The following is a 144,179-nucleotide window of genomic DNA, read 5'->3' on the forward strand; positions in this document are numbered from 1 at the left end:
ACACCAAGTAACAAAGACATACACTGACACCAAGTAACAAAGACAGACCCTGATACCCAGTAACACAGACATACACTTACACCAAGTATCAAAGACATACACTTACACCAAGTAACAAAGACATACACTGACACCAACTAACAAAGACATACACTTACACCAAGTGACACAGACATACATTGACACCAAGTAACAAAGACACACACTTACACCAACTAACAAAGACACACACTTACACCAACTAACAAAGACACACACTTACACCAAGTAACACAGACATACACTGACACCAAGTAACAAAGACATACACTTACACCAAGTAACAAAGACACACATTTACACAAAGTAACACAGACATACACTGACACCAAGTATCAAAGACATAGACTGACACCCAGTAACAAAGACATACACTGACACCAAGTCACAAAGACATGCACTGACTCCCAGTAACAAAGACATAGACTGACACCCAGTAACAAAGACATACACTGACACCAAGTAACAAAGACATCCACTGACACAAACTAACAAAGACATACACTGATACCCAGTAACACAGACACACACTGACACCAAGTAACAAAGACATACACTGATACCCAATAACACAGACACACACTTACACCAAGTAACAAAGACATACACTGACACCAATTAACAAAGACATACACTGATACCCAGTAACACAGACATACACTTACACCAAGTAACAAAGACATACACTGACACCAAGTAACAAAGACATACACTTACACGAAGTAAAAAAGACAGACACTGACACCAAGTAACAAAGACATACAGTGATACCCAGTTACACAGACACACACTTACACCAAGTAACGCAGACACACACAGACACCAAGTAACAAAGACATACACTGATACCCAGTAACACAGACACACACTTACACCAAGTAACAAAGACATACACTGACACCAAGTAACAAAGACATACACTGACACCAAATAAAAAAGACATACACTGACACCGAGTATCAAAGGCATACACTTACACCAAGTAACACAGACATGCACTGACACCAAGTAACGAAGACATACGCTTACACCAAGTAACAAAGATATACACTGACACCAAGTAACAAAGACATACACTGATACCCAGTAACACAGACACACACTTACACCAAGTAACACATGCATACACTGACACCAAGTAACAAAGACACACACTCATACCCAGTAACACAGACATACACTGACACCAAGTAACAAAGACATACGCTTACACCAAGTAACAAAGACATGCACTGACACCAAGTAACAAAGACGTACACTTACACCAAGTAACAAAGACATACACTGATACCCAGTAACACAGACACACACTTACACCAAGTAACAAGACATACACTGACACCAAGTAACAAAGACATACACTGATACCAAGTAACAAAGACATGCACTTACACCAAGTAAAAAAGACATACACTGACACCAAGTAACAAAGACATACACTGATACCCAGTAACATAGACACACACTTACAGCAAGTAACAAAGACATACACTGACACCCAGTTACACAGACACACACTTACACCAAGTAACACAGACACACACAGACACCAAGTAACAAAGACATACACTGATACCCAGTAACACAGACACACACTTACACCAAGTAACAAAGACATACACTGACACCAAGTAACAAAGACAGACCCTGATACCCGGTAACACAGACATACACTTACACCAGGTATCAAAGACATACACTTACACCAAGTAACAAAGACATACACTGACACCAACTAACAAAGACATACACTTACACCAAGTGATACAGACATACATTGACACCAAGTAACAAAGACACACACTTACACCAACTAACAAAGACACACACTTACACCAAGTAACACAGACATACACTGACACCAAGTAACAAAGACATACACTTACACCAAGTAACAAAGACACTCATTTACACCAAGTAACACAGACATACACTGACACCAAGTATCAAAGACATACACTTACACCAAGTAACAAAGACATACACTGATACCCAGTAACACAGACACACACTTACACCAAGTAACAAAGACAGACAATGATACCCAGTAACAGAGACACACACTTACATCAAGTCACAAAGACATGCACTGACTCCCAGTAACAGAGACATAGACTGACACCCAGTAACAAAGACATACACTGACACCAAGTAACAAAGACATCCACTGACACAAACTAACAAAGACATACACTGATACCCAGTAACACAGACACACACTTACACCAAGTAACAAAGACATACCCTGACACCAATTAACAAAGACATACACTGATACCCAGTAACACAGACATACACTTACACCAAGTAACAAAGACATACACTGACACCAAGTAACAAAGACATACACTTACAGCAAGTAAAAAAGACATACACTGACACCAAGTAACAAAGACATACACTGATACCCAGTAACACAGACAGACACTTACACCAAGTATCAAAGAGATACAATGATACCCAGTTACACAGACACACACTTACACCAAGTAACACAGACACACACAGACACCAAGTAACAAAGACATACACTGATACCCAGTAACACAGACACACACTTACACCAAGTAACAAAGACATACACTGACACCAAGTAACAAAGACATACACTTACACCAAGTAAAAAAGACATACATTGACACCGAGTATCAAAGACATGCACTTACACCAAGTAACACAGACATACACTGACACCAAGTAACAAAGACATACGCTTGCACCAAGTAACAAAGATATACACTGACACCAAGTAACAAAGACATACACTGATACCCAGTAACACAGACACACACTTACACCAAGTAACAAAGACATGCACTTACACCAAGTAAGAAAGACACACACTTACACCAAGTAACACATACCTACACTGACACCAAGTAACAAAGACATGCACGGACACCCAGTAACAAAGACACACACTGACACCAAGTAACAAAGACATACACTGATACCCAGTAACACAGACACTCACTTACACCAAGTAACAAAGACATACACTGATACCCAGTTACACAGACACACACTTACACCAAGTAACACAGACACACACAGACACCAAGTAACAAAGACATACACTGATACCCAGTAACACAGACACACACTGACACCAAGTAACAAAGACATACACTTACACCAAATATAAAAGACATACACTGACACCGAGTATCAAAGGCATACACTTACACCAAGTAACACAGACATACACTGACACCAAGTAACAAAGACATACGCTTACACCAAGTAACAAAGATATACACTGACACCAAGTAACAAAGACCTACACTGATACCCAGTAGCACAGACACACACTTACACCAAGTAACACATGCATACACTGACACCAAGTAACAAAGGCATACACTTACACCAAGTAACAAAGACATACACTTACACCAAATAAAAAAGACATACACTGACACCGAGTATCAAAGGCATACACTTACACCAAGTAACACAGACATACACTGACACCAAGTAACAAAGACATACGCTTACACCAAGTAACAAAGATATACACTGACTCCAAGTAACAAAGACCTGCACTCAGACCCAGTAACACAGACACACACTTACACCAAGTAACAGAGGCATACACTTACACCAAGTAACAAAGGCATACACTTACACCAAGTAACAAAGACATGCACTGACACCAAGTAACAAAGACGTACACTTACACCAAGTAACAAAGACATACACTGATACCCAGTAACACAGACACACACTTAAACCAAGTAACAAAGACATACACTGACACCAATTCACAAAGACATACACTGATACCCAGTAACACAGACACACACTTACACCAAGTAACAAAGACATACACTGACACCAAGTAACAAAGACATGCACTTACACCAATTAAAAAAGACATACACTGACACCAAGTAACAAAGACATACACTGATACCCAGTAACATAGACACACACTTACAGCAAGTAACAAAGACATACACTGACACCCAGTTACACAGACACACACTTACACCAAGTAACACAGACACACACAGACACCAAGTAACAAAGACATACACTGATACCCAGTAACACAGACACACACTTACACCAAGTAACAAAGACATACACTGACACCAATTAACAAAGACATACACTGATACCCAGTAACACAGACATACACTTACACCAAGTAACAAAGACATACACTGACAGCAAGTAACAAAGACATACACTTACACGAAGTAAAAAAGACAGACACTGACACCAAGTAACAAAGACATACAGTGATACCCAGTTACACAGACACACACTTACACCAAGTAACGCAGACACACACAGACACCAAGTAACAAAGACATACACTGATACCCAGTAACACAGACACACACTTACACCAAGTAACAAAGACATACACTGACACCAAGTAACAAAGACATACACTGACACCAAATAAAAAAGACATACACTGACACCGAGTATCAAAGGCATACACTTACACCAAGTAACACAGACATGCACTGACACCAAGTAACGAAGACATACGCTTACACCAAGTAACAAAGATATACACTGACACCAAGTAACAAAGACATACACTGATACCCAGTAACACAGATACACACTTTCACCAAGTAACAGATGCATACACTGACACCAAGTAACAAAGACACACACTCATACCCAGTAACACAGACATACACTGACCAAGTAACAAAGACATACGCTTACACCAAGTAACAAAGACATGCACTGACACCAAGTAACAAAGACGTACACTTACACCAAGTAACAAAGACATACACTGATACCCAGTAACACAGACACACACTTACACCAAGTAACAAGACATACACTGACACCAAGTAACAAAGACATACACTGATACCAAGTAACAAAGACATGCACTTACACCAAGTAAAAAAGACATACACTGACACCAAGTAACAAAGACATACACTGATACCCAGTAACATAGACACACACTTACAGCAAGTAACAAAGACATACACTGACACCCAGTTACACAGACACACACTTACACCAAGTAACACAGACACACACAGACACCAAGTAACAAAGACATACACTGATACCCAGTAACACAGACACACACTTACACCAAGTAACAAAGACATACACTGACACCAAGTAACAAAGACAGACCCTGATACCCGGTAACACAGACATACACTTACACCAAGTATCAAAGACATACACTTACACCAAGTAACAAAGACATACACTGACACCAACTAACAAAGACATACACTTACACCAAGTGATACAGACATACATTGACACCAAGTAACAAAGACACACACTTACACCAACTAACAAAGACACACACTTACACCAAGTAACACAGACATACACTGACACCAAGTAACAAAGACATACACTTACACCAAGTAACAAAGACACACATTTACACCAAGTAACACAGACATACACTGACACCAAGTATCAAAGACATACACTTACACCAAGTAACAAAGACATACACTGATACCCAGTAACACAGACACACACTTACACCAAGTAACAAAGACAGACAATGATACCCAGTAACAGAGACACACACTTACATCAAGTCACAAAGACATGCACTGACTCCCAGTAACAAAGACATAGACTGACACCCAGTAACAAAGACATACACTGACACCAAGTAACAAAGACATCCACTGACACAAACTAACAAAGACATACACTGATACCCAGTAACACAGACACACACTTACACCAAGTAACAAAGACATACCCTGACACCAATTAACAAAGACATACACTGATACCCAGTAACACAGACATACACTTACACCAAGTAACAAAGACATACACTGACACCAAGTAACAAAGACATACACTTACAGCAAGTAAAAAAGACATACACTGACACCAAGTAACAAAGACATACACTGATACCCAGTAACACAGACAGACACTTACACCAAGTAACAAAGAGATACAATGATACCCAGTTACACAGACACACACTTACACCAAGTAACACAGACACACACAGACACCAAGTAACAAAGACATACACTGATACCCAGTAACACAGACACACACTTACACCAAGTAACAAAGACATACACTGACACCAAGTAACAAAGACATACACTTACACCAAGTAAAAAAGACATACATTGACACCGAGTATCAAAGACATGCAGTTACACCAAGTAACACAGACATACACTGACACCAAGTAACAAAGACATACGCTTGCACCAAGTAACAAAGATATACACTGACACCAAGTATCAAAGACATACACTGATACCCAGTAACACAGACACACACTTACACCAAGTAACAAAGACATGCACTTACACCAAGTAAGAAAGACACACACTTACACCAAGTAACACATACCTACACTGACACCAAGTAACAAAGACATGCACGGACACCCAGTAACAAAGACACACACTGACACCAAGTAACAAAGACATACACTGATACCCAGTAACACAGACACTCACTTACACCAAGTAACAAAGACATACACTGATACCCAGTTACACAGACACACACTTACACCAAGTAACACAGACACACACAGACACCAAGTAACAAAGACATACACTGATACCCAGTAACACAGACACACACTGACACCAAGTAACAAAGACATACACTTACACCAAATAAAAAAGACATACACTGACACCGAGTATCAAAGGCATACACTTACACCAAGTAACACAGACATACACTGACACCAAGTAACAAAGACATACGCTTACACCAAGTAACAAAGATATACACTGACACCAAGTAACAAAGACATACACTGATACCCAGTAGCACAGACACACACTTACACCAAGTAACACATGCATACACTGACACCAAGTAACAAAGGCATACACTTACACCAAGTAACAAAGACATACACTTACACCAAATAAAAAAGACATACACTGACACCGAGTATCAAAGGCATACACTTACACCAAGTAACACAGACATACACTGACACCAAGTAACAAAGACATACGCTTACACCAAGTAACAAAGATATACACTGACTCCAATAACAAAGACCTGCACTCAGACCCAGTAACACAGACACACACTTACACCAAGTAACAGAGGCATACACTTACACCAAGTAACAAAGGCATACACTTACACCAAGTAACAAAGACATGCACTGACACCAAGTAACAAAGACGTACACTTACACCAAGTAACAAAGACATACACTGATACCCAGTAACACAGACACACACTTAAACCAAGTAACAAAGACATACACTGACATCAATTCACAAAGACATACACTGATACCCAGTAACACAGACACACACTTACACCAAGTAACAAAGACATACACTGACACCAAGTAACAAAGACATGCACTTACACCAATTAAAAAAGACATACACTGACACCAAGTAACAAAGACATACACTGATACCCAGTAACATAGACACACACTTACAGCAAGTAACAAAGACATACACTGACACCCAGTTACACAGACACACACTTACACCAAGTAACACAGACACACACAGACACCAAGTAACAAAGACATACACTGATACCCAGTAACACAGACACACACTTACACCAAGTAACAAAGACATACACTGACACCAATTAACAAAGACATACACTGATACCCAGTAACACAGACATACACTTACACCAAGTAACAAAGACATACACTGACACCAAGTAACAAAGACATACACTTACACGAAGTAAAAAAGACAGACACTGACACCAAGTAACAAAGACATACAGTGATACCCAGTTACACAGACACACACTTACACCAAGTAACGCAGACACACACAGACACCAAGTAACAAAGACATACACTGATACCCAGTAACACAGACACACACTTACACCAAGTAACAAAGACATACACTGACACCAAGTAACAAAGACATACACTGACACCAAATAAAAAAGACATACACTGACACCGAGTATCAAAGGCATACACTTACACCAAGTAACACAGACATGCACTGACACCAAGTAACGAAGACATACGCTTACACCAAGTAACAAAGATATACACTGACACCAAGTAACAAAGACATACACTGATACCCAGTAACACAGATACACACTTTCACCAAGTAACAGATGCATACACTGACACCAAGTAACAAAGACACACACTCATACCCAGTAACACAGACATACACTGACCAAGTAACAAAGACATACGCTTACACCAAGTAACAAAGACATGCACTGACACCAAGTAACAAAGACGTACACTTACACCAAGTAACAAAGACATACACTGATACCCAGTAACACAGACACACACTTACACCAAGTAACAAGACATACACTGACACCAAGTAACAAAGACATACACTGATACCAAGTAACAAAGACATGCACTTACACCAAGTAAAAAAGACATACACTGACACCAAGTAACAAAGACATACACTGATACCCAGTAACATAGACACACACTTACAGCAAGTAACAAAGACATACACTGACACCCAGTTACACAGACACACACTTACACCAAGTAACACAGACACACACAGACACCAAGTAACAAAGACATACACTGATACCCAGTAACACAGACACACACTTACACCAAGTAACAAAGACATACACTGACACCAAGTAACAAAGACAGACCCTGATACCCGGTAACACAGACATACACTTACACCAAGTATCAAAGACATACACTTACACCAAGTAACAAAGACATACACTGACACCAACTAACAAAGACATACACTTACACCAAGTGATACAGACATACATTGACACCAAGTAACAAAGACACACACTTACACCAACTAACAAAGACACACACTTACACCAAGTAACACAGACATACACTGACACCAAGTAACAAAGACATACACTTACACCAAGTAACAAAGACACACATTTACACCAAGTAACACAGACATACACTGACACCAAGTATCAAAGACATACACTTACACCAAGTAACAAAGACATACACTGATACCCAGTAACACAGACACACACTTACACCAAGTAACAAAGACAGACAATGATACCCAGTAACAGAGACACACACTTACATCAAGTCACAAAGACATGCACTGACTCCCAGTAACAAAGACATAGACTGACACCCAGTAACAAAGACATACACTGACACCAAGTAACAAAGACATCCACTGACACAAACTAACAAAGACATACACTGATACCCAGTAACACAGACACACACTTACACCAAGTAACAAAGACATACCCTGACACCAATTAACAAAGACATACACTGATACCCAGTAACACAGACATACACTTACACCAAGTAACAAAGACATACACTGACACCAAGTAACAAAGACATACACTTACAGCAAGTAAAAAAGACATACACTGACACCAAGTAACAAAGACATACACTGATACCCAGTAACACAGACAGACACTTACACCAAGTAACAAAGAGATACAATGATACCCAGTTACACAGACACACACTTACACCAAGTAACACAGACACACACAGACACCAAGTAACAAAGACATACACTGATACCCAGTAACACAGACACACACTTACACCAAGTAACAAAGACATACACTGACACCAAGTAACAAAGACATACACTTACACCAAGTAAAAAAGACATACATTGACACCGAGTATCAAAGACATGCACTTACACCAAGTAACACAGACATACACTGACACCAAGTAACAAAGACATACGCTTGCACCAAGTAACAAAGATATACACTGACACCAAGTATCAAAGACATACACTGATACCCAGTAACACAGACACACACTTACACCAAGTAACAAAGACATGCACTTACACCAAGTAAGAAAGACACACACTTACACCAAGTAACACATACCTACACTGACACCAAGTAACAAAGACATGCACGGACACCCAGTAACAAAGACACACACTGACACCAAGTAACAAAGACATACACTGATACCCAGTAACACAGACACTCACTTACACCAAGTAACAAAGACATACACTGATACCCAGTTACACAGACACACACTTACACCAAGTAACACAGACACACACAGACACCAAGTAACAAAGACATACACTGATACCCAGTAACACAGACACACACTGACACCAAGTAACAAAGACATACACTTACACCAAATAAAAAAGACATACACTGACACCGAGTATCAAAGGCATACACTTACACCAAGTAACACAGACATACACTGACACCAAGTAACAAAGACATACGCTTACACCAAGTAACAAAGATATACACTGACACCAAGTAACAAAGACCTACACTGATACCCAGTAGCACAGACACACACTTACACCAAGTAACACATGCATACACTGACACCAAGTAACAAAGGCATACACTTACACCAAGTAACAAAGACATACACTTACACCAAATAAAAAAGACATACACTGACACCGAGTATCAAAGGCATACACTTACACCAAGTAACACAGACATACACTGACACCAAGTAACAAAGACATACGCTTACACCAAGTAACAAAGATATACACTGACTCCAATAACAAAGACCTGCACTCAGACCCAGTAACACAGACACACACTTACACCAAGTAACAGAGGCATACACTTACACCAAGTAACAAAGGCATACACTTACACCAAGTAACAAAGACATGCACTGACACCAAGTAACAAAGACGTACACTTACACCAAGTAACAAAGACATACACTGATACCCAGTAACACAGACACACACTTAAACCAAGTAACAAAGACATACACTGACACCAATTCACAAAGACATACACTGATACCCAGTAACACAGACACACACTTACACCAAGTAACAAAGACATACACTGACACCAAGTAACAAAGACATGCACTTACACCAATTAAAAAAGACATACACTGACACCAAGTAACAAAGACATACACTGATACCCAGTAACATAGACACACACTTACAGCAAGTAACAAAGACATACACTGACACCCAGTTACACAGACACACACTTACACCAAGTAACACAGACACACACAGACACCAAGTAACAAAGACATACACTGATACCCAGTAACACAGACACACACTTACACCAAGTAACAAAGACATACACTGACACCAAGTAACAAAGACATACACTGATACCCAGTAACACAGACGCACACTTACACCAAGTAACAAAGACAGACACTGATACCCAGTAACACAGACATACACTTACACCAAGTATCAAGGACATACACTGACACCAAGTAGCAAAGACATACACTTACACCAAGTAAAAAAGACATACACTGACACCAAGTAACAAAGACACACACTTACACCAAGTAACAAAGACATACACTTGCACAAAGTAACACAGACATACACTGACACCAAGTAACAAAGACATACACTTACACCAATTAGCAAAGACATAAACTGACACCAAGTAACAAAGACATACACTGATACCCAGTAACACAGACACACACTTACACCAAGTAACACAGACACACACTTACATCAAGTAACAAAGACAGCCAATGACACCAAGTAACAAAGACATACACTTACACCAAGTAACAAAGATATACACTGACACCAAGTACCAAAGACATACACTTACACCAAGTAACACAGACATACACTGACACCAAGTAACAAAGACATACACTTACACCAAGTAACAAAGACATACACTGACACCAAGTAACAAAGGCATACACTGATACCCAGTAACACAGAGACACACTTACACCAAGTAACACAGACATACACTGACACCAAGTAACAAAGACATACACTGATACCCAGTAACACAGACACACACTTACACCAAGTAACAGAGACATACACTGACACCAAGTAACAAAGGCATACACTTACACCAAGTAACAAAGACATGCACTGACACCAAGTAACAAAGACGTACACTTACACCAAGTAACAAAGACATACACTGATACCCAGTAACACAGACACACACTTACACCAAGTAACAAAGACATACACTGACACCAATTAACAAAGACATACATTGATACCCAGTAACACAGACATACACTTACACCAAGTAACAAAGACATACACTGACACCAAGTAACAAAGACATACACTTACACGAAGTAAAAAAGACAGACACTGACACCAAGTAACAAAGACATACACTGATACTCAGTAACACAGACAGACACTTACACCAAGTAACAAAGACATACAGTGATACCCAGTTACACAGACACACACTTACACCAAGTAACACAGACACACACAGACACCAAGTAACAAAGACATACACTGATACCCAGTAACACAGACACACACTTACACCAAGTAACAAAGACATACACTGACACCAAATAAAAAAGACATACACTGACACCGAGTATCAAAGGCATACACTTACACCAAGTAACACAGACATGCACTGACACCAAGTAACGAAGACATACGCTTACACCAAGTAACAAAGATATACACTGACACCAAGTAACAAAGACATACACTGATACCCAGTAACACAGACACACACTTACACCAAGTAACACATGCATACACTGACACCAAGTAACAAAGACACACACTCATACCCAGTAACACAGACATACACTGACACCAAGTAACAAAGACATACGCTTACACCAAGTAACAAAGACATGCACTGACACCAAGTAACAAAGACGTACACTTACACCAAGTAACAAAGACATACACTGATACCCAGTAACACAGACACACAATTACACCAAGTAACAAGACGTACACTGACACCAAGTAACAAAGACATACACTGATACCCAGTAACACAGACACACACTTACACCAGGTAACAAAGACATACACTGACACCAAGTAACAAAGACATGCACTTACACCAAGTAAAAAAGACATACACTGACACCAAGTAACAAAGACATACACTGATACCCAGTAACATAGACACACACTTACAGCAAGTAACAAAGACATACACTGACACCCAGTTACACAGACACACACTTACACCAAGTAACACAGACACACACAGACACCAAGTAACAAAGACATACACTGATACCCAGTAACACAGACACACACTTACACCAAGTAACAAAGACATACACTGACACCAAGTAACAAAGACAGACCCTGATACCCAGTAACACAGACATACACTTACACCAAGTATCAAAGACATACACTTACACCAAGTAACAAAGACATACACTGACACCAACTAACAAAGACATACACTTACACCAAGTGATACAGACATACATTGACACCAAGTAACAAAGACACACACTTACACCAACTAACAAAGACACACACTTACACCAAGTAACACAGACATACACTGACACCAAGTAACAAAGACATACACTTACACCAAGTAACAAAGACACACATTTACACCAAGTAACACAGACATACACTGACACCAAGTATCAAAGACATACACTGACACCAAGTAACAAAGACATACACTTACACCAAGTAACAAAGACATACACTGATACCCAGTAACACAGACACACACTTACACCAAGTAACAAAGACAGACAATGATACCCAGTAACAGAGACACACACTTACATCAGGTCACAAAGACATGCACTGACTCCCAGTAACAAAGACATAGACTGACACCCAATAACAAAGACATACACTGACACCAAGTAACAAAGACATCCACTGACACAAACTAACAAAGACATACACTGATACCCAGTAACACAGACACACACTTACACCAAGTAACAAAGACATACCCTGACACCAATTAACAAAGACATACACTGATACCCAGTAACACAGACATACACTTACACCAAGTAACAAAGACATACACTGACACCAAGTAACAAAGACATACACTTACAGCAAGTAAAAAAGACATACACTGACACCAAGTAACAAAGACATACACTGATACCCAGTAACACAGACAGACACTTACACCAAGTAACAAAGAGATACAATGATACCCAGTTACACAGACACACACTTACACCAAGTAACACAGACACACACAGACACCAAGTAACAAAGACATACACTGATACCCAGTAACGCAGACACACACTTACACCAAGTAACAAAGACATACACTGACACCAAGTAACAAAGACATACACTTACACCAAGTAAAAAAGACATACACTGACACCGAGTATCAAAGACATACACTTACACCAAGTAACACAGACATACACTGACACCAAGTAACAAAGACATACGCTTGCACCAAGTAACAAAGATATACACTGACACCAAGTAACAAAGACATACACTGATACCCAGTAACACAACACACACTTCCACCAAGTAACACATGCATACAATGACACCAAGTAACAAAGACACACACTGATACACAGTAACACAGACACACACTTACACCAAGTAACAAAGACATACACTGATACCCAGTAACACAGACACACACTTACACCAAGTAACAAAGACATACACTGACACCAAGTAACAAAGACAAGCACTTACACCAAGTAAAAAAGACATACACTGACACCAAGTAACAAAGACATGCACTGATACCCAGTAACATAGACAAACACTTACAGCAAGTAACAAAGACATACACTGACACCCAGTTACACAGACATACACTTACACCAAGTTACACAGACACACACAGACACCAAGTAACAAAGACATACACTGATACCCAGTAACACAGACACACACTTACACCAAGTAACAAAGACATACACTGACACCAAGTAACAAAGACATAAACTGATACCCAGTAACACAGAAACACAGTTACACCAAGTAACAAAGACAGACCCTGATACCCAGTAACACAGACATACACTTACACCAAGTATCAAAGACATACACTTACACCAAGTAACAAAGACATACACTTACACCTAGTGACACAGACATACATTGACACCAAGTAACAAAGACTCACACTTACACCAACTTCAAAGACACACACTTACACCAAGTAACACAGACATACACTGACACCAAGTAACAAAGACATACACTTACACCAAGTAACAAAGACACACATTTACACCAAGTAACAAAGACATACACTGACACCAAGTAACAAAGACACAAACTTACACCAAGTAACACAGACATACACTGACACCAAGTATCAAAGACATACACTGACACCAAGTAACAAAGACATACACTTACACCAAGTAACAAAGACATACACTGATACGCAGTAACACAGACACACACTTACACCAAGTAACAAAGACAGACAATGATACCCAGTAACAGAGACACACACTTACACCAAGTCACAAAGACATGCACTGACTCCCAGTAACAAAGACATAGACTGACACCCAGTAACAAAGACATACACTGACACCAAGTAACAAAGACATCCACTGACACAAACTAACAAAGACATACACTGATACCCAGTAACACAGACACACACTTACACCAAGTAACAAAGACGAACACTGACACCAATTAACAAAGACATACACTGATACCCAGTAACACAGACATACACTTACACCAAGTAACAAAGACATACACTGACACCAAGTAACAAAGACATACACTTACTCCAAGTAATAAAGACATACACTGACACCAAGTAACAAAGACATATACTGATACCCAGTAACACAGACAGGCACTTACACCAAGTAACAAAAACATACAGTGATACCCAGTTACACAGAGAAACACTTACACCAAGTAACACAGACACACACAGACACCAAGTAACAAAGACATACACTGATACCCAGTAACACAGACAGACACTTACACCAAGTAACAAAGACATACACTTTCACCAAGTAACAAAGACATACACTTACACCAAGTAATAAAGACATACACTGACACCAAGTAACAAAGACATACACTGATACCCAGTAACACAGACAGGCACTTACACCAAGTAACAAAAACATACAGTGATACCCAGTTACACAGAGAAACACTTACACCAAGTAACACAGACACACACAGACACCAAGTAACAAAGACATACACTGATACCCAGTAACACAGACACACACTTACACCAAGTAACAGAGGCATACACTTACACCAAGTAACAAAGGCATACACTTACACCAAGTAGCAAAGACATGCACTGACACCAAGTAACAAAGACGTACACTTACACCAAGTAACAAAGACATACACAGATACCCAGGAACACAGACACACACTTACACCAAGTAAAAAAGACATACACTGACACCAATTAACAAAAACATACACTGATACCCAGTAACACAGACACACACTTACACCAAGTAACAAAGACATACACTGACACCAAGTAACAAAGACATGCACTTACACCAAGTAAAAAAGACATACACTGACACCAAGTAACAAAGACATACACTGATACCCAGTAACATAGACACACACTTACACCAAGTAACAAAGACATACACTGACACCCAGTTACACAGACACACACTTACACCAAGTAACACAGACACACACAGACACCAAGTAACAAAGACATACACTGATACCCAGTAACATAGACACACACTTACAGCAAGTAACAAAGACATACACTGACACCAAGTAACAAAGACATACACTGATACCCAGTAACACAGAAACACAGTTGCACCAAGTAACAAAGACAGACCCTGATACCCAGTAACACAGACTTACACTTACACCAAGTATCAAAGACATATACTTACACCAAGTAACAAAGACATACACTGACACCAACTAACAAAGACATACACTTACACCAAGTGACACAGACATACATTGACACCAAGTAACAAAGACACACACTTACACCAACTAACAAAGACACACACTTCCACCAAGTAACACAGACATACACTGACACCAAGTAACAAAGACATACACTTACACCAAGTAACAAAGACACACATTTACACCAAGTAACACAGACATACACTGACACCAAGTATCAAAGACATACACTGACACCAAGTAACAAAGACATACACTTACACCAAGTAACAAAGACATACACTGATACCCAGTAACACAGACACACACTTACACCAAGTAACAAAGACAGACAATGATACCCAGTAACAGAGACACACACTTACATCAAGTCACAAAGACATGCACTGACTCCCAGTAACAAAGACATAGACTGACACCCAGTAACAAAGTCATACACTGACACCAAGTAACAAAGACATCCACTGACACAAACTAACAAAGACATACACTGATACCCAGTAACACAGACACACACTTACACCAAGTAACAAAGACATACCCTGACACCAATTAACAAAGACATACACTGATACCCAGTAACACAGACATACACTTACACCAAGTAACAAAGACATACACTGACACCAAGTAACAAAGACATACACTTACACCAAGTAATAAAGACATACACTGACACCAAGTAACAAAGACATACACTGATACCCAGTAACACAGACAGACACTTACACCAAGTAACAAAGACATACAATGATACCCAGTTACACAGACACACACTTACACCAAGTAACACAGACACACACAGACACCAAGTAACAAAGACATACACTGATACCCAGTAACACAGACACACACTTACACCAAGTAACAAAGACATACACTGACACCAAGTAACAAAGACATACACTTACACCAAGTAAAAAATACATACACTGACACCGAGTATCACAGACTTACGCTTACACCAAGAAACACAGACATACACTGACACCAAGTAACAAAGACATACGCTTGCACCAAGTAACAAAGATATACACTGACACCAAGTAACAAAGACATACACTGATACCCAGTAACACAGACACACACTTACACCACGTAACAGAGGCATACACTTACACCAAGTAACAAAGACACACACTGATACCCAGTAACACAGACACACACTTACACCACGTAACAGAGGCATACACTTACACCAAGTAACAAAGACATGCACAGACACCAAGTAACAAAGACGTACACTTACACCAAGTAACAAAGACATACACTGATACCCAGTAACACAGACACACACTTACACCAAGTAACAAAGACATACACTGACACCAATTAACAAAGACATACATTGATACCCAGTAACACAGACACACACTTCCACCAAGTAACAAAGACATACACTGACACCAAGTAACAAAGACATGCACTTACACCAAGTAAAAAAGACATACACTGACACCAAGTAACAAAGACATACACTGATACCCAGTAACATAGACAAACACTTACAGCAAGTAACAAAGACATACACTGACACCCAGTTACACAGACATACACTTACACCAAGTAACACAGACACACACAGACACCAAGTAACAAAGACATACACTGATACCCAGTAACACAGACACACACTTACACCAAGTAACAAAGACATACACTGTCACCAAGTGACAAAGACATACACTGATACCCAGTAACACAGAAACACAGTTACACCAAGTAACAAAGACAGACCCTGATACCCAGTAACACAGACATACACTTACACCAAGTATCAAAGACATACACTTACACCAAGTAACAAAGACATACACTGACACCAAGTAACAAAGACATACACTTACACCTAGTGACACAGACATACATTGACACCAAGTAACAAAGACTCACACTTACACCAACTAACAAAGACACACACTTACACCAAGTAAAACAGACATACACTGACACCAAGTAACAAAGACATACACTTACACCAAGTAACAATGACACACATTTACACCAAGTAACAAAGACATACACTGACACCAAGTAACAAAGACACAAACTTACACCAAGTAACACATACATACACTGACACCAAGTATCAAAGACATACACTGACACCAAGTAACAAAGACATACACTTACACCAAGTAACAAAGACATACACTGATACGCAGTAACACAGACACACACTTACACCAAGTAACAAAGACATCCACTGACACAAACTAACAAAGACATACACTGATACCCAGTAACACAGACACACACTTACACCAAGTAACAAAGACGTACACTGACACCAATTAACAAAGACATACACTGATACCCAGTAACACAGACATACACTTACACCAAGTAACAAAGACATACACTGACACCAAGTAACAAAGACATACACTTACACCAAGTAATAAAGACATACACTGACACCAAGTAACAAAGACATACACTGATACCCAGTAACACAGACAGGCACTTACACCAAGTAACAAAAACATACAGTGATACCCAGTTACACAGAGACACACTTACACCAAGTAACACAGACACACACAGACACCAAGTAACAAAGACATACACTGATACCCAGTAACACAGACAGACACTTACACCAAGTAACAAAGACATACACTGACACCAAGTAACAAAGACATACACTTACACCAAGTAAAAAAGACATACACTGACACCGAGTATCAAAGACATACACTTACACCAAGTAACACAGACATACACTGACACCAAGTAACAAAGACATACGCTGACACCTAGTAACAATGATATACACTGACACCAAGTAACAAAGACATACACTGATACCCAGTAACACAGACACACACTTACACCAAGTAACACATGCATACACTGACACCAAGTAACAAAGACACACACTGATACCCAGTAACACAGACACACACTTACACCAAGTAACAGAGGCATACACTTACACCAAGTAACAAAGACATGCACTGACACCAAGTAACAAAGACGTACACTTACACCAAGTAACAAAGACATACACTGATACCCAGTAACACAGACACACACTTACACCAAGTAACAAAGACATACACAGACACCAATTAACAAAGACATACATTGATACCCAGTAACACAGACACACACTTCCACCAAGTAACAAAGACATACACTGACACCAAGTAACAAAGACATGCACTTACACCAAGTAAAAAAGACATACACTGACACCAAGTAACAAAGACATACACTGATACCCAGTAACATAGACAAACACTTACAGCAAGTAACAAAGACATACACTGACACCCAGTTACACAGACATACACTTACACCAAGTAACACAGACACACACAGACACCAAGTAACAAAGACATACACTGATACCCAGTAACACAGACACACACTTACACCAAGTAACAAAGACATACTCTGTCACCAAGTGACAAAGACATACACTGATACCCAGTAACACAGAAACACAGTTACACCAAGTAACAAAGACAGACCCTGATACCCAGTAACACAGACATACACTTACACCAAGTATCAAAGACATACACTTACACCAAGTAACAAAGACATACACTGACACCAAGTAACAAAGACATACACTTACACCTAGTGACACAGACATACATTGACACCAAGTAACAAAGACTCACACTTACACCAACTAACAAAGACACACACTTACACCAAGTAAAACAGACATACACTGACACCAAGTAACAAAGACATACACTTACACCAAGTAACAATGACACACATTTACACCAAGTAACAAAGACATACACTGACACCAAGTAACAAAGACACAAACTTACACCAAGTAACACATACATACACTGACACCAAGTATCAAAGACATACACTGACACCAAGTAACAAAGACATACACTTACACCAAGTAACAAAGACATACACTGATACGCAGTAACACAGACACACACTTACACCAAGTAACAAAGACATCCACTGACACAAACTAACAAAGACATACACTGATACCCAGTAACACAGACACACACTTACACCAAGTAACAAAGACGTACACTGACACCAATTAACAAAGACATACACTGATACCCAGTAACACAGACATACACTTACACCAAGTAACAAAGACATACACTGACACCAAGTAACAAAGACATACACTTACACCAAGTAATAAAGACATACACTGACACCAAGTAACAAAGACATACACTGATACCCAGTAACACAGACAGGCACTTACACCAAGTAACAAAAACATACAGTGATACCCAGTTACACAGAGACACACTTACACCAAGTAACACAGACACACACAGACACCAAGTAACAAAGACATACACTGATACCCAGTAACACAGACAGACACTTACACCAAGTAACAAAGACATACACTGACACCAAGTAACAAAGACATACACTTACACCAAGTAAAAAAGACATACACTGACACCGAGTATCAAAGACATACACTTACACCAAGTAACACAGACATACACTGACACCAAGTAACAAAGACATACGCTGACACCTAGTAACAATGATATACACTGACACCAAGTAACAAAGACATACACTGATACCCAGTAACACAGACACACACTTACACCAAGTAACACATGCATACACTGACACCAAGTAACAAAGACACACACTGATACCCAGTAACACAGACACACACTTACACCAAGTAACAGAGGCATACACTTACACCAAGTAACAAAGACATGCACTGACACCAAGTAACAAAGACGTACACTTACACCAAGTAACAAAGACATACACAGATACCCAGTAACACAGACACACACTTACACCAAGTAACAAAGACATACACTGACACCAATTAACAAAGACATACACTGATACCCAGTAACACAGACACACACTTACACCAAGTAACAAAGACATACACTGACACCAAGTAACAAAGACATGCACTTACACCAAGTAAAAAAGACATACACTGACACCAAGTAACAAAGACATACACTGATACCCAGTAACATAGACACACACTTACACCAAGTAACAAAGACAGACACTGATACCCAGTAACACAGACACACACTTACACCAAGTAACAAAGACACACACTTACACCAAGTAACACAGACACACACTGACACCCAGTAACACAGACACACACTTACACCAAGTAACACAGACATACACTGACACCAAGTAACAAAGACATACACTGATACCCAGTAACACAGACACACACGTACACCAAGTAACACAGACATACACTGACACCAAGTAACAAAGACAGGCACTGATACCCAGGAAAACAGACACACACTAACACCAAGTAACACAGACACACACTTACACCAAGTAACAAAGACATACACTTACACCAAGTAACACAGACATACACTGACACCAAGTCACAAAGACATACACTGATACCCAGTAACACAGACACACACTGACACCCAGTAACAAAGACATACACTGATACCAAGTCAGAAAGACATACACTGATACCCAGTAACACAGACACACACTGACACCCAATTAGAAACACACACTGAACCCCAGTAAGACAGACACACACTGACCCCCAGTAACACAGACATACACTGACACCAAGTCACAAAGACACACAATGACACCCAGTAACAAAGACATACACTGACACCTAGTCACAAAGACATACACTTACACCAAGTAAAAAGACAAACACTGACACCAAGTAACAAAGAAATACACTGATACCCAGTAACACAGTCACACACTTACACCAAGTCACAGAGACACACAATGACACCCAGTAACAAAGACATACACTGACACCAAGTAACAAAGACATACACTTACACCAAGTAAAAAAGACATACACTGACACCAAGTAACAAAGACATACACTGATACCCAGTAACACAGACACACACTTACACCAAGTAACAAAGACATGTACTGATACCCAGTTACACTGACACACATTTACACACTGGAACACAGACACACACAGACACCAAGTGTCAAAGACATACACTGATACCCAGTAAAACAGACACACACTTACACCAAGTAACAAAGAGAAGCACTGACACCAAGTAACAAAGACATACACTTACACCAAGTAACAAAGACATACACTGACACCAAGTAACAAAGGCATACACTGATACCCAGTAACACAGACACACACTTACACCAAGTAGCAAAGACATACAAAGATACCCAGTAACCAAGACATCCACTTACACCAAGTAACAAAGACATACATTGATACCCAGTAACAAAGACAAACAGTGAAACCCAGTAACACAGACACGCACTGACACCCAGTAACAAAGACATACACTGATACCCAGTAACGCAGACACGCACTGACACCCATTAACAAAGACATACACTGACACCAAGTCACAAAGACATACACTGACACCAAGTAACAATGACAGACACTGATACCCAGTAACACAGACACACCCTTAAACCAAGTCACAAAGACATACACTGACACCCAGTAACATAGACATACACTGACACCCAGTAACAAAGACATACACTGACACCAAGTCACAAAGACATACACTGACACTAAGTAACAAAGAAATACAATGACACCAAGTAACAAAGACATACACTGATACCCAGTAACAAAGACAAACACTGACAACAAGTAACAAAGACATACACTTACACCAAGTAACAAAGACATACAAAGATACCCAGTAACCAAGACATACACTTACACCATGTAACACAGATATACGCTGACACCAAGTAACAAAGACATGCACTTACACCAAGTAACAAAGACATACATTGATACACAGTAACAAAGACATACATTGATACCCAATAACACATACACACACTGACACCCAGTAACAAAGACATACACTGACACCAAGTCACCAAGAAAAACACTGACACTAAGTAACAAAGAAATACAATGACACCAAGTAACAAAGACATACACTGATACCCAGTAACAAAGACAAACACTGACACCAAGTAACAAAGACATACACTTACACCAAGTAACAAAGACATACACTGAAACCAAGTTACAAAGGCATACACTGATACCCAGTAACACAGACACACACTTACACCAAGTAACAAAGACATACAAAGATACCCAGTAACCAAGACATACACTTACACCAAGTAACACAGACATACGCTGACACCAAGTAACAAAGACATGCACTTACACCATGTAACAAAGACATACATTGATACCCAGTAACAAAGACATACATTGATACCCAGTAACACAGACACGCACTGACACCCAGTAACAAAGACATACACTGACACGAAGTAAAAAAGACATACACTGACACCAAGTAACAAAGACATACACTGATACCCAGTAACACAGACACACACTTACACCAAGTAACAAAGACATACACTGATACCCAGTTACAATGACACACATTTACACTCAGTAACACAGACACACACAGACACCAAGTATCAAAGACATACACTGATACCCAGTAACACAGACACACACTTAGACCAAGTAACAAAGAAAAACACTGACACCAAGTAACAAAGACATACACTTACACCAAGTAACAAAGACATACACTGACACCAAGTAACAAAGGCATACACTGAAACCCAGTAACACAGACACACACTTACACCAAGTAACAAAGACATACAAAGATACCCAGTAACCAAGACATACACTTACACCAAGTAACACAGAAATACGCTGACACCAAGTAACAAAGACATCCACTTACACCAAGTAACAAAGACATACACTGATACCAAGTCACAAAGACATACACTGATACCCAGTAACACAGACATACACTTACACCAAGTAACACAGACATACACAGACACCAAGTAACAAAGGCATACACTGATACCCAGTAACACAGACACACACTTACACCAAGTAACAAAGACAGACACTGATACCCAGTAACACAGACACACACTTACACCAAGTAACAAAGACACACACTTACACCAAGTAACGCAGACACACACTGACACCCAGTAACACAGACACACACTTACACCAGGTAACACAGACATACACTGACAGCAAGTAACAAAGACATACACTGATACCCAGTAACACAGACACACACGTACACCAAGTAACAAAGACACACACTTACACCAAGTAACGCAGACACACACTGACACCCAGTAACACAGACACACACTTACACCAGGTAACACAGACATACACTGACACCAAGTAACAAAGACAGACACTGATACCCAGGAAAACAGACACATACTAACACCAAGTAACACAGACACACACTTACACCAAGTAACAAAGACATACACTTACACCAAATAACACAGACATACACTGACACCAAGTCACAAAGACATACACTGATACCCAGTAACACAGACACACACTGACACCCAATTAGAAACACACACTGAACCCCAGTAAGACAGACACACACTGACCCCCGGTAACACAGACATACACTGACACCAAGTCACAAAGACACACAATGACACCCAGTAACAAAGACATACACTGACACCTAGTCACAAAGACATACACTTAGACCAAGTAAAAAAGACATACACTGACACCAAGTAACAAAGACATACACTGATACCCAGTAACACAGACACACACTTACACCAAGTCACAAAGACACACAATTACACCCAGTAACAAAGACATACACTGACTCCCAGTAACAAAGACATACACTTACACCAAGTAAAAAAGACATACACTGACACCAAGTAACAAAGACATACACTGACACAAAGTAACAAAGACATACACTGATACCCAGTTACACTGACACACATTTACACACAGTAACACAGACACACACAGACACCAAGTGTCAAAGACATACTCTGATACCCAGTAACACAGACACACACTTACACCAAGTAACAAAGAGAAACACTGACACCAAGTAACAAAGACATACACTTACACCAAGTAACAAAGACATACACTGACACCAAGTAACAAAGGCATACACTGATACCCAGTAACACAGACACACACTTACACCAAGTAGCAAAGACATACAAAGATACCCAGTAACCAAGACATACACTTACACCAAGTAACACAGACATACGCTGACACCAAGTAACAAAGACATCCACTTACACCAAGTAACAAAGACATACATTGATACCCAGTAACAAAGACATACAGTGAAACCAAGTAACACAGACACGCACTGACACCCAGTAACAAAGACATACACTGATACCCAGTATCACAGACACGCACTGACACCCATTAACAAAGACATAGACTGACACCAAGTAACAATGACAGACACTGATACCCAGTAACGCAGACACACCCTTAAACCAAGTCACAAAGACATACACTGATACCCAGTAACATAGACATACACTGATACCCAGTAACACAGACACACACTTACACCAAGTCACAAAGACACACAATGACACCCAGTAACAAAGACATACACTGACACCAAGTAACAAAGACATACACTTACACCAAGTAAAAAAGACATACACTGACACCAAGTAACAAAGACATACACTGATACCCAGTAACACAGACACACACTTACACCAAGTAACAAAGACATACACTGATACCCAGTTACACTGACACACATTTACACACAGTAACACAGACACACACAGACACCAAGTGTCAAAGACATACACTGATACCCAGTAACACAGACACACACTTACACCAAGTAACAAAGAGAAACACTGACACCAAGTAACAAAGACATACACTTACACAAAGTAACAAAGAAATACACTGACACCAAGTAACAAAGGCATACACTGGTACCCAGTAACACAGACACACACTTACACCAAGTAGCAATGACATACAAAGATACCCAGTAACCAAGACATACACTTACACCAAGTAACACAGACATACGCTGACACCAAGTAACAAAGACATCCACTTACACCAAGTAACAAAGACATACATTGATACCCAGTAACAAAGACATACAGTGAATCCCAGTAACACAGGCACGCACTGACACCCAGTAACAAAGACATACACTGATACCCAGTAACACAGACACGCACTGACACCCATTAACAAAGACATACACTGACACCAAGTCACAAAGACATACACTGACACCAAGTAACAATGACAGACACTGATACCCAGTAACACATACACACCCTTAAACCAAGTCACAAAGACATACACTGACACCCAGTAACATAGACATACACTGACACCCAGTAACAAAGACATACACTGACACCAAGTCACAAAGACATACACTGACACTAAGTAACAAAGAAATACAATGACACCAAGTAACAAAGACATACACTGATACCCAGTAACAAAGACAAACACTGACAACAAGTAACAAAGACATACACTTACACCAAGTAACAAAGACATACAAAGATACCCAGTAACACTTACACACACTGACATCCAGTAACAAAGACATACACTGATACCAAGTCAGAAAGACATACACTGATACCCAGTAACACAGACACACACTGACACCCAATTAGAAACACACACTGAACCCCAGTAAGAGAGACACACACTGACCCCCGGTAACACAGACATACACTGACACCAAGTCATAAAGACACACAATGACACCCAGTAACAAAGACATACACTGACACCAAGTAACAAAGACATACACTATCACCAAGTTAGAAAGACATACACTGACACCAAGTAACAAAGACATACACTGATACCCAGTAACACAGACACACACTTACACCAAGTAACAAAGACATAGACTGATACCCAGTTACACTGACACACATTTACACACAGTAACACAGACACACACAGACACCAAGTGTCAAAGACATACACTGATACCCAGTAACACAGACACACACTTACACCAAGTAACAAAGAGAAACACTGACACCAAGTAACAAAGACATACACTTACACCAAGTAACAAAGACATACACTGACACCAACTAACACAGGCATACACTGATACCCAGTAACACAGACACACACTTACACCAAGTAGCAAAGACATACAAAGATACCCAGTAACCAAGACATACACTTACACCAAGTAACACAGACATACGCTGACACCAAGTAACAAAGACATCCACTTACACCAAGTAACAAAGACATACATTGATACCCAGTAACAAAGACATACAGTGAGACCAAGTAACACAGACACGCACTGACAGCCAGTAACAAAGACATACACTGACACCAAGTCACAAAGACATACACTGACACCAAGTAACAATGACAGACACTGATACCCAGTAACACAGACACACCCTTAAACCAAGTCACAAAGACATACACTGACACCCAGTAACATAGACATACACTGATACCCAGTAACACAGACACGCACTGACACCCAGTAGCAAAGACATACACTGACACCAAGTCACAAAGACATACACTGACACTAAGTAACAAAGAAATACAATGACACCAAGTAACAAAGACATACACTGATACCCAGTAACAAAGACAAACCCTGACAACAAGTAACAAAGACATACACTTACACCAAGTAACAAAGACATACAAAGATACCCAGTAACCAAGACATACACTTACACCAAGTAACACAGATATACGCTGACACCAAGTAACAAAGACATGCACTTACACCAAGTAACAAAGACATACATTGATACCCAGTAACAAAGACATACATTGATACCCAGTAACACAGACACACACTGACACCCAGTAACAAAGACATACACTGACACCAAGTCACCAAGAAAAACACTGACACTAAGTAACAAAGAAATACAATGACACCAAGTATCAAAGACATACACTGATACCCAGTAACAAAGACAAACACTGACACCAAGTAACAAAGACATACACTTACACCAAGTAACAAAGACATACACTGAAACCAAGTTACAAAGGCATACACTGATACCCAGTAACACAGACACACACTTACACCAAGTAACAAAGAGAAACACTGACACCAAGTAACAAAGACATACACTTACACCAAGTAACAAAGACATACACTGACACCAAGTAACAAAGGCATACACTGATACCCAGTAACACAGACACACACTTACACCAAGTAGCAAAGACATACATTGATACCCAGTAACAAAGACATACATTGATACCCAGTAACACAGACACACACTGACACCCAGTAACAAAGACATACACTGACACCAAGTCACCAAGAAAAACACTGACACTAAGTAACAAAGAAATACAATGACACCAAGTATCAAAGACATACATTGATACCCAGTAACACAGACACGCACTGACACCCAGTAACAAAGACATACACTGACACCAAGTCAAAAAGACAGACACTGACACCAAGTAACAAAGACATACACTGATACCCAGTAACACAGACACACACCTACACCAAGTAACAAAGACATACACTGATACCCAGTTACACTGACACACATTTACACACAGTAACACAGACACACACAGACACCAAGTAACAAAGAAAAACACTGACACCAAGTAACAAAGACATACACTTACACCAAGTAACAAAGACATACACTGACACCAAGTAACAAAGGCATACACTGATACCCAGTAACACAGACACACACTTACACCAAGTAACAAAGACATACAAAGATACCCAGTAACCAAGACATACACTTACACCAAGTAGCACAGAAATACGCTGACACCAAGTAACAAAGACATACATTGATACCCAGTAACACAGACACGCACTGACACCCTGTAACAAAGACATACACTGACACCAAGTCACAAAGACATACACTGACACCAAGTAACAAAGAAATACAATAACACCAAGTAACAAAGACATACACTGATACCCAGGAACACAGACACAAACTTACACCAAGTAACAAAGACATACACTGATACCCAGTTACACTGACACACATTTACACACAGTAACACAGACACACACAGACACCAAGTGTCAAAGACATACACTGATACCCAGTAACACAGACACACACTTACACCAAGTAACAAAGAGAAACACTGACACCAAGTAACAAAGACATACACTTACACCAAGTAACAAAGACATACACTGACACCAAGTAACAAAGGCATACACTGATACCCAGTAACACAGACACACACTTACACCAAGTAGCAAAGACATACAAGGATACCCAGTAACCAAGACATACACTGACACCAAGTAACAAAGACATACGCTGACACCAAGTAACAAAGACATCCACTTACACCAAGTAACAAAGACATACATTGATACCGAGTAACAAAGACATACAGTGAAACCCAGTAACACAGACACGCACTGACACCCAGTAACAAAGACATACACTGATACCCAGTAACACAGACACGCACTGACACCCATTAACAAAGACATACACTGACACCAAGTCACAAAGACATACACTGACACCAAGTTACAATGACAGACACTGATACGCAGTAACACAGACACACCCTTAAACCAAGTCACAAAGACATACACTGACACCCAGTAACACAGACAGACACTGATACCCAGTAACACAGACACGCACTGACACCCAGTAACAAAGACATACACTGACACCAAGTCACAAAGACATGCACTGACACTAAGTAATAAAGAAATACAATGACACCAAGTAACAAAGACATACACTGATACCCAGTAACAAAGACAAACACTGACAACAAGTAACAAAGACATACATTGATACCCAGTAACAAAGACATACATTGATACCCAGTAACACAGGCACACACTGACACCCAGTAACAAAGACATACACTGACACCAAGTCACCAAGAAAAACACTGACACTAAGTAACAAAGAAATACAATGACACCAAGTAACAAAGACATACACTGATACCCAGTAACAAAGACAAACACTGACACCAAGTAACAAAGACATACACTTACACCAAGTAACAAAGACATACACTGAAACCAAGTTACAAAGGCATACACTGATACCCAGTAACACAGACACACACTTACACCAAGTAACAAAGACATACAAAGATACCCAGTAACCAAGACATACACTTACACCAAGTAGCACAGACATACGCTGACACCAAGTAACAAAGACATACAAAGATACCCAGTAACCAAGACATACACTTACACCAAGTAACACAGATATACGCTGACACCAAGTAACAAAGACATGCACTTACACCAAGTAACAAAGACATACATTGATACCCAGTAACAAAGACATACATTGATACCCAGCAACACAGACACACACTGACACCCAGTAACAAAGACATACACTGACACCAAGTCACCAAGAAAAACACTGACACTAAGTAACAAAGAAATACAATGACACCAAGTAACAAAGACATACACTGATACCCAGTAACAAAGACAAACACTGACACCAAGTAACAAATACATACACTTACACCAAGTAACCAAGACATACACTGAAACCAAGTTACAAAGGCATACACTGATACCCAGTAACACAGACACACACTTACACCAAGTAACAAAGACATACAAAGATACCCAGTAACCAAGACATACACTTACACCAAGTAGCACAGACATGCACTTACACCAAGTAACAAAGACATACATTGATACCCAGTAACAAAGACATACATTGATACCCAGTAACACAGACACGCACTGACACCCAGTAACAAAGTCATACACTGACACCAAGTAAAAAAGACATACACTGACACCAAGTAACAAAGACATACACTGATACCCAGTAACACACACTTACACCAAGTAACAAAGACATACACTGATACCCAGTTACACTGACACACATTTACACACAGTAACACAGACACACACAGACACCAAGTATCAAAGACATACACTGATACCCAGTAACACAGACACACACTTACACCATGTAACAAAGACGGACACTGGCACCAAGTCACAAAGACACACACTGACACCCACTAACAAAGACATACACTGACACTAAGTAACAAAGACATACACTGATACCCAGTAACACAGACACACACTTACACCAAGTAACAAAGACATACACTGATACCCAGTTACAATGACACACATTTACACACAGTAACACAGACACACACAGACACCAAGTATCAAGGACATACACTGATACCCAGTAACACAGACACACACTTACACCAAGTAACAAAGAGAAACACTGAAACCAAGTAACAAAGACATACACTTACACCAAGTAACAAAGACATACACTGACACCAAGTAACAAAGGCATACACTGATACCCAGTAACACAGACACACACTTACACCAAGTAACAAAGACATACAAAGATACCCAGTAACCAAGACATACACTTACACCAAGTAACACAGAAATACGCTGACACCAAGTAACAAAGACATCCACTTACACCAAGTAACAAAGACATACATTGATACCCAGTAACAAAGACATACAGTGAAACCCAGTAACACAGACACGCACTGACACCCAGTAACAAAGACATACACTGATACCCAGTAACACAGACACGCACTGACACCCATTAACAAAGACATCCACTGACACCAATTCACAAAGACATACACTGACACCAAGTAACAATGACAGACACTGATACCCAGTAACACAGACACACCCTTAAACCAAGTCACAAAGACATACACTGACACCCAGTAACATCGACATACACTGATACCCAGTAACACAGACACGCACTGACACCCAGTAACAAAGACATACACTGACACCAAGTCACAAAGACATACACTGACACTAAGTAACAAAGAAATACAATGACACCAAGTAACAAAGACATACACTGATACCCAGTAACAAAGACAAACACTGACAACAAGTAACAAAGACATACACTTACACCAAGTAACAAAGACATACAAAGATACACAGTAACCAAGACATACATTGATATCCAGTAACACAGACACACACTGACACCAAGTCACAAAGACATACACTGACACTAAGTAACAAAGAAATACAATGACACCAAGTAACAAAGACATACACTGATACCCAGTAACAAAGACATAGACTTACACCAAGTAACAAAGACATACACTGAAACCAAGTTACAAAAGCATACCCTGATACCCAGTAACACAGACACACACTTACACCAAGTAACAACGACATACAAAGATACCCAGTAACCAAGACATACACTTGCACCAAGTAACACAGACATACGCTGACACCAAGTCACAAAGACATGCACTTACACCAAGTAACAAAGACATACATTGATACCCAGTAACAAAGACATACATTGATACCCAGTAACACAGACACGCACTGACACCCAGTAACAAAGACATACACTGACACCAAGTCACAAAGACATACACTGACACCAAGCAACAAAGAAATACAATGACACCAAGTAACAAAGACATACACTGATACCCAGTAACACAGACACACACTTACACCAAGTAACAAAGACATACACTGATACCTAGTATCACAGACACACACTTACACTAAGTAATAAAGACACACACTTACCCCAAGTAACAATGACATACACAGACACCCAGTAACACAGACACGCACTGACACCCAGTAACAAAGACATACACTGACACCAAGTCACAAAGACATACACTGACACCAAGTAACAAAGACATACACTGACACCAAGTAACAAAGACATACAATGATACCCAGTAACACAGAAACACTTACACCAAGTAACATTGACATACACAGACACCTAGTAACACAGTCACGCATTGACACCCAGTAACAAAGAAATACACTGACACCAAGTCAAAAGACATACACTGATACCCAGTAACACAGACACACACTTAAACCAAGTAACAAAGACATACACTGATAACAAGTAACACAGACACACACTTACACCAATTAACAAAGACATACACTGACACCAAGTAACAAAGACATACACTGATAACAAGTAACACAGACACACACTTACACCAATTAACAAAGACATACACAGAAACCAAGTAACAAAGGCATACACTGATATCCAGTAACACAGACACACAATTACACCAAGTAACAAAGACATACAAAGATACCCAGTAACCAAGACATACACTTACACCAAGTAACACAGACATACGCTGACACCAAGTAACAAAGACATGCACTTACACCAAGTAACAAAGTCATACATTGATACCCAGTAACAAAGACATACATTGATACCCAGTAACACAGACACACACTGACACCCAGTAACAAAGACATACACTGACACCAAGTCACAAAGACATACACTGACACTAAGTAACAAAGAAATACAATGACCCCAAGTAACGAAGACATACACTGATACCCAGTAACAAAGACAAACACTGACACCAAGTAACATAGACATACACTTACACAAAGTAACAAAGACATACACTGAAACCAAGTAACAAAGGCATACACTGATACCCAATAACACAGACACACACTTACACCAAGTAACAAAGACATACAAAGATACCCAGTAACCAAGACATACACTTACACCAAGTAACACAGACATACGCTGACACCAAGTAACAAAGACATGCAATTACACCAAGTAACAAAGACATACATTAATACCCAGTAACAAAGACATACATTGATACCCAGTAACACAGACACGCACTGACACCCAGTAACAAAGACATACACTGACACCAAGTAACAAAGAAATACAATGACACCAAGTAACAAAGACATACACTGATACCCAGTAACACAGACACACACTTACACCAAGTAACAAAGACATACACTGATACCCAGTAACACAGACACACACTTACACTAAGTAATAAAGACATGCACTGACGCCAAGTAACAAAGACATACACTTACACCAAGTAACAAAGACATACACTGATACCCAGTAACACAGACACACACTTACACCAAGTAACACAGACATACACTGACACCAAGTAACAAAGACATACACTGATACCCAGTAACACAGACACACACTTACAGCAAGTAACACAGACATACACTGATACCCAGTTACACTGACACACACTGACACCAAGTAACAAAGACTAACACATACACACACTGTCACCAAGTAACAAAGACATAGACTGACACCCAGTAACAAAGACAAAAACTGACACCAAGTAACAAAGACATACACTGATACCCAGTAACACAGTCACACACTTACACCAAGTAACAAAGACATACACTGATACCCAGGAACACAGACGCACACTTACACCAATTAACAAAGACAGACAGTGATACCCAGTAACACAGACACACACTTGCACCAAGTAACAAGGACATACACTGATACCAAGTAAAAAAGACATACACTGACACCAAGTAACAAAGACATACACTGATACCAAGTAACACAGACACACACTTACAACAAGTAACAAAGACATACACTGATAACCAGTTACACTGACACACACTCACACAAAGTAACACAGACACACACAGTCACCAAGCAACAAAGACATACACTGATACCCATTAACACAGACACACACTTACACCAAGTAACACAGACATACACTGACACCAAGTAACACAGACACACACTTACAACAAGTAACAAAGACATACACTGATAACCAGTTACACTGACACACACTCACACAAAGTAACACAGACACACACAGTCACCAAGCAACAAAGACATACACTGATACCCAGTAACACAGACACACACTTACACCAAGTAACAAAGACATACAAAGATACCCAGTAACCAAGACATGCACTTACACCAAGTAACACAGACATACGCTGACACCAATTAACAATGACATCCACTTACACCAAGTAACAAAGACATACATTGATACCCAGTAACAAAGACATACATTGATACCCAGTAACACAGACACGCACTGACACCCATTAACAAAGACATGCACTTATACCCAGTAACACAGACACGTACTGATACCCAGTATCAAAGACATACACTGACACCAAGTCACATAGACATACACTGACACCAAGTAACAAAGACATACACTGATACCCAGTAACACAGACACACACTTACACCAAGTAACAAAGACATACACTGATACCCAGTAACACAGACAGACACTGACACCCAGTAACAAAGACATACACTGACAGCAAGTCACAATGACATATCCTGACACCAAGTAACACAGACATACACTGATACCCAGGAACATAGACACACACTTACACCAAGTAACAAAGACAGACACTGATACCCAGTAACACAGACACACCCTTACACCAAGTCACAAAGACATACACTGACACCCAGTAACACAGACATACACTGATACCCAGTAAAACAGACACGCACTGACACCCAGTAACAAAGACATACACTGACACCAAGTCACAAAGACATACACTGACACCAAGTAACAAAGACATACACTGATCCCAGTAACACAGACACACACTTACACCAAGTAACAAAGACATACACTGATACCCAGTAACACAGACACACACTTACACTAAGTAATAAAGACATACACTGATGCAAAGTAACAAAGACATACACTTACACCTAGTAACAAAGACATACACTGACATCAAGTAACAAAGACATACACCGATACCCAGTAACAGAGACACACACTGACACCCAGTAACAAAGACATACACTGACACCAAGTCACAAAGACATACACTGAAACCAAGTAACAAAGGCATACACTGATACCCAGTAACACAGACACACACTTACACCAAGTAACAAAGACATACAAAGATACCCAGTAACCAAGACATACACTTACACCAAGTAACACAGACATACGCTGACACCAAGTCACAAAGACATGCACTTACAACAAGTAACAAAGTCATACATTGATACCCAGTAACAAAGACATACATTGATACCCAGAAACACAGACACGCACTGACACCCAGAAACAAAGACATACACTGACACCAAGTCACAAATACATACACTGACACCAAGTAAGAAAGAAATACAATGACACCAAGTAACAAAGACATACACTGATACCCAGTAACACATACACACTCTTACACTAAGTAATAAAGACATGCACTGACACCAAGTAACAAAGACATACACTTACACCAAGTAACAAAGACATACACTGATACCCAGTAACACAGACACACACTTACACCAAGTAACACAGACATACACTGACACCAAGTAACAAAGACATACACTGATACCCAGTAACACAGACACACACTTACACCAAGTAACACAGACATACACTGATACCCAGTTTCACTGACACACACTGACACCAAGTAACAAAGACTAACACATACACACACTGTCACCAAGTAACAAAGACATACACTGACACCCAGTAACAAAGACATACACTGACACCAAGTCACAAAGACATGCACTGACACCCAGTAACAAAGACACAAACTGACACCAAGTAACAAAGACATACACTGATACCCAGTAACACAGACACACACTTACACCAAGTAACAAAGACATACACTGATACCCAGGAACACAGACACACACTTACAACAATTAACAAAGACAGACAGTGATACCCAGTAACACAGACACACACTTGCACCAAGTAACAAGGACATACACTGATACCAAGTAAAAAAGACATACACTGACACCAAGTAACAAAGACATACACTGATACCCAGTAACACAGACACACACTTACAACAAGTAACAAAGACATACACTAATACTCAGTTACTCTGACACACACTTACACCAAGTAACACAGACACACACAGACACCAAGTAACAAAGACATACACTGATACCCATTAACACAGACACACACTTACACCAAGTAACAAAGACATACACTGACACCAAGTAACAAAGGCATACACTGATACCCAGTAACACAGACACACACTTACACCAAGTAACAAAGACATACAAAGATACCCAGTAACCAAGACATGCACTTACACCCAGTAACAAAGACATACACTGATACCCAGTAACACAGACACGCACTGACACCCAGTATCAAAGACATACACTGACACCAATTCACAAAGACATACACTGACACCAAGTAACAAAGACAAACACTGATACCCAGTAACACAGACACACACTTACACCAAGTAACAAAGACATACACTGATACCCAGTAACACAGACAGACACTGACACCCAGTAACAAAGACATACAGTGACAGCAAGTCACAAAGACATACACTGACACCAAGTAACACAGACATACACTGACACCAAGTCACAAAGACATACACTGACACCCAGTAACACAGACACGCACTGACACCCAGTATCAAAGACATACACTGACACCAAGTCACAAAGACATACACTGACACCCAGTAACACAGACACGCACTGACACCCAGTATCAAAGACATACACTGACACCAAGTCACAAAGACATACACTGACACCCAGTAACACAGACACGCACTGACACCCAGTATCAAAGACATACACTGACACCAAGTCACAAAGACACACACTTACACCAAGTAACACATACCTACACTGACACCAAGTAACAAAGAAATACACTGATACCCAGCAACACAGACACAGTCTTACACCAAGTAACAAAGACATACACTTACACCAGGTAACAAAGACATACACTGACACCCAGTAACAAAGACATGCACGGACACCCAGTAACAAAGACACACACTGACACCAAGTAACAAAGACATACACTGATACCCAGTAACACAGACACTCACTTACACCAAGTAACAAAGACATACACTGACACCAATTAACAAAGACATACACTGATACCCAGTAACACAGACACACACTTACACTAAGTAACAAAGTCATACACTGACACCAAGCAACAAAGACATACACTGACACCAAGTAACAAAGACATACACTGATCCCAGTAACACAGACACACACTTACACCAAGTAACAAAGACATACACTGATACCCAGTAACACAGACACACACTTACACTAAGTAATAAAGACATGCACTGACACCAAGTAACAAAGACATACACTTACACCAAGTAACAAAGACATACACTGATACCCATTAACACAGACACACACTTACACCAAGTAACACAGACATACACTGACACCAAGTAACAAAGACATACACTGATACCCAGTAACACAGACACACACTTACACCAAGTAACACAGACATACACTGATACCCAGTTACACTGACACACACTGACACCAAGTAACAAAGACTAACACATACACACACTGTCACCAAGTAACAAAGACATACACTGACACCCAGTAACAAAGACATACACTGACACCAAGTCACAAAGACATGCACTGAAACCCAGTAACAAAGACACAATCTGACACCAAGTAACAAAGACATACACTGATACCCAGTAACACAGACACACACAGACACCTAGTAACAAAGACATACACTGATACCCAGGAACACAGACACACACTTACACCAATTAACAAAGACAGACAGTGATACCCAGTAACACAGACACACACTTGCACCAAGTAACAAGGACATACACTGATACCAAGTAAAAAAGACATACACTGACACCAAGTAACAAAGACATATACTGATACCCAGTAACACAGACACACACTTACAACAAGTAACAAAGACATACACTAATACCCAGTTACACTGACACACACTTACACCAAGTAACACAGACACACACAGACACCAAGTAACAAAGACATACACTGATACCCATTAACACAGACACACACTTACACCAAGTAACAAAGACATACACTGATAACCAGTAACACAGACACACACTTACACCAAGTAACACAGACATACACTGACACCAAGTAACAAAGACATACACTGACACCAAGTAACAAAGACTAACACATACACACACTGTCACCAAGTAACAAAGACAGACACTGATACCCAGTAACACAGACACACACTTACACCAAGAAACAAAGACATACACTGACACCCAGGAACAAAGACATACACTGACACCAAGTAACAAAGGCATACACTGATACCCAGTAACACAGACACACACTTACACCAAGTAACACAGACATACACTGACACCAAGTAACAAAGACATACACTGACACCCAGTAACAAAGACATACACTGATACACAGTAACACAGACACGCACTGACACACAGTAACAAAGACATACACTGACACCAAGTCACAAAGACATACACTGACACCAAGTAACAAAGACATACACTGACACCAAGTAACAAAGACTAACACATACACACACTGTCACCCAGTAACAAAGACATACACTGACAGCAAGTCACAAAGACATACACTGACACCAAGTAACACAGACATACATTGATACCCAGGAACACAGACACACACTTACACAAGGTAACAAAGACAGACACTGATACCCAGTAACACAGACACACCCTTACACCAAGTCACAAAGACATACACTGACACCCAGTAACAAAGACATACACTGATACACAGTAACACAGACACGCACTGACACACAGTAACAAAGACATACACTGACACCAAGTCACAAAGACATACACTGACACCAAGTAACAAAGACATACACTGACACCAAGTAACAAAGACATACACATACACACACTGTCACCAAGTAACAAAGACAGACACTGATACCCAGTAACACAGACACACACTTACACCAAGTAACACAGACATACACAGACACCAAGGAACAAAGACATACACTGATACCCAGTAACACAGACACAAACTTACACCAAGTAACACAGACATACACTGATACCCAGTTACACTGACACACACTGACACCAAGTAACAAAGACATACACTGATACCCAGTAACACAGACAAACACTTACACTAAGTAATAAAGACATACACTGACACAAAGTAACAAAGACTTACACTTACACCAAGTAACAAAGAAATACACTGACACCAAGTAACAAAGACATACACCGATACCCTGTAACAGAGACACACACTGACACCCAGTAACAAAGACATACACTGACACCAAGTCACAAAGACATACACTGACACCAAGTAACACAGACATCCACTGACACCAAGTAACAAAGACGTCCACTTACACCAAGTAACAAAGACATACTTTGATACCCATTAACAAAGACATACATTGATACCCAGTAACACAGACTCGCACGGACACCCAGTAACAATGACATACACTGACACCCAGTAACACAGACCCGCACTGACACCCAGTAACAAAGACACACACTGACACCAAGTCACAAAGACATACACTGACACCAAGTAACAAAGACATACACTGACAACAAGTAACAAAGACATACACTGATACCCAGTAATACAGACATGCACTGACACCAAGTAACAAAGACAGACACTGATACCCAGTTACACAGACACACACTTACACCAAGTAACACAGACATACACTGACACCAAGTAACAAAGACATACACTGATACCCAGTAACACAGACACACACTTACACCAAGTAACACAGACATACACTGATACCCAGTTACACTGACACACACTGACACCAAGTAACAAAGACTAACACATACACACACTGTCACCAAGTAACAAAGACATACACTGACACCCAGTAACAAAGACATACACTGACGCCAAGTCACAAAGACATGCACTGACACCCAGTAACAAAGACACAAACTGACACCAAGTAACAAAGACATACACTGATACCCAGTAACACAGACACACACTTACACCAAGTAACAAAGACATACACTGATACCCAGGAACACAGACACACACTTACACCAATTAACAAAGACAGACAGTGATACCCAGTAACACAGACACTCACTTGCACCAAGTAACAAGGACATACACTGATACCAAGTAAAAAAGACATACACTGACACCAAGTAACAAAGACATACACTGATACCCAGTAACACAGACACACACTTACAACAAGTAACAAAGACATACACTAATACCCAGTTACACTGACACACACTTACACCAAATAACACAGACACACACAGACACCAAGTAACAAAGACATACACTGATACCCATTAACACAGACACACACTTACACCAAGTAACAAAGACATACACTGACACCAAGTAACAAAGGCATACACTGATACCCAGTAACACAGACACACACTTACATCAAGTAACAAAGACATACAAAGATGCCCAGTAACCAAGACATGCACTTACACCAAGTAACACAGACATACACTGACAACAAGTAACAAAGACATACACTGATACCCAGTAATACAGACATGCACTGACACCAAGTCACAAAGACATACACTGATACCCAGTAACACAGACACGCACTTACACCAAGTAACAAAGACATACACTGATACCCAGTAACACAGACAGACACTGACGCCCAGTAACAAAGACATACACTGACAGCAAGTCACAAAGACATACACTGACACCAAGTAACACAGACATACACTGATACCCAGGAACACAGACACACACTTACACAAAGTAACAAAGACATACACTGACATCCAGTAACAAAGACATACACTGATACACAGTAACACAGACACGCACTGACACAGAGTAACAAAGTCATACACTGACACCAAGTCACAAAGACATACACTGACACCAAGTAACAAAGACATACACTGACACCAAGTAACAAAGACATACACTGATACCCAGTAACACAGACACACACTTACACCAAGTAACAAAGACATACACTTACACCAAGTCACAAAGACATACACTGATACCCAGTAACACAGACACACACTTTCACCAAGTAACACAGATATACACTGACACCAAGTAACAAAGACATACACTGATACCCAGTAACACAGACACACACTTACACCAAGTAACAAAGACATACACTGATACCCAGTAACACAGACGAACACTTACACTAAGTAATAAAGACATACACTGACACAAAGTAACAAAGACATACACTGACACCAAGTAACAAAGACATACACCGATACCCAGTAACAGAGACACACACTTACACCAAGCAACACAGACATACACTGATACCCAGTTACACTGACACACACTGACACCAAGTAACAAAGACTAACACATACACACACTGTCACCAAGTAACACAGACATTCACTGACACCAAGTAACAAAGACATACACTGATACCCAGTCACACAGACACACACTTACACCAAGTAACACAGACACACACTGATACCCAGTTACACTGATACACACTGACACCAAGTGACAAAGACTAACACATACACACACTGTCACCAAGTAACAAAGACATACACTGACACCCAGTAACAAAGACATACACTGACACCAAGTCACAAAGACATGCACTGACACCCAGTAACAAAGACACAAACTGACACCAAGTAACAAAGACATACACTGATACCCAGTAACACAGACACACACTTACACCAAGTAACAAAGACATACACTGATACCCAGAAACACAGACATACGCTGACACCAATTAACAATGACATCCACTTACACCAAGTAACAAAGACATACATTGATACCCAGTAACAAAGACATACATTGTAACCCAGTAACACAGACACGCACTGACACCCAGTAACAAAGACATACACTGATACCCAGTAACACAGACACGCACTTACACCAAGTAACAAAGACATACACTGATACCCAGTAACACAGACAGACACTGACACCCAGTAACAAAGACATACACTGACAGCAAGTCACAAAGACATACACTGACACCAAGTAACACAGACATACACTGATACCCAGGAACACAGACACACACTTACACAAAGTAACAAAGACAGACACTGATACCCAGTAACACAGACACACCCTTACACCAAGTCACAAAGACATACACTGACACCCAGTAACAAAGACATACACTGATACACAGTAACACAGACACGCACTGACACACAGTAACAAAGACATACACTGACACCAAGTCACAAAGACATACACTGACACCAAGTAACAAAGACTAACACATACACACACTGTCACCAAGTAACAAAGACAGACACTGATACCCAGTAACACAGACACACACTTACACCAAGTAACACAGACATACACTGACACCAAGTAACAAAGACATACACTGATACCCAGTAACACAGACACACACTTACACCAAGTAACACAGACATACACTGATAACCAGTTACACTGACACACACTGACACCAAGTAACAAAGACTAACACATACACACACTGTCACCAAGTAACAAAGACATACACTGACACCCAGTAACAAAGACATATACTGACACCAAGTAACAAAGACATGCACTGACACCCAGTAACAAAGACACAGACTGACACCAAGTAACAAAGACATACACTGATACCCAGTTACACAGACACACACTTACACCAAGTAACAAAGACATACACTGATACCCAGGAACACAGACACACACTTACACCAATTAACAAAGACAGACAGTGATACCCAGTAACACAGACACACACTTGCACCAAGTAACAAGGACATACACTGATACCAATTAAAAAAGACATACACTGACACCAAGTAACAAAGACATACACTGATACCCAGTAACACAGACACACACTTACAACATGTAACAAAGACATACACTAATACCCAGTTACACTGACACACACTTACACCAAGTAACACAGACACATACAGACACCAAGTAACAAAGACATACACTGATACCCATTAACACAGACACACACTTACACCAAGTAACAAAGACATACACGGACACCAAGTAACAAAGACATACAAAGATACCCAGTAACCAAGACATGCACTTACACCAAGTAACACAGACATACGCTGACACCAATTAACAATGTCATCCACTTACACCAAGTAACAAAGACATACATTGATACCCAGTAACAAAGACGTACATTGTAACCCAGTAACACAGACACGCACTGACACCCAGTAACAAAGACATACACTGATACCCAGTAACACAGACACGCACTTACACCAAGTAACAAAGACATACACTGATACCCAGTAACACAGACAGACACTGACACCCAGTAACAAAGACATACACTGACAGCAAGTCACAAAGACATACACTGACACCAAGTAACACAGACATACACTGATACCCAGGAACACAGACACACACTTACACAAAGTAACAAAGACAGACACTGATACCCATTAACACAGACACACCCTTACACCAAGTCACAAAGACATACACTGACACCCAGTAACAAAGACATACACTGATACACAGTAACACAGACACGCACTGACACACAGTAACAAAGACATACACTGACACCAAGTCACAAAGACATACACTGACACCAAGTAACAAAGACATACACTGACACCAAGTAACAAAGACATACACTGATCCCAGTAACACAGACACACACTTACACCAAGTATCAAAGACATACACTGATACCCAGTAACACAGACAAACACTTACACTAAGTAATAAAGACATACACTGACACAAAGTAACAAAGACATACACTTACACCAAGTAACAAAGACATACACTGACACCAAGTAACAAAGACATACACCGATACCCAGTAACAGAGACACACACTGACACCCAGTAACAAAGACATACACTGACACCAAGTAACACAGACATACACTGACACCAAGTAACAAAGACGTCCACTTACACCAAGTAACAAAGACATACTTTGATACCCATTAACAAAGACATACATTGATACGCAGTAACACAGACACGCACGGACACCCAGTAACAATGACATACACTGACACCCAGTAACACAGACCCGCACTGACACCCAGTAACAAAGACACACACTGACACCAAGTCACAAAGACATACACTGACAGCAAGTAACAAAGACATACACTGACAACAAGTAACAAAGACATACACTGATACCCAGTAATACAGACATGCACTGACACCAAGTAACAAAGACAGACACTGATACCCAGTAACACAGGCACACACTGGGGGGTTCGATTTTGGGTACTGCCTGTGGGGAGTTTGCATGTTCTCCATGTGTCTGCGTGGGTTTCCTCCGGGTGCTCCGGTTTCCTCCCACATGCCAAAGACTTGCAGGTTGAAAGGATAATTGGCCATCATAAATTGCCCCTAGTATAGGTAGGTGGTAGGGAAATATATAGGGACAGGTGGGGATGTGATAGGATTACGGGATTAGTGTAGGATTAGTATAAATGGGTTGTAGATGGTCGGCAAAGACTCGGTGGGCCGCAGGGCCTGTTTAAGTGCTGAATCTCTAAACTAAATTAAATAATGACACCTGGTGTCACAGACACACACTGACACCCAGTAACACAAACAAACACAAACTGACATCCAGTAACACAGAGAAACACTGATACACAGTAACGAAGACATACACTGACATCAAGTAACACAGACACACACTGACACCCAGTAAAAAGACATACACTGACACCAAGTCACAAAGACATATACTGTTACCAAGTAACAAAGACACACACTTACACCAAGTAACAAAGACATGCACTGACACCAAGTAACAAAGACATACACTTACACCAAGTAACAAAGACACACACTTACACCAAGTAACACAGACATACACTGACACCAAGTAACAAAGACATACACTGACACCAAGTAACAAAGACATACACTTACACCAAGTAACAAAGACAGACAATTACACCAAGTATTTTGACATACACTGACACCAAGTAACAAAGACATACACTGATACCCAGTAACACAGACACACACTTACACAAAGTAACAAAGACATACACTGACACCAAGTCACAAAGACTCACAATGACATCCAGTAACAAAGACATGCACTGACACCAAGTCACAAAGACATACACGGATACCCAGTAACACAGACACACACTTACACCAAGTAACACAGACATACACTGACACCAAGTAACAAAGACATACACTGATACCCAGTAACACAGACACACACTTACACCAAGTAACAAAGGCAGACGCTGATACCCAGTAACACAGACACACACTTACACCAAGTATCAAAGACATACACTGACACCCAGTAACAAAGACATACACTGACACCCAGTAACACAGACACACACGGACACCAAGTAACAAACACTGACACCCAGTAACACAGACACACACTTACACCAAGTAACACAGACGTACACTGACACCAATTAACAAAGACATACACTGATACCCTGTAACACTGACACACACTTACACCAAGTAACACTGACATACACTGACACCAAGTAACAAAGACATACACTGATACCCAGGAACACAGACACACACTTACTCCAAGTAACACAGACACACACTTACACCAAGTAATAAAGACATACACTTACACCAAGTAACACAGACATACACTGACACCAAGTAACAAAGACATACACTGATACCCAGTAACACAGACACACACTTACACCAAGTAACAAAGACATACACTGACACCAAGTATCACAGACACACACTTACACCAAGTAACAAAGACATACACTTACACCAAGTAACACAGACATACACTGACACCAAGTAACAAAGACACAAACTTACACCAAGTAACAAAGACATACTTTGATACCCATTAATAAAGACATACATTGATACCCAGTAACACAGACACACACTTACACCACGTAACACAGACACACACTTACACCAAGTAACACAGACATACACTGACACCAAGTAACAAAGACATACACTGATACCCAGTAACACAGACACACACTTACACCAAGTAACAAAGACATACACTGACACCAAGTAACAAAGACACAAACTTACACCAAGTAACAAAGACATACTTTGATACCCATTAATAAAGACATACATTGATACCCAGTAACACAGACACACACTTACACCACGTAACACAGACACACACTTACACCAAGTAACAAAGACATACACTTACACCAAGTAACACAGACATACACTGACACCAAGTAACAAAGACATACAATTACACCAAGTAACAAAGACACACACTTACACCAAGTAACAAAGACATACTTTGACACCCATTAACAAAGACATACACTGATACCCAGTAACAAAGACACGCACTGACACCCAGTAACAATGACATACACTGACACCCATTAACACAGACCCGCACTGACACCCAGTAACAAAGACATACACTGACACCAAGTCACAAAGACATACACTGACACCAAGTAACAAAGACATACACTTACACCAAGTAACAAAGACAGACAATTACACCAAGTAACAAAGACATACACTTACACCAAGTATTTTGACATACACTGACACCAAGTAAAAAAGACATACAATGATACCCAGGAACACAGACACACACTTACACCAAGTAACACAGTCACACACTTAGACCAAGTAACAAAGACATACACTTACACCAAGTAACACAGACATACACTTACACCAAGTAACAAAGACAGACAATTACACCAAGTAACAAAGACATACACTTACACCAAGTATTTTGACATACAATGACACCAAGTAAAAAAGACATACAATGATACCCAGGAACACAGACACACACTTACACCAAGTAACACAGTCACACACTTAGACCAAGTAACAAAGACATACACTTACACCAAGTAACACAGACACACACTTACACCAAGTAACAAAGACATACATTGATACCCAGTAACACAGACACGCACTGACACCCAGAAACAATGACATACACTAACACCCAGTAACACAGACCCGCACTGACACCCAGTAACAAAGACATACACTGACACCATGTCACAAAGACATACACTGACAACAAGTAACAAAGACATACACTGATACCCAGTAACACAGGCACACACTGGGGGGGGGGGGGGGGGGGGGGGTTGGGGGCGCGCACATTGGCGCAGTGGTTAGCACCGCAGCCTCACAGCTCCAGGGACCCGGGTTAGATTCTGGGTACTGCCTGTGCGAAATTTGCAAGTTCTCCCTGCGTCTGCGTGGGTTTCCTCCGGGTGCTCCGGTTTCCACCCACATGCCAAAGACTTGCAGTTTGATAGGTTAATTGGCCATCATAAATTGCCCCTAGTATAGGTAGGTGGTAGGGAAATATAAAGGGACAGGTGAGGATGTGATAGGAATACGGGATTAGTGTAGGATTAGTATAAATGGGTTGTTAATATTCGGCACAGACTCGGTGGGCCGAAGGGCCTGTTTAAGTGCTCTATCTCTAAACTAAACTAAATACTGACACCTAGTGTCACAGAAATACACTGAACACCAGGAACACAAACAAACACAAACTGACATCCAGTAACACAGAGAATCACTGATACACAGTCACAAAGACATACACTGATACCAAGTCACAAAGACATACACTGATACCCAGTAACACAGACACACACTGACACCAAGTAACAAAGACATACACTTACACCAAGTAACAAAGACAGACAATTACACCAAGTAACACAGACATACACTGACACCAAGTAACAAAGACATACACTTACACCAAGTAACAAAGACAGACAATTACACCAAGTAACAAAGACATACACTGATACCCAGTAACAAAGACACACACTTACACCAAGTAACAAAGACATATACTGGCACCACGTAACAAAGACATACATCGACACCCAGTAACAAAGACATACACTGACACCCAGTAACACAGACACACACGGACACCAAGTAACAAAGACACACACTTACACCAAGTAACACAGACACACACTGACACCCAGTAACACAGACACACACTTACACCAAGTAACACAAACATACACTGACACCAAGTAACAAAGACATACACTGATACCCAGGAACACAGACACACACTTACACCAAGTAACACAGACACACACTTACACCCAGTAATAAAGACATACACTTACACAAAGTAACACAGACATACACTGACATCAAGTAACAAAGACATACACTGATACCCAGGAACACAGACACACACTTACTCCAAGTAACACAGACACACACTTACACCAAGTAATAAAGACATACACTTACACAAAGGAACACAGACATACACTGACACCATGTCATAAAGACATACACTGATACCCAGTAACACAGACACACACTGACACCAAGTAACACAGACATACACTGACACCAAGTAACAAAGACATACAATGATACCGAGGAACACAGACACACACTTACACCAAGTAACACAGACACACACTTACACCAAGTAACAAAGACATACACTTACACCAAGTAACACAGACATACACTGACACCAAGTCACAAAGACATACACTGATACCAAGTCACAAAGACATACACTGACACCCAGTAACACAGACACAGACTGACACCAAGTAACAAAGACATGCACTGACACCAAGTCACAAAGACATACACTTACACCATGTAACAAAGACACACACGTACACCAAGTAACACAGACATACACTGACACCAAGTAACAAAGACATACACTGACACCAAGTAACAAAGACATACACTTACACCAAGTTACAAATACAGACAATTACACCAAGTAACAAAGACATACACTTACACCAAGTATTTTGACATACACTGACACCAAGTAACAAAGACATACACTGATACCCAGTATCACGGACACACACTTACACCAAGTAACAAAGACATACACTGACACCAAGTCACAAAGACACACAATGACACCCAGTAACAAAGACATGCACTGACACCAAGTAACAAAGACATACACTGACACCCAGTAACACAGACACACACTTACACCAAGTAACAAAGACAAACACTTACAACAAGTAACACAGACACACACTGACACCCAGTAACACAGACACACACTTACACCAAGTAACAAAGACATACACTGACACCAAGTAACAAAGACATACACTGATACCCAGTAACACAGACACACACTTACACCAAGTAACACAGACATACACTGACACCAAGTAACAAGGACATACACTGATACCCAGGAACACAGACACACACTTACACCAAGTAACACAGACACACACTTACACCAAGTAATAAAGACATACAATTACACCAAGTAACAAAGACACACACTTACACCAAGTAACACAGATATACACTGACACCAAGTAACAAAGACATGCACTGACACACAGTAACACAGACACACACGGACACCAAGTAACAAAGACACACACTTGCACCAAGTAACCCAGACACACGACTGACACCCAGTAACACAGACACACACTTACACCAAGTATTTTGACATACACTGACACCAAGTAACAAAGACATACACTGATACCCAGTAACACAAACACACACTTACACCAAGTAACAAAGACATACACTGACACCAAGTCACAAAGACACACACTGACACCCAGTAACAAAGACATACACTGACACCAAGTCACAAAGACATACACTGATACCCAGTAACACAGACACACACTTACACCATGTAACACAGACATACACTGACACCAAGTAACAAAGACATACACTGATACCCAGTAACACAGACACACACTTACACCAAGTAACAAAGACAGACACTGATACCCAGTAACACAGACACACACGTACACCAAGTAACACAGACATACACTGACACCAAGTAACAAAGACATACACTGACACCAAGAAACAAAGACATACACTTACACCAAGTAACACAGATATACACTGGCAACAAGTAACAAAGACAGGCACTGATACCAAGTCACAAAGACATACACTTACACCAAGTAACAAATAAAGACAATTACACCAAGTAACAAAGACATACACTTACACCAAGTATTTTGACATACACTGACACCAAGTAACAAAGACATACACTGATACCCAGGAACACAGACACACACTTACACCAAGTAACACAGACACAGACTGACACCAAGTAACAAAGACATGTACTGACACCAAGTAACAAAGACATACACTTACACCATGTAACAAAGACAAACACGTACACCAAGTAACACAGACATACACTGACACCAAGTAACAAAGACATACACTTACACCAAGTAACAAATACAGACAATTACACCAAGTAACAAAGACATACACTTACACCAAGTAACAAAGACATACACTGACACCAAGTAACAAAGACATACACTTACACCAAGTAACAAATACAGACAATTACACCAAGTAACAAAGACATACACTTACACCAAGTATTTTGACATACACTGACACCAAGTAACAAAGACATACACTGACACCAAGTCACAAAGACACACAATGACACCCAGTAACAAAGACATGCACTGACACCAAGTCACAAAGACATACACTGATACCCAGTAACACAGACACACATTTACACCAAGTAACAATGACACACACTGACACCCAGAAACAAAGACATACACTGACACCCAGTAACACAGGCACACACGGACTCCAAGTAACAAAGACACACACTTACACCAAGTAACACAGACACACACTGACACCCAGTAACACAGACACACACTTACACCAAGTAACACAGACATACACTGACACCAAGTAACAAAGACATACACTGATACCCAGTAACACAGACACACACTTACACCAAGTAACACAGACATACACTGACACCAAGTAACAAGGACATACACAGATACCCAGGAACACAGACACACACTTCCACCAGGTAACACAGACACACACTTACACCAAGTAATAAAGACATACAATTACACCAAGTAACAAAGACACACACTTACACCAAGTAACACAGATATACACTGACACCAAGTAACAAAGACATGCACTGACACCCAGTAACACAGACACACACGGACACCAAGTAAAAAAGACACACACTTGCACCAAGTAACACAGACACACGACTGACACCCAGTAACACAGACACACACTTACACCAAGTATTTCGACATACACTGACACCAAGTAACAAAGACATACACTGATACCCAGTAACACAAACAGACACTTACACCAAGTAACAAAGACATACACTGACACCAAGTCACAAAGACACACACTGACACCCAGTAACAAAGACATACACTGATACCCAGTAACACAGACACACACTTACACCAAGTAACACAGACATACACTGACACCAAGTAACAACGACATACACTGATACCCAGTAACACAGACACACACTTACACCAGGTAACACAGACATACACTGACACCAAGTAACAACGACATACACTGATACCCAGTAACACAGACACACACTTACACCAAGTAATAAAGACAGACACTGATACCCAGTAACACAGACACACACTTACACCAAGTAACAAAGACATACACTGACACCCTGTACCAAAGACATGCACTGACACCCAGTAACACAGACACACACGGACACCAAGTAACAAAGACACACACTTACACCAAGTAACACAGACACACACTGACACCCAGTAACACAGACACACACTTACACCAAGTAACAAAGACATACACTGATACCCAGGAACAAAGACACACACTTACACCAAGTAACACAGACACACACTTGCACCAAGTCACAAAGACATACACTGACACCAAGTAGCACAGACATACACTGACACCAAGTAACAAAGACATATAATTACACCAAGTAACAAGGACACACACTTACACCAAGTAACACAGATATACACTGGCAACAAGTAACAAAGACAGTCACTGACACCCAGTAACACAGACACGCATGGACACCAAGTAACAAAGACACGCACTTACACCAATTAACACAGACACACACTGACACCCAGTAACACAGAAAAACACTTGCACCAAGTAACACAGACATGCACTGACACCAAGTAACAAAGACATACACTGATTCCCAGTAACACAGACACACACTTACACCAAGTAACACAGACATACACTGACACCAAGTAACAAAGACATACACTGATACCCAGTAACACGGGCACACACTTACACCAAGTAACAACGACAGACTCTGATACCCAGTAACACAGACACACACTTACACCAAGTAACAAAGTCATACACTGACACCCAGTAACAAAGACATACACTGACACCCAGTAACACAGACACACACTTACACCAAGTAACACAGACACACACTGACACCCAGTAAACAAGACACACACTTACACCAAGTAACACAGACATACACTGACACCAAGTAACAAAGACATACACTGATACCCAGTAACACAGACACACACTTACACCATGTAACACAGACATACACTGACACCAAGTAACAAAGACATACACTGATACCCAGTAACACAGACACACACTTACAACAAGTTACAAAGACATACACTGACACCAAGTAACAATACATACACTGATACCCAGGAACACAGACACACACTTACACCAAGTAACACAGACACACACTTACACCAAGTAATAAAGACATACACTTATACCAAGTAACACAGACATACACTGACACCAAGTAACAAAGACATACAATTACACCAAGTAACAAAGACACACACTTACACCAAGTAACACGGATATACACAGACACCAAGTAACAAAGACATGCACTGACACCCAGTAACACAGACACACACGGACACCAAGTAACAAAGACACACACTTGCACCATGTAAAACAGACACACACTGACACCAAGTAACACAGACACACACTTACACCAAGTAACAAAGACATACACTGACACCAAGTCACAAAGACACACACTGACACCCAGTAACAAAGACATACACTGACACAAAGTCACAAAGACATACACTGAAACCCAGTAACACAGACACACACTTACACCAAGTAACACAGACATACACTGACACCAAGTAACAAAGACATACACTGATACCCAGTAACACAGACACACACTTACACAAAGTAATAAAGACAGACACTGATACCCAGTAACACAGACACACACTTACACCAAGTAACAAAGACATACACTGACACCCTGTAACAAAGACATGCACTGACACCCAGTAACACAGACACACACGGACACCAAGTAACAAAGACACACACTTACACCAAGTAACACAGACACACACTGACACCCAGTAACACAGACACACACTTACACCAAGTAACACAGACATACACTGACACCAAGTAACAAAGACATACACTGATACCCAGCAACACAGGCACACACATACACCAAGTAACACAGACATACACTGACACCAAGTAACAAAGACATACACTGATACCCAGGAACACAGACACAAATTTACACCAAGTAACACAGACACACACTTACACCAAGTGACAAAGACATACACTTTCACCAAGTAACACAGACATACACTGACACCAAGGAAGAAAGACATATAATTACACCAAGTAACAAGGACACACACTTACACCAAGTAACACAGATATACACTGGCAACAAGTAACAAAGACACACACTTACACCCAGTAACAAAGACATACACTGACACCAAGTCACAAAGACATACACTGATACCCAGTAACACAGACACACACTTACACCATGTAACACAGACATACACTGACACCAAGTAACAAAGACATACACTGATACCCAGTAACACAGACACACACTTACACCAAGTAACAAAGACAGACACTGATACCCAGTAACACAGACACACACGTACACCAAGTAACACAGACATACACTGACACCAAGTAACAAAGACATACACTGACACCAAGAAACAAAGACATACACTTACACCAAGTAACACAGATATACACTGGCAACAAGTAACAAAGACAGGCACTGATACCAAGTCACAAAGACATACACTTACACCAAGTAACAAATAAAGACAATTACACCAAGTAACAAAGACATACACTTACACCAAGTATTTTGACATACACTGACACCAAGTAACAAAGACATACACTGATACCCAGGAACACAGACACACACTTACACCAAGTAACACAGACACAGACTGACACCAAGTAACAAAGACATGTACTGACACCAAGTAACAAAGACATACACTTACACCATGTAACAAAGACAAACACGTACACCAAGTAACACAGACATACACTGACACCAAGTAACAAAGACATACACTTACACCAAGTAACAAATACAGACAATTACACCAAGTAACAAAGACATACACTTACACCAAGTAACAAAGACATACACTGACACCAAGTAACAAAGACATACACTTACACCAAGTAACAAATACAGACAATTACACCAAGTAACAAAGACATAAACTTACACCAAGTATTTTGACATACACTGACACCAAGTAACAAAGACATACACTGACACCAAGTCACAAAGACACACAATGACACCCAGTAACAAAGACATGCACTGACACCAAGTCACAAAGACATACACTGATACCCAGTAACACAGACACACATTTACACCAAGTAACAATGACACACACTGACACCCAGAAACAAAGACATACACTGACACCCAGTAACACAGGCACACACGGACTCCAAGTAACAAAGAACAACACTTACACCAAGTAACACAGACACACACTGACACCCAGTAACACAGACACACACTTACACCAAGTAACACAGACATACACTGACACCAAGTAACAAAGACATACACTGATACCCAGTAACACAGACACACACTTACACCAAGTAACACAGACATACACTGACACCAAGTAACAAGGACATACACAGATACCCAGGAACACAGACACACACTTCCACCAGGTAACACAGACACACACTTACACCAAGTAATAAAGACATACAATTACACCAAGTAACAAAGACACACACTTACACCAAGTAACACAGATATACACTGACACCAAGTAACAAAGACATGCACTGACACCCAGTAACACAGACACACACGGACACCAAGTAAAAAAGACACACACTTGCACCAAGTAACACAGACATACGACTGACACCCAGTAACACAGACACACACTTACACCAAGTATTTCGACATACACTGACACCAAGTAACAAAGACATACACTGATACCCAGTAACACAAACAGACACTTACACCAAGTAACAAAGACATACACTGACACCAAGTCACAAAGACACGCACTGACACCCAGTAACAAAGACATACACTGATACCCAGTAACACAGACACACACTTACACCAAGTAACACAGATATACACTGACACCAAGTAACAACGACATACACTGATACCCAGTAACACAGACACACACTTACACCAAGTAACACAGACATACACTGACACCAAGTAACAACGACATACACTGATACCCAGTAACACAGACACAACCTTACACCAAGTAATAAAGACAGACACTGATACCCAGTAACACAGACACACACTTACACCAAGTAACAAAGACATACACTGACACCCTGTACCAAAGACATGCACTGACACCCAGTAACACAGACACACACGGACACCAAGTAACAAAGACACACACTTACACCAAGTAACACAGACACACACTGACACCCAGTAACACAGACACACACTTACACCAAGTAACAAAGACATACACTGATACCCAGGAACACAGACACACACTTACACCAAGTAACACAGACACACACTTGCACCAAATAACAAAGACATACACTGACACCAAGTAGCACAGACATACACTGACACCAAGTAACAAAGACATATAATTACACCAAGTAACAAGGACACACACTTACACCAAGTAACACAGATATACACTGGCAACAAGTAACAAAGACAGTCACTGACACCCAGTAACACAGACACGCATGGACACCAAGTAACAAAGACACGCACTTACACCAATTAACACAGACACACACTGACACCCAGTAACACAGAAAAACACTTACACCAAGTAACACAGACATGCACTGACACCAAGTAACAAAGACATACACTGATTCCCAGTAACACAGACACACACTTACACCAAGTAACACAGACATACACTGACACCAAGTAACAAAGACATACACTGATACCCAGTAACACGGGCACACACTTACACCAAGTAACAACGACAGACTCTGATACCCAGTAACACAGACACACACTTACACCAAGTAACAAAGACATACACTGACACCCAGTAACAAAGACATACACTGACACCCAGTAACACAGACACACACTTACACCAAGTAACACAGACACACACTGACACCCAGTAAACAAGACACACACTTACACCAAGTAACACAGACATACACTGACACCAAGTAACAAAGACATACACTGATACCCAGTAACACAGACACACACTTACACCAAGTAACACAGACATACACTGACACCAAGTAACAAAGACATACACTGATACCCAGTAACACAGACACACACTTACAACAAGTTACACAGACATACACTGACACCAAGTAACAATACATACACTGATACCCAGGAACACAGACACACACTTACACCAAGTAACACAGACACACACTTACACCAAGTAATAAAGACATACACTTATACCAAGTAACACAGACATACACTGACACCAAGTAACAAAGACATACAATTACACCAAGTAACAAAGACACACACTTACACCAAGTAACACGGATATAAACAGACACCAAGTAACAAAGACATGCACTGACACCCAGTAACACAGACACACACGGACACCAAGTAACAAAGACACACACTTGCACCATGTAAAACAGACACACACTGACACCAAGTAACACAGACACACACTTACACCAAGTAACAAAGACATACACTGACACCAAGTCACAAAGACACACACTGACACCCAGTAACAAAGACATACACTGACACAAAGTCACAAAGACATACACTGAAACCCAGTAACACAGACACACACTTACACCAAGTAACACAGACATGCACTGACACCAAGTAACAAAGACATACACTGATACCCAGTAACACAGACACACACTTACCCCAAGTAATAAAGACAGACACTGATACCCAGTAACACAGACACACACTTACACCAAGTAACAAAGACATACACTGACACCCTGTAACAAAGACATGCACTGACACCCAGTAACACAGACACACACGGACACCAAGTAACAAAGACACACACTTACACCAAGTAACACAGACACACACTGACACCCAGTAACACAGACACACACTTACACCAAGTAACACAGACATACACTGACACCAAGTAACAAAGACATACACTGATACCCAGCAACACAGGCACACACATACACCAAGTAACACAGACATACACTGACACCAAGTAACAAAGACATACACTGATACCCAGGAACACAGACACACACTTACACCAAGTAACACAGACACACACTTACACCAAGAGACAAAGACATACACTTTCACCAAGTAACACAGACATACACTGACACCAAGGAAGAAAGACATATAATTACACCAAGTAACAAGGACACACACTTACACCAAGTAACACAGATATACACTGGCAACAAGTAAAAAAGACAGGCACTGACACCCAGCAACACAGACACGCACGGACAACAAGTAACGAAGACATACACTTACACCTATTAACACAGACACACACTGACACCCAGTAACACAGAAAAACACTTACACCAAGTAACACAGACATGCACTGACACCAAGTAACAAAGACATACACTGATTTCCAGTAACACAGACACACACTTACACCAAGTAACAAAGACATACACTGATAGCCAGTAACACAGGCACACACTTACACCAAGTAACAAAGACAGACACTGATACCCACTAACACAGACACACACTTACACCAAGTAACAAAGACATACACTGACACCCAGTAACAAAGACATACACTGACACCCAGTAACACAGACACACACGGACACCAAGTAAAAAAGACACACACTGACACCCAGTAACACAGACACAGACTTACACCAAGTAACACAGACATACACTGACACCAAGTAACAAAGACATACACTGATACCCAGTAACACAGACACACACTTACACCAAGTAACACAGACATACACTGACACCAAGTAACAAAACATACATTGATACCCAGTAACACAGACACAAACTTACACCAAGTAACACAGACATACACTGACACCAAGTAACAAAGACATACACTGATACCCAGTAACACAGACACACACTTACACCAAGTAACACAGACATACACTGACACCAAGTAACAAAACATACACTGATACCCAGGAACACAGACACACACTTACACCAAGTAACACAGACACACACTTACACCAAGTAACACAGACATACCCTTACACCAAGTAACACAGACACACACTGACACCCAGTAACACAGACACACACATACACCAAGTAACACAGACATACACTGACACCTAAGTAACAAAGACATGCACTGATACCCAGTAACACAGACACATACTGACACCCAGTAAAAAAGACATACACTGACACCAAGTCACAAAGACATACACTGATAACAAGTAGCAAAGACATACACTGATACCCAGTTACACAGACACACACTTACACCAAGTAACAAAGACATACACTGACACCAAGTAACACAGACACACACTGACACCAAGTAACAAAGACATACACTGACACCCAGTAACAATGACATACTCTGACTCCCAGTACAACAGACACACACGGACACCAAGTAACAAAGACACACACTTAATCCAAGTAACACAGCCACACACTGACACCCAGTAACACAAACAAACACACTGACACCAAGTAACACAGACATAAACTGACACCAAGTAACAAAGACATACACTTACACCAAGTAACACAGGCACACACTGACACCGAGTAACACTGACACAAACTTACACCAAGTAACACAGACATACACTGACACCAAGTAACACAGACACACACAGACACCCAGTAACACAGACACACACGGACACCCAGCAAAAAAGACATACACTGACACCAAGTAACAAAGACAGACAATTACACCAAGTAACAGACATACACTTACACCAAGTAAATCAGACACACACTGACACCCAGTAACACAGACACACACATACACCAAGTAACACAGACATACACTGACACCAAGTCACAAAGACATACACTGATATCAAGTCACAAAGACATGCCCTGATACCCAGTAACACAGACACACACTTACACCAAGCAACAAAGACATACACTGACACCCAGTAACAAAGACATACTCTGACACCCAGTACCACAGACACACACGGACACCAAGTAACAAAGACACACACTTAAACCAACCAACACAGACACACACTGACACCCAGTAACACAAACAAACACACTGACACCAAGTAACACAGACATAAACTGACACCAAGTAACAAAGACATACACTGACACCCAGTAACACAGACACACACGGACACCCAGCAAAAAAGACATACACTGACACCAAGTAACAAAGACAGACAATTACACCAAGTAAATCAGACACACGCTGACACCCAGTAACACAGACACACACATACACCAAGTAACACAGACATACTCAGACACCAAGTAACAAAGACATGCACTGATACCCAGTAACACAGACACACAGTTACACCAAGTAACAAAGACAGACACTGACACCCAGTAACACAGACACACAATGGGGGGGGGGCACATTGGTGCAGTGGTTAGCACCGCAGCCTCACAGCTCCAGGGACCCGGGTTCGATTCTGGGTAATGCCTGTGCGGAGTTTGCAAGTTCTCCATGTGTCTGCGTGGGTTTCCTCCCGGTGCTCCGGTTTCCTCCCACATGCCAAAGACTTGCAGGTTGATAGGTTAGTTGGCCATCATAAATTGCCCCTAGTATTGGTAGGTGGTAGGGAAATATATAGGGATAGGTGGGGATGTGATAGGAATACGGGATTAGTGTAGGATTAGTATAAATGGGTTGTTGATGGTCGGCACAGACTCGGTGGGTCGAAGGGCCAGTTTAAGTGCTGTATCTCTAAACTAAACTAAATACTGACACCCAGTAACACCAACAAACACACACTGACACCCAGTAACACAGAGAAGCACTGATACACAGTAACAAAGACATGCACTGACACCAAGTAACACAGACAAACACTGACACCCAGTAAAAAAGACATACACTGACAACAAGTCACAAGGACATACACTGATACCAAGTAACACAGACACACACTTAAACCAAGTAACACAGACATACAATGACACCAAGTATCAAAGACATGCACTGATACCCAGTAACACAGACACACACGGACACCAAGTAACAAAGACACACACTTACACCAAGTAACACAGACACACACTGACACCCAGTAACACAAACAAACACACTGAGAGCAAGTGAAACAGACATACACTGACACCAAGTAATAAAGACATACACTGACACGAAGTAATAAAGACATACACTGATACCAAGTAACACAGACACACACTTAAACCAAGTAACACAGACATACAATGACACCAAGTATCAAAGAGATGCACTGATACCCAGTAACACAGACACACACTTACACCAAGTAAAAAAGACAGACACAGATACCCAGTAACACAGACACACACTTACACCAAGTAACAAAGACATACACTGACACCCAGTAACAACGACATACTCTGACACCCAGTAACACAGACACACACGGACACCAAGTAACAAAGACACACACTTACACCAAGTAACACAGACACACACTGACACCCAGTAACACAAACAAACACACTGGCAGCAAGTGACACAGACATACACTGACACCAAGTAATAAAGACATACACTGATACCCAGTAACACAGACACACACTGACACCAAGTAAAAAAGACATACACTGACACCAAGTAACAAAGACAGACAATTACACCAAGTAACAAAGACATGCACTTACACCAAGTATTTTGACATACACTGACACCAAGTAACAAAGACATACACTGATACCCAGTAACACAGACACACACTTACACCAAGTAACAAAGACATACACTGACACCAAGTCACAAAGACACACACTGACACCCAGTAACAAAGTCATACACTGACACCAAGTCACAAAGACATACACTGATACCCAGTAACACAGACACACACTTACACCAAGTAACAAAGACATACACTGACACCAAGTAACACAGACACACACTGACACCCAGTAACAAAGACACACACTGACACCCAGTAACACAGAGAAACACTGATACACAGTAACAATGACATACATTGTTACCAAGTAACACAGACACACACTGACACCAAGTAACAAAGACATACACTGACACCCAGTAACAAAGACATACTCTGACACCCAGTACCACAGACACACACGGACACCAAGTAACAAAGACACACACTTAAACCAAGTAACACAGACACACACTGACACCCAGTAACACAAACAAACACACTGACACCAAGTAACACAGACATAAACTGACACCAAGTAACAAAGACCTACACTGACTCCCAGTAACACAGACACACACGGACACCAAGTAACACAGACATACACTGACACCAAGTAACAGGGACATACACTGATACCCAGGAACACAGACACACACTTACACCAGGTAACACAGACACACACTTACACCAAGTAATAAAGACATACAATTACACCAAGTAACAAAGACACACACTTACACCAAGTAACACAGATATACACTGACACCAAGTAACAAAGACATGCACTGACACCCAGTAACACAGACACACACGGACACCAAGTAAAAAAGACACACACTTGCACCAAGTAACACAGACACACGACTGACACCCAGTAACACAGACACACACTTACACCAAGTATTTCGACATACACTGACACCAAGTAACAAAGACATACACTGATACCCAGTAACACAAACAGACACTTACACCAAGTAACAAAGATATACACTGACACCAAGTCACAAAGACACACACTGACACCCAGTAACAAAGACATACACTGATACCCAGTAACACAGACACACACTTACACCAAGTAACACAGACATACACTGACACCAAGTAACAACGACATACACTGATACCCAGTAACACAGACACACACTTACACCAAGTAACACAGACATACACTGACACCAAGTAACAACGACATACACTGATACCCAGTAACACAGACACACACTTACACCAAGTAACAAAGACATACACTGACACCCTGTACCAAAGACATGCACTGACACCCAGTAACACAGACACACACGGACACCAAGTAACAAAGACACACACTTACACCAAGTAACACAGACACACACTGACACCCAGTAACACAGACACACACTTACACCAAGTAACACAGACATACACTGACACCAAGTAACAAAGACATACACTGATACCCAGTAACACAGGCACACACATACACCAAGTAACACAGACATACACTGACACCAAGTAACAAAGACATACACTGATACCCAGGAACACAGACACACACTTACACCAAGTAACACAGACACACACTTACACCAAATAACAAAGACATACACTTACACCAAGTAACACAGACATACACTGACACCAAGTAACAAAGACATATAATTACACCAAGTAACAAGGACACACACTTACACCAAGTAACACAGATATACACTGGCAACAAGTAACAAAGACAGGCACTGACACCCAGTAACACAGACACGCACGGACACCAAGTAACAAAGACACACACTTACACCAATTAACACAGACACACACTGACACCCAGTAACACAGAAAAACACTTACACCAAGTAACACAGACATGCAATGACACCAAGTAACAAAGACATACACTGATTCCCAGTAACACAGACACACACTTACACCAAGTAACACAGACATACACTGACACCAAGTAACAAAGACATACACTGATACCCAGTAACACGGGCACACACTTACACCAAGAAACAAAGACAGACTCTGATACCCAGTAACACAGACACACACTTACACCAAGTAACAAAGACATACACTGACACCCAGTAACAAAGACATACACTGACACCCAGTAACACAGACACACACTTACACCAAGTAACACAGACACACACTGACACCCAGTAAACAAGACACACACTTACACCAAGTAACACAGACACACACTTACACCAAGTAACACAGACATACACTGACACCAAGTAACAAAGACATACACTGATACCCAGTAACACAGACACACACTTACAACAAGTTACACAGACATACACTGACACCAAGTAACAATACATACACTGATACCCAGGAACACAGACACACACTTACAACAAGTAACACAGACACACACTTACACCAAGTAATAAAGACATACACTTATACCAAGTAACACAGACATACACTGACACCAAGTAACAAAGACATACAATTACACCAAGTAACAAAGACACACACCTACACCAAGTAACACAGATATACACTGACACCAAGTAACAAAGACATGCACTGACACCCAGTAACACAGACACACACGGACACCAAGTAACCAAGACACACACTTGCACCATGTAAAACAGACACACACTGACACCCAGTAACACAGACACACACTTACACCAAGTAACACAGACATACACTGACACCAAGTAACAAAGACATACACTGATACCCAGTAACACAGACAGACACTTACACCAAGTAATAAAGACAGACACTGATACCCAGTAACACAGACACACACTTACACCAAGTAACAAAGACATACACTGACACCCTGTAACAAAGACATGCACTGACACCCAGTAACACAGACACACACGGACACCAAGTAACAAAGACACACACTTACACCAAGTAACACAGACACACACTGACACCCAGTAACACAGACACACACTTACACCAAGTAACACAGACATACACTGACACCAAGTAACAAAGACATACACTGATACCCAGCAACAAAGGCACACACATACACCAAGTAACACAGACATACACTGACACCAAGTAACAAAGACATACACTGATACCCAGGAACACAGACACACACTTACACCAAGTGACAAAGACATACACTTTCACCAAGTAACACAGACATACACTGACACCAAGGAAGAAAGACATATAATTACACCAAGTAACAAGGACACACACTTACACCAAGTAACACAGATATACACTGGCAACAAGTAACAAAGACAGGCACTGACACCCAGTAACACAGACACGCACGGACACCAAGTAACAAAGACATACACTTACACCAATTAACACAGACACACACTGACACCCAGTAACACAGAAAAACACTTACACCAAGTAACACAGACATGCACTGATTCCCAGTAACACAGACACACACTTACACCAAGTAACACAGACATACACTGACACCAAGTAACAAAGACATACACTGATAGCCAGTAACACAGGCACACACTTACACCAAGTAACAAAGACAGACACTGATACCCAGTAACACAGACACACACTTACACCAAGTAACAAAGACACACACTTACACCAAGTAACACAGACACACACTGACACCCAGTAACACAGACACACACTTACACCAAGTAACACAGACATACACTGACACCAAGTAACAAAGACATACACTGATACCCAGCAACACAGGCACACACATACACCAAGTAACACAGACATACACTGACACCAAGTAACCAAGACATACACTGATACCCAAGAGCACAGACACACACTTACACCAAGTGACAAAGTCATACACTTTCACCAAGTAACACAGACATACACTGACACCAAGGAAGAAAGACATATAATTACACCAAGTAACAAGGACACACACTTACACCAAGTAACACAGATATACACTGGCAACAAGTAACAAAGACAGGCACTGACACCCAGTAACACAGACACGCACGGACACCAAGTAACAAAGACATACACTTACACCAATTAACACAGACACACACTGACACCCAGTAACACAGAAAAACACTTACACCAAGTAACACAGACATACACTGACACCAAGTAACAAAGACATACACTGATAGCCAGTAACACAGGCACACACTTACACCAAGTAACAAAGACAGACACTGATACCCAGTAACACAGACACACACTTACACCAAGTAACAGAGACATACACTGACACCCAGTCGCAAAGACATACACTGACACCCAGTAACACAGACACACACGGACACCAAGTAAAAAACACACACTTACACCAAGTAACACAGACACACACTGACACCCAGTAACACAGACACACACTTACACCAAGTAACACAGACATACACTGACACCAAGTAACAAAGACATACACTGATACCCAGTAACACAGACACTAACTTACACCAAGTCACACAGACATACACTGACACCAAGTAACAAAGACATACCCTGATACCCAGTAACACAGACACACACTTACACCAAGTAACACAGACATACACTGACACCAAGTAACAAAACATACACTGATACCCAGGAACACAGACACACACTTACACCAAGTAACACAGACACACACTTACACCAAGTAACAAAGACATACCCTTACACCAAGTAACACAGACACACACTGACACCCAGTAACACAGACACACACATACACCAAGTAACACAGACATACACTGACACCCACGTAACTAAGACATGCACTGATACCCAGTAACACAGACACATACTGACACCCAGTAAAAAAGACATACACTGACACCAAGTCACAAAGACATACACTGATACCAAGTAGCAAAGACATACACTGATACCCAGTAACACAGACACACACTTACACCAAGTAACAAAGACATACACTGACACCAAGTAACACAGACACACACTGACACCCAGTAACAAAGACATACACTGACACCAAGTAACACAGACACACACTGACACCCAGTAACAAAGACATACACTGACACCCAGTAACAATGACATACTCTGACTCCCAGTACAACAGACACACACGGACACCAAGTAACAAAGACACACACTTAATCCAAGTAACACAGCCACACACTGACACCCAGTAACACAAACAAACACACTGACACCAAGTAACACAGACATAAACTGACACCAAGTAACAAAGACATACACTTACACCAAGTAACACAGACACACACTGACACCGAGTAACACAGACACACACTTACACCAAGTAACACAGACATACACTGACACCAAGTAACACAGACACACACAGACACCCAGTAACACAGGCACACACGGACACCCAGCAAAAAAGACATACACTGACACCAAGTAACAAAGACAGACCATTACACCAAGTAACAAAGACATACACTTACACCAAGTAAATCAGACACACACTGACACCCAGTAACACAGACACACACATACACCAAGTAACACAGACATACACAGACACCAAGTAACAAAGACATGCACTGATACCCAGTAACACAGACACACAGTTACACCAAGTAACAAAGACAGACACTGCTACCCAGTAACACAGACACACACTTACACCAAGTAACAAAGTCATACACTGACACCCAGTAACAAAGACATACTCTGACACCCAGTAACACAGACACACACGGACACCAAGTAACAAAGACACACACTTACACCAAGTAACACAGACACACACTGACACCCAGTAACACAAACAAACACACTGACAGCAAGTGACACAGACATACACTGACACCAAGTAATAAAGACATACACTGATACCCAGTAACACAGACACACACTGACACCAAGTAAAAAAGACTTACACTGACACCAAGTAACAAAGACAGACAATTACACCAAGTAACAAAGACATACACTTACACCAAGTATTTTGACATACACTGACACCAAGTAACAAAGACATACACTGATACCCAGTAACACAGACACACATTTACACCAAGTAACAAAGACATACACTGACACCAAGTCACAAAGACACACACTGACACCCAGTAACAAAGTCATACACTGACACCAAGTCACAAAGACATACACTGATACCCAGTAACACAGACACACACTTACACCAAGTAACAAAGTCATACACTGACACCAAGTAACACAGACACACACTGACACCCAGTAACAAAGACACACACTGACACCCAGTAACACAGAGAAACACTGATACACAGAAACAATGACATACATTGTTACCAAGTAACACAGACACACACTGACACCAAGTAACAAAGACATACACTGATACCCAGTAACACAGACACAAACTTACACCAAGTAACACAGACATACACTGACACCAAGTAACAAAGACATACACTGATACCCAGTAACACAGACACACACTGACACCAAGTAACACAGACATACACTGACACCAAGTAACAAAACATACACTGATACCCAGGAACACAGACACACACTTACACCAAGTAACACAGACACACACTTGCACCAAGTAACAAAGACATACCCTTACACCAAGTAACACAGACGCACACTGACACCCAGTAACACAGACACACACATACACCAAGTAACACAGACATACACTGACACCCACGTAACAAAGACATGCACTGATACCCAGTAACACAGACACATACTGACACCCAGTAAAAAAGACATACACTGACACCAAGTCACAAAGACATACACTGATACCAAGTAGCAAAGACATACACTGATACCCAGTAACACAGACACACACTTACACCAAGTAACAAAGACATACACTGACACCAAGTAACACAGACACACACTGACACCCAGTAACAAAGACATACACTGACACCAAGTAACACAGACACACACTGACACCCAGTAACAAAGACATACACTGACACCCAGTAACAATGACATACTCTGACTCCCAGTACAACAGACACACACGGACACCAAGTAACAAAGACACACACTTAATCCAAGTAACACAGCCACACACTGACACCCAGTAACACAAACAAACACACTGACACCAAGTAACACAGACATAAACTGACACCAAGTAACAAAGACATACACTTACACCAAGTAACACAGACACACACTGACACCGAGTAACACAGACACACACTTACACCAAGTAACACAGACATACACTGACACCAAGTAACACAGACACACACAGACACCCAGTAACACAGGCACACACGGACACCCAGCAAAAAAGACATACACTGACACCAAGTAACAAAGACAGACAATTACACCAAGTAACAGACATACACTTACACCAAGTAAATCAGACACACACTGACACCCAGTAACACAGACACACACATACACCAAGTAACACAGACATACACTGACAACAAGTCACAAAGACATACACTGATATCAAGTCACAAAGACATACCCTGATACCCAGTAACACAGACACACACTTACACCAAGTAACAAAGACATACACTGACACCCAGTAACAAAGACATACTCTGACACCCAGTACCACAGACACACACGGACACCAAGTAACAAAGACACACACTTAAACCAACCAACACAGACACACACTGCCACCCAGTAACACAAACAGACACACTGACACCAAGTAACACAGACATAAGCTGACACCAAGTAACAAAGACATACACTGACACCCAGTAACACAGACACACACGGACACCCAGCAAAAAAGACATACACTGACACCAAGTAACAAAGACAGACCATTACACCAAGTAACAAAGACATACACTTACACCAAGTAAATCAGACACACACTGACACCCAGTAACACAGACACACACATACACCAAGTATCACAGACATACACAGACACCAAGTAACAAAGACATGCACTGATACCCAGTAACACAGACACACAGTTACACCAAGTAACAAAGACAGACACTGCTACCCAGTAACACAGACACACACTTACACCAAGTAACAAGGACATACACTGACACCCAGTAACAAAGACATACTCTGACACCCAGTAACACAGACACACACGGACACCAAGTAACAAAGACACACACTTACACCAAGTAACACAGACACACACTGACACCCAGTAACACAAACAAACACACTGACAGCAAGTGACACAGACATACACTGACACCAAGTAATAAAGACATACACTGATACCCAGTAACACAGACACACACTGACACCAAGTAACAAAGACATACACTGACACCAAGTAACAAACACATACACTGACACCAAGTAACAAAGACAGACAATTACACCAAGTAACAAAGACATACACTTACACCAAGTATTTTGACATACACTGACACCAAGTAACAAAGACATACACTGATACCCAGTAACACAGACACACACTTACACCAAGTAACAAAGACATACACTGACACCAAGTCACAAAGACACACACTGACACCCAGTAACAAAGTCATACACTGACACCAAGTCACAAAGACATACACTGATACCCAGTAACACAGACACACACTTACACCAAGTAACAAAGTCATACACTGACACCAAGTAACACAGACACACACTGACACCCAGTAACAAAGACACACACTGACACCCAGTAACACAGAGAAACACTGATACACAGAAACAATGACATACATTGTTACCAAGTAACACAGACACACACTGACACCAAGTAACAAAGACATACACTTAAACCAAGTAACACAGACACACACTGACACCCAGTAACACAAACAAACACACTGACACCAATTAACACAGACATAAACTGACACCAAGTAACAAAGACATACACTGACTCCCAGTAACACAGACACACACGGACACCAAGTAACAAAGACATACACTTACACCAAGTAACACAGACACACACTGACACCCAGTAACACAGACACACACTTACACCAAGTAACACAGACATACACTGACACCAAGTAACACAGACACACACAGACACCCAGTAAAAAAGACATACACTGACACCAAGTCACAAAGACATACACTGATACCCAGTAACACAGACACACACTTACACCAAGTAACAAAGACATACACTGACACCAAGTAACACAGACACACACTGACACCAAGTAACAAAGACGTACACTGACACCCAGTAACAAAGACATACTCTGACACCCACTACCACAGACACACACGGACACCAAGTAACAAAGACACACACTTAAACCAACCAACACAGACACACACTGACACCCAGTAACACAAACAAAGACACTGACACCAAGTAACACAGACATAAACTGACACCAAGTAACAAAGACATACACTGACACCCAGTAACACAGACACACACGGACACCCAGTAAAAAAGACATACACTGACACCAAGTAACAAAGACAGACAATTACACCAAGTAACAAAGACATACACTTACACCAAGTAACACAGACACACACTGACACCCAGTAAGACAGACACACACATACACCAAGTAACACAGACATACACTGACACCAAGTAACAAAGACATGCACTGATATCCAGTAACACAGACACACAGTTACACCAAGTAACAAAGACAGACACTGCTACCCAGTAACACAGACACACACTTACACCAAGTAACAAGGACATACACTGAAACCCAGTAACAAAGACATACACTGACACCCAGTAACACAGACACACACTGGGGGGGGGGGGGGGCACATTGGCGCAGTGGTTAGCACCGCAGCCTCACAGCTCCAGGCACCCGGGTTCGATTCTGGGTAATGCCTGTGCGGAGTTTGCAGGTTCTCCCTGTGTCTGCGTGGGTTTCCTCCCGGTGCTCCGGTTTCCTCCCACATGCCAAAGACTTGCAGGTTGATATGTTAATTGGCCATCATGAATTGCCCCTAGTACAGGTAGGTGGTAGGGAAATATATAGGGACAGGTGGGGATGTGATAGGAATACGGGATTAGTGTAGGATTAGTATAAATGGGTGGTTGATGGTCGGCACAGACTCGGAGGGCCGAAGGGCCTGTTAAAGTGCTTTATCTCTAAACTAAACTATATACTGACACCTAGTGTCACAGATACACACTGACACCCAGTAACACAAACAAATACACACTGACACCCAGTAACACAGAGAAACACTGATACACAGTAACAAAGACATACACTGACACCAAGTAACACAGACACACACTGACACCCAGTAACAAAGACATACACTGATACCAAGTCACAAAGACATACACTGATACCCAGTAACACAGCCACACACTTACACCAAGTAACAAAGACATACACTGACACCAAGTAACAAAGACACACACTTACACCAAGTAACACAGACATACGCTGACACCAAGTAACAAAGACATACACTGATACCCAGTAACACAGACACACACTTATACCAAGTAACAAAGACATACACTGATACCAAGTCACAAAGACACACGCTTACACCAAGTAACAAAGATATACACTGACACCAAGTCACAAAGACACACACTGACAACCAGTAACAAAGACATACACTGACACCAAGTCACAAAGACATACACTGATACCCAGTAACACAGACACACACTTACACCAAGTAACACAGACATACACTGACACCAAGTAACAAAGTCATACACTGATACCCAGTAACACAGGCACACACTGGGTGGGGGGGGGGGGGGGCACATCGGCGCTGTGGTTAGCACCGCAGCCTCACAGCTCCAGGGACCCGGGTTCGATTCTGGGTACTGCCTGTGTGGAGTTTGCAAGTTCTCCCTGTGTCTGTGTGGGTTTCCTCTGGGTGCTCCGGTTTCCTCCCACATGCCAAAGACTTGAAGGTTGAAAGGTTAATTGGCCATCATAAATTGCCCCTAGTATAGGTAGGTGGTAGGGAAATATATAGGGACAGGTGGGAATGTGATAGGAATACGGGATTAGTGTAGGATTAGTATAAATGGGTGGTAGATGGTCGGCACAGACTCGGTGGGCCGAAGGGCCTGTTTACGTGCTGTATCTCTAAACTAAACTAAATACTGACACCTAGTGTCACTGACACCCAGTAACACAAACAAACACACACTGACACGAGTAACACAGAGAAACACTGATACACAGTAACAAAGACATACACTGATACCAAGTCACAAAGACATACACTGATACCCAGTAACACAGACACACACTTACACCAAGTAACAAAGACATACACTGACACCAAGTAACAAAGACACACACTTACACCAAGTAACACAGACATACACTGACACCCAGTAACAAAGACATACACTGATACCCAGTAACACAGACACACACTTTTACCAGGTAACAAAGACATACACTGACACCAAGTAACAAAGACACACACTTACACCAAGTAACACAGACATACACTGACACCAAGTAACAAAGACATACACTGATACCCAGTAACACAGACACACACTTACACCAAGTAACAAAGACATACACTGACACCAAGTCACAAAGACACACACTGACAACCAGTAACAAAGACATACACTGACACCAAGTCACAAAGACATACACTGATACCCATTAACACAGACACACACTTACACCAAGTAACACAGACATACACTGACACCAAGTAACAAAGACAGACACTGATACCCTGTAACACAGACACACACTGACACCCAGTAAAAAAGACACACACTTACACCAAGTAACACAGACATACACTGACACCAAGTTACAAAGACATACACTGATACCCAGTAACAAAGGCACACACTGACACCCAGTAAAAAAGACACACACTTACACCAAGTAACACAGACATACACTGACACCAAGTAACAAAGACATACGCTGATACCCAGTAACAAAGACAGACACTGATACCCAGTAACACAGACACACACATACAACAAGTAACAAAGACATACACTAACACCCAGTAACAAAGGCATACACTGACACCCAGTAACACAGACACACACGGACACCAAGTAACAAAGACAAACACTTACACCAAGTAACACAGACACACACTGACACCCAGTAACACAGGCACACACTTACACCAAGTAACACAGACATACACTGACACCAAGTAACAAAGACAGACACTGATACCCAGTAACACAGACACACACTTACAACAAGTAACACAGTCATACACTGACACCAAGTAACAAAGACATACACTGACACCCAGTAACAAAGACACACACTGACACCCAGTAACGAAGACACACACTTACACCAAGTAACACAGACATACACTGACACCAAGTAACAAAGACATACACTGATACCCAGTAACACAGGCACACACTGGGGGGGTGGGGGGTGGGGGACATCGGCGCTGTGGTTAGCACTGCAGCCTCACAGCTCCAGGGACCCGGGTTCGATTCTAGGTACTGCCTGTGCGGAGTTTGCAAGTTCTCCCTGTGTCTGCGTGGGTTTCCTCCGGGTGCTCCGGTTTCCTCCCACATGCCAAAGACTTGCAGGTTGATAGGTTAATTGGCCATCATAAATTGCCCCTAGTATAGGTAGGTGGTAGGGAAATATAATGGGGCAGGTGGGGATGTGATAGGAATACGGGATTAGTGTAGGATTAGTATAAATGGGTGGTTGATGGTCGGCACAGACTCCGTGGGCCGAAGGGCCTGTTTAAGTGCTGTATCTCTAAACTAAACTAAATACTGACACCTAGTGTCACTGACACACAGGAACACAAACAAACACACACTGACACCCAGTAACACAGAGAAACACTGATACACAGTAACAAAGACATACACTGACACGAAGTAACAAAGACACACACTTACACCAAGTAACACAGACATACACTGACACCCAGTAACAAAGACATACACTGACACGAAGTAACAAAGACACACACTTACACCAAGTAACACAGACATACACTGACACCCAGTAACAAAGACATACACACTGACACCCAGTAACACAGACACACACTGACACCAAGTAAGAAAGACATACACTGACACCCAGGAACACAGACACACACTGACACCAAGTAACAAAGACACACACTTACACCAAGTAACAAAGACATACACTGAAACCAAGTAACAAAGAAACACACTTACACCAAGTAACAAAGACGTACACTTACACCAAGTAACGAAGACATACACTGACACCAAGTAACAAAGACATACACTTACACCAAGTAACAAAGACATACACTGACACCCAGTAACAAAGACATACAATGACACCAAGTCACAAACACATACACTGACACCAAGTAACAAAGACATACACTTACACCAAGTAACAAAGACATACACTGATACACAGTAGCACAGACACACACTTACACCCAGTAACACACGCACACACACCCAGTTAGAAAGACACACTGACCCCCAGTAACACAGACACACACTTACACCAAGTAAAACAGACATACACTGATACCCAGTAACACAGGCACACACTGGCGGGGGGGCGGGGGGGGGGGGTGCACATTGGCGCAGTGGTTACCACCGCAGCCTCACAGCTCCAGCGACCCGGGTTCGATTCTGGGTACTGCCTGTGCGGAGTTTGCAAGTCCTCCCTGTGTCTGCGTGAGTTTCCTCCGGGTGCTCCGGTTTCCTCCCACATGCCAAAGACTTGCAGGTTGATAGGTTAATTGGCCATCATAAATTGCCCCTAGTATAGGTAGGTGGTAGGGAAATATATAGGGATAGGTGGGAATGTGATAGGAATACGGGATTAGTGTAGGATTAGTATAAATGTGTTGTTGATGGTCGGTACAGACTCGGTGGGCCGAAGGGCCTGTTTAAGTGCTGTATCTCTAAACTAAACTAAATACTGACACCTAGTGTCACAGACACACACTGACACCCAGTAACACAAACAAACACACACTGACACCCAGTAACACAGAGAAACACTGACACCCAGTTAAAAAGACATACACGGACACCAAGTCACAAAGACATACACTGATACCAAGTCACAAAGACATACACTGATGCCCAGTAACAAAGACAGACAATTACACCAAGTAACAAAGACATACACTTACACCAAGTATTTTGACATACACTGACACCAAGTAACAAAGACACACACTGACACCCAGTAACACAAAAAAACACACTGATACCAAGTAACAAAGACATACACTGACACCCAGTAACACGGACACCAAGTAACAAAGACATACACTTACACCAAGTAACACAGACACACACTGACACCCAGTAACACAGACATACACTGACACCAAGTAACACAGACATACACTGACACCAAGTAACAAATACATACACTGATACCCAGTAACACAGGCACACACTGGGGTTGGGGGGCATATTGGCGCAGTGGTTAGCACCGCAGCCTCACAGCTCCAGGGACCCGGGTTCGATTCTGGGTACTGCCTGTGCGGAGTTTTCAAGTTCTCCCTGTGTCTGCGTGGGTTTCCTCCCGGTGCTCCGGTTTCCTCCCACATGCCAAAGACTTGCAGGTTGATAGGTTAATTGGCCATCATAAATTGCCCCTAGTATAGGTAGGTGGTAGGGAAATATATAGGGATAGGTGGGGATGTGATAGGAATACGGGATTAGTGTAGGATTAGTATAAATGGGTTGTTGATGGTCGGCAAAGACTCGATGGGCCGAAGGGCCTGTTCAAGTGCTGTTTCTCTAAACTAAGCTAAATACTGACACCTAGTGTCACAGACACACACTGACACCCAGTAACACAAACAAAGAGACACTGACACCCAGTAACACAGAGAAACACTGATACACAGTAACAAAGACATACACTGACACCAAGTAACAAAGACATAAACTTACACCAAGTAACAAAGACACACACTTACACCAAGTAACACAGACATACACTGACACCAAGTAACAAAGACAGACAATTACACCAAGTAACAAAGACATACACTTGCACCAAGTATTTTGACATACACTGACACCAAGTAACAAAGACATACACTGATACCCAGTAACGCAGACACATACTTACACCCAGTAAAAAAGACATACACTGACACCAAGTCACAAAGACATACACTGATGCCCAGTAACACAGACACGCACTGACACCAAGTAACAAAGACATACACTGACACCAAGTAACAAAGACATACACTTACACCAAGCAACAAAGACAGACACTTACACCAAGTATTTTGACATACACTGACACCAAGTAACAAAGACACACACTTACACCAAGTAACACAGACACACACTGACACCCAGTAACACAAACAAACACACTGACACCAAGTATCAAAGACATACACTGACACCCAGTAACACAGACACACACGGACACATAGTAACAAAGACATACACTTACACCAAGTAACACAGACACACACTGACTCCCAGTAACACAGACACACACTTACACCAAGTAACACAGACATACACTGACACCAAGTAACAAAGACATACACTGACACCAAGTAACACAGACAAACACTGACACCAAGTAACAAAGACATACACTGATACCAAGTAACACAAACAAACACACTGACACCAAGTAACACAGACATACACTGACACCAAGTAACAAAGACATGCACTGATACCCAGTAACACAGGCACATACTGGGGGGGGGGGGGGGGTGGGGGTGGCACATTGGCGCAGTGGTTAGCACCGCAGCCTCACAGCTCCAGGGACCCGGGTTCGATTCTGGGTACTGCCTGTGCAGAGTTTGCAAGTTCTCCCTGTGTCTGCGTGGGTTTCCTCCCGATGCTCCGGTTTCCTCCCAGATGCCAAAGACTTGCAGGTTGAAAGGTTAATTGGCCATCTTAAATTGCCCCTAGTATAGGTAGGAGGTAGGGAAATATATAGGGATAGGTGGGGATGTGATAGGAATACGGGATTAGTGTAGGATTAGTATAAATGGGTTGTTGATGGTCGGCACAGACTCGGTGGGCCGAAGGGCCTGTTTAAGTGCTGTATCTCTAAACTAAACTAAATACTGACACCTAGTGTCACATTCACACACTGACACCCAGTAATACAAATAAACAGACACTGACACCCAGTAACACAGAGAAACACTGATACACAGTAACAAAGACATACACTGACACCAAGTAACACAGACACACACTGACACCCAGTAAAAAAGACATACACTGACACCAAGTCACAAAGACATATACTGATACCAAGTCACAAAGACATACACTGATGCCCAGTAACACAGACACACACTGACACCAAGTCACAAAGACACACACCTAAACCAAGTAACAAACACAGACAATTACACCAAGTAACAAAGACATACACTTACACCAAGTATTTTGACATACACTGACACCAAGTAACAAAGACATAGACTGATAGCCAGTAACGCAGACACACACTTACACCCAGTAAAAAAGACGTACACTGACACCAAGTCACAAAGACATACACTGATACCAAGTCACAAAGACCTACACTGATGCCCAGTAACACAGTCACACCCTGACACCAAGTAACAAAGACAGACACTGACACCAAGTAACAAAGACATACACTTACACCAGGTAACGAAGGCACACACTTACACCAAGTAACACAGACATACACTTACACCAAGTAACAAAGACACACACTGACACCAAGTAACAAAGACATACAATTGCACCAAGTAATAAAGATATACACTGATACCCAGTAACACAGGCACACACTTGGGAGGGGGGGGGGGGTGCAGTGGTTAGCACCGCAGCCTCACAGCTCCAGGGACCCGGGTCCGATTCTGGTTACTGCCTGTGCGGAGTTTGCAAGTTCTCCCTGTGTCTGCGTGGGTTTCCTCCGGGTGCTCCGATTTCCTTCCACATGCCAAAGACTTGCAGGTTGATAGGTTAATTGGCCATTATAAATTGCCCCTAGTATAGGTAGGTGGTAGGGAAATATATAGGGACCGGTGGGGATGTGATAGAAATACGGGAGTAGTGTAGGATTAGTATAAATGGGTGGTTGATGGTCGGCACAGACTCGCTCGGCCGAAGGGCCTGTTTAAGTGCTGTATCTCTAAACTAAACTAAATACTGACACCTAGTGTCACAGACACACACTGACACCCAGTACCACAAACAAACACACACTGACACCCAGTAACACAGAGAAACACTGATACACATTGACAAAGACATACACTGACACCAAGTAACACAGACACACACTGACACCCAGTAAAAAAGACATACACTGACACCAAGTCACAAAGAAATACACTGACACCAAGTAACAAAGACATACACTGACACCAAGTAACAAAGACATAAACTTACACCAAGTAACAAAGACACACACTTACACCAAGTAACACAGACATACACTGACACCAAGTAACAAAGACACACAATTACACCAAGTAACAAAGACATACACTTACACCAAGTATTTTGGCATACACTGACACCAAGTAACAAAGACATACACTGATACCCAGTAACGCAGACACATACTTACACCCAGTAAAAAAGACATACACTGACACCCAGTCACAAAGACATACACTGATACCAAGTCACAAAGACATACACTGATGCCCAGTAACACAGACACGCACTGACACCAAGTAACAAAGGCATACACTGACACCAAGTAACAAAGACATACACTTACAGCAAGAAACAAAGACAGACACTTACACCAAGTAACACAGACATACACTGACACCAAGTAACAAAGACAGACAATTACACCAAGTAACAAAGACATACACTTACACCAAGTAACACAGACACACACTGACACCCAGTAACACAGACACACACTGACACCCAGTAACACAAACAAACACACTGACACCAAGTAACAAAGACATACACTGACACCCAGTAACACAGACACACACGGACACCAAGTAACAAAGACATACACTTACACCAAGTAACACAGACACACACTGACTCCCAGTAACACAGACACACACTTACACCAAGTAACACAGACATACACTGACACCAAGTAACAAAGACATACACTGACACCCAGTAACACAATCAAACACACTGACACCAAGTAACACAGACATACACTGACACCAAGTAACAAAGACATACACTGATACCCAGTAACACAGGCACACACTGGGGTGGGGGGGCCACATTGGCGCAGTGGTTAGCACCGCAGCCTCACAGCTCCAGGGACCCGGGTTCGATTCTGGGTACTGCCTGTGCGGAGTTTGCAAGTCCTCCCTGTGTCTGCGTGAGTTTCCTCCGGGTGCTCCGGTTTCCTCCCACATGCCAAAGACTTGCAGGTTGATAGGTTAATTGGCCATCATAAATTGCCCCTAGTATAGGTAGGTGGTAGGGAAATATATTGGGATAGGTGGGGATGTGATAGGAATACGGGATTAGTGTAGGATTAGTATAAATGTGTTGTGGATGGTCGGTACAGACTCGGTGGGCCGAAGGGCCTGTTTAAGTGCTGTATCTCTAAACTAAACTAAATACTGACACCTAGTGTCACATTCACACACTGACACCCAGTAATACAAATAAACAGACACTGACACCCAGTAACACAGAGAAACACTGATACACAGTAACAAAGACATACACTGACACCAAGTAACACAGACACACACTGACACCCAGTAAAAAAGACATACACTGACACCAAGTCACAAAGACACACACTGACTCCCAGTAACACAGACACACACTTACACCAAGTAACACAGACATACACTGACACCAAGTAACAAAGACATACACTGACACCAAGTAACACAGACAAACACTGACACCAAGTAACAAAGACATACACTGATACCAAGTAACACAAACAAACACACTGACACCAAGTAACACAGACATACACTGACACCAAGTAACAAAGACATGCACTGATACCCAGTAACACAGGCACATACTGGGGGGGGGGGGGGTGGGGGTGGCACATTGGCGCAGTGGTTAGCACCGCAGCCTCACAGCTCCGGGGACCCGGGTTCGATTCTGGGTACTGCCTGTGCAGAGTTTGCAAGTTCTCCCTGTGTCTGCGTGGGTTTCCTCCCGATGCTCCGGTTTCCTCCCAGATGCCAAAGACTTGCAGGTTGAAAGGTTAATTGGCCATCTTAAATTGCCCCTAGTATAGGTCGGTGGTAGGGAAATATATAGGGATAGGTGGGGATGTGATAGGAATACGGGATTAGTGTAGGATTAGTATAAATGGGTTGTTGATGGTCGGCACAGACTCGGTGGGCCGAAGGGCCTGTTTAAGTGCTGTATCTCTAAACTAAACTAAATACTGACACCTAGTGTCACATTCACACACTGACCACCAGTAATACAAATAAACAGACACTGACACCCAGTAACACAGAGAAACACTGATACACAGTAACAAAGACATACACTGACACCAAGTAACACAGACACACACTGACACCCAGTAAAAAAGACATACACTGACACCAAGTCACAAAGACATATACTGATACCAAGTCACAAAGACATACACTGATGGCCAGTAACACAGACACACACTGACACCAAGTCACAAAGACACACACCTAAACGAAGTAACAAACACAGACAATTACACCAAGTAACAAAGACATACACTTACACCAAGTATTTTGACATACACTGACACCAAGTAACAAAGACATAGACTGATAGCCAGTAACGCAGACACACACTTACACCCAGTAAAAAAGACGTACACTGACACCAAGTCACAAAGACATACACTGATACCAAGTCACAAAGACCTACACTGATGCCCAGTAACACAGTCACACCCTGACACCAAGTAACAAAGACAGACACTGACACCAAGTAACAAAGACATACACTTACACCAGGTAACGAAGGCACACACTTACACCAAGTAACACAGACATACACTTACACCAAGTAACAAAGACACACACTTACACCAAGTAACACAGACATACACTGACACCAAGTAACAAAGACAGACAATTGCACCAAGTAATAAAGATATACACTGATACCCAGTAACACAGGCACACACTAGGGAGGGGGGGGGTGCAGTGGTTAGCACCGCAGCCTCACAGCTCCAGGGACCCGGGTCCGATTCTGGTTACTGCCTGTGCGGAGTTTGCAAGTTCTCCCTTTGTCTGCGTGGGTTTCCTCCGGGTGCTCCGATTTCCTTCCACATGCCAAAGACTTGCAGGTTGATAGGTTAATTGGCCATTATAAATTGCCCCTAGTATAGGTAGGTGGTAGGGAAATATATAGGGACCGGTGGGGATGTGATAGAAATACGGGAGTAGTGTAGGATTAGTATAAATGGGTGGTTGATGGTCGGCACAGACTCGGTGGGCCGAAGGGCCTGTTTAAGTGCTGTATCTCTAAACTAAACTAAATACTGACACCTAGTATCACAGACACACACTGACACCCAGTAACACAAACAAACAGACACTGACACCCAGTAACACAGAGAAACACTGATACACAGTAACAAAGACATACACTGACACCAAGTAACAAAGACAGACAATTACACCAAGAAACAAAGACATACACTTACACCAAGTATTTTGACATACACTGACACCAAGTAACAAAGACATAGACTGATGCCCAGTAACACAGTCATACCCTGACACCAAGTAACAAAGACAGACACTGACACCAAGTAACGAAGACACACACTTACACCAAGTAACACAGACATACACTTACACCAAGTAACAAAGACACACACTTACACCAAGTAACACAGACATACACTGACACCAGGTAACAAAGACAGACAATTACACCAAGTAACAAAGATATACACTGATACCCAGTAACACAGGCACACACTAGGGAGGGGAGGGTGGTGCAGTGGTTAGCACCGCAGCCTCACAGCTCCAGGGACCCGGGTTCGATTCTGGTTACTGCCTGTGCGGAGTTTGCAAGTTCTCCCTGTGTCTGCGTGGGTTTCCTCCGGGTGCTCCGGTTTCCTCCCACATGCCAAAGACTTGCAGGTTGATAGGTTAGTTGGCCATCAGAAATTGCCCCTAGTATAGGTAGGTGGTAGGGAAATATATAGGGACCGGTGGGGATTTGATAGGAATACGGGATTAGTGTAGGATTAGTATAAATGGGTTGTTGTATGTCGGCACAGACTCCGTGGGCTGAAGGGCATGTTTCAGTGCTGCATCTCTAAACTAAACTAAATACTGACACCTAGTGTCACAGACACACACTGACACCCAGTAACACAAACAAACAAACACTGACACCCAGTAACACAGGGAAACACTGATACACAGTAACAAAGACATGCACTGACACCAAGTAACACAGACACACACTGACACCCAGTAAAAAAGACATACACTGACACCCAGTCACAAAGACATACACTGATAACAAGTCATAAAGACATACACTGATGCCCAGCAACAAAGACACACACTTACACCAAGTAACACAGACAGACAATTACACCAAGTAACAAAGACATACACTTACGCCAAGTATTTTGACATACACTGACACCAAGTAACAAAGACATACACTGATACCCAGTAACGCAGACACACACTTACACCCAGCAAAAAAGACATACACTGACACCAAGTCACTAAGACATACACTGATACCAAGTCACAAATACATACACTGATGCCCAGTAACACAGACACACACTGACACCAAGTAACAAAGACATACACTGACACCAAATAACAAAGACACACACTTACACCACGTAACACAGACATACACTTACACCAAGTAACAAAGACAGACAATTACACCAAGTAACAAAGACATACACTGACACCAAGTAACAAAGACATACACTGATACCCAGTAACACAGGCACCAAGTAACACAGACATACACTGACACCAAGTAACAAAGACATGCAGTGATACCCAGTAACACAGACACACACTTACACTAAGTAAAAACGACAGACAATGATACCTAGTAACACAGACTCACACTTACACCAAGAAACAAAGACATACACTGACACACAGTAACAAAGACATACACTGACACTCAGTAACACAGACACGCACGGACACCAAGTAACAAAGACACACACTTACACCAAGTAACACAGACACACACTGACACACAGTAACACAAATAAACACACTGACAACAAGTAACACAGACATACACTGACACCCAGTAACAAAGACATACACTGACACCAAGTCACAAAGACACACACTGATACACAGACACACACTTACACCAAGTAACACAGACATGCACTGACACCAAGTTACAAAGACATACACTGATACCCAGTATCACAGACACACACTTACACCAAGTAACAAAGACATACAATGACACCAAGTCACAAAGACACACACTGACACCCAGTAATAAAGACATACACTGACACCAAGTCACAAAGACATACACTGATACCCAGGAACACAGACACACACTGACACCCAGTAACAAAGACATACACTGATACCAAGTCACAAAGACATACACTGATACCCAGTAACACAGACACACACTGACACCCAGTAACAAAGACACACACTGACACCCAGTAACACAAACAAACAGACACTGACACCCAGTAACACAGAGAAACACTGATACACAGTAACAAAGACATACACTGACACCAAGTAACACAGACACACACTGACACCCAGTAAAAAAGACATACACTGACACCAAGTAACACAGACACACACTGACACCCAGTAAAAAAGACATACACTGACACCAAGTCACAAAGACAGACAATTACACCAAGTAACAAAGACATACACTTACACCAAGTATTTTGACATACACTGACACCAAGTCACCAAGACATACACTGATACCAAGTCACAAAGACCTACACTGATGCCCAGTAACACAGACACACACTGACACCAGGTAACAAAGACAGACACTGACACCAAGTTACAAAGACATACTCTTACACCAAGTAACAAAGACACACACTTACACCAAGTAACACAGACATACACTTACACCAAGTAACAAAGACACACACTTACACCAAGTAACACACACATACACTGACACCAAGTAACAAAGACAGACAATTACACCAAGTAACAAAGATATACACTGATACCCAGTAACACAGGCACACACTAGGGAGGGGTGAGGCGCAGTGGTTAGCACCGCAGCCTCACAGCTCCAGGGGCCCAGGTTCGATTCTGGTTACTGCCTGTGCGGAGTTTGCAAGTTCTCCCTGTGTCTGCGTGGGTTTCCTCCGGGTGCTCCGGTTTCCTCCCACATGCCAAAGACTTGCAGTTTGATAGGTTAATTGGCCATTATAAATTGCCCCTAGTATAGGTAGGTGGTAGGGAAATATATAGGGACCGGTGGGGATGTGATAGGAATACGGGAGTAGTGTAGGATTAGTATAAATGGGTTGTTGTATGTCGGCACAGACTCCGTGGGCTGAAGGGCCTGTTTAAGTGCTGCATCTCTAAACTAAACTAAATACTGACACCTAGTGTCACAGACACACACTGACACCCAGTACCACAAACAAACACACACTGACACCCAGTAACAAAGAGCAACACTGATATACAGTAACAAAGACATACACTGACACCAAGTAACACAGACACACACTGACACCCTGTAAAAAAGACATACACTGACACCAAGTCACAAAGACATACACTGATACCAAGTCACAAAGACATACACTGATACCCTGTAACACAGGCACACACTGGGGGGAAGGGGGGGTGCACATTGGCGCAATGGTTAGCACCGCAGCCTCACAGCTCCAGGGATCCGGGATCGATTCTGGGTACTGCCTGTGCGGAGTTTGCAAGTTCTCCCTGTGTCTGCGTGTGTTTCCTCCCGGTGCTCCGGTTTCCTCCCACATGCCAAAGACTTGCAGGTTGATAGGTTAATTGGCCATCATAAATTTCCCCTAGTATAGGTAGGTGGTAGGGAAATATATAGGGATAGGTGGGGATGTGATAGGAATACGGGATTAGTGTAGGATTAGTATAAATGGGTTGTTGATGGTCGGCACAGACTCGGTGGGCCGAAGGGACTGTTTAATTGCTGTATCTCTAAACTAAACTACTGACACCTAGTGTCACAGACACACACTGACACCCAGTAACACAAACAAACACACACTGACACCCAGTAACACAGGGAAACACTGATACACAGTAACAAAGACATGCACTGAAACCAAGTAACACAGGCACACACTGACACCCAGTAAAAAAGACATACACTGACACCCAGTCACAAAGACATACACTGATAACAAGTCATAAAGAAATACACTGATGCCCAGTAACAAAGACACACACTTACACCAAGTAACACAGACATACACTGACACCAAGTAACATAGACAGACAATTACACCAAGTAACAAAGACATACACTTACGCCAAGTATTTTGACATACACTGACACCAAGTAACAAAGACATACACTGACACCAAGTAACAAAGACATACACTTACACCAAATAACAAAGACATACACTGATACCCAGTAACAAAGACATACACTGATACCCAGTAACACAGGCACCAAGTAACACAGACATACACTGACACCAAGTAAAAACGACAGACAATGATACCTAGTAACACAGACTCACACTTACACCAAGAAACAAAGACATACACTGACACACAGTAACAAAGACATACACTGACACACAGTAACACAGACACACACGGACACAAAGTAACAAAGACACACACTTACACCAAGTAACACAGACACACACTGACACCCAGTAACACAAATAAACACACTGACACCAAGTAACACAGACATACACTGACACCCAGTAACGAAGACATACACTGACACCAAGTCACAAAGACACACACTGATACACAGACACACACTTACACCAAGTAACACAGACATGCACTGACACCAAGTAACAAAGACATACACTGATACCCAGTATCACAGACACACACTTACACCAAGTAACAAAGACATACACTGACACCAAGTCACAAAGACACACACTGACACCCAGTAACAAAGACATACACTGACACCAAGTCACAAAGACATACACTGATACCCAGGTACACAGACACACACTGACATCCAGTTACAAAGACATACACTGATACCAAGTCACAAAGACATACACTGATACCCAGTAACACAGACACACACTGTCACCCAGTAACAAAGACATACACTGACACTCAGTAACACAGACACACACGGACACCAAGTAACAAAGACACAGACCTACACCAAGTAACAAAGACATACACTGATACCCATGAACACAGACACACACTGACACCAAGTCACAAAGACACACACTGACTCCCAGTAACAAAGACATACACTGACACCAAGTCACAAAGACATACACTGATACACAGACACACACTTACACCAAGTAACACAGACATACACTGACACCAATTAACAAAGACATACACTGACACCAAGTAACAAAGACGTACACTTACACCAAGTAACAAAGTCAGACAATTACACCAAGTAACAAAGATATACACTTACAACAAGTATTTTGACATACACTGACACCAAGTAACAAAGACATACACTGATACCCAGTAACACAGACACACACTTACACCAAGTAACAAAGACATACACTGATACCAAGTCACAAAGATATACACTGATACACAGTAACACAGACACACAGAGACACCCAGTAACAAACACATACACTGATACCAAGTCACAAAGACATACACTGATACCCAGTAACACAGACACACACTGACACCAAGTAACAAAGACATACACTGACACCAAGTAACAAAGACATACACTAACACCAAGTAACAAAGACACACACTTACACCAAGTAACACAGACATTCACTGACACCAAGTAACAAAGACATACACTGACACCAAGTAACAAAGACATACACTTACACCAAGTAACAAAGTCAGACAATTACACCAAGTAACAAAGATATACACTTACAACAAGTATTTTGACATACACTGACACCAAGTAACAAAGACATACACTGATACCCAGTAACACAGACAAACACTTACACCAAGAAACAAAGACATACACTGACACCAAGTCACAAACACACAAACTGACACCCAGTAACAAAGACATACACTGACACCAAGTCACAAAGTCATACACTGACACCCAGTAACACAGACAGACACGGACACCAAGTAACAAAGACACAGACTTACACCAAGTAACAAAGACATGCACTGATACCCAGTAACACAGACACACACTTAAACCAAGTAACAAAGACAGACACTGATACCCAGTAACAAAGACACACACTTTCACCAAGTAACAAAGACATACACTGACACCCAGTAACAAAGACATACACTGACACTCAGTAACACAGACACACACGGACACCAAGTAACAAAGACATAGACTTACACCAAGTAACAAAGACATACACAGACACCAGATAACAAAGACATACACTGACATCAAGTTACAAAGACATGCACTTACACCAAGTAACAAAGACAGACAATTACACCAAGTAACAAATACGTACACTTACAGCAAGTATTTTGACATACACTGACACCAAGTAACAAAGACATACACTGATACCCAGTAACACAGGCACACACTGGGTGGGGGCGGGGGGGGGGGGGCACATTGGCGCAGTGGTTAGCACCGCAGCCTCACAGCTCCAGGAACCCGGGTTCGATTCTGGGTACTGCCTGGGCGGAGTTTGCATGTTCTCCCTGTGTCTGCGTGGGTTTCCTACCGGAACTCCGGTTTCCTCCCACATGCCAAAGTCTTGCAGGTTGATAGGTTAATTGGCCATCATATATTGCCCCAAGTATAGGTAGGTGGTAGGGAAACATACAGGGATAGGTGGGGATGTGATAGGAATACGGGATTAGTGTAGGATTAGTATAAATGGGTGGTTGATGCTCGGCACAGACTCGGTGGGCCGAAGGGCCTGTTTAAGTTCTGTATCTCTAAACTAAACTAAATACTGACACCTAGTGTCACAGACACACACTGACACCCAGTAACACAAACAAACACACACTGACACTCAGTCACACAGAGAAACACTGATCCACAGTAACAAAGACATACACTGACACCAAGTAACACAGAAACACACTGACACCCAGTAAAAAAGACATACACTGACACCAAGTCACAAAGACATACACTGATTCCAAGTCACAAAGACATACACTGATGCCCAGTAACACAGACACACAGTGAAACCAAATAACAAAGACATACACTGACACCAAGTAACAAAGACATACACTTACACCAAGTATTTTGACATACACTGACACCAAGTAACAAAGACATACACTGATACTCAGTAACACAGACACACACTTACACAAAGTAACACAGACATACACTGACAAAAAGTAACAAAGACATGCACTGATACCCAGTAACACAGTCACACACTTACACCAAGTAAAAATGACAGACACTGATACCTAGTAACACAGACTCACACTTACACCAAGAAACAAAGACATACACTGACACCCAGTAACAAAGACATACACTTACACCAACTAACACAGACACACACTGACACCCAGTAACACATATAAACACACTGACACCAAGTAACACAGACATACAATGACACTCAGTAACAAAGACATACACTGACACCAAGTCACAAAGACTTACACTGATACACAGACTCACACTTACACCAAGTAACACAGACATGCACTGACACCAAGTAACAAAGAAATACACTGATACCCAGTATCACAGTCACACACTTACACCAAGTAACAAAGACATACACTGACACCAAGTCACAAAGACACACACTGACACCCAGTAACAAAGACATACACTGACACCAAGTCACAAAGACATACACTGATACCCAGTAACACAGACACACACTGACACCCAGTAACAAAGACATACACTGATACCAAGTCACAAAGACATACACTGATACCCAGTAACACAGACACACACTGACACCAAGTAACAAAGACATACACTGACACCAAGTAACAAAGACATACACTTACACCAAGTAACAAAGACACACACTTACACCAAGTAACACAGACATACACTGACACCAAGTAACAAAGACATACACTGACACCAAGTAACAAAGACATACACTTACAGCAAGTAACAAAGTCAGACAATTACACCAAGTAACAAAGATATACACTTACACCAAGTATTTTGACATACACTGACACCAAGTAACAAAGACATACACTGATACCCAGTAACACAGACACACACTTACACCAAGTAACAAAGACATACACTGACACCAAGTCACAAAGACACAAACTGACACCCGGTAACAAAGACATACACTGACACCAAGTCACAAAGACATACACTGACACCCAGTAACACAGACACACAAGGACTCCAAGTAACAAAGACACAGACTTACACCAAGTAACAAAGACATACACTGATACCCAGTAACACAGACACACACGTACACCAACTATTAAAGACATACAATGACACCCAGTAACAAAGACGTACACTGACACTCAGTAACACAGACACACACGGACACCAAGTAACAAAGACAAAGACTTACACCAAGTAACACAGACATACACTGACAACCAGTAACACAGACACACACTTACACCAAGTAAAAACGACAGACACTGATACCTAGTAACACAGACTCACACTTACACCAAGAAACAAAGACATACACTGACACCCAGTAACAAAGACATACACTGACACTCAGTAACACAGACACACACGGACACCAAGTAGCAAAGACACACACTTACACCAACTAACACAGCCACACACTGACACCCAGTAACACATATAAACACACTGACACCAAGTAACACAGACATACACTGACACTCAGTAACAAAGACATACACTGACACCAAGTCACAAAGACATACACTGATACACAGACACACACTTACACCAAGTAACACAGACATGCACTGACACCAAGTAACAAAGAAATACACTGATACCCAGTATCACAGTCACACACTTACACCAAGTAACAAAGACATACACTGACACCAAGTCACAAAGACACACACTGACACCCAGTAACAAAGACATACACTGACACCAAGTCACAAAGACATACACTGATACCCAGTAACACAGACACACACTGACACCCAGTAACAAAGACATACACTGATACCAAGTCACAAAGACATACACTGATACCCAGTAACACAGACACACACTGACACCAAGTAACAAAGACATACACTGACACCAAGTAACAAAGACATACACTTACACCAAGTAACAAAGACACACACTTACACCAAGTAACACAGACATACACTGACACCAAGTAACAAAGACATACACTGACACCAAGTAACAAAGACATACACTTACAGCAAGTAACAAAGTCAGACAATTACACCAAGTAACAAAGATATACACTTACACCAAGTATATTGACATACACTGACACCAAGTAACAAAGACATACACTGATACCCAGTAACACAGACACACACTTACACCAAGTAACAAAGACATACACTGACACCAAGTCACAAAGACACAAACTGACACCCAGTAACAAAGACATACACTGACACCAAGTCACAAAGACATACACTGACACCCAGTAACACAGACACACAAGGACTCCAAGTAACAAAGACACAGACTTACACCAAGTAACAAAGACATACACTAATACCCAGTAACACAGACACACACGTACACCAAGTAACAAAGACAAACACTGACACCCAGTAACAAAGACGTACACTGACACTCAGTAACACAGACACACACGGACACCAAGTAACAAAGACACAGACTTACACCAAGTAACACAGACATCCACTGACAACCAGTAACACAGACACACACTAACATGAAGTAACACAGACATACACTGATACCAAGTAACAAAGACATACACTGATACCCATGAACACAGACACACACTGACACCAAGTCACAAAGACACACACTGACACCCAGTAACAATGACATACACTGACACCAAGTCACAAAGACATACACTGATACACAGACACACACTTACACCAAGTAACACAGACATACACTGACACCAAGTAACAAAGACATGCACTGATACCCATTATCACAGACACACACTTACACCAAGTAACAAAGACATACACTGACACCATGTCACAAAGACACACACTGACACCCAGTAACAAAGACATACACTGACACCAAGTCACAAAGACATACACTGATACCAAGTAACACAGACACACACTGACACCCAGTAACAAAGACATACTCTGATACCAAGTCACAAAGACATACACTGATACCCAGTAACACAGACACACTCTGACACCCAGTAACAAAGACATACACTGATACCAAGTCACAAAGACATACACTGATACCCAGTAACACAGACACACACTGACACCAAGTAACAAAGACAGACACTTACACCAAGTAACAAAGACACACACTTACACCACGTAACACAGAAATACACTGACACCAAGTAACAAAGACATACACTGACACCAAGTAACAAAGACATACACTTACACCAAGTAACAAAGTCAGACAATTACACCAAGTAACAAAGATATACACTTACACCAAGTATTTTGACATACACTGACTCCAAGTCACAAAGACATACATTGATGCCCAGTTACACAGACACACACTGAAACCAAGTAACAAAGACATACACTGACACCAAGTAACAAAGACATACACTTACACCAAGTAACAAAGACACACACTTACACCAAGTAACATAGACATACACTGACACCAAGTAACAAAGACAGACAATTACACCAAGTAACAAAGACATACACTAACACCTAGTATTTTGACATACACTGACACCAAGTAACAAAGACATACACTGATACCTCGTTCCACAGACACACACTTACACCAAGTAACAAAGACATGCACTGATACCCAGTAACACAGACACACACTTACACCAAGTAAAAACGACAGACACTGATACCTAGTAACACAGACTCACACTTACACCAAGAAACAAAGACATACACTGACACCCAGTAACAAAGACATACTCTGACACTCAGTAACACAGACACACACGGACACAAAGTAACAAAGACACACACTTACACCAAGTAACACAGACACACACTGACACCCAGTAACACAAATAAACACACTGACACCAAGTAACACAGACATACACTGACACCCAGTAACAAAGACATACACTGACACCAAGTCACAAAGACATACACTGATACACAGACACACACTTACACCAAGTAACACAGACATGGACTGACACCCAGTAACAAAGACATACACTGATACCCAGTATCACAGACACACACTTACACCAAGTAACAAAGACATACATTGACACCAAGTCACAAAGACACACACTGACACCCAGTAACAAAGACATACACTGACACCAAGTCACAAAGACATACACTGATACCCAGGAACACAGACACACACTGACACCCAGTAACAAAGACATACACTGAAACCAAGTCACAAAGACATACACTGATACCCAGTAACACAGACACACACTGACACCCAGTAACAAAGACATACTCTGATACCAAGTCACAAAGACATACACTGATACCCAGTAACACAGACACACTCTGACACCCAGTAACAAAGACATACACTGATACCAAGTCACAAAGACATAAACTGATACCCAGTAACACAGACACACACTGACACCCAGTAACAAAGACATACACTGATACCAAGTCACAAAGACATACACTGATACCCAGTAACACAGACACACACTGACACCAAGTAACAAAGACATACACTTACACCAAGTAACAAAGACACACACTTACACCAAGTAATACAGACATACACTGACACCAAGTAACAAAGACATACACTGACACCAAGTAACAAAGACATACACTTACACCAAGTAACAAAGTCAGACAATTACACCAAGTAACAAAGATATACACTTACACCAAGTATTTTGACATGCACTGACACCAAGTCACAAAGACATACACTGATGCCCAGTAACACAGACACACACTGAAACCAAGTAACAAAGACATACACTGACAGCAGGTAACAAAGACATACACTTACACCAAGTAACAAAGACACACACTTACACCAGGTAACATAGACATACACTGACACCAAGCAACAAAGACAGACAATTACACCAAGTAACAAAGACATACAGTTACACCAAGTATTTTGACATACACTGACACCAAGTAACAAAGACATACACTGATACCTAGTATCACAGACACACACTTACATCAAGTAACACAGACGTACACTGACACCAAGTAACAAAGACATGCACTGATACCCAGTAACACAGACACACACTTACACCAAGTAAAAACGACAGACACTGATACCTAGTAACACAGACTCACACTTACACCAAGAAACAAAGACATACACTGACACCCAGTAACAAAGACATACTCTGACACTCAGTAACACAGACACACACGGACACAAAGTAACAAAGACACACACTTACACCAAGTAACACAGACACACACTGACACCCAGTAACACAAATAAACACACTGACACCAAGTAACACAGACATACACTGACACCCAGTAACAAAGACATACACTGACACCATGTCACAAAGACAAACACTGATACACAGACACACACTTACACAAAGTAACACAGACATGCACTGACACCAAGTAACAAAGACATACACTGATACCCAGTATCACAGACACACACTTACACCAAGTAACAAAGACATACACTGACACCAAGTCACAAAGACACACACTGACACCCAGTAACAAAGACATACACTGACACCAAGTCACAAAGACATACACTGAAACCCAGGAACACAGACACACACTGACACCCAGTAACAAAGACATACACTGAAACCAAGTCACAAAGACATGCACTGATACCCCGTAACACAGACACACACTGACACCCAGTAACAAAGACATACTCTGATACCAAGTCACAAAGACATACACTGATACCCAGTAACACAGACACACTCTGACACACAGTAACAAAGACATACACTGATACCAAGTCACAAAGACATAAACTGATACCCAGTAACACAGACACACACTGACACCAAGTAACAAAGACATACACTGATACCAAGTCACAAAGACATACACTGATACCCAGTAACACAGACACACACTGACACCAAGTAACAAATACATACACTTACACCAAGTAACAAAGACACACACTTACACCAAGTAACACAGACATACACTGACACCAAGTAACAAAGACATACACTGACACCAAGTAAAAAAGACATACACTTACACCAAGTAACAAAGTCAGACAATTACACCAAGTAACAAAGATATACACTTACACCAAGTATTTTGACATACACTGACACCAAGTCACAAAGACATACACTGATGCCCAGTAACACAGACAAACACTGAAACCAAGTAACAAAGACATACACTGACACCAAGTAACAAAGACATACACTTACAACAAGTAACAAAGACACACACTTACACCAAGTAACATAGACATACACTGATAACAAGTAACAAAGACAGACAATTACACCAAGTAACAAAGACATACACTTACACCAAGTATTTTGACATACACTGACACCAAGTAACAAAGACATACACTGATGCCTAGTAACACAGACACACACTTACACCAAGTAACACAGACATACACTGACACCAAGTAACAAAGACATGCACTGATACCAAGTAACAAAGACATGCACTGATACCCAGTAACACAGACACACACTTACAACAAGTAAAAACGACAGACACTGATACCTAGTAACACAGACTCACACTTACACCAAGAAACAAAGACATACACTGACACCCAGTAACAAAGACATACTCTGACACTCAGTAACACAGACACACACGGACACAAAGTAACAAAGACACACACTTACACCAAGTAACACAGACACACACTGGCACCCAGTAACACAAATAAACACACTGACACCAAGTAACACAGACATACACTGACGCCCAGTCACAAAGACATACACTCACACCAAGTCACAAAGACACACACTGATACACAGACACACACTTACACCAAGTAACACAGACATGCACTGACACCAAGTAACAAAGACATACACTGATACCCAGTATCACAGACACACACTTACACCAAGTAACAAAGACATACACTGACACCAAGTCACAAAGACACACACTGACACCCAGTAACAAAGACATACACTGACACCAAGTCACAAAGACATACACTGATACCCAGGAACACAGACACACACTGACACCCAGTAACAAAGACATACACTGAAACCAAGTCACAGAGACATACACTGATACCCAGTAACACAGACACACACTGACACCCAGTAACAAAGACATACACTGATACCAAGTCACAAAGACATACACTGATACCCAGTAACACAGACACACACTGACACCAAGTAACAAAGACATACACTGACACCAAGTAACAAAGACATACACTTGCACCAAGTAACAAATACACACACTTACACCAAGTAACACAGACATACACTGACACCAAGTAACAAAGACACACACTGACACCAAGTAACAAAGACATACACTGACACCAAGTAAAAAAGACATACACTTACACCAAGTAACAAAGTCAGACAATTACACCAAGTAACAAAGATATACACTTACACCAAGTATTTTGACATACACTGACACCAAGTCACAAAGACATACACTGATGCCCAGTAACACAGACAAACACTGAAACCAAGTAACAAAGACATACACTGACACCAAGTAACAAAGACATACACTTACAGCAAGTAACAAAGACACACACTTACACCAAGTAACATAGACATACACTGACACCAAGTAACAAAGACAGACAATTACAACAAGTAACAAAGACATACACTTACACCAAGTATTTTGACATACACTGACACCAAGTTACAAAGACATACACTGATGCCTAGTAACACAGACACACACTTACACCAAGTAACACAGACATACACTGACACCAAGTAACAAAGACATGCACTGATACCCAGTAACACAGACACACACTTACACCAAGTAAAAACGACAGACACTGATACATAGTAACACAGACTCACACTTACACCAAGAAACAAAGACATACACTGACACCCATTAACAAAGATATACTCTGACACTCAGTAACACAGACACACACGGACACAAAGTAACAAAGACTCACACTTACACCAAGTAACACAGACACACACTGGCACCCAGTAACACAAATAAACACACTGACACCAAGTAACACAGACATACACTGGCGCCCAGTAACAAAGACATACACTGACACCAAGTCACAAAGACATACACTGATACACAGACACACACTTACACCAAGTAACACAGACATGCACTGACACCAAGTAACAAAGACATACACTGATACCCAGTATCACAGACACACACTTCCACCAAGTAACAAAGACATACACTGACACCAAGTCACAAAGACACACACTGACACCAAGTAACAAAGACATACTCTGAAACCAAGTCACAAAGACATACACTGATACCCAGTAACACAGACACACACTGACACCCAGTAACAAAGACATACACTGATACCAAGTCACAAAGACATACACTGATACCCAGTAACACAGACACACACTGACACCAAGTAACAAAGACATACACTGACACCAAGTAACAAAGACATACACTTACACCAAGTAACAAATACACACACTTACACCAAGTAACACAGACATACACTGACACCAAGTAACAAAGACATACACTGACACCAAGTAACAAAGACATACACTTACACCAAGTAACAAAGTCAGACAATTACACCAAGTAACAAAGATATACACTTACACCAAGTATTTTGACATACACTGACACCAAGTAACTAAGACATACACTGATAGCCAGTAACACAGACACACACTTACACCAAGTAACAATGACAGACACTGATACCCAGTAACTAAGACACACACTTACACCAAGTAACAAAGACATACACTGACACCCAGTAACAAAGACATACACTGACACTCAGTAACACAGACATACACTGACACCAAGTAACAAAGACACAAACTGACACCCAGTAACAAAGACATACACTGACACCAAGTCACAAAGACATACACTGACACCCAGTAACACAGACACACAAGGACACCAAGTAACAAAGACACAGACTTACACCAAGTAACAAAGACATGCACTGTTACCCAGTAACACAGACACACACTTACACCAAGTAACAAAGACAGACACTGATACCCAGTAACACAGACACACACATACACCAAGTAACAAAGACATACACTGACACCCAGTAACAAAGACATACACTGACACTCAGTAACACAGACACACACGGACACCAAGTAACAAAGACACAGACTTACACCAAGTAACACAGACATAGACTGACAACCAGTAACTCAGACACAACTAACACCAAGTAACAAAGACATACACTGATACCAAGTAACAAAGACATACTCTGATACCCATGAACACAGACACACACTGACACCAAGTCACAAAGACACACACTGACACCCAGTAACAAAGACATACACTGACACCAAGTCACAAAGACATACACTGATGCACAGACACACACTTACACCAAGTAACACAGACATACACTGACACCAAGTAACAAAGACATACACTGACACCAAGTCACAAAGACACACACTGACACCCAGTAACAAAGACATACACTGACACCAAGTCACAAAGACATACACTGATACCCAGTAACACAGACACACACTGACAACCAGTAACAAAGACATACACTGATACCAAGTCACAAAGACATACACTGATACCCAGTAACACAGAGACACTCTGCCACCCAGTAACAAAGACATACACTGATACCAAGTCACAAAGACATAAATTGATACCCAGTAACACAGACACACACTGACACCCAGTAACAAAGACATACACTTTTTTTTTTTTTTTTTTGCGAGGAGCAGCCTTGACAGAACGAGGTGCGGAGCGGACTTTCAGCTGAGCGGTCAATTTCAGTAAGTTACAAGTTAATCCCTTTTTTGTTTCGGAGGACCGGGGACTGCTGGGTAGGGGAAAACTATTTATTTGGGCAGTTTTAAAATCTTTTTCTTTTGCGAGGAGCAGCCTTGACAGAACGAGGTGCGGAGCGGACTTTCAGCTGAGCGGTCAATTTCAGTAAGTTACAAGTTAATCCCTTTTTTGTTTCGGAGGACCGGGGACTGCTGGGTAGGGGAAAACTATTTATTTGGGCAATTTTAAAATCTTTTTCTTTTGCGAGGAGCAGCCTTGACAGAACGAGGTGCGGAGCGGACTTTCAGCTGAGCGGTCAATTTCAGTAAGTTACAAGTTAATCCCTTTTTTGTTTCGGAGGACCGGGGACTGCTGGGTAGGGGAAAACTATTTATTTGGGCAATTTTAAAATCTTTTTCTTTTGCGAGGAGCAGCCTTGACAGAACGAGGTGCGGAGCGGACTTTCAGCTGAGCGGTCAATTTCAGTAAGTTACAAGTTAATCCCTTTTTTGTTTCGGAGGACCGGGGACTGCTGGGTAGGGGAAAACTATTTATTTGGGCAGTTTTAAAATCTTTTTCTTTTGCGAGGAGCAGCCTTGACAGAACGAGGTGCGGAGCGGACTTTCAGCTGAGCGGTCAATTTCAGTAAGTTACAAGTTAATCCCTTTTTTGTTTCGGAGGACCGGGGACTGCTGGGTAGGGGAAAACTATTTATTTGGGCAATTTTAAAATCTTTTTCTTTTGCGAGGAGCAGCCTTGACAGAACGAGGTGCGGAGCGGACTTTCAGCTGAGCGGTCAATTTCAGTAAGTTACAAGTTAATCCCTTTTTTGTTTCGGAGGACCGGGGACTGCTGGGTAGGGGAAAACTATTTATTTGGGCAATTTTAAAATCTTTTTCTTTTGCGAGGAGCAGCCTTGACAGAACGAGGTGCGGAGCGGACTTTCAGCTGAGCGGTCAATTTCAGTAAGTTACAAGTTAATCCCTTTTTTGTTTCGGAGGACCGGGGACTGCTGGGTTGGGGAAAACTATTTATTTGGGCAGTTTTAAAATCTTTTTCTTTTGCGAGGAGCAGCCTTGACAGAACGAGGTGCGGAGCGGACTTTCAGCTGAGCGGTCAATTTCAGTAAGTTACAAGTTAATCCCTTTTTTGTTTCGGAGGACCGGGGACTGCTGGGTAGGGGAAAACTATTTATTTGGGCAATTTTAAAATCTTTTTCTTTTGCGAGGAGCAGCCTTGACAGAACGAGGTGCGGAGCGGACTTTCAGCTGAGCGGTCAATTTCAGTAAGTTACAAGTTAATCCCTTTTTTGTTTCGGAGGACCGGGGACTGCTGGGTAGGGGAAAACTATTTATTTGGGCAATTTTAAAATCTTTTTCTTTTGCGAGGAGCAGCCTTGACAGAACGAGGTGCGGAGCGGACTTTCAGCTGAGCGGTCAATTTCAGTAAGTTACAAGTTTATCCCTTTTTTGTTTCAGAGGACCGGGGACTGCTGGGTAGGGGAAAACTATTTATTTGGGCAATTTTAAAATCTTTTTCTTTTGCGAGGAGCAGCCTTGACAGAACGAGGTGCGGAGCGGACTTTCAGCTGAGCGGTCAATTTCAGTAAGTTACAAGTTAATCCCTTTTTTGTTTCGGAGGACCGGGGACTGCTGGGTAGGGGAAAACTATTTATTTGGGCAATTTTAAAATCTTTTTCTTTTGCGAGGAGCAGCCTTGACAGAACGAGGTGCGGAGCGGACTTTCAGCTGAGCGGTCAATTTCAGTAAGTTACAAGTTAATCCCTTTTTTGTTTCGGAGGACCGGGGACTGCTGGGTAGGGGAAAACTATTTATTTGGGCAGTGGCAGTACCCGAGACACTACACGTGTAGTGTCTCCCACCCACCCTCCTCCTCTAACCAAAAAAAAAGGACTCTAGTGTGTTGATAAGGTAAGCTTTTTATTTAAAAAAGTTCAGTCCGTCGGATTGCTAAGCGAACAAGTTTTGACTTTTTTTTTTTCGTTTGGTTTTTCAGTAGATTTATTGGGAATCTAGAACAGTGGGAATGGAGGTAAAGGCAGTTGTATGTTCCTCCTGCAGAATGTGGGAGGTAGGCGTCGCCAAGAGTGTCCCTGCTGACTGCATCTGCGGGAGGTGCACCCAACTCCAGCTCCTCGCAGACCGCGTTAGGGAACTGGAGCTGGAGCTGGATGAACTTCGGATCATTCGGGAGGCGGAGGGGATTATTGACAGGAGTTATAGGGAGGCAGTCACACCTCAGGTAAAAGAAGTAGCTAGATGGGTTACCGTCAGGGGAAGGAAAGGGAACCAGCAGGCAGTGCAGGGATCCCCTGTGGCCGTTTCCCTCAACAACAGGTATACCGTTTTGGATACTGTTGGGGGGGACGACTTACCAGGGGTAAGCAATGGGGTGCAGGTCTCTGGCACAGAGTCTGTCCCTGTTGCTCAGAAGGGAAAAGGGAAGAGGAGCAGAGCATTAGTCATTGGGGACTCCATAGTTAGGGGAACAGATAGGAGGTTCTGTGGGAACGAGAGAGACTCACGGTTGGTGTGTTGCCTCCCAGGTGCCAGGGTACGTGATGTCTCCGATCGTGTTTTTGGGATCCTTAAGGGGGAGGGGGAGCACCCCCAAGTCGTGGTCCACATAGGCACCAACGACATAGGTAGGAAGAGAGATGGGGATTTAAGGCAGAAATTCAGGGAGCGAGGGTGGAAGCTTAGAGCGAGAACAGCCAGAGTTGTTATCTCTGGGTTGTTGCCTGTGCCACGTGCTAGCGAAGAGAGGAATAGGGAGAGAGAGGAGTTGAACACGTGGCTGCAGGGATGGTGTAGGAGGGAGGGTTTTGGTTTCCTGGATAATTGGGGCTCTTTCTGGGGTAGGTGGGACCTCTACAAACAGGATGGTCTTCACCTGAACCAGAGGGGTACCAATATCCTGGGGGGGAGATTTGTTAGTGCTCTTCGTTTAACCTAAATCAGCAGGGGAATGGGAACCTAAATTGTAGTTCCAGTGTACAGGCTGTTGAGAGTAGTGAGGTAGGGGATAAGGTTACAGGGACGCAAGAGGGCACTGGCAAGCAAGAACTTGGTTTAAAGTGTGTCTACTTCAACGCCAGGAGCATCCGGAATAAGGTGGGTGAGCTTGCAGCATGGGTTGGTACCTGGGATCCTGATGTTGTGGCCATTTCAGAGACATGGGTAGAGCAGGGGCAGGAATGGATGTTGCAGGTTCCGGGATTTAGATGTTTCAGTAAGAACAGAGAAGAGGGTAAAAGAGGGGGGGGGGGGGGGTGTGGCATTGTTAATCAATGAAAGTATTACAGGGGCAGAAAGGACGTTTGAGGACTCGTCTACTGAGGTAGTATGGGCCGAGGTTAGAAACAGGAGAGGAGAGGTCACCCTGTTGGGTGTTTTCTATAGACCTCCGAATAGTTCCAGAGATGTAGAGGAAAGGATAGCGAAGATGATTCTCGACAGGAGCGAGAGTAACAGGGTAGTGGTTATGGGGGACTTTAACTTTCCAAATATTGACTGGAAATACTATAGTTCGAGTACTTTAGATGGGTCTGTTTTTGTCCAGTGTGTGCAGGAGGGTTTTCTGACACAGTATGTGGACAGGCCAACCAGGGGCGATGCCACATTGGATTTGGTACTGGGTAATGAACCCGGCCAGGTGTTCGATTTAGATGTAGGTGAGCACTTTGGCGATAGTGATCACAATTCGGTTAGGTTTACCTTAGCGATGGGCAGGGACAGGTATATACCGCAGGGCAAGAATTATAGCTGGGGGAAAGGAAATTATGACGCGATTAGGCAAGATTTAGGATGTGTAGGATGGGGAAGGAAACTGCAGGGGATGGGCACAAACGAAATGTGGAGCTTATTCAAGGAGCAGCTAATGCGTGTGCTTGATAAGTATGTACCTGTCAGGCAGGGAGGAAGTTGTCGAGCGAGGGAGCCGTGGTTTACTCAAGAAGTTGAAGCGCTTGTCAAGAGGAAGAGGGCGGCTTATGTTAGGATGAGACGTGAAGGCTCAGTTAGGGCGCTTGAGAGTTACAAGCTAGCCAGGAAGGATCTAAAGGGAGGGCTAAGAAGAGCAAGGAGAGGACACGAGAAGTCATTGGCGGATAGGATCAAAGAAAACCCTAAGGCTTTCTATAGGTATATCAGGAATAAACGAATGATAAGAGTTAGAACAGGGCCAATCAAGGATAGTAGTGGGAAGTTGTGTGCGGAATCAGAGGAGATAGGGGAAGCGTTAAATGAATATTTTTCGTCAGTATTTACAGTAGAAAAAGAAAATGTTGCCGAGGAGATTACTGAGATACAGCCTACTAGGCTAGATGGGATTGAGATTCACAAGGAGGAGGTGTTAGCAATTTTGGAAAGAGTGAAAATAGATAAGTCCCCTGGGCCAGATGGGATTTATCCTAGGATTCTCTGGGAAGCCAGGGAGGAGATTGCAGAGCCGTTGTTGTTGATCTTTAAGTCGTCATTGTCGACAGGAGTAGTGCTGGAGGACTGGAGGATAGCAAATGTTGTCCCCTTGTTCAAGAAGGGGAGTAGAGACAGCCCTGGTAATTATAGACCTGTGAGCCTTACTTCGGTTGTGGGTAAAATGTTGGTAAAGGTTATAAGAGACAGGATTTATAATCATCTTGAAAAGAATAAGTTCATTTGCGATAGTCAGCACGGTTTTGTGAAAGGTAGGTCGTGCCTCACAAACCTTATTGAGTTTTTCGAGAAGGTGACCAAACAGGTGGATGAGGGTAAAGCCGTGGATGTGGTGTATATGGATTTCAGTAAGGCGTTTGATAAGGTTCCCCACGGTAGGCTATTGCAGAAAATACGGAAGTATGGGGTTGAAGGTGATTTAGAGCTTTGGATCAGAAATTGGCTAGCTGAAAGAAGACAGAGGGTGGTGGTTGATGGCAGATGTTCATCCTGGAGTTTAGTTACTAGTGGTGTACCGCAAGGTTCTGTTTTGGGGCCACTGCTGTTTGTCATTTTTATAAACGACCTGGATGAGGGTGTAGAAGGGTGGGTTAGTAAATTTGCGGATGACACGAAGGTCGGTGGAGTTGTGGATAGTGTCGAAGGGTGCTGTAGGGTACAGAGGGACATAGATAGGCTGCAGAGCTGGGCTGAGAGATGGCAAATGGAGTTTAATGCGGAGAAGTGTGAGGTGATTCACTTTGGAAGGAGTAACAGCAATGCAGAGTACTGGGCTAATGGGAAGATTCTTGGTAGTGTAGATGAGCAGAGAGATCTTGGTATCCAGGTACATAAATCCCTGAAAGTTGCTACCCAGGTTAATAGGGCTGTTAAGAAGGCATATGGTGTGTTAGCCTTTATTAGTAGTGGGATCGAGTTTCGGAGCCACGAGGTCATGATGCAGCTGTACAAAACTCTGGTGAGGCCGCACCTGGAGTATTGCGTGCAGTTCTGCTCACCGCATTATAGGAAGGATGTCGAAGCTTTGGAAAGGGTGCAGAGGAGATTTACTAGGATGTTGCCTGGTATGGAAGGAAGGTCTTACGAGGAAAGGCTGAAGGACTTGGGGTTGTTTTCGTTAGAGAGAAGGAGGAGGAGAGGTGACTTAATAGAGACATACAAGATAATCAGAGGGTTAGATAGGGTGGATAGTGAGAGTCTTTTTCCTCGGATGAGGATGGCGAACACGAGGGGACATAGCTTTAAGTTGAGGGGTGAAAGATATAGGACAGATGTCAGAGGTAGTTTCTTTACGCAGAGAGTAGTAGGGGCGTGGAACGCCATGCCTGCAACAGTAGTAGACTCGCCAACTTTAAGGGCATTTAAGTGGTCATTGGATAGATATATGGATGTAAATGGAATAGTGTAGGTCAGATGATCGGCGCAACATCGAACGCCGAAGGGCCTGTACTGCGCAGTAATATTCTAATTCTAATTCTAATACACTGATACAAAGTCACAAAGACATACACTGATACCCAGTAACACAGATACACACTGACACCAAGTAACAAAGACATACACTTACACCAAGTAACAAAGACACACACTTACACCAAGTAACACAGACATACACTGACACCAAGTAACAAAGACATACACTGACACCAAGTAACAAAGACATACACTTACACCAAGTAACAAAGTCAGACAATTACACCATGTAACAAAGATATACACTTACACCAAGTATTTTGACATACACTGACACCAAGTAACAAAGACATGCACTGACACCAAGTCACAAAGAAACAAACTGACACCCAGTAACAAAGACGTACACTGACACCAAGACACAAAGACATACACTGATACCCAGTAACACAGATACACACTTACACCAAGTAACACAGACATACACTGACACCAAGTAACAAAGACATACACTGATACCCAGTAACACAGACACTCACTTACACCAAGTAACAAAGGCAGACACTGATACCCAGTAACACAGACACACACTTACACCAAGTAACAAAGACATACACTGACACCCAGTAACAAAGACATACACTGACACCAAGTAACACAGACACACACGGACACCAAGTAACAAAGACACAGACTTACACCAAGTAACACAGACATACACTGACAACCAGTAACACAGACATACACTTACACCAAGTAACTCAGACATACACTGATACCAAGTAACAAAGACATACACTGATACCCAGGAACACAGACATACATTAACACCAAGTAAAACAGACATACACTGACACCAAGTAACAAAGACATACAATTACACCAAGTAACAAAGACACACACTTACACCAAGTAACACAGATATACACTGACACCAAGTAACAAAGACATGCACTGACACCCAGTAACACAGACACACACGGACACCAAGTAACAAAGACACACAATTACACCAAGTAACAGATACACACACTGACACCCAGTAACACAGACACACACTTACACCAAGTAAGACAGACATACACTGAAACCAAGTAACAAAGACATACACTGATACCCAGTAACACAGACACACACTTACACCAAGTAACACAGACATACACTGACACCAAGTAACAAAGACATACAGTGATACCCAGGAACACAGACACTCACTTACACCAAGTAACACAGACACACACTTAAATCAAGTAACAAAGTCATACACTTACACCAAGTAACACAGACATACACTGACACCAAGTAACAAAGACAGACAATTACACCAAGTAACAAAGACACACACTTACACCAAGTCACAAAGACAGACACTGATACCCAGTAACACAGACACACACACTTACAACAAGTAACAAAGACATACACTGACACCAAGTAACACAAACAAACACCCACTGACACCCAGTAACACAGAGAAACACTAATAAACAGTAACAAAGACATACACTGACACCAAGTAACACAGACACACACTTACACCCAGGACCAAAGACATACACTGACACCAATTCACAAAGACATACACTGATACCAAGTCACAAAGACATACACTGATACCCAGTAACACAGACACACACTGACACCAAGTAACAAAGACATACACTGACACCAAGTAACAAAGATATACACTTACACCATGTAACAAAGACACACAATTACACCAAGTAACAAAGACATACACCTACACCAAGTATTTTGTCATACACTGACACCAAGTAACAAAGTCATACACTGATACACAGTAACACAGACACACACTTACACCAAGTAACAAAGACATACACTGATACCCAGTAACACAGACACACACTGACACCAAGTAACAAAGACAGACACTGATACCCAGTAACACAGACACACACTTACACCAAGTAACAAAGACATACAATGACACCCAGTAACAAAGACATACACAGACACCCAGTAACACAGACACACACGGACTCCAAGTAACAAAGACACACACTTACACCAAGTAACACAGACATACACTGACACCAAGTAACAAAGACATACACAGACACCCAGTAACACAGACACACACGGACACCAAGTAACAAAGACACACACTTACACCAAGTAACACAGACATACACTGACACCAAGTAACAAAGAAATACACTGATACCCAGTAACACAGACACACACTTACACCTAGTAACAAAGACAGACACTGATACCCAGTAAAACAGACACACACTTACATCAAGTAACAAAGACATACACTGACACCCAGTAAAACAGACACACACTGACACCCAATAACAAAGACATACAATGACACCAGGTCACAAAGACATACACTGATACCAAGTCACAAAGACAAACACTGATACCCAGTAACATAGACACACACTTACACACAGTACAAAGACATACACTGACACCAATTCACAAAGACATACGCTGATACCAAGTCACAAAGACATACACTGATACCCAGTAACACAGACACACACTGACACCAAGTAACAAAGACATACACTGACACCAAGTAACAAAGACATACACTTACACCAAGTAACAAAGACACACAATTACACCAAGTAACAAAGACATACAACTACACCAAGTATTTCGACATACTCTGACACCAAGTAACAAAGTCATACACTGATACCCAGTAACACAGACACACACTTACACCAAGTAACAAAGACATACACTGATACCCAGTAACACAGACACACACTTACACCAAGTAACAAAGACAGACACTGATACCCAGTAACACAGACACACACGGACACCAAGTAACAAAGACACACACTTACACCAAGTAACACAGACATACACTGACACCAAGTAACAAAGACAAACACTAATAAACAGTAACAAAGACATACACTGACACCAAGTAACACAGACACACACTTACACCCAGGAACAAAGACATACACTGACACCAATTCACAAAGACATACACTGATACCAAGTCACAAAGACATACACTGATACCCAGTAACACAGACACACACTGACACCAAGTAACAAAGACATACACTGACACCAAGTAACAAAGATATACACTTACACCATGTAACAAAGACACACAATTACACCAAGTAACAAAGACATACACCTACACCAAGTATTTTGACATACACTGACACCAAGTAACAAAGTCATACACTGATACACAGTAACACAGACACACACTTACACCAAGTAACAAAGACATACACTGATACCCAGTAACACAGACACACACTTACACCAAGTAACAAAGACAGACACTGATACCCAGTAACACAGACACACACTTACACCAAGTAACAAAGACATACAATGACACCCAGTAACAAAGACATACACAGACACCCAGTAACACAGACACACACGGACACCAAGTAACAAAGACACACACTTACACCAAGTAACACAGACATACACTGACACCAAGTAACAAAGACATACACTGATACCCAGTAACACAGACACACACTTACACCTAGTAACAAAGACAGACACTGATACCCAGTAACACAGACACACACTTACACCAAGTAACAAAGACATACACTGACACCCAGTAACAAAGACATACACTGACACCCAGTAACACAGACACACACGGACACCAAGTAACAAAGACACAGACTTACACCAAGTAACACAGACATACACTGACAACCAGTAACACAGACACACACTTACACCAAGTAACACAGACATACACTGATACCAAGTAACAAAGACATACACTGATACCGAGGAACACAGACACACACTGACACCAAGTCACAAAGACACACACTGACACCCAGTAGCAAAGACATACACTGACACCAAGTCACAAAGACATACACTGATACACAGACACACACGTACACCAAGTAACACAGACATACACTGACACCAAGTAACAAAGACATACACTGATACCCAGTATCACAGACACACACTTACACCAAGTAACAAAGACATACACTGACACCAAGTCACAAAGACACACACTGACACCCACTAACAAAGACATACACTGACACCAAGTCACAAAGACGTACACTGATACCCAGGAACACAGACACACACTGACACCCAGTAACAAAGACATACACTGATACCAAGTCACAAAGACATACACTGATACCCAGTAACAGAGACACACTCTGACACCCAGTAACAAAGACATACACTGACACCAAGTAACACAAACAAACACACACTGACACCGAGTAACACAGAGAAACACTAATAAACAGTAACAAAGACATACAGTGACACCAAGTAAAACAGACACACACTGACACCCAATAACAAAGACATACAATGACACCAGGTCACAAAGACATACACTGATACCAAGTCACAAAGACAAACACTGATACCCAGTAACACAGACACACACTTACACACAGTACAAAGACATACACTGACACCAATTCACAAAGACATACGCTGATACCAAGTCACAAAGACATACACTGATACCCAGTAACACAGACACACACTGACACCAAGTAACAAAGACATACACTGACACCAAGTAACAAAGACATACACTTACACCAAGTAACAAAGACACACAATTACACCAAGTAACAAAGACATACACCTACACCAAGTATTTCGACATACTCTGACACCAAGTAACAAAGTCATACACTGATACCCAGTAACACAGACACACACTTACACCAAGTAACAAAGACAGACACTGATACCCAGTAACACAGACACACACGGACACCAAGTAACAAAGACACACACTTACACCAAGTAACACAGACATACACTGACACCAAGTAACAAAGACATACACTGATACCCAGTAACACAGACACACACTTACACCAAGTAACAAAGACAGACACTGATACCCAGTAACACAGACACACACTTACCCCAAGTAACAAAGACATACACTGAGACCCAGTAACACAGACACACACGGACACCAAGTAACAAAGACACAGACTTACACCAAGTAACACAGACATACACTGACAACCAGTAACACAGACACACACTTACACCAAGTAACAGAGACATACACTGATACCAAGTAACAAAGACATACACTGATAACCAGGAACACAGACACACACTGACACCAAGTCACAAAGACACACAGGGATAAACAGTATCACAGACACACACTTACACCAGGTAACAAAGACATACACTGACACCAAGTCGCAAAGACACACACTGACACCCAGTAACAAAGACATACACTGACACCAAGTCACAAAGACATACACTGATACCCAGGAACACAGACACACACTGACACCCAGTAACAAAGACATACACTGATACCAATTCATAAAGACATACACTGATACCCAGTACCACAGACACACTCTGACACCCAGTAACAAAGACATACACTGACACCAAGTAACACAAACAACACACACTGAAACCCAGTAACACAGAGAAACACTAATAAACAGTAACAAAGACATACACTGACACCAAGTAACACAGACACACACATACACCCAGTAACAAAGACATACACTGACACCAAGTCACAAAGACATACACTGATACCAAGTCACAAAGACATACACTGATACCCAGTAACACAGACACACACTGACACCAAGTAACAAAGACATACACTGACACCAAGTTACAAAGACATACACTTACACCAAGTAACAAAGACAGACACAGATACCCAGTAACACAGACACACACTTACACCAAGTAACAAAGACATACACTGACAACAAGTCACAAAGACACACACTGACACCCAGTAACAAAGACATAAACTGACACCAAGTCACAAAGACATACACTGATACCCAGTAACACAGACACACACTTACACCAAGTAACAAAGACGCACACTTACACCAAGTAACACTGAGATACACTGACACCAAGTAACAAAGACATACACTGACACCCAGTAACAAAGACATACACTGACACCCAGTAACACAGACACACACGGACACCAAGTAACAAAGACACAGACTTACACCAAGTAACACAGACATACACTGACACCCAGTAACACAGACACAGACTTACACCAAGTAACACAGACATACACTGACACCAAGTCACAAAGACATACACTGATACCCAGGAACACAGACACACACTTACACCACGTAACACAGACACACACTTACGCCAAGTAACACAGACATACACTGACACCAAGCAACAGAGACATACACTGATACCTAGTAACACAGACACACACTTACTCCAAGTAACAAAGACATGCACTGATACCCAGTAACACAGACACACACTTACACCAAGTAACAATGACAGACACTGATACCCAGTAACACAGACACACACTTACACCAAGTAACAAAGACATACACTGACACCCAGGAACACAGACACACACTTACACCAAGTAACACAGACACACACTTACACCAAGTAACAAAGACATACACTGATACCCAGTAACACAGACACACTCTGACACTCAGTAACAAAGACATACACTGACACCAAGTAACACAAACAAACACACACTGACACCCAGTAACACAGGGAAAGACTAATAAACAGTAACAAAGACATACACTGACACCAAGTAACATAGACACACACTTACACCCAGTAACAAAGACATACACTGACACCAAGTCACAAAGACATACACTGATACCAAGTCACAAAGACATACACTGATACCCAGTAACACAGACACACACTGACACCAAGTAACAAAGACATACACTGACACCAAGTAACAAAGACATACACTTACACCAAGTAACAAAGACAGACAATTACACCAAGTAACAAAGACATACACCTACACCAAGTATTTTGACATACACTGACACCAAGTAACAAAGACATACACTGATACCCAGTAACGCAGACACACACTTACACCAAGTAACAAAGACATACACTGACAACAAGTCACAAAAACACACACTGACACCCAGTAACAAAGACATAAACTGACACCAAGTCACAAAGACATACACTGATACCCAGTAACACAGACACAGACTTACACCAAGTAACACAGACATACACTGACACCCAGTAACACAGACACACACTTACACCAGTAACAAAGTGATACACTGACACCAGGTCACAAAGACATACACTGATACCAAGTCACAAAGACATACACTGATGCCCAGTAACACAGACACACACTGACACCAAGTAACAAAGACATACACTGACACCAGGTAACAAAGACACACACTTACACCTAGTAACACTGACATACACTGACACCAAGTAACAAAGACAGACAATTACACCAAGTAACAAAGACATACACTTACATAAAGTATTTTGGCATACACTGACACCAAGTCACAAAGGCACACACTGACACCCAGTAACAAAGACATACACTGACACCAAGTCACAAAGACATACAATGATACCCAGTAACACAGACACACACTTACAGCAAGTAACACAGACATACACTGACACCAAGTAACAAAGACAAGCACTGATACCCAGTAACACAGACACACACTTACACCAAGTAACAAAGACAGACACTGATACCCAGTAACACAGACACACACTTACACCAAGTAACAAAGACATAAACTGACACCCAGTAACAAAGACATACACTGACACCCAGTAACATAGACACACACGGACACCAAGTAACAAAGAAACACACTTACACCAAGTAACACAGACATAGACTGACACCAAGTAACAAAGACATACACTGATACCCAGTAACACAGACACACACTTACACCAAGTAACAAAGACATACACTGACAACAATTCACAAAAACACACACTGACACCCAGTAACAAAGACATAAACTGACACCAAGTCACAAAGACATACACTGATACCCAGTAACACAGACACACACTTACACCAAGTAACACAGACATACACTGACACCCAGTAACACAGACACACACTTACACCAAGTAACAAAGACATGCACTGACACCAAGTCACAAAGACATACACTGATACCAAGTCACAAAGACATACAATGATGCCCAGTAACACAGACACACACTTACACCAAGTAACAAAGACATACACAGACACCAAGTAACAAAGACACACACTTACATCTAGTAACACTGACATACACTGACACAAAGTAACAAAGACAGACAATTACACCAAGTAACAAAGACATACACTTACATCAAGTATTTTGGCATACACTGACACCAAGTCACAAAGACACACACTGACACCCAGTAACAAAGACATACACTGACACCAAGTCACAAAGACATACACTGATACCCAGTAACACAGACACACACTAACACCAAGGAACACAGACATACACTGACACCAAGTAACAAAGACAAGCACTGATACCCAGTAACACAGACACACACTTACACCAAGTAACACAGACACACACTTACACCAAGTAACAAAGACATAAACTGACACCCAGTAACAAAGACATACACTGACACCCAGTAACATAGACACACACGGACACCAAGTAACAAAGACACACACTTACAACAAGTAACACAGACATACACAGACACCAAGTAACAGAGACATACACTGATACCCAGTAACACAGGCACACACTGGCGGGGGGGGGGGGGGGGCACATTGGCGCAGTGGTTAGCACCGCAGCCTCACAGCTCCAGGGACCCGGGTTCGATTCCGGCTACTGCCTGTGCGTAGTTTGCAAGTTCTCCCTGTGTCTGCGTGGGTTTCCTCCGGGTGCTCCGGGTTCCTCCCACATGCCAAATACTTGCAGGTTGATAGGTTAATTGGCCATCAAAATTGCCCCTAGTATAGGTCGGTTGTAGGGAAATATATAGGGACAGGTGGGGATGTGATAGGAATACGGGATTAGTGTAGGATTAGTATAAATGGGTGGTTGATGGTCGGCACAGACTCGGTGGGCCGAAGGGCCTGTTAAATTGCTGTATCTCTAAACTAAACTAAATACTGACACCTAGTGTCACAGATAAACACTGACACCCAGTGACACAAACAAACACACACTGACACGCAGTAACACAGAGAAATACTAAAAAACAGTAACAAGGACATACACTGACACCAAGTCACAAACACATACACTGACACCGAGTAACAAAGACATACACTGACACCCAGTAACACAGACACACACGGACACCAAGTAACAAAGACACACGCTTACACCAAGTAACACATACATACACTGACACCAAGTAACAAAGACATACACTGATACCCAGTAACACAGACACACACTTACACCAAGTAACAAAGACAGACACTGATACCCAGTAACACAGACACACACGGACACCAAGTAACAAAGACACAGACTTACACCAAGTAACACAGACATACACTGAAACCAAATAACAAAGACATACACTGATACCCAGGAACACAGACACACACTTACACCACGTAACACAGACACACACTTAGGCCAAGTAACACAGACATACACTGACACCAAGCAACAGAGACATACACTGATACCCAGTAACCCAGACACACACTTACACCAAGTAACACAGACATACACTGACTCCAAGTAACAAAGACATACATTGATACCCAGGAACACAGACACACACGTACTCCAAGTAACACAGACACACACTTACACCAAGTAACAAAGACATACACTTACACCAAGTAACAAAGACACACACTTACACCAATTCACAAAGACAGACACTGATACCCAGTAACACAGACACACTCTGACACTCAGTAACAAAGACATACACTGACACCAAGTAACACAAATAAACACACACTGACACCCAGTAGCACAGAGGAACACTAATAAACAGTAACAAAGACATACACTGACACCAAGTCACAAAGACATACACTGATACCAAGTCTCAAAGACATACACTGATACCCAGTAACACAGACACACACTGACACCAAGTAACAAAGACATACACTGACACCAAGTAACAAAGACATACACTTACACCAAGTAACAAAGACAGACAATTACACCAAGTAACAATGACATACACCTACACCAAGTATTTTGACATACACTGACACCAAGTAACAAAGACATACACTGATACCCAGTAACACAGACACACACTTACACCAAGTAGCAAAGACATACACTGACAACAAGTCACAAAGACACACACTGACACCCAGTAACAAAGACATAAACTGACACCAAGTCACAAAGACATACACTGATACCCAGTAACACAGACACACACTTACACCAAGTAACAAAGACATACACTGACACCAAGTCACAAAGACATACACTGATACCAAGTCACAAAGACATACACTGATGCCCAGTAACACAGACACACACTGACACCAAGTAACAAAGACATACACTGAAACCTTGTAACAAATACATACACTGATACCCAGTAACACAGACACACACTTACACCACGTAACACAGACATACACAGACACCAAGCAACAGAGACATACACTGACACCAAGCAACAGAGACATACACTGACACCAAGCAACAGAGACATACACTGATACCCAGTAACACAGACACACACTTACACCAAGTAACACAGACATACACTGACACCAAGTAACAAAGACATACACTGATACCCAGGAGCACAGACACACACTTACACCAAGTAACACAGACACACACTTACACCAAGTAACAAAGACATACACTTACACCAAGTAACAAAAACAATCACTTACACCAAGTAACAAAGACAGACACTGATACCCAGTAACACAGACACACACTTACACCAAGTAACAAAGACATACACTGACACCAAGTCACAAAGACATACACTGATACCAAGTCACAAAGACATACACTGATGCCCAGTAACACAGACACACACTGACACCAAGTAACAAAGACATACACTGAAACCTTGTAACAAATACATACACTGATACCCAGTAACACAGACACACACTTACACCACGTAACACAGACATACACAGACACCAAGCAACAGAGACATACACTGACACCAAGCAACAGAGACATACACTGACACCAAGCAACAGAGACATACACTGATACCCAGTAACACAGACACACACTTACACCAAGTAACACAGACATACACTGACACCAAGTAACAAAGACATACACTGATACCCAGGAGCACAGACACACACTTACACCAAGTAACACAGACACACACTTACACCAAGTAACAAAGACATACACTTACACCAAGTAACAAAGACAATCACTTACACCAAGTAACAAAGACAGACACTGATACCCAGTAACACAGACACACACTTACACCAAGTAACAAAGACATACACTGACACCAAGTAACACAAACAAACACACACTGACACCCAGTAACACAGAGAAACACTAATAAACAGTAACAAAGACATACACTGACACCCAGTAACACAGACACACACTGACACCCAGTAACAAAGACAAAACACTGACACCAAGTCACAAAGACATACACTGATACCAAGTCACAAAGACATACACTGATACCCAGGAACACAGACACACACTTACACCACGTAACACAGACACACACTTAGGCCAAGTAACACAGACATACACTGACACCAAGCAACAGAGACATACACTGATACCCAGTAACACAGACACACACTTACACCAAGTCACACAGACATACACTGATACCAGGTAACAAAGACATACACTGATACCCAGGAACACAGACACACACTTACACCAAGTAAAACAGGCACACACTTACACCAAGAAACAAAGACATACACTTACACCAAGTAACAAAGACACACACTTACACCAAGTAAGAAAGACAGACACTGATACCCAGTAACACAGACACACACTTACACCAAGTAACAAAGACATACACTGACACCAAGTAACACAAACAAACACACACTGACACCCAGTAACACAGAGAAACACTAATAAAAAGTAACAAAGACATACACTGACACCCAGTAACACAGACACACACTGACACCCAGTAACAAAGACAAAACACTGACACCAAGTCACAAAGACATACACTGATACCAAGTCACAAAGACATACACTGATACCCAGTAACACAGACATACACTTACACAAAGTAACAAAGACAGACAATTACACCAAGTAACAAAGACATACACCTACACCAAGTATTTTGACATACACTGACACCAAGTAACAAAGACATACACTGATACACAGTGACACAGACACATCCTTACACCAAGTAACACAGACATACACTGACACCCAGTAACACAGACACACACTTACACCAAGTAACAAAGACATACACTGATACCAAGTCACAACGACATACACTGATGCCCAGTAACAAAGACACACACTTACACCTAGTAACACTGACATACACTGACACCAAGTAACAAAGACAGACAATTACAACAAGTAACAAAAACAATCACTTACACCAAGTAACAAAGACAGACACTGATACCCAGTAACACAGACACACACTTACACCAAGTAACAAAGACATACACTGACACCAAGTCACAAAGACATACACTGATACCAAGTCACAAAGACATACACTGATGCCCAGTAACACAGACACACACTGACACCAAGTAACAAAGACATACACTGAAACCTTGTAACAAATACATACACTGATACCCAGTAACACAGACACACACTTACACCACGTAACACAGACATACACAGACACCAAGCAACAGAGACATACACTGACACCAAGCAACAGAGACATACACTGACACCAAGCAACAGAGACATACACTGATACCCAGTAACACAGACACACACTTACACCAAGTAACACAGACATACACTGACACCAAGTAACAAAGACATACACTGATACCCAGGAGCACAGACACACACTTACACCAAGTAACACAGACACACACTTACACCAAGTAACAAAGACATACACTTACACCAAGTAACAAAGACAATCACTTACACCAAGTAACAAAGACAGACACTGATACCCAGTAACACAGACACACACTTACACCAAGTAACAAAGACATACACTGACACCAAGTAACACAAACAAACACACACTGACACCCAGTAACACAGAGAAACACTAATAAACAGTAACAAAGACATACACTGACACCCAGTAACACAGACACACACTGACACCCAGTAACAAAGACAAAACACTGACACCAAGTCACAAAGACATACACTGATACCAAGTCACAAAGACATACACTGATACCCAGGAACACAGACACACACTTACACCACGTAACACAGACACACACTTAGGCCAAGTAACACAGACATACACTGACACCAAGCAACAGAGACATACACTGATACCCAGTAACACAGACACACACTTACACCAAGTCACACAGACATACACTGATACCAGGTAACAAAGACATACACTGATACCCAGGAACACAGACACACACTTACACCAAGTAAAACAGGCACACACTTACACCAAGAAACAAAGACATACACTTACACCAAGTAACAAAGACACACACTTACACCAAGTAAGAAAGACAGACACTGATACCCAGTAACACAGACACACACTTACACCAAGTAACAAAGACATACACTGACACCAAGTAACACAAACAAACACACACTGACACCCAGTAACACAGAGAAACACTAATAAAAAGTAACAAAGACATACACTGACACCCAGTAACACAGACACACACTGACACCCAGTAACAAAGACAAAACACTGACACCAAGTCACAAAGACATACACTGATACCAAGTCACAAAGACATACACTGATACCCAGTAACACAGACATACACTTACACAAAGTAACAAAGACAGACAATTACACCAAGTAACAAAGACATACACCTACACCAAGTATTTTGACATACACTGACACCAAGTAACAAAGACATACACTGATACACAGTGACACAGACACATCCTTACACCAAGTAACACAGACATACACTGACACCCAGTAACACAGACACACACTTACACCAAGTAACAAAGACATACACTGATACCAAGTCACAACGACATACACTGATGCCCAGTAACAAAGACACACACTTACACCTAGTAACACTGACATACACTGACACCAAGTAACAAAGACAGACAATTACAACAAGTAACAAAGACATACACTTACACCAAGTATTTTGGCATACACTGACACCAAGTCACAAAGACAACCACTGATACCCAGTAACACAGACACACACTTACACCAAGTAACACAGACATACACTGACACCAAGTAACACAGACATGCACTGATACCCAGTAACACAGACACACACTTACACCAAGTAACAAAGACAGACACTGATACCCAGTAACACAGACACACACTTACACCAAGTAACAAAGACATACACTGACACCCAGTAACAAAGACATACACTGACACCCAGTAACGCAGACGCACACGGACACCAAGTAACAAAGACACACACTTACACCAAGTAACACAGACATACACTGACACCAAGTAACAAAGACATACACTGATACCCAGTAACACAGGCACACACTGGGGGGTGGCGGGGCGGGGCGGGGGGGCACATTGGCGCAGTGGTTAGCACCGCAGCCTCACAGCTCAAGGGAACCGGGTTCGATTCTGGGTACTGCCTGTGCGGAGTTTGCAAGTTCGCCCTGTGTCTGCGTGGGTTTCCTCCGGGTGCTCCGGTTTCCTCCTACATGCCAAAGACTTGCAGGTTGATAGGTTAATTGGCCATCATAAATTGCCCCTTGAATAGGTAGGTTGTAGGGAAATATATAGGGACAGGTGGGGATGTGATAGGAATACGGGATTAGTGTAGGATTAGTATAAATGGGTGGTTGATGGTCGGCACAGACCCGGTGTGACGAAAGGGCCTGTGAAAGTGCTGTACCTCTAAACTAAACTAAATACTGACACCTAGTGTCACAGATAAACACTGACACCCAGTGACACAAACAAACACACACTGATACGCAGTGACACAGAGAAACACTAAAAAACAGTAACAAAGACATACACTGACACCAAGTCACAAACACATACACTGACACCGAGGAACAAAGACATACACTGACACCCAGTAACACAGACACACACGGACACCAAGTAACAAAGACACACACTTACACCAATTAACACAGACACACACTGACACCAAGTAACAAAGACAGACACTGACACCCAGTAACACAGACACACACTTACACCAAGTAACAAAGACATACACTGACACCCAGTAACAAAGACATACACTGACACCCAGTAACACAGACACACACGGACACCAAGTAACAAAGACACAGACTTACACCAAGTAACACAGACATACACTGACACCCAGTAACACAGACACACACTTACACCAAGTAACACAGACATACACTGACACCAAGTAACAAAGACATACACTGATACCCAGGAACACAGACACACTCTTACACCACGAAACACAGACACACACTTACACCAAGTAACAAAGACATACATTTACACCAAAAAACACAGACATACACTGACACCAAGTAACAAAGACATGCAATTACACCAAGTAACAAAGACACACACTTACACCAAGTAACACAGATATACACTGGCACCAAGTAAGAAAGACATGCACTGAAACCCAGTAACACAGACACACACGGACACCAAGTAACAAAGACACACACTTACACCAAGTAACACAGACACACACTGACACCCAGTAACACAGACACACACTTACACCAAGTAACAAAGACATACACTCACGCAAAGTAACAAAGACATACACTGATACCCAGTAACACAGACACACACTTACACCAAGTAACACAGACACAGACTTACACCAAGTAACAAAGACATACACTTACACCAAGTAACACAGACATACAATGACACCAAATAACACAGACATACAATTACACCAAGTAACAAAGACACACACTTACACCAAGTAACAAAGACAGACACTGATACCCAGAAACACAGACACACACTTACACCAAGTAACAAAGACATACACTGACACCAAGTAAAACAAACAAACACACACTGACACGCAGTAACACAGAGAAACACTAATAAACAGTAACAAAGAAATACACTGACACCAAGTAACACAGACACACACTTACACCCAGTAACAAAGACATACACTGGCACCAAGTCACAAAGACATACACTGATACCAAGTCACAAAGACATACACTGATACCCAGTAACACAGACACACACTGACACCAAGTAACAAAGACATACACTGACACCAAGTAACAAAGACATACACCTACACCAGGTATTTTGACATACACTGACTCCAAGTAACAAAGACATACACTGATACCCAGTAACACAGACACACACTTACACCAAGTAACACAGAAATACACTGACACCCAGTAACACAGACACACACTTACACCAAGTAACAAAGACATACACTGACACCAAGTCACAAAGACATACACTGATACCAAGTCACAAAGACAAACACTGATGCCCAGTAACACAGTCACACAATGACACCAAGTAACAAAGACATACACTGACACCAAGTAACAAAGACACACACTTACACCAAGTAACACTGACATATACTGACACCAAGTAACAAAGACAGACAATTACACAAAGTAACAAAGACATACACTTACACCAAGTATTTTGGCATACACTGACACCATGTCACAAAGACACACACTGACACCCAGTAACAAAGACATACACTGATACCCAGTAACACAGAGACACACTTACACCAAGTAACACAGACATACACTGACACCAAGTAACAAAGACATGCACTGATACCCAGTAACACAGACACACACTTACACCAAGTAACAAAGACATACACTGACACCCAGTAACAAAGACATACACTGACACCCAGTAACACAGACACACACGGACACCAAGTAACAAAGACACACACTTACACGCAGTAACACAGAAATACACGGACACCAAGTAACAAAGACACAGACTTACACCAAGTAACGCTGACATACACTGACACCCAGTAACACAGACACACACGTACACCAAGTAACACAGACACACACTGACACCAAGTAACAAAGACATACACTGACACCAAGTAACAAAGACATACACTTACACCAAGTAACAAAGACAGACAATTACACCAAGTAACAAAGACATACACCTACACCAAGTATTTTGACATACACTGACACCAAGTAACAAAGACATACACTGATACCCAGTAACACAGACACACACTTACACCAAGTAGCAAAGACATACACTGACAACAAGTCACAAAGACACACACTGACACACAGTAACAAAGACATAAACTGACACCAAGTCACAAAGACATACACTGATACCCAGTAACACAGACACACACTTACACCAAGTAACAAAGACATACACTGACACCAAGTCACAAAGACATACACTGATACCAAGTCACAAAGACATACACTGATGCCCAGTAACACAGACACACACTGACACCAAGTAACAAAGACATACACTGAAACCTTGTAACAAATACATACACTGATACCCAGTAACACAGACACACACTTACACCACGTAACACAGACATACACAGACACCAAGCAACAGAGACATACACTGACACCAAGCAACAGAGACATACACTGACACCAAGCAACAGAGACATACACTGATACCCAGTAACACAGACACACACTTACACCAAGTAACACAGACATACACTGACACCAAGTAACAAAGACATACACTGATACCCAGGAGCACAGACACACACTTACACCAAGTAACACAGACACACACTTACACCAAGTAACAAAGACATACACTTACACCAAGTAACAAAGACAATCACTTACACCAAGTAACAAAGACAGACACTGATACCCAGTAACACAGACACACACTTACACCAAGTAACAAAGAAATACACTGACACCAAGTAACACAAACAAACACACACTGACACCCAGTAACACAGAGAAACACTAATAAACAGTAACAAAGACATACACTGACACCCAGTAACACAGACACACACTGAAACTCAGTAACAAAGACATACACTGACACGAAGTCACAAAGAAATACACTGATACCAAGTCACAAAGACAAACACTGATACCCAGGAACACAGACACACACTTACACCACATAACACAGACACACACTTACACCAAGTAACACAGACATACACTGACACCAAGCAACAGAGACATACACTGATACCCAGTAACACAGACACACACTTACACCAAGTCACACAGACATACACTGATACCAGGTAACAAAGACATACACTGATACCCAGGAACACAGACACACACTTACACCAAGTAAAACAGGCACACACTTACACCAAGAAACAAAGACATACACTTACACCAAGTAACAAAGACACACACTTACACCAAGTAAGAAAGACAGACACTGATACCCAGTAACACAGACACACACTTACACCAAGTAACAAAGACATACACTGACACCAAGTAACACAAACAAACACACACTGACACCCAGTAACACAGAGAAACACTAATAAAAAGTAACAAAGACATACACTGACACCCAGTAACACAGACACACACTGACACCCAGTAACAAAGACAAAACACTGACACCAAGTCACAAAGACATACACTGATACCAAGTCACAAAGACATACACTGATACCCAGTAACACAGACATACACTTACACAAAGTAACAAAGACAGACAATTACACCAAGTAACAAAGACATACACCTACACCAAGTATTTTGACATACACTGACACCAAGTAACAAAGACATACACTGATACACAGTGACACAGACACATCCTTACACCAAGTAACACAGACATACACTGACACCCAGTAACACAGACACACACTTACACCAAGTAACAAAGACATACACTGATACCAAGTCACAACGACATACACTGATGCCCAGTAACAAAGACACACACTTACACCTAGTAACACTGACATACACTGACACCAAGTAACAAAGACAGACAATTACAACAAGTAACAAAGACATACACTTACACCAAGTATTTTGGCATACACTGACACCAAGTCACAAAGACAACCACTGATACCCAGTAACACAGACACACACTTACACCAAGTAACACAGACATACACTGACACCAAGTAACACAGACATGCACTGATACCCAGTAACACAGACACACACTTACACCAAGTAACAAAGACAGACACTGATACCCAGTAACACAGACACACACTTACACCAAGTAACAAAGACATACACTGACACCCAGTAACAAAGACATACACTGACACCCAGTAACGCAGACGCACACGGACACCAAGTAACAAAGACACACACTTACACCAAGTAACACAGACATACACTGACACCAAGTAACAAAGACATACACTGATACCCAGTAACACAGGCACACACTGGGGGGTGGCGGGGCGGGGCGGGGCGGGGCGGGGCGGGGGGGCACATTGGCGCAGTGGTTAGCACCGCAGCCTCACAGCTCAAGGGAACCGGGTTCGATTCTGGGTACTGCCTGTGCGGAGTTTGCAAGTTCGCCCTGTGTCTGCGTGGGTTTCCTCCGGGTGCTCCGGTTTCCTCCTACATGCCAAAGACTTGCAGGTTGATAGGTTAATTGGCCATCATAAATTGCCCCTTGAATAGGTAGGTTGTAGGGAAATATATAGGGACAGGTGGGGATGTGATAGGAATACGGGATTAGTGTAGGATTAGTATAAATGGGTGGTTGATGGTCGGCACAGACCCGGTGTGCCGAAAGGGCCAGTGAAAGTGCTGTATCTCTAAACTAAACTAAATACTGACACCTAGTGTCACAGATAAACACTGACACCCAGTGACACAAACAAACACACACTGATACGCAGTGACACAGAGAAACACTAATAAACAGTAACAAAGACATACACTGACACCAAGTCACAAACACATACACTGACACCGAGGAACAAAGACATACACTGACACCCAGTAACACAGACACACACGGACACCAAGTAACAAAGACACACACTTACACCAATTAACACAGACACACACTGACACCAAGTAACAAAGACAGACACTGACACCCAGTAACACAGACACACACTTACACCAAGTAACAAAGACATACACTGACACCCAGTAACAAAGACATACACTGACACCCAGTAACACAGACACACACGGACACCAAGTAACAAAGACACAGACTTACACCAAGTAACACAGACATACACTGACACCCAGTAACACAGACACACACTTACACCAAGTAACACAGACATACACTGACACCAAGTAACAAAGACATACACTGATACCCAGGAACACAGACACACTCTTACACCACGAAACACAGACACACACTTACACCAAGTAACAAAGACATACATTTACACCAAAAAACACAGACATACACTGACACCAAGTAACAAAGACATGCAATTACACCAAGTAACAAAGACACACACTTACACCAAGTAACACAGATATACACTGGCACCAAGTAAGAAAGACATGCACTGAAACCCAGTAACACAGACACACACGGACACCAAGTAACAAAGACACACACTTACACCAAGTAACACAGACACACACTGACACCCAGTAACACAGACACACACTTACACCAAGTAACAAAGACATACACTCACGCAAAGTAACAAAGACATACACTGATACCCAGTAACACAGACACACACTTACACCAAGTAACACAGACATACACTGACAGCAATTAACAAAGACATACACTGATACCCAGGAACACAGACACACACTTACACCAAGTAACACAGACACAGACTTACACCAAGTAACAAAGACATACACTTACACCAAGTAACACAGACATACAATGACACCAAATAACACAGACATACAATTACACCAAGTAACAAAGACACACACTTACACCAATTAACACAGACACACACTGACACCAAGTAACAAAGACAGACACTGACACCCAGTAACACAGACACACACTTACACCAAGTAACAAAGACATACACTGACACCCAGTAACAAAGACATACACTGACACCCAGTAACACAGACACACACGGACACCAAGTAACAAAGACACAGACTTACACCAAGTAACACAGACATACACTGACACCCAGTAACACAGACACACACTTACACCAAGTAACACAGACATACACTGACACCAAGTAACAAAGACATACACTGATACCCAGGAACACAGACACACTCTTACACCACGAAACACAGACACACACTTACACCAAGTAACAAAGACATACATTTACACCAAAAAACACAGACATACACTGACACCAAGTAACAAAGACATGCAATTACACCAAGTAACAAAGACACACACTTACACCAAGTAACACAGATATACACTGGCACCAAGTAAGAAAGACATGCACTGAAACCCAGTAACACAGACACACACGGACACCAAGTAACAAAGACACACACTTACACCAAGTAACACAGACACACACTGACACCCAGTAACACAGACACACACTTACACCAAGTAACAAAGACATACACTCACGCAAAGTAACAAAGACATACACTGATACCCAGTAACACAGACACACACTTACACCAAGTAACACAGACATACACTGACAGCAATTAACAAAGACATACACTGATACCCAGGAACACAGACACACACTTACACCAAGTAACACAGACACAGACTTACACCAAGTAACAAAGACATACACTTACACCAAGTAACACAGACATACAATGACACCAAATAACACAGACATACAATTACACCAAGTAACAAAGACACACACTTACACCAAGAAACAAAGACAGACACTGATACCCAGTAACACAGATACACACTTACACCAAGTAACAAAGACATACACTGACACCAAGTAAAACAAACAAACACACACTGACACGCAGTAACACAGAGAAACACTAATAAACAGTAACAAAGACATACACTGACACCAAGTAACACAGACACACACTTACACCCAGTAACAAAGACATACACTGGCACCAAGTCACAAAGACATACACTGATACCAAGTCACAAAGACATACACTGATACCCAGTAACACAGACATACACTGACACCAAGTAACAAAGACATACACTGACACCAAGTAACAAAGACATACACCTACACCAGGTATTTTGACATACACTGACTCCAAGTAACAAAGACATACACTGATACCCAGTAACACAGACACACACGTACACTAAGTAACAAAGACATACACTGACAACATGTCACAAAGACAAACAATGACACCCAGTAACAAAGACATAAACTGACACCAAGTCACAAAGACATACACTGATACCCAGTAACACAGACACACACTTACACCAAGTAACACAGAAATACACTGACACCCAGTAACACAGACACACACTTACACCAAGTAACAAAGACATACACTGACACCAAGTCACAAATACATACACTGATACCAAGTCACAAAGACAAACACTGATGCCCAGTAACACAGTCACACAATGACACCAAGTAACAAAGACATACACTGACACCAAGTAACAAAGACACACACTTACACCAAGTAACACTGACATATACTGACACCAAGTAACAAAGACAGACAATTACACAAAGTAACAAAGACATACACTTACACCAAGTATTTTGGCATACACTGACACCATGTCACAAAGACACACACTGACACCCAGTAACAAAGACATACACTGATACCCAGTAACACAGAGACACACTTACACCAAGTAACACAGACATACACTGACACCAAGTAACAAAGACATGCACTGATACCCAGTAACACAGACACACACTTACACCAAGTAACAAAGACATACACTGACACCCAGTAACAAAGACATACACTGACACCCAGTAACACAGACACACACGGACACCAAGTAACAAAGACACACACTTACACGCAGTAACACAGATATACACGGACACCAAGTAACAAAGACACAGACTTACACCAAGTAACGCTGACATACACTGACACCCAGTAACACAGACACACACGTACACCAAGTAACACAGACATACACTGACACCAAGTAACAAAGACATACACTGATACCCAGGAACACAGACACACACTTACACCACGTAACACAGACACACACGTACACCAAGTAACAAAGACATACATTTACACCAAGCAACACAGACATACACTGACACCAAGCAACAAAGACATACAATTACACCAAGTAACAAAGACACACACTTACACCAAGTAACACAGATATGCACTGACACCAAGTAACAAAGACATGCACTGACACCCAGTAACACAGACACACACGGACACCAAGTAACAAAGACATACACTGATACCCAGGAACACAGACACACACTTACACCACGTAACACAGACACACACTTACACCAAGTAACACAGACATACACTGACACCAAGCAACAGAGACATACACTGATACCCAGTAACACAGACACACACTTACACCAACTAACACAGACATACACTGACACCAAGTAACAAAGACATACATTGATACCCAGGAACACAGACACACACTTGCACCAAGTAACACAGACACACACTTGCACCAAGTAACAAAGACATACACTTACACCAAGTAACAAAGACACACACTTACACCAAGTAACAAAGACAGACACTGATACCCAGTAACACAGACACACGCTGACACTCAGTAACAAAGACATACACTGACACCAAGTAACACAAACAAACATACACTGACACCCAGTAACACAGAGAAACACTAATAAACAGTAACAAAGACATACACTGACACCGAGTAACACAGACACACACTTACACCCAGTAACAAAGACATACACTGACACCAAGTCACAAAGACATACACTGATACCAAGTCACAAAGACATACACTGACACCAAGTCACAAAAACATACACTGACACCGAGTAACAAAGACAGACACTGACACCCAGTAACACAGACACACACGGACACCAAGGAACAAAGACACACACTTACACCAAGTAACACAGACATACACTGACACCAAGTAACAAAGACATACACTGGTACCCAGTAACACAGACACGCACTTACACCAAGTAACAAAGACAGACACTGACACCCAGTAACACAGACACACACTTACACCAAGTAACAAAGACATACACTGACACCCAGTAACAAAGACATACACTGACACCCAGTAACACAGACACACACGGACACCAAGTAACAAAGACACAGACTTACACCAAGTAACACAGACATACACTGACACCCGGTAACACAGACACACATTTACACCAAGTAACACAGACATACACTGACACCAAGTAACAAAGACATACACTGATACCCAGGAACACAGACACACACTTACACCACGTAACACAGACACACACTTACACCAAGTAACAAAGACATACATTTACACCAAAAAACACAGACATACACTGACACCAAGGAACAAAGACATACAATTACACCAAGTAACAAAGACACACACTTACACCAAGTAACACAGATATACACTGACACCAAGTAAGAAAGACATGCACTGACACCCAGTAACACAGACACACACGGACACCAAGTAACAAAGACACAAACTTACACCAAGTAACACATACACACACTGACACCTAGTAACACAGACACACACTTACACCAAGTAACAAAGACATACACTCACGCAAAGTAACGAAGACATACACTGATACCCAGTAACACAGACACACACTTACACCAAGTAACACAGACATACACTGACAGCAAGTAACAAAGACATACACTGATACCCAGGAACACAGACACACACTTACACCAAGTAACACAGACATACACTTACACCAAGTAACACAGACATACACTGACACCAAATAACACAGACATACAATTACACCAAGTAACAAAGACACACACTTACACCAAGTAACAAACACAGACACTGATACCCAGTAACAGACACACACTTACACCAAGTAACAAAGACATACACTGACACCAAGTAACAAAGACATACATTTACACCAAGCAACACAGACATACACTGACACCAAGCAACAAAGACATGCACTGACACCCAGTAACACAGACACACACGGACACCAAGTAACAAAGACATACACTGATACCCAGGAACACAGACACACACTTACACCACGTAACACAGACACACACTTACACCAAGTAACACAGACATACACTGACACCAAGCAACAGAGACATACACTGATACCCAGTAACCCAGACACACACTTACACCAAGTAACACAGACATACACTGACTCCAAGTAACAAAGACATACATTGATACCCAGGAACACAGACACACACTTACTCCAAGTAACACAGACACACACTTACTCCAAGTAACACAGACACACACTTGCACCAAGTAACAAAGACATACACTTACACCAAGTAACAAAGACACACACTTACACCAAGTAACAAAGACAGACACTGATACCCAGTAACTCAGACACACGCTGACACTCAGTAACAAAGACATACACTGACACCAAGTAACACAAACAAACATACACTGACACCCAGTAACACAGAGAAACACTAATAAACAGTAACAAAGACATACACTGACACCGAGTAACACAGACACACACTTACACCCAGTAACAAAGACATACACTGACACCAAGTCACAAAGACATACACTGATACCAAGTCACAAAGACATACACTGACACCAAGTCACAAAGACATACACTGACACCGAGTAACAAAGACAGACACTGACACCCAGTAACACAGACACACACGGACACCAAGGAACAAAGACACACACTCACACCAAGTAACACAGACATACACTGACACCAAGTAACAAAGACATACACTGGTACCCAGTAACACAGACACGCACTTACACCAAGTAACAAAGACAGACACTGACACCCAGTAACACAGACACACACTTACACCAAGTAACAAAGACATACACTGACACCCAGTAACAAAGACATACACTGACACCCAGTAACACAGACACACACGGACACCAAGTAACAAAGACACAGACTTACACCAAGTAACACAGACATACACTGACACCCGGTAACACAGACACACACTTACACCAAGTAACACAGACATACACTGACACCAAGTAACAAAGACATACACTGATACCCAGGAACACAGACACACACTTGCACCACGTAACACAGACACACACTTACACCAAGTAACAAAGACATACATTTACACCAAAAAACACAGACATACACTGACACCAAGGAACAAAGACATACAATTACACCAAGTAACAAAGACACACACTTACACCAAGTAACACAGATATACACTGACACCAAGTAAGAAAGACATGCACTGACACCCAGTAACACAGACACACACGGACACCAAGTAACAAAGACACAAACTTACACCAAGTAACACATACACACACTGACACCTAGTAACACAGACACACACTTACACCAAGTAACAAAGACATACACTCACGCAAAGTAACGAAGACATACACTGATACCCAGTAACACAGACACACACTTACACCAAGTAACACAGACATACACTGACAGCAAGTAACAAAGACATACACTGATACCCAGGAACACAGACACACACTTACACCAAGTAACACAGACATACACTTACACCAAGTAACACAGACATACACTGACACCAAATAACACAGACATACAATTACACCAAGTAACAAAGACACACACTTACACCAAGTAACAAACACAGACACTGATACCCAGTAACAGACACACGCTTACACCAAGTAACAAAGACATACACTGACACCAAGTAACAAAGACATACATTTACACCAAGCAACACAGACATACACTGACACCAAGCAACAAAGACATGCACTGACACCCAGTAACACAGACACACACTTACACCCAGTAACAAAGACATACACTGACACCAAGTCACAAAGACATACACTGATACCAAGTCACAAAGACATACACTGACACCAAGTCACAAAAACATACACTGACACCGAGTAACAAAGACAGACACTGACACCCAGTAACACAGACACACACGGACACCAAGGAACAAAGACACACACTTACACCAAGTAACACAGACATACACTGACACCAAGTAACAAAGACATACACTGGTACCCAGTAACACAGACACGCACTTACACCAAGTAACAAAGACAGACACTGACACCCAGTAACACAGACACACACTTACACCAAGTAACAAAGACATACACTGACACCCAGTAACAAAGACATACACTGACACCCAGTAACACAGACACACACGGACACCAAGTAACAAAGACACAGACTTACACCAAGTAACACAGACATACACTGACACCCGGTAACACAGACACACACTTACACCAAGTAACACAGACATACACTGACACCAAGTAACAAAGACATACACTGATACCCAGGAACACAGACACACACTTGCACCACGTAACACAGACACACACTTACACCAAGTAACAAAGACATACATTTACACCAAAAAACACAGACATACACTGACACCAAGGAACAAAGACATACAATTACACCAAGTAACAAAGACACACACTTACACCAAGTAACACAGATATACACTGACACCAAGTAAGAAAGACATGCACTGACACCCAGTAACACAGACACACACGGACACCAAGTAACAAAGACACAAACTTACACCAAGTAACACATACACACACTGACACCTAGTAACACAGACACACACTTACACCAAGTAACAAAGACATACACTCACGCAAAGTAACGAAGACATACACTGATACCCAGTAACACAGACACACACTTACACCAAGTAACACAGACATACACTGACAGCAAGTAACAAAGACATACACTGATACCCAGGAACACAGACACACACTTACACCAAGTAACACAGACATACACTTACACCAAGTAACACAGACATACACTGACACCAAATAACACAGACATACAATTACACCAAGTAACAAAGACACACACTTACACCAAGTAACAAACACAGACACTGATACCCAGTAACAGACACACACTTACACCAAGTAACAAAGACATACACTGACACCAAGTAACAAAGACATACATTTACACCAAGCAACACAGACATACACTGACACCAAGCAACAAAGACATGCACTGACACCCAGTAACACAGACACACACGGACACCAAGTAACAAAGACATACACTGATACCCAGGAACACAGACACACACTTACACCACGTAACACAGACACACACTTACACCAAGTAACACAGACATACACTGACACCAAGCAACAGAGACATACACTGATACCCAGTAACCCAGACACACACTTACACCAAGTAACACAGACATACACTGACTCCAAGTAACAAAGACATACATTGATACCCAGGAACACAGACACACACTTACTCCAAGTAACACAGACACACACTTACTCCAAGTAACACAGACACACACTTACACCAAGTAACAAAGACATACACTTACACCAAGTAACAAAGACACACACTTACACCAAGTAACAAAGACAGACACTGATACCCAGTAACACAGACACACTCTGACACTCAGTAACAAAGACATACACTGACACCAAGTAACACAAATAAACACACACTGACACCCAGTAACACAGAGGAACACTAATAAACAGTAACAAAGACATACACTGACACCAAGTCACAAAGACATACACTTACACCAAGTAACAAAGACAGACAATTACACCAAGTAACAAAGACATACACCTACACCAAGTATTTTGACATACACTGACACCAAGTAACAAAGACATACACTGATACCCAGTAACACAGACACTCACTTACACCAAGTAGCAAAGACATACTCTGACAACAAGTCACAAAGACACACACTGACACCCAGTAACAAAGACATAAACTGACACCAAGTCACAAAGACATACACTGATACCCAGTAACACAGACACACACTTACACCAAGTAACAAAGACATACACTGACACCAAGTCACAAAGACATACACTGATACCAAGTCACAAAGACATACACTGATGCCCAGTAACACAGACACACACTGACACCAAGTAACAAAGACATACACTGAAACCTTGTAAAAATACATACACTGATACCCAGTAACACAGACACACACTTACACCACGTAACACAGACATACACAGACACCAAGCAACAGAGACATACACTGACACCAAGCAACAGAGACATACACTGATACCCAGTAACACAGACACACACTTACACCAAGTAACACAGACATACACTGACACCAAGTAACAAAGACATACACTGATACCCAGGAACACAGACACACACTTACACCAAGTAACACAGACACACACTTACACCAAGGAACAAAGACATACACTTACACCAAGTAACAAAGACACACACTTACACCAAGTAACAAAGACAGACACTGATACCCAGTAACACAGACACACACTTACACCAAGTAACAAAGACATACACTGACACCAAGTAACACAAACAAACACACACTGACACCCAGTAACACAGAGAAACACTAATAAACAGTAACAAAGACATACACTGACACCCAGTAACACAGACACACACTGAAACTCAGTAACAAAGACATACACTGACACGAAGTCACAAAGAAATACACTGATACCAAGTCACAAAGACAAACACTGATACCCAGGAACACAGACACACACTTACACCACGTAACACAGACACACACTTACACCAAGTAACACAGACATACACTGACACCAAGCAACAGAGACATACACTGATACCCAGTAACACAGACACACACTTACACCAAGTCACACAGACATACACTGATACCAGGTAACAAAGACATACACTGATACCCAGGAACACAGACACACACTTACACCAAGTAACACAGGCACACACTTACACCAAGTAACAAAGACATACACTTACACCAAGTAACAAAGACACACACTTACACCAAGTAAGAAAGACAGACACTGATACCCAGTAACACAGACACACACTTACACCAAGTAACAAAGACATACACTGACACCAAGTAACACAAACAAACACACACTGACACCCAGTAACACAGAGAAACACTAATAAAAAGTAACAAAGACATACACTGACACCCAGTAACACAGACACACACTGACACCCAGTAACAAAGACAAAACACTGACACCAAGTCACAATGACATACACTGATACCAAGTCACAAAGACATACACTGATACCCAGTAACACAGACATACACTTACACAAAGTAACAAAGACAGACAATTGCACCAAGTAACAAAGACATACACCTACACCAAGTGTTTTGACATACACTGACACCAAGTAACAAAGACATACACTGATACACAGTGACACAGACACATCCTTACACCAAGTAACACAGACATACACTGACACCCAGTAACACAGACACACACTTACACCAAGTAACAAACACATACACTGATACCAAGTCACAAAGACATACACTGACGCCCAGTAACAAAGACACACACTTACACCTAGTAACACTGACATACATTGACACCAAGTAACAAAGACAGACAATTACAACATGTAACAAAGACATACACTTACACCAAGTATTTTGGCATACACTGACACCAAGTCACAAAGACAACGACTGATACCCAGTAACACAGACACACACTTACACCAAGTAACACAGACATACACTGACACCAAGTAACACAGACATGCACTGATACCCAGTAACACATACACACACTTACACCAAGTAACAAAGACAGACACTGATACCCAGTAACACAGACACACACTTACACCAAGTAACAAAGACATACACTGACACCCAGTAACAAAGACATACACTGACACCCAGTAACGCAGACGCACACGGACACCAAGTAACAAAGACACACACTTACACCAAGTAACACAGACATACACTGACACCAAGTAACAAAGACATACACTGATACCCAGTAACACAGGCACACACTGGGGGGTGGCGGGGCGAGGGGGCACATTGGCGCAGTGGTTAGCACCGCAGCCTCACAGCTCAAGGGAACCGGGTTCGATTCTGGGTACTGCCTGTGCGGAGTTTGCAAGTTCGCCCTGTGTCTGCGTGGGTTTCCTCCGGGTGCTCCGGTTTCCTCCTACATGCCAAAGACTTGCAGGTTGATAGGTTAATTGGCCATCATAAATTGCCCCTTGAATAGGTAGGTTGTAGGGAAATATATAGGGACAGGTGGGGATGTGATAGGAATACGGGATTAGTGTAGGATTAGTATAAATGGGTGGTTGATGGTCGGCACAGACCCGGTGTGCCGAAAGGGCCTGTTAAAGTGCTGTATCTCGAAACTAAACTAAATACTGATACCTAGTGTCACAGATAAACACTGACACCCAGTGGCACAAACAAACACACACTGATACGCAGTGACACAGAGAAACACTAATAAACAGTAACAAAGACATACACTGACACCAAGTCACAAACACATACACTGACACCCAGTAACACAGACACACACGGACACCAAGTAACAAAGACACACACTTACACCAATTAACACAGACACACACTGACACCAAGTAACAAAGACAGACACTGACACCCAGTAACACAGACACACACTTACACCAAGTAACAAAGACATACACTGACACCCAGTAACAAAGACATACATTGACACCCAGTAACACAGACACACACGGACACCAAGTAACAAAGACACAGACTTACACCAAGTAACACAGACATACACTGACACCCAGTAACACAGACACACACTTACACCAAGTAACACAGACATACACTGACACCAAGTAACAAAGACATACACTGATACCCAGGAACACAGACACACTCTTACACCACGTAACACAGACACACACTTACACCAAGTAACAAAGACATACATTTACACCAAAAAACACAGACATACACTGACACCAAGTAACAAAGACATGCAATTACACCAAGTAACAAAGACACACACTTACACCAAGTAACACAGATATACACTGGCACCAAGTAAGAAAGACATGCACTGAAACCCAGTAACACAGACACACACGGACACCAAGTAACAAAGACACACACTTACACCAAGTAACACAGACACACACTGACACCCAGTAACACAGACACACACTTACACCAAGTAACAAAGACATACACTCACGCAAAGTAACAAAGACATACACTGATACCCAGTAACACAGACACACACTTACACCAAGTAACACAGACATACACTGACAGCAATTAACAAAGACATACACTGATACCCAGGAACACAGACACACACTTACACCAAGTAACACAGACACACACTTACACCAAGTAACAAAGACATACACTTACACCAAGTAACACAGACATACAATGACACCAAATAACACAGACATACAATTACACCAAGTAACAAAGACACACACTTACACCAAGTAACAAAGACAGACACTGATACCCAGTAACACAGACACACACTTACACCAAGTAACAAAGACATACACTGACACCAAGTAAAACAAACAAACACACACTGACACGCAGTAACACAGAGAAACACTAATAAACAGTAACAAAGACATACACTGACACCAAGTAACACAGACACACACTTACACCAAGTAACAAAGACATACACTGGCACCAAGTCACAAAGACATACACTGATACCAAGTCACAAAGACATACACTGATACCCAGTAACACAGACACACACTGACACCAAGTAACAAAGACATACACTGACACCAAGTAACAAAGACATACACCTACACCAGGTATTTTGACATACACTGACACCAAGTAACAAAGACATACACTGATACCCAGTAACACAGACACACACGTACACTAAGTAACAAAGACATACACTGACAACATGTCACAAAGACACACAATGACACCCAGTAACAAAGACATAAACTGACACCAAGTCACAAAGACATACACTGATACCCAGTAACACAGACACACACTTACACCAAGTAACACAGAAATACACTGACACCCAGTAACACAGACACACACTTACACCAAGTAACAAAGACATACAATGACACCAAGTCACAAAGACATACACTGATACCAAGTCACAAAGACAAACACTGATGCCCAGTAACACAGTCACACAATGACACCAAGTAACAAAGACATACACTGACACCAAGTAACAAAGACACACACTTACACCAAGTAACACTGACATATACTGACACCAAGTAACAAAGACAGACAATTACACAAAGTAACAAAGACATACACTTACACCAAGTATTTTGGCATACACTGACACCATGACACAAAGACACACACTTACACCAAGTAACACAGACATACACTGATACCAAGTAACAAAGACATGCACTGATACCCAGTAACACAGACACACACTTACACCAAGTAACAAAGACATACACTGACACCCAGTAACAAAGACATACACTGACACCCAGTAACACAGACACACACGGACACCAAGTAACAAAGACACACACTTACACGCAGTAACACAGAAATACACGGACACCAAGTAACAAAGACACAGACTTACACCAAGTAACGCTGACATACACTGACACCCAGTAACACAGAGACACACGTACACCAAGTAACACAGACATACACTGACACCAAGTAACACAGACCTACACTGACACCAAGCAACAAAGACATACAATTACACCAAGTAACAAAGACACACACTTACACCAAGTAACACAGATATACACTGACACCAAGTAACAAAGACATGCACTGACACCCAGTAACACAGACACACACGGACACCAAGTAACAAAGACATACATTTACACCAAGCAACACAGACCTACACTGACACCAAGCAACAAAGACATACAATTACACCAAGTAACAAAGACACACACTTACACCAAGTAACACAGATATACACTGACACCAAGTAACAAAGACATGCACTGACACCCAGTAACACAGACACACACGGACACCAAGTAACAAAGACATACACTGATACCCAGGAACACAGACACACACTTACACCACGTAACACAGACACACACTTACACCAAGTAACACAGACATACACTGACACCAAGCAACAGAGACATACACTGATACCCAGTAACACAGACACACACTTACACCAACTAACACAGACATACACTGACACCAAGTAACAAAGACATACATTGATACCCAGGAACACAGACACACACTTACACCAAGTAACACAGACACACACTTGCACCAAGTAACAAAGACATACACTTACACCAAGTAACAAAGACACACACTTACACCAAGTAACAAAGACAGACACTGATACCCAGTAACACAGACACACTCTGACACTCAGTAACAAAGACATACACTGACACCAAGTAACACAAACAAACACACACTGACACCCAGTAACACAGAGAAACACTAATAAACAGTAACAAAGACATACACTGACACCGAGTAACACAGACACACACTTACACCCAGTAACAAAGACATACACTGACACCAAGTCACAAAGACATACACTGATACCAAGTCACAAAGACATACATAGACACCAAGTCACAAACACATACACTGACAACGAGTAACAAAGACATACACTGACACCCAGTAACACAGACACACACGGACACCAAGTAACAAAGACACACACTTACACCAAGTAACACAGACATACACTGACACCAAGTAACAAAGACATACACTGGTACCCAGTAACACAGACACGCACTTACACCAAGTAACAAAGGCAGACACTGACACCCAGTAACACAGACACACACTTACACCAAGTAACAAAGACATACACTGACACCCAGTAACAAAGACATACACTGACACCCAGTAACACAGACACACACGGACACCAAGTAACAAAGACACAGACTTACACCAAGTAACACAGACATACATTGACACCCGGTAACACAGACACACACTTACACCAAGTAACACAGACATACACTGACACCAAGTAACAAAGACATACACTGATACCCAGGAACACAGACACACACTTACACCACGTAACACAGACACACACTTACACCAAGTAACAAAGACATACATTTACACCAAAAAACACAGACATACAATGACACCAAGGAACAATGACATACAATTACACCAAGTAACAAAGACACACACTTACACCAAGTAACACAGATATACACTGACACCAAGTAAGAAAGACATGCACTGACACCCTGTAACACAGACACACACGGACACCAAGTAACAAAGACACAAACTTACACCAAGTAACACATACACACACTGACACCTAGTAACACAGACACACACTTACACCAAGTAACAAAGCCATACACTCACGCAAAGTAACAAAGACATACACTGATACCCAGTAACACAGACACACACTTACACCAAGTAACACAGACATACACTTACACCAAGTAACAAAGACATACACTTACACCAAGTAACACAGACATACACTGACACCAAATAACACAGACATACAATTACACCAAGTAACAAAGACACACACTTACACCAAGTAACAAACACAGACACTGATACCCAGTAACACAGACACACACTTACACCAAGTAACAAAGACATACACTGACACCAAGTAAAACAAACAAACACACACTGACACCCAGTAACACAGAGAAACACTAATAAACAGTAACAAAGACATACACTGACACCAAGTAACACAGACACACACTTACACCCAGTAACAAAGACATACACTGGCACCAAGTCACAAAGACATACACTGATACCAAGTCACAAAGACATACACTGATACCCAGTAAGATAGACACACACTGACACCAAGTAACAAAGACATACACTGACACCAAGTAACAAAGACATACACCTACACCAGGTATTTTGACATACACTGACACCAAGTAACAAAGACATACACTGATACCCAGTAACACAGAAACACACGTACACTAAGTAACAAAGACATACACTGACAACAAGGCACAAAGACACACACTGACACCCAGTAACAAAGACATAAACTGACACCAAGTCACAAAGACATACACTGATACCCAGTAACACAGACACACACTTACACCATGTAACACAGAAATACACTGACACCCAGTAACACAGACACACACTTACACCAAGTAACAAAGACATACACTGACACCAAGTCACAAAGACATACACTGATACCAAGTCACAAAGACAAACACTGATGCCCAGTAACACAGACACACAATGACACCAAGTAACAAAGACATACACTGACACCAAGTAACAAAGACACACACATACACCAAGTAACAAAGACAGACAATTACACAAAGTAACAAAGACATACACTTACACCAAGTATTTTGGCATACACTGACACCAAGTCACAAAGACACACACTGACACCCAGTAACAAAGACATACACTGATACCCAGTAACACAGACACACACTTACACCAAGTAACACAGACATACACTGACACCAAGTAACAAAGACATGCACTGATACCCAGTAACACAGACACACACTTACACCAAGTAACAAAGATATACACTGACACCCAGTAACAAAGACATACACTGACACCCAGTAACACAGACACACACGGACACCAAGTAACAAAGACACACACTTACACGCAGTAACACAGAAATACACGGACACCAAGTAACAAAGACACAGACTTACACCAAGTAACACAGACATACACTGACACCAAGTAACACAGACACACACGTACACCAAGTAACACAGACATACACTGACACCCAGTAACAAAGACATACACTGACACCCAGTAACACAGACACACACGGACACCAAGTAACAAAGACACACACTTACACGCAGTAACACAGAAATACACGGACACCAAGTAACAAAGACACAGACTTACACCAAGTAACACAGACATACACTGACACCCAGTAACACAGACACACACTTACACCACGTAACACAGACACACACTTACACCAAGTAACAAAGACATACATTTACACCAAGCAACACAGACATACACTGACACCAAGTAACAAAGACATACAATTACACCAAGTAACAAAGACACCCACTTACACCAAGTAACACAGATATACACTGACACCAAGTAACAAAGACATGCACTGACACCCAGTAACACAGACACACACGGACACCATGTAACAAAGACATACACTGTAACCCAGGAACACAGACACACACTTACACCACGTAACACAGACACACACTTACACCAAGTAACACAGACATACACTGACACCAAGCAACAGAGACATACACTAATACCCAGTAACACAGACACACACTTACAACAACTAACACAGACATACACTGACTCCAAGTAACAAAGACATACATTGATACCCAGGAGCACAGACACACACTTACACCAAGTAACACAGACACACACTTACACCAAGTAACAAAGACATACACTTACACCAAGTAACAAAGACACACACTTACACCAAGTAACAAAGACAGACACTGATACCCAGTAACACAGACACACTCTGACACTCAGTAACAATGACATACACTGACACCAAGTAACACAAACAAACACACACTGACACCCAGTAACACAGAGAAACACTAATAAACAGTAACAAAGACATACACTGGCACCGAGTAACACAGACACACACTTACACCCAGTAACAAAGACATACACTGACACCAAGTCACAAAGACATACACTGATACCAAGTCACAAAGACATACACTGATACCCAGTAACACAGACACACACTGACACCAAGTAACACAGACATACACTGACACCAAGCAACAGAGACATACACTGATACCCAGTAACACAGACACACACTGACAACAACTAACACAGACATACACTGACTCCAAGTAACAAAGACATACATTGATACCCAGGAACACAGACACACACTTACACCAAGTAACACAGACACACACTTACACCAAGTAACAAAGACATACACTTACACCAAGTAACAAAGACACACACTTACACCAAGTAACAAAGACAGACACTGATACCCAGTAACACAGACACACTCTGACACTCAGTAACAAAGACATACACTGACACCAAGTAACACAAACAAACACACACTGACACCCAGTAACACAGAGAAACACTAATAAACAGTAACAAAGACATACACTGACACCGAGTAACACAGACACACACTTACACCCAGTAACAAAGACATACACTGACACCAAGTCACAAAGACATACACTGATACCAAGTAACAAAGACATACACTGATACCCAGGAACACAGACACACACTTACACCACGTAACACAGACACACACTTACACCAAGTAACAAAGACATACATTTACACCAAGCAACACAGACATACACTGACACCAAGTAACAAAGACATACAATTACGCCAAGTAACAAAGACACACACTTACACCAAGTAACACAGATATACACTGACACCAAGTAACAAAGACATGCACTGACACCCAGTAACACAGACACACACTTACACCAAGTAACAAAGACATACACTGATACCCAGGAACACAGACACACACTTACACCACGTAACACAGACACACACTTACACCAAGTAACACAGACATACACTGACACCAAGCAACAGAGACATACACTGATACCCAGTAACACAGACACACACTTACAACAACTAACACAGACATACAATGACTCCAAGTAACAAAGACATACATTGATACCCAGGAACACAGACACACACTTACACCAAGTAACGCAGACACACACTTACACCAAGTAACAAAGACATACACTTACACCAAGTAACAAAGACACACACTTACACCAAGGAACAAAGACAGACACTGATACCCAGTAACACATACACACTCTGACACTCAGTAACAAAGACATACACTGACACCAAGTAACACAAACAAACACACACTGAAACCCAGTAACACAGAGAAACACTAATAAACAGTAACAAAGACATACACTGGCACCGAGTAACACAGACACACACTTACACCCAGTAACAAAGACATACACTGACACCAAGTCACAAAGACATACACTGATACCAAGTCACAAAGACATACACTGATACCCAGTAACACAGACACACACTGACACCAAGTAACAAAGACATACACTGACGCCAAGTAACAAAGACATACACTTACACCAAGTAACAAAGACAGACAATTACACCAAGTAACAAAGACATACACTGACAACAAGTCACAAAGACATACACTGACACCCAGTAAAAAAGACATAAACTGACACCAAGTAACAAAGACATACACTGATACCCAGTAACACAGACACACACTTACACCAAGTAACAAAGACATACACTGACAACAAGTCACAAAGACATACACTGACACCCAGTAAAAAAGACATAAACTGACACCAAGTAACAAAGACATACACTGATACCCAGGAACACAGACACACACTTACACCACGTAACACAGACACACACTTACACCAAGTAACACAGACATACACTGACACCAAGCAACAGAGACATACACTGATACCCAGTAACACAGACACACACTTACAACAACTAACACAGACATACAC

This window comes from Heterodontus francisci, unplaced genomic scaffold, assembly GCF_036365525.1.
Source record: "Heterodontus francisci isolate sHetFra1 unplaced genomic scaffold, sHetFra1.hap1 HAP1_SCAFFOLD_66, whole genome shotgun sequence".
Taxonomy (NCBI): Eukaryota; Metazoa; Chordata; class Chondrichthyes; order Heterodontiformes; family Heterodontidae; genus Heterodontus; species Heterodontus francisci.